Source organism: Suncus etruscus, chromosome 8 (genome assembly GCF_024139225.1).
Source record: "Suncus etruscus isolate mSunEtr1 chromosome 8, mSunEtr1.pri.cur, whole genome shotgun sequence".
Taxonomy (NCBI): domain Eukaryota; kingdom Metazoa; phylum Chordata; class Mammalia; order Eulipotyphla; family Soricidae; genus Suncus; species Suncus etruscus.
In genome coordinates, this window is record NC_064855.1 from 36,360,319 (window position 1) to 36,504,497 (window position 144,179).

The 144,179-nt window shown below is 38.0% G+C and overlaps 1 protein-coding gene across 1 annotated transcript; it reads right to left on the minus strand.

The window, feature by feature from the left end:
- Window positions 1–8,961: 8,961 nt before the first annotated feature.
- Window positions 8,962–71,198, minus strand: MICU2 (mitochondrial calcium uptake 2). Its single transcript, XM_049778263.1, has 12 exons — window positions 70,986–71,198; window positions 57,886–58,030; window positions 34,936–34,967; window positions 34,757–34,832; window positions 29,096–29,143; window positions 26,637–26,719; window positions 20,378–20,437; window positions 17,703–17,800; window positions 16,186–16,357; window positions 13,804–13,912; window positions 12,673–12,830; window positions 8,962–9,214 (listed from the first exon to the last, which is right to left on the minus strand). Exons 1-12 carry the CDS (start codon window positions 71,187–71,189, stop codon window positions 9,113–9,115), a joined length of 1,287 nt encoding a protein of 428 aa, XP_049634220.1. The 5' UTR covers window positions 71,190–71,198; the 3' UTR covers window positions 8,962–9,112.
- Window positions 71,199–144,179: the final 72,981 nt, after the last annotated feature.

Genomic DNA, 144,179 nt, shown 5'->3' on the forward strand with positions numbered 1-144,179 from the left:
CATCCTCTTCTTTCAACCGTGGAAGATTATAAGAGTCCAAGAATTTATCCATTTCTTCCAGGTTCTCATTTTTAGTGGCATAGAGTTTTTCAAAGTAGTTTCCGATTACCCTTTGAATCTCTGTCATATCAGTAGTGATCTCTCATTTTTCATTCCTAATACGAGTTATCAAGTTTCTCTCTCTCTCTTTCTTTGTTAGGTTTGCCAGTGGTCTATTAATCTTGTTTATTTTTTCGAAGAACCAACTTCTGCTTTCGTTGATCTTTCGGATTGTTTTTTGGGTTTCCAATTCGTTGATTTCTGCTCTCAGCTTTGTTATTTCCTTCTGTCTTCCTATTTTTGGGTCCTTTTGTTGAGTACTTTCTAGTTCTATTAGCTGTGTCATTAAGCTACTCAGGTAAGCTCCTTCTTCCTTCCTGATGTGTGCTTGCAAAGCTATAAATTTTCCTCTCAGTACTGCTTTTGCTGTGTCCCATAAGTTCTGATAGTTTGTGTCTTTATTGTCATTTGTTTCCAGGAACCTTTTGATTTCCTTCTTGATTTCATCTCGGACCCACTGGTTATTGAGTATGAGGCTGTTTAACTTCCAGGTGTTAAAGTTTTTCTTCTGAGTCCCTTTGGAATTCACAAATAATTTCAGAGCCTTGTGGTCAGCGAAGGTAGTCTGCAAAATTTCTATCCTCTTGATATTATGGAGGTATGTTTTATGTGCCAGCATGTAGTCTATCCTGGAGAATGTCCCATGTACATTGGAGAAGAATGTGTATCCAGGTTTCTGGGGATGGAGTGTCCTATATATATCCACTAGGCCTCTTTCTTCCATTTCTCTCCTCAGGTCTAGTATATTCTTGTTGGGTTTCAGTCTGGTTGACCTGTCCAGTGTTGACAAAGCAGTGTTGAGGTCCCCCACAATTATTGTGTTGTTATTGATATTGTTTTTCAGATTTGTCAACAGTTGTTTTAAATATTTTGCTGGCCCCTCATTTGGTGCATATATGTTTAGGAGAGTTATTTCTTCCTGCTCTACATACCCCTTGATTAATATAAAATATCCATCTTTGTCCCTTACAACCTTCCTGAGTATAAAGTTTGCATTATCTGATATTAGTATGGCCACTCCAGCTTTTTTATGGGTGTTGTTTGCTTGGATAACTTTTCTCCAGCCTTTTATTTTGAGTCTATGTTTGTTCTGACTATTCAGGTGCGTTTCTTGTAGGCAGCAGAAGGTTGGATTGAGTTTTTTGATCCATTTAGCCACTCTGTGTCTCTTAACTGGTGCATTTAGTCCATTGACGTTGAGAGAAAGAATTATCCTGGGATTTAATGCCATCTTTATATCGAAATTTGGTGTGTCTTTTGGTCAGTCTTGTCTTAGATTAGGTCTTTCAGTTTTTCTCTTAAGACTGGTTTTGAGTCTGTAAAGTTTCTGAGCTGTTTTTTGTCTGTGAAACCATGTATTCTTCCGTCAAACCGGAAAGTGAGTTTTGCTGGGTACAGTATTCTAGGTGAAGCATTCATTTCATTCAGTCTTGTCACAATATCCCACCACTGCTTTCTGGCATTTAGTGTTTCTGGTGACAGGTCTGCTGTAAATCTCAAGGATGCTTGCTTGAATGTAATTTCCCCTTTTGATCTTGCTGTTTTCAGAATTCTGTCTCTATCTGTGGGATTTGTCATTGTGACTAGGATGTGTCTTGGGGTGGTTTTTCTTGGGTCTCTTTTGGTTGGTACTCTTCGAGCATGCAGGATTTGATCACATATATTCTTTAGCTCTGGGAGTTTCTCTTTAATGATGTTCTTGACCGTTGATTCTTCCTGGAAATTTTCTTCCTGGGTCTCTGGGACTCCAATGATTCTTAAGTTGTTTCTGTTGATCTTATCATAGACCTCTATTTTCATCTGTTCCCATTCTTTGACTAATTTTTCCATTGTCTGTTCATTTATTTTAAGTTTTTTTTCCAATCTCTCCTGTTGTATGGAATTGTTATGTATCTCATCTTCCACAGCACCAAGTCTATTCTCAGCTTCTGATACCCTGTCCCAGAGCTTATCCATTTTGTCATTCACTTCGTTTACTGATTTTTTCAGGCCTGTTATTTGACATGTCATTTCAGTTTGGAGTTTTGTGATTTCTGTCTTCATATTTTCTTGATTTTTATTAGTGTTCTGTTCTATTCTGTTCATGGTTTTTTTGAGTTCTTTGAGTATATTCCATATTGCTACTCTAAAGTCCTTATCTGAGAGATTGATTAGTTGGTTGGTCGTTAACTGGTCATCAGAATTGTCATCTTCACTCTCTATGTCTGATGCTGGCCTGCGTTGTTTCCCCATTGTCACACTTGTATTGTGGGTTTTTCTACGTGTTGTGGTGGTATTCATTGGTTATATGATGCAGGCAACACACTTCTCTGGCTCCGCCCTTTCTGGATGGGCCGACTTGCCTCCAAGGTAGGGGAGTCCTCCGTGGATGAAGTCTCACACAGGATCAAATCTTAGGCCCAAGCACGCAGCAGAGAAGACAGTCTGGAGAGAAATTCTTGCTTCTGTGATCCAGTACAGTTCTTAGTGTGGTTTTTTTCTTCTTGTGATGGTGTTCTTTTTTTAGAAAGAGCGGATGGCTGCGTAGCGAAGTGGAGCTAAGTGCCTTCTGGAGCTTCTTTTCAGCCCACTCTCAGGAGGTTTACGCAACAGGATAGCAGAGAGACACACACAGGCAGCACTCACAGTTTTTCACAGTCGGGCCCCACTGGTCAGGCGTAGTTTTCACTCGCTCGCTGGGCAGCTTCAGAATGCTGTATTTTTGGGGTTCACTTCCCAGGACTCTGAGGAGAGTCACTGGCTCGCTGGGTAGCTTCCGAATGTAGTTTCTTTGGGGTTCGCTTCCCAGGGCTCTGAGGAGAGCTTCCAGAGTTCAGGAAAGACAGAGAAGGGTAGGACAGGGCTCCCTTCCGGTGCTCAGTTTCCTCAGAAGAAGCACAGCCGGGTGGAGACTCTGCAGGTAGAGCAATCAGCACTCTGCCTGGAGACCCCCACATCCAGCCATTTCTTACTCACTCACTGGCTCGCCGGGTAGCTCCCGAATGTAGTTTCTTTGGGGTTCGCTTCCCAGGGCTCTGAGGAGAGCTTCCAGAGTTCAGGAAAGACAGAGAAGAGTAGGACAGGGCTCCCTTCAGGTGCTCAGTTTCTGGTTCGCTGGGTAGCTTCCAAATGTAGTTTCTTTGGGGTTCGCTTCCCAGGGCTCTGAGGAGAGCTTCCAGAGTTCAGGAAAGACAGAGAAGGGTAGGACAGGGCTCCCTTCTGGTGCTCAGTTCCTCAGAAGAAGCACAGCCCGGTGGAGACTCTGCAGGTAGAGCAATCAGCACTCTGCCTGGAAACCCCCACATGCAGTCATTTCTCACTCACTCACTGGCTCGCTGGGTAGCTCCCGAATGTAGTTTCTTTGGAGTTAGCTTCACAGGGCTCTGAGGAGAGCTTCCAGAGTTCAGGAAAGACAGAGAAGAGTAGGACAGGGCTCCCTTCCGGTGCTCAGTTTCCTCAGAAGAAGCACAGCCCGGTGTAGTCTGCAGGTAGAGCAATCAGCACTCTGCCTGGAAACCCCCACATGCAGCCATTTCTCACTCACTCACTGGCTCGCTGGGTAGCTTCCGAATGTAGTTTCTTTGGGGTTCGCTTCCCAGGGCTCTGAGGAGAGCTTCCAGAGTTCAGGAAAGACAGAGAAGGGTAGGACAGGGCTCCCTTCCGGTGCTCAGTTCCTCAGAAGGAGCACAGCCCGGTGGAGATTCTGCAGGTAGAGCAATCAGCACTCTGCCTGGAAACCCCCACCTGCAGCCATTTCTCACTCACTCACTGGCTCGCTGGGTAGCTCCCAAATGTAGTTTCTTTGGGGTTCGCTTCCCAGGGCTCTGAGGAGAGCTTCCAGAGTTCAGGAAAGACAGAGAAGGGTAGGACAGGGCTCCCTTCCGGTGCTCAGTTCCTCAGAAGAAGCACAGCCCGGTGGAGATTCTGCAGGTAGAGCAGTCAGCACTCTGCCTGGAAACCCCCACCTGCAGCCATTTCTCACTCCCTGTTTATTTTTCTTACTATGCAATGTTATTTAAGTATGACCAGGGGGCTGTTAACTAATTACTCCACCTGGCTGAGATGTATGCAGCAATATTAACACAGATGTGTGATTTTGAGTGTGAAGGATACAGGGTCATAAGGCAGTTGTGGTACAGCACAAAGCACAGAGGGATGGAGCTTTAGTGATTTGCAGGCATGTGTTTGAATGAGTCTTCAAGGCCAGGAAAAGCTGTTTTACCCTTTAAAAAAAACATTCAATGTTTATGGGAGAGTGGTTTCAAGGTTATAAATTTCCTACATTGTTACCTGTTCTTTTTTTTTTTTTTGGGCCACACCCAGCGGTGCTCAGGGGTTACTCCTGGCTGTCTGCTCAGAAATAGCTCCTGGCAGGCACGGGGGACCATATGGGACACCGGGATTGGCTGCTTGTAAGGCAAACACCGCTGTGCTATCTCTCCGGGCCGTTACCTGTTCTTTTTCTCTTCTTCTTTTTTTTTTTTTTGGCCACACCCAGTGACTGTCAGCTCAGGGGTTACTCCTGTGTGCTCAGAAATTGCTCCTGGCTAGGGGACCATATGGGATGCGGATGTCAAACCAGATATGTGCCGCATGCAAGGCAAATGCCCTACCGCTGTGCTATTGCCCCAGCCCTGTTCTTAAAGCTATTGCATTCCTCTAAATCTGAATGATAATCTAGCTGGATAGAATATTCTTGACATGTGTTCATTTAATTAAGCTTTTGTACAATATTCCGTCACTCTCTTCTCACTTGTAGAACTTTATTTGATAGATCTGCAGAGTCCTTTGGGTTTTACTTTGTATGTAGTTCTTTTATTGATCTTACTGCTTTCAATATTCTGTCTCTATCTTTGTATTTGTCATTTTGAGTACAATGTGTATTGGAGATTTCTTACTTGAGTCTGTGTTTGTTGGGACACTTTGGGTCTCTTGTATCTGGGTGTTTGTATTTCTCAACTCTTGGAAATTCTTACCAATTCTTTCTTTCTTTCTTTTTTTTTTTTTCTTTTGGTTTTTGGGCCACACCCGGCGGTGCTCAGGGGTTACTCCTGGCTGTCTGCTCAGAAATAACTCCTGGCAGGCACGGGGGACCTTATGGGACACCGGGATTTGAACCAATCACCTTTGGTCCTGGATTGGCTGCTTACAAGGCAAACGCCGCTGTGCTATCTCTCTGGGCCCACCAATTATTTCTTTATCATTTCCTCATCGAATTTGTTCTCCTGTTTCTGAGGGACTCTGCTGATTCTTTTTTGTTGTTGTTTTTTTTGGGGGGGAGCCACACCTGTCAGTGCTCAGGGGTCACTCCTGGAGGTGCTCAGATATGGGGTGTTGGGGATTGAACCCAGGTCCTGCTTGGCCCTATCCACTGTGCTACTGCTCTGGTCTTGATGATTCTTATATTGCTCCTCTTGAGCTCATCCCATAGTTCTCCGGTATGCTATTCATTTCTTTTTAGACTATATCCACTTTCTTTTTATTTTTTCCCTCCTCACCTTGGAGCTCCTTGATCTTTTCCTTAACTGCTCTTGAGGTTTATTTTTCTTTCAAATATCACCTACCTTACGCTTCATTTCTGTTTAAGATTTTTTTTCATTTTGGCTTTGCTTATTATATGTGCCGTTGTTTCTTTGAGTTCATTGAATTTCCTTACGATGGTGTCATTGACTAGATTTACTAAACTGGCTGGTGTGGGTTATGCTTTTGTGTTGGTTTGCTCACTGAGTTTGCTGGACTTCTATGCATTTTTCCTATTGAATTTCTCCTACTGAGCTGAGGGTAAATATTTATAGTTAACTCCCCTGGGTATCTCTGAGAAATTAGGCTGGGAAGTGCCCTTTTCTTTCCTGCCCATCAAACAGAGACATTAAGAAATGGAGAGAGTGTGGGTTTCAGCACCAAAAAAAAAAAAAAAAAAAGAAAAAGAAAAAGAAACAGAGAGCTATCTATAGTACAGCTGTCGGGCATTTGCCTTGAACACAGCCGATTCTGGACCAATGGTAGTTCGAATCTCAGCATCCCATGTGGTCCCCCATGTCTACCAGGAGTGAATTCTGAGCACAGAGCCAGGAGTAACCAACCCCTGAGCACTGCCAGGTGTGACCCAAAACCAAAAAAAAAAAAAAAATCGAGCTTAGAAATTCAAAGGAGAAAACAAGTCAGAAGTGTGAAGGACAAGGGAGAAAAGACTGAAGAATATCCCTTCAACAGTGATTTCCCCAGATAAGCAAAAAAAAAAATGCAAACTAACATTAAAACATTAGAACTTGATTTATTTAATAAAATTAGTAAAGGTACAAATAATTAAACATTGAGTTTTCATTAGGAGGAAGTCTGTCTGCTTTTCTTAGTCTTTTTTTTTTTTTTTTTGGATTTTGGGCCACACCCGGCATTGCTCAGGGGTTACTCCTGGCTGTCTGCTCAGAAATAGCTCCTGAGCACGGGGGACCATATGGGACACCGGGATTCGAACCAATCACTTTAGGTCCAGGATCAGCTGCTTGCAAGGCAAACGCCGCGCTGTGCTATCTCTCCGGCCCCTGCTTTTCTTAGTCTTTACATGAAGGAAACATTGGTAAATCTAGTTGTCATACTTGATAGAAATGCTCATCCAAAGTGGGATTAGGCTGCTTTGCAGAAATCATATGATACTGGCAAACACAAATTATTTATCCTGTATTTGAGTTGAAGAACATATCCTTTGGGCTTAGACAATTTGAAAATTATATCATCAATCCCGTTTTTTTCCCCCCTCTTGTTTTAAGGTCTACTCTCTAGTCTTCTAATCTCTAACATTTCTCTGCTTTTAAAAATCACTGTATGTATTAGAAATTTAACATTATTTATTATTAGTATTTTTCCCTTAGGCTAAGTACTCTATGGGCAAAGGAACTATTCGTTTTGTTTTTATTGCTGTTGGGTCACACCTGGCTGTACTAAGGGTTCATTCCTGGCTCTGCATGCAGGGATCACTCTTTGCAGGCTCAGTGGCCATATGGGGTTACCAGGGATTGAACTCAGGCCAACCTGCATGAAAGGTAGGTGTTCCACCCACTATACCATTGCTCCAGCCCCAAACCACTTGTTTAACTCATCATGAGCACTCAACAATCTAGTAAGTACTTGTTATATTTATATTTTTTGTTTTCTTGAGTTACATCTGACAGTGCTCAGGAGTTACTTGGCTCGGCACTCAGGAATTATTCCTGGGGTCTTGGGGGACCATAAAATGTGTTGAGGATTGAACTTGGGTCAGATATGTGTAAGACAAAACACTCTACCCACTTTGGCCCTGGTACTTGGTATATTGATCAACTTCTTCACTTTCTCTCTATTATCCTTCACCTATCCTTGCTTTTCTTTTCTTCTGTGTTCCCTTTCTCCTTCCTCCCTCTCTTCCTTCCATCCAACAAGTTTTTGTTAGATGCTTTCTGTAAGTCTGGTAACTTATCTGTCACCTAGACAGATGGCTACAGCACTGCTCTGTTTATGATTTAAGTAGTTTAGGAGGCAAATATGTTATGCATATGTCATCTGACATTTAAAACTTTTGATGGCAGGAGGCATATATTTTGGGTGAGGAGAAACTAGTGCATAGACTTGGGCTATAGGGAAAGTGTAGGAAAATATATTAAAAACACAAGACACATATGGGAAAATGGAAAAGATCAAATGAGAAAGCAGACCAGGGTTTGTCAGTGCCAGATGAGGCTGGAAATTTTCTCAGGTAAGCCTGAGAAAATAAAATAAATTATTCTAATTTTTGTATTTTATATGTCCAATATTTATCCAGAAGGGCATCTGAGCAGATATGAGGGGAGAAGGTAGACAGACTACTTCCTTTATTGGAGGATGAGTGGGTGGGTTTGGGCCACACCTGGCAGCACTTGGGTTACTCATGGCTCTGTTCTCAGAAATCAGTTCTAGCAAGCTCGGGGAACCATATGGGATACTAGGGATCGAATCTGGGTCTGTCCTGGGTCAGCCACATGCAAGGCAAATGCCCTATCACTGTGCTATTTGCTCTGGCCCCCTAGACAGTACTTCATTAGATAACAGAAGAAATGGTGGAGAATGTTTTTTGCATTTTATCTTGGTTTAGTTTTGCAATAAATTTAGAAAAAGTGACTTCTGAAACAATAAATTAACCTGAATTTATGTTTTCTACTCAGCACAACATACTTTTAAAACTGGGATAAAGCATCTACCACTTGTTAATCTTAGGTATTCAATTATTAGTGAAAAGATATATATATTATGTTAAAGACATTTAATTTATAGTTCATTGAAGTAAAGCATTTAAGAAGTTTGTGAGGTAAAATATACAGATGAAAAACCCTGAAATTGAAAAAGCTTATAATTTGCTCTATTTGGGGCATTGGGACTTCTGGAATTTGGGGGAATTGGTTTGGGGGGGTCACACCTGGTGATGTTCAGTGGTTACTTCTTACTCTGTACTCAGAAATTACTCCTGGTGATATTTGGGGAACCATATGGGATGCAAGGGATCGAACCTAGGTCAGCCATCAAAACCCAGGTACTGTCCTACCCACTGGCAGTACTCAACACATTTATTTTTTCCATCAGTACAGATTATCCTAACAGAGAGCATATTGTGCTATTGTGTTTCAAGAAATTTTACAGATTCAAAAATCTAGAGGTGGGGAACCTAGGTCTGATCCTAGGTACTGCGAAGACTCAGAACTCAGTAGGGGTGTCATCAGCTCCTAGCACTGCTGAATATTACCTGCCACCCCCAACTCCAAACAGGTTTTGATTGGAACTTATCAAAGTACAAATGTTACTTCAATTCTATGCTTTCTGACAGAATCTATTATCTTTTCATTAAAGGGCTTTCCCCCTTTTACTAAGTTCTTTCATGAAATATTACTAAAATTATTGAATCTGAAGCAAAAATAAGACATCTTTATATTACAAAAGAAATCAATGGAGATTTAGAGAAATTAACTTGGTACTCAAAAACCCCAAATCTTGGCACTTGCAGCAGTAGCATGTCAATATTAACAGCTTTCTAAAGACCTTTTCCAGCTTGTTTCCAAACTTCTTTTACTCCTTTAATGCTTTCTCTTCTCACACATTTCCAATATTCTTGTATACTTACTTGTTGTGGTACCTGTAACACAAAAGTAAAAATTAAAAGTCCTTCTTTTTTAGGTTTAAACATTTCATATGTACTACTTTGTTGCTGTTTATTTCTTTCCTATTCTTCTCTAAAAAGTGTTTGAGGTGAATTGCAAAAGATGATTAAAATAGAACTATAAAGGACAAAATATAAAAGACAAAAAGATAAAATACCTTTATTTTTTTTTAATATGTTGTGACCAATATGAATTACAAGTCTTCCACAGTTATATTTAAGGTACAAAGTGACTGTGAATTAGGGCCATTTCTACCCAATTAAAAAAAATATATTTAAGCACCATGATTACATACATTATTGTAGTTGGGTTTCCCCATCGCATTTTTGGCTGCAGTTTTGGAGCCAGACCTGGCCTGCTGTATTTAGAGATTAATCTTGGCTGCTCTGTATTTAGATATTAATCCTGCTAGTGATTAGGGGAACAGATATGATGCCAGGGACTGAACTGCGGTTGACTGTGTACAGGGAAGTGCCTTAACTACTATATTCCCTCTGATCCCAAGAATATCCTAAGATATCCAAGTCATCCTAAGTTATCCTAAGATGACTAAAGAATAGAGGGCAAAGTAAAATGATGGATGGTACTGGAGGTTCCTTCCAAAGATAACAAAGATTTGGATAATCATCTTTAATATATTGTTTTTAAGATGTTGAGGCCCCGAGTACATCATTTTCTTTTCTAATAAAGATTTTTGTCATTGACACTGGGATTCGAACCAACCACTTTTGGTCCTGGATCGGCTGCTTGCAAGGCAAACGCCGCTGTGCTATCTCTCCGGGCCCAATTTTTTTATTTTTAAAAACTATCTTTAAACACCTTGATCACAAACATGATTGTGGTTGGGTTTCAGTCATAAAAAGAACATCCCCTCTTCACCAGTGCAACATTCCCATCACCAATGTCCCCAATCTCCCTCCTCCCCCATCTCCTGCCTGTATTCGAGATAGGCATTCTACTTCTCTCACTCATATTGTTACCATAGTTGTCAGTGTAGTTATTTCTCTAATTGTACTCGCTGCTTCATATTGTGAGTCAGTCCTTCCAGCCCTCATCTCTATTGTCTCTGGGCATTGTTACAATAATGTCTTTCATTTTTCTTAAAAACCCATAGGTGAGGGGCTGGAGAGATAGCACAGTGGCGTTTGCCTTGCAAGCAGCCGATCCAGGACCTAAGGTGGTTGGTTCAAATCCCGGTATCCCATATATGTTTTGGGTCACACCCAGCGGCACTCAGGGGTTGTTCCTGGCTCTGTGCTCAGAAATAGCTCCTGGAAAGCATAGGGGACCAGAAGGGATTCTGGGATTTGAACTACTGTCTGTCCTGGGTCTGGCTGCATGCAGGGCAAATGCCCTACTGCTGTGCTATCTCTAGCCCCTGAAGATCATCTCTTAATTTTCTGTAGGTAATGTTTATAGCTGTAGATAATTTACTTTTATAAATAGTTTTGTTTTTTATGAATCTACTGTATTTTCCATTTCATTTTTCCACTGTACAATTCTTCTTGAGTTCTTGTTTTTATTGTTTAATTAATTAATTAAAATTATTATTTTTTGGGCCCGGAGAGATAGCACAGTGGCGTTTGCCTTGCAAGCAGCCGATCCAAGACCAAAGGTGGTTGGTTCAAATCCCGGTGTCCCATATGGTCCCCCGTGCGTGCCAGGAGCTATTTCTGTGCAGACAGCCAGGAGTAACCCCTGAGCAACGCCAGGTGTGGCCCAAAAACCACACACACAAAATTATTTTTGTTTTTGGGCCACAGCTGGTGGCGCTCAGGGGTTACTCCTGGCTCTGTACTCAGAAATTGCTCCTGGAAGGCCATGGGACCATATGGAATGCTTAGGATCAAACCTGGGCCAGTGCTGGGTTGGCTGTGAGCAAGGCAAACGCCCTACCCGCTGTGCTGTTGCTCTGGTTCCAAGTTATTGTTTTTAATCTGTAGACTGCAATTTCCAATCTAAATAAAATTTTGAGTTTGATTTCTACAGGTACAATGTGAATTTGAATGACAATAGCTAACTTTTATTTTAAATATTTCAGCCATTATTCTAAGTTTTTTACCCTTAATTCTCAAATTCTTTTTAATAAATTCAACTGGTTTCTATTTCATGTCACAGAGACTGGTACACATCACAGAAAACAAGAACAATCAGTGCTGGTGGGGATGTGGGAGATAGGACTCTCATTCACTGCCGGTGGGAATGCCATGCAGTCCAGTCTTTATGGAAAACAATATGGAGATTCCTCAAAAAACTGGAAATTGAGCTCCCATATGATCCAGCTATACCGTTCCTAGGGATATATCCTAGGAAAACATAAATACAATATAAAAATGCCTTCTGCATGCCAATGTTCATTGCAGCTCAATTTACAATAGCCAGAATCTGGAATCAACTCAGATGCCTGACAACAGACGAGTGGCCAAAGAAATTGTGGTACATATACACAAAGTAATACTATTTAGTCATCAGGAAAAATGAAGTCATAAAATTTTCCTATACATGGATGAACATGGAATAATCATGCTGAGTGAAATGAGTCAGAGGGAGAGAGATAGATACAGATTAGTCTTACTCATCTGTGGGCTTTAAGAAAAAGAAAACAGTATGGTAATAATACCCAGAGACAATAGAGATGAACCCATGATGCTTACCACAAAGAGTAGTGAGTGCAGTTAGAGAAATAACTACACTAACTAGCATGACAATGGTAGTGAGTAAGAGAAGAATGCCTGTTTCGAAGACAGGGTGGGGTGGGAGGAAGACTTAGATGGAGGGCACTGCAGATGGGAAGGTTGTACTAGTGAAAAGGGTGTTCTTTTTATGACTGAAACCCAACTACAAACATGTTTGTAATCATGATGCTTAAATAAAGATATTAAAGAAAGATTTCAATTGGTTTCTTAAAAATGAGGCTCAGAAAATTTTAGCTGGTTTTGTAATAGTCAACCATTAATTGGTGACAGAAATTGGATTTGAATAAAGGTGTATGTAACTAGAGCCCGAGAGCCCAAAGTAAATTCTAGGTAATGCTTTCTGATCAAATTAAATTATGACTAAATCCCAGAGGGACAGGAATAGATATAGAATAGTCTCATCTATGGGATATAACAAAAATAAAAGAAAGTATGGTGTGCTTGCTTCGACATTGGTGGTGGGAAAATTACACTGGTGAAGATTGATGTACATTCAATGACTGAAACCCAATTACAAATATTTTTGTAACCATGGTGCTTAAACAAAGAAATTATTTAAAAAAAAATTCTGACTAAATTCTAGTCAGTGGTCTCTGAGTAGTCACAGTAAAGGGGAAAATAATATCATACTGGATTCTATAAATTAATAGATTTGAAATTATATGTTTGATCAAATTCTAGGTTTAATACCATTCACATAATTATACATAAAAATTTAAAGAGTCAAAATATATTACCCATAAGCCACGGTGCATCCTATTTTTTAATACCCCAAGAAACTCTCCATGACTAAGGCATTCATCGTCATCTAAGTCAAAGATCTTGAAGACAGTGTCCAAAATATTATTTGAGAGCTCTTGTCCTGTGGTTGCTTTGACAGCTCTTTTAAACTCAGCTAAAAAACCCAGAAAAACATAAAACAATTAGTTTACCATGTATATCATCAGTCCAAGAAAAGAACCATTTAATTTTTTTATTTGAGAAGACAAAATCTAAATAAAAATTTGATTAACAAATTAGGTCATGAAAGTAACCAGAACATTAAGTAGGCCATTTAAGTCTAATCAATATTTAAATGCAAATATTTAAAAATTAGAGATGATGATGGGGCCAGTGAGGTGGCGCTAGAGGTAAGGTCTGCCTTGCAAGCGCTAGCCAAGGAAGGACCGCGGTTCGATCCCCCGACGTCCCATATGGTCCCCCCAAGCCAGGGGCAATTTCTGAGCGCTTAGCCAGGAGTAACCCCTGAGCATCAAACGGGTGTGGCCCGAAAAAACCAAAAAGAAAAAACACAAAACAAAACAAATTAGAGATGATGGCTATAATTGTTAAATCCTATTGTTTACTAGTTTACTTATATATATTTCTTTTGGGGAGTGTTTAGGTCATACCTCGCTGTACTTGGACTGGCTGTGTCTGGGGAACCATATGTGATGCTGGGGATCAAGTTGGCTGCATGCAAAGCAAGTGCCTTATCCCTGTACTTCGTCTTGGTTCTTCTCATATACTTGTATACTAAAAATGCCAGACTACCCTAATTCAAGGGTCAATTACTTATAATTGGCCTCTTGATTGATATCACCTAGTTAAACTGGTAGATAAGGGGATTGAAAATCACTGATCTAGTTAAGAATTCAGGGGCCGGAGAGATAGTACAGTGTGTAAGGTGCTTGCTTCCTTCACACGTGGCCAAATCAGGTTTGAGACCTGGCATTCCATATAGTACCCCAGGGCAAAACGGGACCAGAAATCATTCTTGAGTACAGAGACAGGAATAAACCCTGAGCATTGTCATGTGTGGCTTCCTAGCAAAAGAATACAGTGATATTATTTATAGGTGACAAAAATGAAATGAGTCAACAACTTACCCAGTCTGACAGGGCGATGAGCTAAACTAAACATCTGCATGGCAATAGCAAAGTCCTCCAAGTGGGTTGTAAAATTGCAAAATGACTTGAACTCATCCAAACTAATGCTCTAACAAAATAACAAAAGTGAATTTCATTATTAATTTTGTAACTACATTATTCTTATAAATATACTCTGAATCCCTAGGACCCTAGTCTGTTGCACAGCTCAAGACTTGGAGAGGGTCACCTGGGTTATATAGACCAGTGGCTAACAGACCACTGCTTTCAACCACCAACTGCAGGTGGGTGGCAAGTACTGAAGGCTGAAAACTACTATTTCAGAATGAATTGTGTCTTCACAAAATCTGCACGTTGAAGTCAGAATCTCCAGTCTATCTAGAGACAACATTTAGTCAAGCAATTAAGGTTAAAAGAGGCCACAGGATGGTGTCCTAACTCAATAGGGAAGATGTCCTAGTTGTGGCACACTGCCAAACACAGTAACAACAACAACAACAACAACAAAAAGTGAAGAAACACCAGAGTTCTCTTTTGTCATGGAAAAGACCAAGTTGCAAGTCAGTAACAAAGATCTCACTCACAACCAATCCTGTTGACACCCGGATCTTGGATTTCCAGGAGAAGAGTCATAAATAACCATTTGGTGTTTAAGACAATCATTCTGTGGGGCTTTTTCTGGCAGCCCCAGGAAACATACATTTTGCTAAGTAATCCACACCCTTGCCTTTAGGCTTAGTTTTGTAAGTAGACATAGCAATGAGTTTTGGAGTTAGATGACCTACTGTATTTTCCGGCGTATAAGATGACTTTTGAAACAAAAAAAAGTCAAACGAAAATCGGGGGTCATCTTATACACTGAGTATATCCCGAAAATGTTTTAATATGCCACTAAATGAAAATTGACTGAATACTGCCACAAAACGAATTTTCCAACTCGATCCTGCACCAATCACTGCAAGGCTGCTCGGACCACCTCTCTAACTCAGCCAATCCAAGCAGGCTTTTGATGCATGCAAATTAGACAATGTTCTGGGCCTGAATCTACACTGTCAAAAGCCTGCTCAGATTGGCCAGAGTCAGAGAGGAAGTCTATTACAGTATGACCTTTGAACCTTTGCTTGTTGTGATTGGCTCACTGTGGTACATACAGTTGCAGCACAGGAACGTTCTGTCTGATACAGCGAATATAGGCCTAAACCTATGTTTTAACTGCAAAATTAGGGGGTTGTCTTATACGCCCGGTAGTCTTGTACGCCGGCAAATATGGTAGGTTGAAATTTAATTCTGTCCTTTACTATGTTTATGTCTTCATTTTTCTATGTCTTGGAAAAGTAGTCTTTAAGAAATTAAGAAATTACTACTGGCGGGGCTGGAGAGATAGCATGGAGGTAAGGCGTTTGCCTTTCATGCAAGAGGTCATCGGTTCGAATCCCAGCGTCCCATATGGTCCCCCGTGCCTGCTAGGAGCAATTTCTGAGCATGGAGCCAGGAGTAACCCCTGAGCACTGCCGGGTGTGACCCAAAAACCACAAAAAAAAAAAAAAAAAAAAAAAAGAAATTACTACTGTTTACTAAATGGAACAAAAGGATTTTAAACTTTATCCTATCTGATTAAAAAAATCTCTGTATTTAAAAATAGTTAAAATTACTTTTAAACAATGCAAACTAAATATGAAAATTCTTAATTTGAAAATAAAATCTTAGCAGCTGAGCATTAAAAAGATTTTCTTTGTACTGATCTCTAGACCTATAATTACAACCTGTCATTTTCTTTTAAATTTTACATTCTTGTTAACTTTTACTAAGTGATTATTACAAAAACAGAACAGAAATCAATACTGGGAAGTTGCTATAATAATTATATCTTGGGGCCGGAGAGACAGCATTGAGGTAAGGCGTTTGCCTTGCATGCAGAAGGACAGTGGTTCAAATCCCGGCATCCTATATGGTTCCCTGAGCTTGCCAGGAGCAATTTCTGAGCGTACAGCCAGGAGTAACACCTGAGCACTACCGGGTGTAACCCAAAAATACCAAAAAAAAAAAAAAATTATATCTAGATAATAGTTTTTTCACCAGAAAATGGCATTTGGAAAACATTTATAAATTTGATAGAATAACTTTTAACAGGACAACTTTGTTTTGGCTTATTAGCTTTGATTTGGAAGTTATTTTAATAATGTAAATATACCTAATTTATAGTTGACAGTGGATAATTTAATAGCTACTTAGAGGAAAAATAAGTGCAAATTTCTGCCTTATTTATTACTCAAAATTAATTGAAAGCAGATAAAAGAATTTAAGAGGAAAAAAAACTAAGTATAGAATAAAATTTGGAAACAGGAAATATATATTGCAAGCATAGCAAAAAGGCATATATACCTCTGATGCTGAAAACTTTTCCCTGACATTTTTCCAATAGATATCTTTATTGTCAGTATTGGTGAAAAAAAGCAGCCACTCTGCAAAATCTTCTTTTCTCATATAACTCAAACCTTTAGAAAACTGCAGGAATTCCATTTCTTGAACTTCTGTTTGTAAACTTTCCATAAACCTAAAAGTTAAAATATGAAATTAATAAAACTAATTAGTAACATTCAATTTTTTTTTGTTTTGTTTTGTTTTGGTTTTTGGGCCACACCCGGCAGTGCTCAGGGGTTACTCCTGGCTGTCTGCTCAGAAATAGCTCCTGGCAGGCACGGGGGACCATATGGGACACCGGGATTCGAACCAACCACCTTTAGTCCTGGATCGGCTGCTTGCAAGGCAATCGCCGCTGTGCTATCTCTCCGGGCCCGTAACATTCAATCTTAATATTGTATCTTTGCAAAGTATGTTTATCACTGCTGAAGGGTTTGCCTTTTGATATGGCGAGTCAAAAAAAAAAAATACTTGGCAATGATGCAGAAATGCTTATTTAGTCCAGTACATGTTTCAACCTATGACTTTCTATACTCAATTTGTATAAGCATACATTCATAACTTATATTTTGATAAACTTAAAATAAAAAAAGTGGGGATGAGCCCTGTGTAGAAGCTATGAATTTAAGTTTAAAAGAAAAAGAGAGGGCCGGGCGGTGGCGCTAAAGGTAAGGTGCCTGCCTTACCTGCGCTAGCCTAGGACGGACCGCAGTTCGATCCCCCGGCGTCCCATATGGTCCCCCAAGCCAGGAGCGACTTCTGAGCGCATAGCCAGGAGTAACCCCTGAGCGTCATTGGGTGTGGCCCAAAAACCAAAAAAAAAAAAAAAAAAAAAGAAAAAAGAAAAAGAGAGGGGCCAGAGTGGTGGTGCAAGTGGTCGGGAATTTGCCTTGCATGCCCTAACCTAGAACAGACCACGGTTTGATCCTCTGACATCTCATATGGTCCCCCAAGCCAGGAGCAATTTCTGAGCCCATAGCCAGGAGTAACCCCTGAGCATCACCAGGTGTGGCCCAAAAACCAAAAACCAAAAAAAAAAAAAAAAACAAAAACAAAAAAAAAAACCCACAAAAAAACCCAAAACACCACATCAAATTAAAAAAAAAAAAAAAGGAAACATAGGAGAGGGGCGCTGGTGTGGCAAAGTTTCTTTCTCTTTTTTTTATAGGCACAATAATTGGGGAAATTAGAAAGGAAATTCCCTTGGCCTAAGAGATACAGGATTTCTCCATCCTTGCAACTAAATTTACCTAAACCTTTAATATGTATGTCTTCACTAGCTGCAAACATTAAAGTAATAAAAAGCACTGTATTCTGTAAAACATTTTCTTAAAATATTGTACATTATAGGGTTTATTATCAGAAAAACATTATATAGATTCTACATAGTATTTTATGGTCTGCAGTTCCCCAAATATGAATAATTTTTCTTCTTATCTATAAAGCTTTCCTAAATAAAAATAAATATTTGTATTTACCTCCGAAATTCTTGATAATGAAGTTTTCTTTTTCCTTTTTTCCCAAAAAAGCGCAACTGAAGAGTTGTATTAATTTCAGGTTCTTTAACTGTTAATTCCTTAAAATGAATTACACAATAATTATCAAGTAGTTATAATCAAGAAAAATAAGTGTCTCCTGGAGCCTTTAACTCTTTAAGATATCTTAAGATAATATTGACAGAAGAGTCTTTGAACAACAATAAATGTGGTCAATGTCTGCTCAAGTGGGAGAAAAATATGAGGGCTAAAATGAAATATTTAAAGAACTTGCTCGTCTGTATTTGTAATGCTCTTTGTATTATGTCCATGAATGAGAATAAATGAAGTAGATTCAAAGATGCTTTCTTTTTAAAATTTTTTTTTTTGTGTGGTTTTTGGGTCACACCCAGCAGTGCTCAGGGATTATTCCTGGCTCCAGGCTCAGAAATTGCTCCTGGCAGGCACGGGGGACCATATGGGATGCCAGGATTCGAACCGATGACCTCCTGCATGAAAGGCAAACGCCTAACCTTCATGCGATCTCTCCGGCTCCTTCTTTTTAAAATTTTAATAATGGCTAGGACCGAAAGCTCAAAGTGCTGAAATGCCAGGTTTGATCTCCACTACCATGTGGTCCTCTGTGCACCACCAAGAATGTCCTCTAAGTGGCTCTCAAAGTAACTCTGCTAGGTGTGGCCCCAAATCCAAAATTACAAAATAAACCTCTAATAAAGATCTTTAAAATTAAATATAAAACTGCTCAAAAGATTATTCACAAAACTGAATAAAAGGAAGCAGACATTTAAGACACTATTTTTGAAAAGGACAGTTGGAGAAAGAAATACTACTCAGGTCCTGGGTGTTCTATATGTCTCCTGCCATGAACCTAACTTCTTAAAAAGAGGGCTGAGGATGTGGCATAGAGAATGGCAAGAACCCTACCTGCTGTAAATATTGCTCCTGCCCCCAAATTGGTTTATTTTCACAGAAGTTAACAATATTTATAAAAATTTATCAACAACTTCAGAAATGATCATAATCTTAACACAGCATTCAAATTTTTGGGAAGTGACCCTTCAGACATATTAATATACATATAAAATGATCTATACATAGGATTATGATTTGTAGGGGCCGGGAAGGTGGCGCTAGAGGTAAGGTGTCTGCTTGCAAGCGCTAGCGTAGGACGGACTAGACCACGGTTCGATCCCCCGGTGTCCCATATGGTCCCCCCAAGCCAGGGGCGATTTCTGAACGCATAGCCAGGAGTAACCCCTGAGCGTCAAACGGGTGTGGCCCAAAAACCAAAAAAAAAAAAAAAAGGATTATGTTATATCTACATAATTATGAACTTATTAAATATATGAGGACATTAGAACTAGTAAGTAAAAAGTGGAGTGACTGATAGCGAATGGGGTGCTTGCATCAGCGGACTTAGATTTGATCCCTTAGATCAAATTAGATTAGAAGACCATATATGGTCTTCAAGCCTGACCCGGAGTGATCCCTGAGCACCAATGAAATGGCTGAAAACAAAACCAGAAAAGTAAAAAGGGGAGTATGGTCCACTGTGCAGCCTGTATACACTACCATTCCTATGAAAGGGTAAAAACATAAAGCACAGTGAATTATTTATTCTCATGCATGAACTGTCTCTGGAAGAATACTGTCTCTGGTAGCACACAATTCTTTTCATTTTTAATTGCTTTATTTAAACACCATGGTTACAAGGTTGTTCATAATACAATTGTTTTATTTTCCAGTTATTCATGATTGAATTCCAGTTATACAATTTACAACAACATGCACTAGTGTACATTTCCTGCCATGGATGTCCCCAGTTTCCCTCCAAACCCCCTTTCCTCTCCCCTGCCTGCCTCTGGGGACATAGGATATTTTTCCTATCTTTCTTTTCCCTTTATGTTTTCCTTTTACATTGTGGTTTGCAATACTTTACTGAAGGGGTATCATGCATATCAAATTATCTCCTTTCAGTACCCAGTCATTGTCTTTAGTGATCATTTCCAACTGTCATTGTCACAGTGGTCCCTTCTCTACTCTAACTGCACCCCCCTTCCTCCACTATTTGTGGCAAGCTTCCTACCATGGGCTGATCCTCCTGGCCCTCATCTCTATTGTTTCTGGGTATTATTACTATATTATGTTTTCTGTTATACCCCACAAATAAGTGCTATAGTTCTCTGTCCTCTTTACTTCTGACTCATTTCACTTGGCATTAATATTCTCCATATCCATCCACATAGAAGCTGATGTCATGACTTCATTTTTCCCAATAGCTGATAGTATTCCATGGTGCAGATATACCACTGTTTCTTTAGCCACTCGTCTGTTCTTGCATCTTTAGTATTTTCTAAATATAGTATTCTATCTTCTGCAAACAGCAGAGCTTGACTTCTTATTTCTCAGGAAGAACTGGGTGAATGGCAGAAAAATTTTTTTGCATGCAGTTGACCAGTATTTATGTAATTCACCCCATATCATCTTAGGGTGTATTTGAAGTTTGGGCTATACTAATATAGCATATATATAACTTAAATATTTAGAAAATTTATGTTAGTGATAATTTCCCAACTATTTGGCAAGATTTATTTGCATATACATAATAGCAGTCACTATAAATATTATGTTAGGAAAATTAGGTTATTTCCACATACCTCACATTCTAGTTCAGTTCTTGTCCTTAAGTCATCTTGCTTACTTAAGATCTTCTGCAGCTAAAAATAGATCACAAATGTGTGTTTACAAGTATGTCTACTGATTTACAAATAAAAACATGCTAAATGGGGGCCAGAGAGAACACAGTGGTAGGGTGTTTGCCTTAAAAGCAACTGATCCAGGATGGACAGTGGTTCAAATCCCAGCATCCCAGATGGTCCCCCTTATTTGCCAGGAGCAATTTCTGAGCCCAGAGCCAGGAGTAACCCCTGAGTGAGTATAGTGTGACCCCAAAACAAATAATGCTATATATATAATGCTAAATGCTGGGCCAGGTTGATAGCATGATGGGTAGGGCATTTGCCTTGCACACGGCCGACCCATGTTCTATCCCTGGCATCCCATATCATTCCCAAGCCTTTCAGAAGTAATTTCTTTTTTTTGGGGGGGGGGTCATATCCGGCAGCGCTCAGGGGTTACTCCTGGCTCTACGCTCAGAAATAGCTTCTGGCAAGCTCGGGGGACCATACTGGATGCTGGGATTCGAACCACCGTCCTTCTGCATGCAAGGCAAACACCCTACATCCATGCTATCTCTCCTGCCCCCTCAGCAGTAATTTCTGAGTGCAGAGTTGGGAGTAACACCAGAATGTTACTGTGTGGCCCATAAACCAAACAACAAACAAAACAAACATGCTAAATATGTATTCAAATATAATGACAGTACCACTCCTAGCGATATACCTTAGGAACACAAAAATGCAATACAGGGTGGGGCTTAAATCCCTGTCCTTCGGGCTTGGGAGGGTCTCTCTCCCTTCCTGGAGCAGGATTTTTGGCCAGCACGGGCGGGCAGCTGGCAGGCCTCCGCATGTGCCAGCGGCCTCTTGGCCCGGCTTAGGGTAGGGGGCCTCGGACATGGGTCACCCGACCCCCCTCTCCCCCTTTCCTCCGGATCTCCAGGTGGGTTTCTGGAAGGAGCTGATGGGGCACCCTGGGTTTTCCCCACTCCTAGGCTGGCTACAGAGGTTGGCTAAGGGGGTGGAGATTGATCTGGGGGGTGGCAGATAGCTGCTCAGCTATACTCAGGCTGTCACTGGCAATTTCATACCAGTCTACATTTTGCAAACCGCGTGGGGGCTAGCGCCCCCGCGCGAACATATGCTCCTCCCAACCATTAGTACCCCAGATTTACTCTTCTTAACTTCAGTAACACACAGTTCTATTCTCTGACCAAAGACGTACAGTAGATCTAACAAATCCCAGAACTACTTAGAAGGACAGAAATTGAACACATATTGAACACATATATCTTTTGAATATTTTATGGGTATTTTCTTTAACTGATGTAACTCTCTATATATTCTTCTACTATGATGTTTCTATCCACTTTTCATCTTGTCTTTTCTTTGTAATTTGTTCAGTAAGGATTGTTGGTGGAACTGTCCCTCAGTTTGATGCCTATGATTGAACTATGTCATGGAAATTGCTGGTCTTGTTCCCATTGCCTCCAGATGCACCAATAACGCTTCATGGCATTGATCCTTGTTTGCATAGACACATTAAAATGGGAAAACACCATACATACAGATAAGTTCTTATCTAATAAATCTCAGTACAATGTACCTTACACCCTGAACATTGATATAATGACCTGGCACAGGCCTCAGAAGAATGGGCATCCTCCATTCACGCCGGAACCAGGCAAGCTATCTACGAAACGTCCAAGGTCTTTTATAGCAACAGCTGGAAGCAGTCCTCTACCAGGAAAGACTCTACCAAGGGTCTGACATCGACCTCCTAAAAAGAGACTTCCGTTTACACTGAGAAGACTTGACAACAACAATGACCTGCTCTACAGGACATGGTTCTCTCTATTGCCCCGTAAGTGTGAGGTGAAATGAGAGGATGCTCCGCACCATCCTGACTACAATATGGGATATGCAGACTCCAGGATCTTTAATACAGAAGCATGATACCAACAACAACAGAGACTAAGTGAGGAATGGAGGTGTATTGCCACTACAGAGGATGACTTGAATTGGACAAACTAGTGTGCCTGGAGCCTAGAGTCAGTCCTGTGCCAGGAAACTTCAGGGGTAGGGTCTCCTTGTATTTAGACCATAATTTGCCTTTCCATATCCCTTATGTTTTGGTGGGCCTATGCAAACAAATGCCACTTTAATACCGTTTTTTTTCTATGTTCCCTTGACTCCAATCCTTAAGAAAAACAACCCACTAAAACTTTTGAGGCTAACTTAAACTAGTAAGCATGTGCATGGAACTAGAGAAATGTACTTTGCCCTCAATGTTTAAGGAGTTACATAAGTCTAATGTCTTTAGATTATATTGTGTGCTGCTAAGAAATAGTATGTACTACAACTGGGGATTTGAGGGACAAAGTAATTGTATTGTACATGGGTTCAGTTTTGTTTTTCTTAATGTTCTTTGGCTGAAAGTTCAAGGCTGGGATATCATCGATGGGACTACCGAGAATTCTGTTTATGGGTGATTGGGCTTCCACTGTAACTTTACCCTGTCCTCTTTCTTTGCATCTTTGTTGTCATAATTAAAATAATAAAAAAAAAGAAAAAATATTTTAAAAAAATGCAATACAAAAATCACTTCCTCGAGGGGGTGGGGAGAAAAAAAAAACAAAAACAAAAAACAAACAAACAAAAAAAAATCACTTCCTCACACCTATATTCATTGTAGCACTATTTATAATAGCCAGACTCTGAAACAACCAAGATGCCCTTCAACAGATGAATGGCTAAAGAAATGGTGGTACATATACACAATGGAATAGTATGCAGATGTCAGGAGAGATGAAGTCATGAAATTTTCCTATACGTGGATGACACGCAAACTATTATGCTGAGTGAAATAAGTCAGAGGGAGAGAGAGACACACACAGAATAGTCTCACTCATTTATGGGTTTTAAGAAAAATAAAAGACATTATTGTAATAATGTCCAGAGATGAGGGCCGAAAGGACTGGCTCAGGATATGGTGCTCACCACAAAGAGGGGTGAGTGCAGTTAGAGAAACAATACACTAACAACTACCATGACAATGTTAATGAGTTAGAGAAGTAAAGTGCCTGTCTCGAATACAGGCAAGGGATGGGGGAGGAGGGAGATGGGGGCATTGGTGGTGGGAATGTTGCACTGGTGAAGGGGAGTGTTCTTTTTATGACTGAAACCCAACTACAATCATGCTTGTAATCACGGTGTTTAAATAAAGGTATTATTTAAAAAATATAATGTAGGGGCTGGAGAGATAGTATAGCAGTAGGGTATTTGCCTTGCATGCAGCTGATTCAGACGAACAGTGGTTCGAATCCTGGTATCCTATATGGTCCCCCGTGCCTGCCAGGAGCGATTTCTGAGTGCAGAGCTAGGAGTAAACCCTGAGTGCTCCTGGGTGTGACCCAGAAACAACAAAAAAAAAAGTATATAATGTCTCCTCTAATTTCTAATATTATTATATTTTTATGGGTTTATGAAAATAAAATAATTTATATTTATTAGGGTCATATTTCCTAAGAAATGCTTTGCTCAATCACCTAAAGGAACCACTCTATAAAACTTCAGAATTACCTTCATTCTTCTCTCAAGAGAATTTTAATTCATAACACTTTGTATCAGAGAATTTACATTCATATTTTAAGTATGTAGCACTTAAAAAGTTATTTGTATCTATAAATGTTCTTTCCCCTTTAAGAACTTGTTATGCAATAGAAGATTATAAAGACACACTTTTCTATTTTTTGATAAATGGAGCTTTTTATATTTTAAACATTTTTTTATTCCAATAAAATATTCTTCAAATTACCTAGTTTCTATATCAGCAATAATGTAGCCACAATTTAACTAAGTATTAAAACCAAAACCTTCATAGAAATTCCCTTTCTCCCTAGGTTATTTATTATTATTATTATTATTATTATAATTTATTTTTTTTTGGGTCACACCTCTTTAATGCTAAGGGGTTACTCCTGGCTAAGCGCTCAGAAATTACCCCTGGCTTGGGGGGACCATATGGGATGCTGGGGGATCGAACTGTGGTCCTTTCTTGGCTAGCACTTGCAAGGCAGACACCTTACCTCTAGCGCCACCTCACCTGCCCCTATTTTTTTTGTTTGTTTGTTTGTTTTGTTTTGGTTTTTGGGCCACACCCGCCGGTGCTCAGGGGTTCCTCCTGGCTGTCTGCTCAGAAATAGCTCCTGGCAGGCACGGGGGACCATATGGGACACCGGGATTCGAACCAACCACCTTTGGTCCTGGATGGGCTGCTTGCAAGGCAAACGCGGCTGTGCTATCTCTCCGGGCCACCTGCCCCTATTTTTAAATCTTTATTTAAGCACCATAATTATAAGCATGATTGTAGTTGGATTTCAGTCATAAAAAGAACACCCCCTTCACCAGTGCGACATTCCCACTGATCTCCCACCTCCCCATCTTCTGCCTGTATTTGAGACAGGCATTCTACTTCTCTCATTCATTAACTTTGTCATGCTAGTTGTTGGTGTAGTTATTTCCCTAACAGTGTTCACCACTCTTTGTGGTGAACTTCAAATTGTGAGCCAGTCTTTCCGGCCCTTAACTCTATCGTCTCTGGGATTATTACAACAATGTCTTTACTTCTTTTTTTTTTAAACCCATAGATGAGTGAGACTATTCTGAAAGACATATTTCAACAAGTGTTTGTACCTTGACACCAAGCACAGTGAAAAATCTACCTACCTCATTTGTATCAATCCTCAAATGGAAAGCAAATAAAAAAAAGGGTTTAATAAGAATCAAATCTTTAAATATTTTTTGTTAAAAAGATGATCCTCAACTATAGATTCACATCAATTAGTAGCTAAACCTTTAACATGTTTTTCTAGGCTATTCTTTTGGTAATAATTTAAAAATATTCCTAACTAAATTCCAAATTATCATTTAGGGGTTCTATTATGTTTATTTTAAGGCAAGCTTTCAAACAAATGGGTTTCAGAAAAAAGCAGTGCTTGAAGGCAAAATGAGTGCATATATTACAAAGAAAAAGTTATAAATAAATGACATAAATTTCTATCTTAGGAAATAAAAAAGGGAAAAGAACTGTAAATTCAAAATAACTAGAAAAATTAGTAACAAATGAGTAAAACTGACAATATGGTATCAGTTCAGGAAAGTTGATAAAAACAAAAGCCAGCAATAAAACCTAAATCTAATCACCAATTTGGATCACAGTTGAAGCTTGGAGCAAGGTCACTCACTGCACAACCACCAGTGGTCACTCAGAAAATGCAAAAGCAAAGTGGTTTTATTCCAAAGCTCTGGGGCTCCGGGGACAGTTATGTGGACTGAAACCGGAAGCCTCACATTATTTCTTAATAAGGAACTCTATTAGATTAAAAGATCGCTTACTAGATTCATAGTCAACATTTTATGCACACAGAAGTGTGATTAGTTTTTTTTTCTCAAGTATTACCACCACATTTCACTTGGAATCGGAATGACAGTTACTTATTTCACAGTCTAGAGTTTTGTATTTTCAGCTTTTTTGAGTATCAGTTTTAGCAAATTCCTAGACAATTTGGATCAACTGTGGCTTTAAATATGTTCCTTCTTTTTCTTAGCTTTTTCTTTCTTTTTGGGCTGAAAAGAGAAGAATAATTATCTTTGAAGTTTTTTGTATTATACCATAATTTGCTGAAATGAAAAATAAAACCCTAAGAAAAACAGAAGTTGGGAGTTGGAGAGACAGCATAGGGTTTCTGTTGCTTTGTATGCAAACAATTCTTGCTTGATATTTGGTATTACATACTCTCGAGAATCACAAGGTACAGTGCTGGAGGTTCCCAACACTGCCAGAGTAGACCAGGTCACCTTCAGCATTGCAGGGGCTGAAAAGCACCAAATCTTCAGGGTTTACATAGAATTGTAAGTCTGGCTGAAGGAGAATTACTGGAATAAGTCCCTAGCCTATAGGTTGTATTATAGAAAGTAAAAAATTTAATATTTTCTTTACGTTTTATATAAGGAAAAGTAGAGGGTATGATTTTTACTTTTATTTATTTATTTATTTATTTACTTTTTGGTTTTTGGGTCACACCCATCAGCGCTCAGGGGTTACTCCTGGCTCTACACTCAGAAATCGCCCTATCTCTATGCTATCTCTCCGACCCCTGTAATTTTTATTTTTTAATGGAACTGCAAATCATACAAGTTTTTAGATGCTTTTGATAAATAAAACAATTAAACTTACCTTGAAAAATTCCTTTTTCTCAACCATCTCATCACCATCTGCATCTAGCATTTTGAAAGCTACATGAAAACCAGACTGGGGTTCTATAATCAAGTAGAAATAAACAACTATTAGTTAAATGCAGAATTTTTTCAGATCTAAATATTTCTAAATGTGAAATAGTCAACAGAAATGATCTGAGTAAATGTTTAAACTGAAAAAAAATAACTGTAGGAAAAGAGAGAGAAGGGCCCAGAGAGATAACACAGCGGCGTTTGCCTTGCAAGCAGCTGATACAGGACCAAAGGTGGTTGGTTCGAATCCCGGTGTCCCATATGTCCCCTGTGCCTGCCAGGAGCTATTTGTGAGCAGACAGCCAAGTAACCCCTGAGCACCGCCGGGTGTGACCCAAAAACCAAAAAAGAAAAAAAAAGAAAAGAGAGAAAAAGAGATAGATAGGAGAAAAATATCTACCCCAGAGACAGGAAGGGGAGAGGACACTGGGGAGGGTGAGAGGGAAATGGGATCTTAGTAGTGGGAAATGTGCACTAGTAAAGTTGTTGTACACTGGATGACTGTAACTCAATTATGAACTACTTATCTGTGAAGAAAAATAACACCACAACTGTAATAAGAACAACCTTGTAGCCACAGTGTAAATAAAATAAAAAATATAAATAAATATAAATAAAATAAAATAAATAAAATAAAAAAATAAAAGCTCTCTGTATGATACAATTTTTCAAGGAAGGCTTCTTTAAAAATCAAGTAAATTGGGTAGAGTTATTTTAAACTTTTGCTCTGTTAGATACTTCCTATTATTCTTTTATTCCCATTGGATTTTGGGCACACCCAGTAGTGCTCAGGGTTTATTCCTGGCTCTTTACTGGGGGATCACTCCTGATGGTACTTGGGGGATGATATGGGGTTTCAGGGAGTGTACCTATGTTGGTTCCATGCAAGGCACAAGTACCTTACCTGATTTGTTATCTCTCTGATTTAACTTTCCTCTATTCCTAATATACCTTGGCTATTTTTCATATTGGTTACTGTTTTTTTATTTCCCCCCTCTCAGAGTAGCTCTTAGAAAAACTTAAAATTTTTTTATTTATATCATTTTCCTCTTTCCTTTCCTTTGTTGTTGTTACACTGACCACAAGCTGTACAAATACTTGTCTGTGGTGTTTGTCAGGGGTGGTAGAGTTGGTTGTGTGCTCACAATCTTCAGTTAAATGTTTCTTATGGTCATACTTAATTGTGGAGTCAAAGGTGCCTACCACAGAGCAGCCAGACAGGGCCTGTTTGGGACATGTGGGTGGCACCAGGAATCAAACTGAAGACTTCAGACCTGCAAGGCAAGTGCTTTAAGCCATTTCTATGAGACTAACTAATTTTAAACTTACTGAAATGCTATAAAGACAGTATACTAAGTTCTTATATTAACATATATAACCACAGAACTTTTATAAAAATACTAAGAGAATAATACTGCTGTAATACATTATTTAAATGTTAAGATCCCATGTTTTTCTATGATCAAGTAAAACAAACTATATTGCAATTAATGATTGTTTCTTTAGTTTTCTCCAGAAAGTTCTCTAATCTTTCCTCAACATTTATAACAGTTTGATGAATACTAATAAGATGAAGGGATGAAGGTTTCTTTTTTTAAAAAAAATTAAAACTGGGGCTGGAGAGATAGCATGGAGGTAAGGCATTTGCCTTTCATGCAGAAGGTCATTGGTTTGAATCCCGGCATCCCATATGGTTCCCAGAGCCTGCCAGGAGTGATTTCTGATCACGGAGCCAGGAATAACCCCTGAGCACTGCCTGGTGTGACCCAAAAAACCAAAACAACAACAACAACAAAAAATTAAAACTTTTTGTTTTTGTTCACAACTGGAGGTGCTCAGAACACATCTGTATCTCAGGGCTCACTCCTGGTAGTGCACAGGGGCTCATTTTTGGTGCTAGGGATTGAGTCAGAGTTAGCTGTTCACAAAACAAGCACTTTACCTCTTGTGCTATCTCTCTGGTCCCAGATGACAATGTTTGCATAGTGAAGGCTAATCTGGATTATTGAACAAGTCTTTTATTAAGAAGACAAAGTTACATAGAATCACAATGCAAAAAAAAAAAAACCAAAAAATAAAACAGACAAAAAACAAATATAAGAACTAAGGTCTCCATACTATTTTAATATTTTTTGGCTTTTTTTGGGGGCCACACCTGGCAGCCCTCAGGTGTTACCTTAGCTATGCGCTCAGAACCATATGGGATGCCAGGGATTGATTGAACCTGGGTCAGATGCGTGCAAGGCAAACGTCCTACCCGCTGTGCTATTGCTCTGGCCCTCCACACTATTTTTAATAATAAAGACATATATATGTCTTTATAAAATATAAAATATAAAAATTTCCCAAATCCTGCTATGGCATAAAGATTTTAGAACATCACTGAGAAATATTATGGATACTTACTAGTGAGGATTGTAAGTAGGAAAAGATATTCAGTATATGAAATTATTCCTAAAAGAAATAAGTAAAAATGTCAGAAAGTAAGTTTTAAATGATTTATAAGTAATTTTATGCATATACTTTATGTGATTTAAACACAGAATTCTGTTTTGAAATACTTCTTCTTGGTATATAGAAAAGTTTTATTACAGTTGAAATACAGTAACAATAATTTAAAAACACTAACTTTCATTGGTTTATTATTACTTATGATGAGTGATAGCTTAAAATAACTTACACACTATAGGTTTTATTTGCATGAAATTTTATGTAAATTGTACTCAAATTTTTCTATTCATGATCTCAAGTGAAGTAAAACATCAATTCAGAAGAATAACTGATTTGAAAATACCAAAGGTCAAATTTAAATATTAAAATGATATAATCAGATTTCCTTTTTCTTTTGGTAAATTACTTCTTTATTGTTCTTGAATACAAAATTTGCGTAAGACATCATGATTGAAGGTAGATGTTGATAGGCCTAAATAAATATTCTGGTAAAACTGGTAGTGCATGGATATGTAAGCTGTAGTTCAAGCTAATAATTAATTTAGTCATGCCATTCACTGGCTACCCAGACTGAAATTTCCAAGTATTATTGAAGAATTCCTTCCTTCCTTCCTTCCTTCCTTCCTTCCTTCCTTCCTTCCTTCCTTCCTTCCTTCCTTCCTTCCTTCCTTCCTTCCTTCCTTCCTTCCTTCCTTCCTTCCTCCCTCCCTCCCTCCCTCCCTCCCTCCCTCCCTCCCTCCCTCCTTCCCTCCTTCCTTCCTTCCTTCCTTCCTTCCTTCCTTCCTTCCTCCCTCCCTCCCTCCCTCCCTCCCTCCCTCCCTCCCTCCATCCCTCCTTCCCTCCTTCCTTCCTTTTCTTTCTTTCTTTTTTTTGAGTAGGGGGGCCCACACCAAGCGACACTCAGGAGTTACTTTTGGCTCTGCACTCAGAAATCACTCTTGGCAAGCTCGTGGACCAGATGGGATGCTTGAGATAGAACCCGGGCTGGCCGCATGCAACAAAATGCCCTACCCACTGTGCATTGCTCTGGCCCTCATTGTAGAATTTCTAAGGTTAGGCATTCAGTTATTTTCTTAATTTTCTGATGGTATTAGTGCTTCAGTGAGGAATGTGAAGTTATGGAGAGAATCTCTGGAGTTGTAAGAAAGTCTGTTAAAGGCTTGAGAATTAGCCAATCTTTAGACAGGTGTGAAAGACAGAACTGGCAAATTTGTAGTCCTGGTTTATTTAAGAGGTACCTGAAACTAGTTCTATGCCCATTTACTAAATAACTTTTTACTTCAAGTGGATATTACCAGGGTTTTCTGTTGTTTTGTTTTTGTTTTTAGCCACACCTGATAGTGCCCAGAACTTCACCCCTTGATTCTAAGCTCAGGGATCACTCCTGGCAGTGTTCAGGGGCCATATAAGGCACTGGGAACTGTCCTGCATGAATATCTCAGTGGCCCCTGCAACTATCCCTCTGAATTCAAACTTTGTATATAGCTCCCCCAACACACACAAACACTAATGTATATACTATATATTAGAGCATGCATGTATACACACACACACCAACTTCTTTAATTAAATGGCAGATGTCATATCATCTATACCTCTTTTATTCATTTCCCACTGGATTATTCTGAAACTACAGAATATCATTTTATAGCATAAAATTTTCCCTCTAAAAGGATGATTCCAAGCCCTTTAAAGTGTTTGACAATGAAACATTTATCAATGATTCCTTAATGACATCAAATCTTGTGTCCGTCCAAGTCAGTGTTACAAACTTCCATGTTTCAGAAAAAATTTTTAATGTCAAGTCAATATATATTTACTTTTTTAAACCATGCTTGGCAGTGCTCAAGGGCCTCTCCCAACTCCATTTTGTTCCAGTAACTTTTTTTTTTGTTTTTTGTTTTTGGGCCACACCCGGTGACGCTCAGGGGTTACTCCTGGCTATACGCTCAGAAGTTGCTCCTGGGTTGGGGGACCATATAGGACGCCGGGGAATCGAACCGCAGTCCGTCCAAGGCTAGCGCAGGCAAGGCAGGCACTTTACCTCTAGCGCCACCGCCTGGCCCCTGTTCCAGTAACTTAACCTGGTATGCAGGCATCTTTTTGCTCCTCAAATTAATATTTAAGGTTTCTGCATTGCTGACACATTTCAGGTTACTTTTAAAAAAACTGATAAAATATCTATTAAACATTAATCAATCTATTAAATTTAAATGCTACAAAATGTACAGTTCAGTGGCACTAAGGACCTTGTTTTATAGCCAATATCAGAATTTTATTATAATCATAAATGTAAGAACCAATTACATATTGACTTCCATTCTGTTCTGTCCCACAGTCTCTGTAACCTCTAGTCTACTTCTATTAATTTACCTGTTTTAGATTTCTCTACATGTGAAATTATTTTTGTCCCTAAGTCTTTGAGATTTAATACAGTATAGTATGTACATGTGTTTCCTATTGATTTTTTCAGCTAAATTCCATTTTATGAATATACATTTTATTTACCTCTTAATATGTCTTGAATATGGAGTTGTTTTTACCTTCTTGCTACTAAGATGAATGCTGCTTAAATGTTGGTGCACAAATATCTGCTTTTAGTTCTTTTTGGGTATAGATATAAGTACATATATACACATTCATTCAGTCATTCTATACCTAGTTTATGTGAGGAAACATCAGATTCTGTTTGTGGCATCAGTTTATATTCCCACTTGCAATGCACAAGGGTTAAATCATAGTCTCTAATAGAAAAATGAGAAAGAGAAAAAGAGAGAAGAAAAATGTCAGCTACAGTGGTTGGAAGGGTGGGAGAGAAACAGGGGACACTGGTGAAGGGAAATGTACACTAGTGAAGGAAATGGGTGTGTTGGAAATTGAATGACTAAAATTCAATCATGAACAACTTTGTAATTGTGTATCTCATGGTGATTCTATTAAAAAGAAAAAATTCTCCACATTTTTGCCAAGATTAGTTCTGATTTCATTTGTGATGCCAAATTTACAACTGTATTGCAACAATATAAAGGGTCTTAACAGAATACTATAAATTCCTGTATGGAAACAAAGTGAAAAGCTTCAAGAATATGGAAAAGTTTTTGGAAACTTCCTCTAACACTTGGCCAAGAATAAATTAATAGTTTGAACAGACCAATCAGAAGCATAGATTTCAAAAGTCCAAAGTTTCCATAAGAACAAAAGCTAAGGATCAGATGACTTTCAACACAACCCTATTAAGTTTGCAAAGAACCCATCCACTCTACTCATCCTCAAAACTGAATAGTGGGAAACACTGTCAAACACATTCTATCTCTAAGCTTCAAAATAATAACATAGGAAAAATAAAACTATAGTTGGGTATCTCTGATGAATAAAAAAAATTCTTAACAAAATCTTGACAAATAGGGCTGTAGAGATAGTACAGTGAGAACATCACTTGCCTAGCAAGCAATTGATCCAGGTTCAATCCCTGATACTGGATATAATTCCCTCTGCATTGCCAGGAGTGGCCTCTGAAAGCAAAGAAAGGAGTAAGCCCTGAGCACAGCAGGTGCCTCCCCCACAAATTAAAAAATATTGGCAAATTGAATTTGCCAAAAATTCATTGAGTTTCATTCCAACGATGTATAGGATGCACACCGTTGACACTCAGGGGTTACTCCTGGCTATACGCTCAGAAATCGCCCCTGGCTTGGGGGACCATATGGGAGGCAGGGGGATCAAACCGCGGTCTGTGCGCAAGTACTGCAAGGTTGCATGTTCAATACCCAAGCTCTAAGCGCTATGAGGAAACCTTGAGAGCCTCATGGACTGGGAATTTTGTGAGGCAAGAAAGAACAAAAGACATCTCATGTTGGGGGGATTGAATGGACTAGTATTATTAAAAATGGCCATCTTGGGGTCGGAGAGATAGCATGGAGGTAAGGCATTTGCTATGCATGCAGAAGGACGGTGGTTTGAATCCCGGCATAACATGTGGTTCCCCGAGCCTGCCAGGAGCGACTTCTGAGCGTAGAGCCAGGAGTGCGTAGAGCCCCCTGAGTGCTGGCTGGGTGTGAACCAAAAAACAAAAAACAAAAACAAACAAAACAAAAAGGCCATCTTACTTAAAGCAATCTACAGATTCAATGTAATTCTCATTAAAATTTCAATGGCAAGCTTCAAAATAATAGAACAAATGATTTTAAAATTTGTATGGAACTATAAAAGACCATAGATCACTAAAACAACTCTGGAAATAAAATGAGTTCATACCCTCTAACTTCAAACTATATTATAAAGCAATTGTAGTCAAGCAGTAGTATTTCAGAACACAAGCACACAGATCAATGGAATAGTAAGCCTCGAAATGAATTCACGCATACATGGACATCTAATCTGTAGTAAATAAGAATACAGTAGTAAAAATAAACCAAAGTTAATCTCCCAGATTTGTCTTAACTTCGTGCTACTTAATTTACAAATATCTGTTCAAAATACCCATTTATTCTTTCTCTTATTGTTACAATGGAAAAGCTATCCACCCAGCAGAGTGATGATCCTTTCATCTGTGTTCTGATTATCTGTGTTCACCTGTCCTTCACTCACATTTTCTTATTTTCAATTTCTTTTCTTTTACATTTTCCACTGTTCCATCAACAAGAAACATTCTTTTTTTTTTTTTTTTTTTTTTTTGGTTTTTTGGGTCACACCCTGCGGTGCTCAGAAATAGCTCCTGGCAGGCACGGGGGACCATATGGGACACCAGGATTCGAACCAACCACCTTTGGTCCTGGATCGGCTGCTTGCAAGGCAAACTCCGCTGTGCTATCTCTCCGGGCCCAACAAGAAACATTCTTAAGCTTCTTCGTCAAATGTAAACCAACATTCTCAAGACCTTTTGTCTTTTGTGTATATTCTTTGAGGCCTTTTTTGTACACCCCTAATTTTCTTTGCTCACACTTACTTTTTGGTCTGTGTGACTTTTCTCATATCTGAGTTCATGTCTAAATTTCCTGCAAAGTGATTTCAAATCCTCATCCCACTTTTGAAAAGGCATTTGCTGAACTGTCAGATTTCATGCTGTGAAATCTAATGGATATTTCTCTGCCTTCCCTTCACCCTATTGAATTATTTAATTTACTTGATTTTAAGTTATAATCCTTCAATTAACTTTATTTGGAAAGAAGTAGCTCTTCCAAAACATACTCTCCTATTGATTTGTATGATGACACCCTCCTGATTTTCTTCAACATCTCTGACCACTCAGCTTAGTCTCTTTCAAGGGCACTTCTTTAGCTTCCATTCTATTAAATGCTGGTGCTCCTCTAGAAGTGTAGCTTCACTTCTTACTTTGTACTTATCATTCCTTGCTTTATTTGTAGGTTTTCATTAAAATATATATATATATATATATATATATATATATATGTATATATTAGTTTGGAAAAAAGTTTTCTTCTCATAATGGTTTATCACTTGAAATCATCTATTAAAATGTATCATTCTCTGAAATTCTGTTTTATTCTATTCTATAGAATACATATAAACATTATATTCTATCATCTATAGATGCAACCTTCATAAGTTAATAATACTTTAGCCAAAACTAATAAAAAGTCAACAAATCAATGGTACCTTTATCACCAATGTCTCTGAAAAAGGTGGACCCATAATTAGCTCCCTGGACTCCTGCCAGTATATCATCAAGATCCTTTAAACAAACATAATAAAATCTATCAGTTTAACTGACAAATGTTCATTTTGTTGGTTAAAAGATAAAAATAAATCCCCCAAATTTCACACATTTTACTTACCTTTTTTGTCATCTTCTTAATTAAAGTCTTACCTATAGCAAGAGGGGAAAAAAAAGCAATATTTAGTCCACATATTCCTGAGTGAAATTCTACTTCCACTAAGGAAAATAATTTAAAAGATTCATAATAAACAACTAAATAATTATACTGACTCCATAATAAATTCCTAAAAATAAATTCCTAAATTTAGATGACAATTAAAATTGTGTGCTCACATTTTAACTGATAAAAAATGTCCACAATTGCCATCTCCACAATTAATCTCGAAAAGAATTTGATGTCACTGACTCATTCCAGGAAGACTGATTTGAGAACTCTGGAGCTTCTAAGAATGGGAGCAGGCAGATTCCGCCTACCCACAACTGACACTATCATAGAAATTGTTTAGCTCCACTACTGAAACTCATCAAACTGCCAAAATATTGAATTGTTCCAGCTCCATAGCTCTTGGAGCATATGTGAGCTCCAAATTTCATAGTATTGGTCTAGTAGAAGCAGAGCAAATTTGATGGAAAAGTTGTATAGAAGACCAGCAGCCTATATAAGTGAAATCAATAACATAAAAGGCTTAACTTGCACCAACCAGCTCAATAAGTCCTCACAATTACTTAGTAACATCACTGTGAGATATAATAATTATTACAAATTGATTTTTATTTATCTGCCTTAAAATAAAAATATTCCTTTATGTTTAGGACACACCTTGGCTATGCTCAGGGCTTATTCCTGACTCTGTGTTCAGGGATCACTACTAGTGGGGTTCCAGGGATCATCTAGGGTCCTGGGGATTAAACCTGGTGAAGCAGCATGCAAAGCAAGCACCCTTGCACTATCATTCTGCCCCCTTGCCTTTTTGTTCTAACAATATAAAGTAAATTTTTTTTGTGTTTGATAAGGAGACAGGCTTGTGTGGAAGATGGGAAACTAAAGCCTGTGGTGAAGGGAAGGTCACACTCATGGTGGGATTGATGTTGGAACACTGCCTGAAACAACAATTATGGACAACTTTATTAATTATGGTCCACAATTTTTTGTTTAGAAAGCTGCTTTTTTTTGTTTGTTTTGGGTCACAACTGGCTGCACTCAGGGGTTACTCCTGGCTCCATGCTCAGAAATCGCTCCTGGCAAGTTTGGGGGACCATATGGGATTCAAACCACCATCCTTCTGCATGCAAGGCGAATGCCCCACAGCTATGCTATCTCTCCAGCCCTAGTCCAGTTTTTATGGAAAACAATATATATATTCCTAAAAAATTTGGAAATTGAGCTCCCATACGATACAGCAATACTACTCCTAAGGGGGGATATATACTAGGAACACAAAACAATACAAAAATGCCCTCTACTTGCCTATGTTCATTGCAGCTATATTTTTAATAGCCAGAATCTAAAAATAACCCAGATGCCTGACAACAGATGTGTGGCTAAAGAAACTGTGGGACACATATACAACAAAATACTAAGCAGCCATCAGGAAAAAATGAAGTCATGACATTTTCCTGACATTTGCTGAGTTAAATGATTCATATTTAGAGAGACAGACACAGAATAGTCTTACTCATCTGTGGGATGTAAGATAAATAAAAGACAGTATTGTAATAATACTCAAAGAAAATAGAGATGAGGATTGGAAGGACCAGTCCATGATATGAAGCTTACCATAAAGAGTGGTGATTACAGTTAGAGAAATAACTACACCAATAACTATCATGACAATGGTATCGAGTGAGAGAAATAGAATGCCTGTCTCAAATAGAGGCAGGGGGTGGGCTAGAAAAGGGGGGGGGCGGGCGGTGGCGCTGGAGGTAAAGGTGCCTGCCTTGCCTGCGCTAGCCTAGGACGGACCGCGGTTCGATCCCCCGGTGTCCCATATGGTCCCCCAAGTAGCCAGGAGCAACTTCTGAGTGCATAACCAGGAGTAACCCCTGAGCGTCACAGGGTGTGGCCCAAAAACCAAAAAAAAAAAAAAAAAGAAAAGGTGGGGGGAGGAACTGCTGGCGGGAAGGTTGCACTGGTAAAGAGAGGTGCAGGTCTAGGATTGAAACCCAAATATACTTATAACCATGGTACTTAAATAAAGGTATTATAAAAAATAAAATAATAATGTCAAGTGGAGTTTATCCAAAGATTAAAGCACCGTTCAATATAGATAAATTAACATAATATACCATGACAGTAAAATGAAAGATAAAATTATATGATCAGATTAATTGATGTAGAGAAAGTTTTTGACAAGATAAATAAACATTTATAATAAAATTCCTAAACAAGATGGCACTGGAAGGAAACTTCCTCAAGATAGTAAAGGCTCTCTATATAAAGCCAAATTATTCTTTAATTTAAAATTTTTTTTCTAATTTTTAACCCGTGATTTACCATTTGTTTATAGTACAGTCATTTCAGATCAAACTCAATACCTGTGTGGCTCACAAAAACACAATACCAGTGGGACCTCCCTTTAGAGCAGGAGTCTCAAACTCAATTTTCCTGAGGGCTGCAGGAGGCAAAGTCGGGGTGAGGCAGGGTCGCATAAGGGATTTCACTTACCGAAAACTCGCAATAAAAAATTGCATTAGTAAGAAAAAAAATCGCATTAAACATTTGCATATCCCGAACGGAACTGCTCGGGGTATGCAAATGTTTAATGTGATTTTTTTCTTACTAATGCGATTTTTTTCTTACTAATGCGATTTTTATTGTGATTATTCGATAAGCGAATAATCGCGAATAGTGCGATATTTGAAGGCCGGCCGCGGGCCACAAAATGTTGTACGGAAGGCCGCAAATGGCCTGGGGGCCACGAGCTTGAGACCCCTGCTTTAGAGTGTCCCCAGTTTCTATTTCCATAGAACTTCTTAAATGTTTTGAATTTTTTGTGGTATAGATCTCTCACCTCTTTTGTTAAGTTAATGCCTAGGTTCTTAATGGTTTTTTACACTGTTTTAAATGGGATAGATTCTTTGATCTTTTTTGTATATTAAATTTGTAACTGGCCACTGTGCTGTATTAGTTTATATTGTTTCTAGGAGTCTTTTTGTGGCCTTCAACATCTATCATCATGTTGTCTTCAGTGTGTATCATCAAGTCATCTTCAACTCTCTGAGGCCAATAGCAAGGGCTATAGAATCAAGTTTGAATTAATTGACTACATCAAACTAAAAAGTTTCTGTATGGCAAAAGAAACACGGGTTAACCAAAGGGCAGCTAATAGAGTGGGAGAAAATATTTGCAAATATTGATAAAATGTTGATATCTAGGATATACAAAAGTAATCACAAAGATTACCCCCCCCAATCTAAACACCATAAAAAATTGGGAGGAGGAAATGAACAGTGATGATGAGCAATAGGCACATTATAAAATGCTCATCATCACTTATCACTTAGGGAAATCCAAATTAAAACGACAATGAGATATCATTTTATACCACATATCAGAAATATTGGGAACGATCTGTGTTGGTGGGGATGTGGTGAAAAAGGAACTCTCATCCACTGGCTGGTATAAATGTCTAACTCAACCCCTATGGAAAACAGTATGAAACGTTCTCAGTAAACTCAGAATTGAACTTCTATATGACCCAGAAATTCCACTTTTGTGTATCTATCCCCAGGAAAGAAAAACATTCATCTAATAGGACACACTGCTATTCATCATAGCACTCAGTACAATAGCTCAGAGTTGGCTCATGAAGATGTGGTACATACACACATACACACACACACACACACACACACACACACAATGGAATACTACATAGCTCTGAGAAATGGTGCATTCATGCAATTCACTGCATGTGACATGGTTAGAAATGGAGGATTTTATGTTAAATAAACTAAACCAGAGAAGGATAAATATAAGATATCACTTATAAGTTGTATTTAGAATAACTGCATAAAAATGCAATGTTTTCACTGTGTGTATTATTTCTCATGTCAACATTTGCTTCCAGACCTGTGTCTTACCAGATCCTCATTTTGGAGCCCTGGGTTCCATTAGCAGAGGAAGGAAATGAGCCAACTAGATATATGAACAATATAACCTACTGAAGCATCCAAAGTACAGGCAGTAAAAGCATGAAGGAAAAATTAAAAACAAACAAACAAATAAAAAAGAAATTAGGCTGGAGCAGTGGTGCATGCTGTAGTATCTGCCTTACACGTGCTAGCCTAGGATGGACGGTGGTTCGATACGCCAGCATCCCATATGGTCCCCCAAGCCAAGAGCGATTTCTGAGCACTTAGCCAGGAGTTAATTCCTGAGCATCACCAGGTGTGGCCCAAAAACCAGAGAGAGAGAGAGAGAGAGAGAGAGAGAGAGAGAAAGAGAGAGAGAGAGAGAGAGAGAGAGAGAGAGAGAGAGAGAGAGAGAGAGAGAGAGAGAGAGAGAGAGAGAGAGAGAGAGAGAGAGAGAAGGAGAAAGAAAGAAATTAAGGTGCAGGGGCCAGCGAGGTGGCGCTAAAGGTAAGGTGTCTGCCTTGCAAGCGCTAGCCAAGGAAGGACCGCGGTTTGATCCCCGGCATCCCATATGTTCCCCCCCCCCCAAGCCAGGGGCAATTTCTGAGCGCTTAGCCAGGAGTAACCCCTGAGCATCAAATGGGTGTGGTCCGAAAAACAAAAAAAAAAAAAAAAAAGAAAAAAAAGAAAAAAAAAGAAATTAAGGTGCTAAATAGGTTTTAATGATCATCAAAAGATGAAATATCTGTGAAGACTCCCCAGTAAACTGAGTGACATGGGAAGTAATAGGGGCTCTAACATCATAAAGAGAATACAGTAAAAGAAAAGTTGTGATGGATTATGCTCAAGGTATGAAGAGCTGAAGGAAAAACTGATTTAAGAAAAGAATCTTGGGGCCGGGAAGGTGGCACTAGAGGTAAGGTGTCTGCCTTACAAGCGCTAGCCAAGGAATGGACCGCGGTTCGATCCCCCGGTGTCCCATATGGTCCCCCCAAGCCAGGGGCGATTTCTGAGCACATTGCCAGGAGTAACCCCTGAGCGTCAAACAGGTGTGGCCCAAAAACCAAAAAAAAAAAAAAAAGAATCTTAAAAACCAAGTAGAAATGAATGTATTAGAATAGGAAATGTGTGTCATAGAAACTAGAAAAAAGTTTCAAGGGGAAGATGTAGATGCAGGTAAATACTGCTGATAGTTCAATGAAAAAGCAGAGAAAATTCACAGTAGACAAATGAGAGAGAAAATTAGATTGTGGGACACTGAAGAATGGTCTATGAAGAACAAAATTTGGATAGGTGAAATACAGCTAAGAGCAAATTAGAAAGAACTGATCTTACTAAGATTTGTTAAGATTGTAAAGTTATGAGACTAAGCTTTAGAGAATGATAGAAAGAAAAAAAAACAATGATTTAGAGGAGATAGTGGAGGAACTAATGTTAGCGGGACAAAGAGGGCCACTGTGAGAGACTTAATTTAGAAGCATAAAATGCTTTGTCAATTCTAGATAAAGTTAAAGAATATGAATTTAGTGGTTCGAATTTGCATCAGCATTTGATTTTTCCCACAGTTCTAAATGGACTTGATTCAATTAAGAAGAGGGAAATATTTGAATATAAATATTATGAAATAAAAAATGGCAATTCCTGGGCCAGAGAGATAGCACAGTGGTAAGGCGTTTGTCTTGCAAGCAGCCGTTCCAGGATGAATGGCAGTTGGAACCCTGGCATTCCATATGGTCCCCTGTGCCTGCAAGGAGCAATTTCTGAGCACAGAGCCAGAAGAAATAATCCCCGAGCACCGCTAGGTGTGACCCAAAAACCAAAAACCGAAAAAAAAAAGATTAATTCCTGTAGCTATAAAAAAAGAAGATGTAGATGGAACTTAGATCTTGGGAATAACTAAGGAGTTTTTATGAGGTCATTAATAGGGATACTGGGCATTAGAAGGTGGGCAATGGAAATTTTTAACATACTGTTCATAGACAATGAGATTCTATTTGAGTTTCAAAACTGGAACGATTTCTGCTAGTACACACTGGATATAAACAAAAGTGAGTATCCTTGGAACTGAAGAGTATTGAAGAATTTTTTTGTAATTTTTGGGCCACACCAGGTGACGCTCAGGGGTTACTTCTGGTTATTCACTCAGAAATCACTCCTGGCTCAGGGGACCATATGGGATGCCAGGGATAGAACCAAGGTCTGTCTTGGATCGGCAGTGTGCAAGGCTAACACCCTGCCACTGTGCTATCGCTCCGGCCCCAAGTACTGAAGAATCATAAAACTAGTTTAGTAGAGAAAATTATCTTTTAGAATTTAATAGAAAAGAACTTAAAGTGACCTGATGCTTTAGTTATACAATATACTGCTCAAAGGGAAACATTTCTAGGGTTTTGAAATACACAATGAAAATGACACTGACTTCACCTCAATCCAGCATAGCATAGCATAAAAAATAAGCAGCCAGCATTCATTTTAAAGATGCACAGAGATGGTTTAATTTACTATTAATAAAATGTGTTACTTGTAAAAATTCCAGGAAGGAAATACCTGATAAAAATGTGTCTAATAAATCTCAGATTGTTTTATTTTTTTCTGTTTATACACGAAGAGCATGGGTCACCTCGCTGTCTCTGTAATTCCTTGTTTTGCTTCTCATCTTGATACACAGGAATGCAATCAAGATTATCTTTCTTATCCACGATGAAAAATGAGGGTAAAGTACATTTTATTATTTGACCTGCAAGATGACCAAATTCTTGATTTAGCTAAATGCCATTTGACAGTTTAATTACATTCCAATGAATAATAAAAGTGGAAACATTATAAGAACTAAATTGCTTAAATCAAGGGTTGCATAAAGTATAAATAATGAAAGAAAAAAGTTGCATAAACTTTGAAATTGATTAGAATAGTATGTGCATGTGCTTAAAACAAGGTAAAGGAAAATTATAAGAGGGAGATTCTTTTAAAAGATTTTATAATATTTTTTAATTGAGTCACCATGAGATAGTTACATAAAAGTTGTTCATGGTTGAGTTTCAGTCACCTGGTATATTTTTTAAGAGATATTTTTTTCTTTCAATAGATTAAGGCTAATATAATACCTTGAATTATTTGGGGGGGGGTGTTGGGCTACACCCAGTGACGCTCAGGGGTTACTCCTGGCTATGCACTCAGAAGTTGCTCCTAGCTTGGGGGACCATATAGGACACTAGGGGATCAAACCATGATCCATCCTAGGTTAGCAAGTGCAAGGCAAATGCCCTACCGCTGTGCTATCGCTCCAGCCCTTGAATTCTTCTAATTTACAAAGGACTTCTCAATATGTTCCTTCCTTTTCCTAACATGTCCCATTTTTCTACCTCTGAAACATGGGCAAGAATACAAATGTCTGACAATAATATGATTAAGTTTTGGGAAATATAATATGCAGCTTAGTTTTTTTTTGTTTTGTTTTTTTGTTTTTGGGCCATACCCGGCAGTGCTCAGGGGTTACTCCTGGCTGTCTGCTCAGAAATAGCTCCTGGCAGGCACGGGGGACCATATGGGACACCAGGATTCGAACCAACCACCTTTGGTCCTGGATCGGCTGCCTGCAAGGCAAACGCCGCTGTGCCATCTCTCCGGGCCCACAGCTTAGTTTTTATAACAATGTTGTATTATAAAACTGAAAGTTACTAAAAGTGCTTATCATTTTTTCTGGTTAATATCTTTATTTAAGCACCATGATTACACATGGTGTAACATGGTGTAATGTGTTTGTAGTTGTGTTTCAGTTATAAAAAAGAACACCCCCTTCACCACTGCAACATTCCCAACACCAATGACTCCCCATCTCCTTCCTCTTCTACCCCCATCTCCTGCCTGTATTCAAGACAGGTATTCTATTACTCTCATTCACTATCATTGTCATGATAGTTATTTCTCTAACTGAACTCACCACTCTTTGTAGTAAGCTTCATATTGTGGGCCAGTCGTTCCATCCCTCATACCCTTATCTCCATTGTCTCTGGGAATTATTACAATGATGTCTTTTATTTTTCTTTAATCCCATAGATGAGTGAGACTATTCTAAATAGAGAGACTATTCTCTCTCCTCTAACTTATATCACAGCATAATAGTTTCCATGTCCATCATGTATAGGAAAATTTCCTGACTTCATTTTTCCTGATGATTGCACAGTATTCCATTGTGTATATGTACCACCGTTTCTTTAGCCACTCATCTGTTGTCGAGCATTTGGATCGTTTCCAGATTCTGGTTATTGTAAATAGTGTATAGCAGACATTTTTTCTCTGTCTCTGTCTCTCTCACACACATATACACACAAACACAAAATCTTCTTTTTAGACACTGTGGATTGCAATACTGTTACTAAAGGAATATCTTCTTTACCTTTACTTCCTTTCGGCACCCCGTTCATATTCAGAGAAAATGCGTTTTTCCAGCTATCATAGTCACAGTGGTCCCTTCTCTGCCTAACTGTACTCCCCACTCTTTGGGGCAAGCTCTCCAGCATAGACTGGTCTAGTGGTCCTCATCTCAAGTGTCTTTCAGCACATAACCATGTTACATTTTAAAAAAATTCAACAAATGTAGGCACATTTGTATGATCACTATGACATTCTATGAAGAAGGAGATGCTTTAATGAAAGTGAGAACAAAAAGCAAAATTGATGCAGTAAAAGAAAATAATTGATAAGAAAACAAAAATAACCACAGAATTAGGTCAAAGTAAACATTAATACACATTACTTTCAAATATACTTTATGTTAACATTTTAGCTGATCAAATTTTTTAACTTTATTTGAGGGATCTTAGAAATAGCACAGGGGTTAAGGATGCTTGCCTTGTGGGCAGCAGATCCCAGTTCAATCCCCATGGTTACCGCAGATGGTCACTCCAGCACTGGAAGGAATGATCCTTGAGTACAGAGCCAACAGTAAGAGACCTGAGCACCACTGGATGGAACCCACGAACAACTCCACAAATTTAAAATTTCCATTTGAAAGCCTAACATAAAACAATTGAGTGTAAAATATAGTATAGGATACTGAGATATTTATGATAACCATTAGATGCTTGGCTAAAAATATTTCTAAAGGATTATTATTTTGCATTTTTCTCATACCATCATCATCTATTTTATATCTTTTAGAAATCAAACTTTCAAAAAAAAATACCCCAGCAATTGATACTATAATTCTCCCTTTAATTTCCCTATAAGCAAAACATGTATTCCAACATTTATAGTCATCTCCCTGAACTTAATATAGATTTCATAGACCAGGGGCCTCAAACTCAATTTACCTGGGGGCCGCAGGAGGCAAAGTCGGGGTGAGGTAGGGCCACATAAGGGATTTCGCTTACCGAATATTTGCAATAAAAAATCGCATTAGTAAGAAAAAAAATTGCATTAAACATTTGCATATCCTGATCAGAACTGCTCAGGGTATGCGAATGTTTAATGCAATTTTTTTCTTACTAATGCAATTTTTATTGCGATTATTCGGTAAGCGAATAATCGCGAATACTGTGATATTTGAAGGCCAGCCACGGGCCACAAAATGTTGTACAGAGGGCCAAAACGGCCCGGGCCGTGAGTTTGAGACCCCTGCCATAGACTGAAACAATAGTACAGTGGATACAGTGCTTTCCTTGCATGTGGCGAGGTTTGATCCCTGCCATCCCATTTGATCCCACAAGTGATCACTGAGCCATGAGCATAGAGCCAGGAGTAAGCCCGGAATACTGTTGAGTATGCCCCCAAATAAGTAGATTTTTTTAAGACAACTTTTATATAATAATTACTTCAAATGAATTAGAAAATTATGGATTCTTGCCATGTGTTTGGGTACAACAAACACGTAAAAGCCACTGCTTTGCTCCTTGCCTGGTTTCTTGCTTTTCTGCATGAGGCAGCCAATAAAGGCCCCAGCAGACATAATCTCTTCAGGGACCAGCACAAGCCAAGAAAAGCTCCAGCAGATATAATCTCTCAGGGTTCTACACAAGGTAGGCTGACTTCACCCATGAAAGGTGGAGGCTGATTCCTACCGTGTTTGGGCACAAAAAAAGAGGTAAAAAGCCACTATTTTGCTCCCTGCCTGGTTTCCTGCTTTTCTACATGAGGCAGCCTAGAAAGGCCCCCCCCCCCCCCCCCCCCCCGCAAACATAATCTCATCATGGCCCAGCACAAGCCAAGAAAGAACTCTGTGGAAATAATCTCTTCAGGAAGAGGTAGGCTGACTCTGTCCACAAAGGGTGGAGGCTTTTTCCTACCACATGTTTGGACACAAGACATAAAAGGCTACTTACTGCCTTGCTGCCTGCCTGAGGGGTATGTGCTTTTTCCAATCCAAGCATTTTGATTGTATCTTTTTCCCAGTATGGCCATCTTATTGTTCTTTTGATTCAGGTGACAATATGCAGTTTATGCGGGTGCTGGAGATCCCCATCATATTTTCATAATCTTCGTTTTTTTTTTTTTTTTTTTTTTGTGGTTTTTAGGTCATACCCGGCAGTGCTCAGGGGTTATTTCTGGCTCCATGCTCAGAAATTGCTCCTGGCAGGCACGGGGGACCATACGGGACGCCAGGATTTGAACCGATGACCTCCTGCATGAAAGGCAAATACCTTATCTCCATGCTATCTCTCCGGCCCCTTTTCATGATCTTCTGATGAAGGTTGAAACACTTTATCAGGAATTCTTGACTTGGTAAATTTGTGTCAAATTCAACCATAACATATGAGTGATTCCATCCCTTTGCTTACAGCCTTTGGTGGGCCTGGGATCCTCTTCAGTACTGAGCACAAGATCCTGGTCATGGCTGCAGTTGGCTCTCTGAGGCAGAGACTTGGGAAACAGAGCCCGGGAAGTCAGCAACAGGCAAGGCCCCTTCTAGTGAGAGGAGCAGTGAAGCCTGGAACCACCCATTCCCCGACCTGGCCCTGAACCCACGTCTCCTCTGCCCAGCCTGACGGTCCTGCCCACTAGCTCCCAGCGCAAATATTATTTTCAGTGGAGATAAACTAAAAGTCTTTCCTCTAAAATCTTGTACAAAGCCGTCCACTTTCACCATTCCAATTAAACACTGTGCTGGAAGTTCTTGCCAAAGTAATTAGGCAAGAAAAATATATCAAGGGTATCCAGATAGGAAAAAAATAAATCAATGTTTGCTAATGACATGATACTATATTTATTAAAGATGCTACCAAAAAGCTCTAGAATATTCATACAGTAAAGTGGCATGCTACAAAATTTACATGCCAAAATCAATGTCTTTCTTGTACACCAATAGTGATAGAGAAGAAATGGACATTAAAAAAAAAGCAATCTCATTCACACAAACTCATATATCTTGAAGTTAACTAAAGAGGTGAAGGACCTATACAAAGAAAACTACAAACTCTACTTCAAGAAATAAAAGAGGACAAACGAAAATGGAGCACGCAACCTCTCATGGATAGGATTAACATAATTAAATGTCAATACTCTCCAAACAAGTGGAAGTAGAGAAAGGCTCACTCTCCAAACAAGTGGAAGTAGAGAAAAACAGATGGGACTATTTTAAGCTGAGAAACTTCTGCATCACAAAGGAAATAGTGCCTAAGATACAAAAAGCCATCCACAGAATGGGAGAAACTATTTTTCACCCAATACCCATCAGACAAGGGGCTAATATCCAAAATATACAAAGTGCTGACAGAACTTAATAAGAACAAAACATATAACCCATCAAATAATGGAGAGAAGAAATTAACAGACACTTCCTCAAAGAAGAAATATAAATGGCCAAAAGAACATGAAAAAATGCTCCACATCACTAATCATCAGGACGATGCAAATCAAAACAACAATGAGGTAACATCTTACACCACAGAGACTGGCATACATCACAAAGAACAAGAACAATAAATGCTGGCGGGGATGTGGAGAGAAAGCAACTCTTATTTAGTGCTGGTGGGAATGCCCTCTAGTACAGCCTTTATGGAAAACAATATGGAGATTTCTCGAAAAACTGGAAATTGAGCTCCCATATGATCTAGCTATTCCATTCCTAGGGATATACCCTAGGAACATAAAAATGCAATACAAAAATCCCTCCCTCATACCTATATTCATTGCAGCGCTATTTACAATAGCCAGACGCTGGAAACTACCAAGAAGCCCTTCAACAGATAAATGGCTAAAGAAATTATGGTACATATACACAATGGAATATTATACAGCCATCAGGAGAGATGAAGTCATGAAAATTTTGTATACATGGATGTACATGGAATCTATTATGTTGAGTGAAATAAGTCAGAGGGTGAGAGATAAATACAGAATAGTCTAACTCATCTATAGATTTTAAGAAAAATTATAGACATTATTGTAATAAGGTCCAGAGACACCAGAGTTAAGGGATGGAAGGGCCGGAAAGACTGGCTCACAATTTGAAGTTCACTACAAAGAGTGGTGAACACTGTTAGGAAAATAACTACACTAACAGCTAGCATGACAATGTTAAAGAATGAGAGGAGTAGAATGCCTGTCACGAATACAGGCAGGGGTAAGGGAGGAGGGGGGCATTAGTGGTGGGAATGTTGCACTGAAGGGGGGTATTCTGTTTATGACTGAAAACCCACTACAAACATGGTCATAATCATGGTGCTTAAATATTTATAATAAAAAAAAAGTTAAAAAAAAGGCTTTTAGTTTTTTTCCTCATTCAGTATGTTTGCAATGGATTTTGGCTATATTGAGGAAAAGTCCCTTCAATTCCCATTTTGTTTCTCAAATGCTAGAACTTCTCAAATGTTTTCTCTGAATCTATTGATATATATTTTTTCTTTTATTGATATGGCATATTATATTGATTGACTTGTAATTGGTCACATTTATGGCTTTTTGATGAATTGTTGAATTCTAGATACATTATTATTGGTAGAATAATTTGAATAATTGAATATTGAATCAAATAATTGAATTGTCCGATGAATTGTTGAATTGTTATTTTATTAAGGATCTTTACATTTGTTTTCTTCAAAAATACTGGCTTGTTTCTCTCTTTTTTATGTAGTGTCTGTTTTTGTATCTGGGGCTGTTATTCAAAGAAACTGTTTGGAAGTATTCTTCAATTTCTTGGAAGAGCCTGAAAAGTATTGGCAGTAGGTGCTCTTTAAAGGTTTGAAAGAATTCATTAGTGGATTCCTGTGGGCCTGGACCTGTAATTCTATCTTGAGTATTTTCTCTCTATATATTTATCATTCTTTTGAATGAATTCCATCTTATTTTATATGAGTTGCCTGTTGAAATTTTCATTTTGTGAATCTGTTTTTTTTTCTTTCCAGTAGGTGACGCTGTGGCTTTATTGTAGTTCCCTTTTGTTTATAAGGCTGAGGTGGAGAGCAGAAAGACAATGTGGAGACACACACACACACACAACCTAATGGATTGTGCTGCTAGTGGGGTTTTAGTGGGCCTGAGCCAACCCAAAGGCAGAGTTCTGTGCAGACCCTCGACCTCCCTGGCCAACCAGATTCTCTATTCATTCCCTAAGCCTATATTCCCAGGATCTATCTCCTGGCAAAAGTCAGATTCAGACCTCTTAAATTCCCTGGAGGTCTGAGAGGAGGGTACTCAGCTGTTCCAGCTGCCCCTAGTCTAAATCCCCAGGATTCACTGTTTGGTCCCACAGCTCAAGATTCTGCCTGCAGTGGTATATTTCACTTCCATCTGGAAGTTCACATACGTCCATTCATTTAAAATATTCTGTATTTAAAGCGAGTTTCTCAGGGACAACATAGAGAGAAAACATCTGTATTTCTAAAGTAGTTTTTTTTTTATATAACTGGGTAAATAGCTATTATATCCCTGTTCTTGATTTCCATTGTATTTATCATTCTTAGTTTTGCTTCCATTTTTCTTTTTTTTTTCTTTTTTAATTTTTTTTATTTATTTAAACACCTTAATTACATACATGATTGTGTTTGGGTTTCAGTCATGTAAAGAACACCACCCATCACCAGTGCAACATTCCCATCACCAATGTCCCAAGTCTCCCTTCTCCCCACCCGACCCCCGCCTGTACTCTAGACAGGCTCTCCATTTTCCTCATACATTCTCGTTATTAGGACAGTTCAAAATGTAGTTATTTCCCTAACTAAACTCATCACTCTTTGTGGTGTGCTTCCATTTTTCAAGTTTTTTTTTTTTGGTTTTAAGTATTTTCTATAATTAGACTTTTCTTTCATTTGATATAAAAATTGTATTCCTTAAAAAATTTACAAGAATTGAAATCCACTTTTAAATAACACTTTATTGCTTTAGCTATGGTAGATATCTTACAACAGGAGAATTCCTAATTTTTTCATTCCTTTTCTTGTTCTATAACTGTCATGCATTTCACTTATGTTTAACTTTTAGTCAACCAATATATTGATATGATTATTATTATGACTAACTGTTTTATATTAAATTTATAAATAAAAATAATAACTTTATTAATACTTTTTTTGTAATGTCAGGGAAGATTTTATTGATCCCGAAACTGTTTAAAATTAAAAATAATTCTGTGTACTTAAAAGGCAGGGGAGCTATAAATGTGGAAGAGCTCTTATCTTCATAATTTTTATCTATGTTACAATGAACATTATTCAAATCTAATGAACAAAACTTTCTAAGTATATCTAAATAATAAAAATATCATACAGAACAACTATCCAAAATTCTGAGAAGTCATTCACTGGTGGGGGGAATGCCCTCTAGTTCAGCCTTTCTGGAAAACAATATGAAAATTCTTCAAAAAACTGGAAATTGAGCTCCCACATGATACAACTCAGATACGCCCAGAAACACAAAAACAGGACACAAAACTGCCTTATGTATGACTATATTCACTGCAGTGCTGTTTATAATAGCCAGAATCTGGAAACAACCCAGATGCCTGACAACAGATGAGTGGCTAAAGAAACTGTATAAACACAATGAAATACTATGCAGCCATCAGGAAACATGAAGTCATTAAATTTTCCTATATATGGATGGACATCGAAACTATTGTTGAGTGAAATAAGTCAGAGGAAGAAAGATAGACACAGAATAGTCTCAATCATCTGTGGGATTTAAGAAAAATAAAAGACAGCATTGTAATACACAGAGACAATAGAGATGAGGGCTGGAAGGACCAGCCCAAGATATGAAGCTAACAACAAAGAGTGGTAAGTGCAATTAGAAAAATAACTACACTAACTAGTATCATGACAATGGCAGGAGGTGGGTGAAGAGAAAAATGGGGGGCATTGGTGGTGAGAAGGTTGCACTGGTGAAGGGGGTGTTTTTTTATGACTGAAACCAAACTACAATAATTTTTGTAACCACAGTGCTTAAATAATTATAAAAAAAAAAAAAAGAGAGAGAGAGCAGCAGTAGGGCATTTGCCTTGCATGTGGCTGACCCAGGACGAATGCAGGTTCAATCTCCAGCATCCCATATGGTCCCTTGAGCCAGAAGTAATTTCTGAGTGCAGAGCCAGGAGTAACCCCTGAGAGCTGCCAGATGTGGCCTAAAAACCAACGAACCAACCGAACAACACACACACAAAACACACACACACACACACACACACACACAAAATCCAAAGAAAATTGTGCACAGCAAGGAGGAACAAACCACAAAATACTGAGAAGTATTTTCTAAAAATGAAAATATATTTTATAAAGGATGGGGACCCTTCAAGTAAATATAGAAGAGATTTCTATATTAGGTAAAAAAAATCACAGAAAACAGTAAATTATGTGTCAGGGTTCTCTAGAGGAAACAGAACCAGAACAAGTATCATGTATTAGATTAAGAGGATATAGAATGCTCACTGGTGTGTATTTCTTTCTTTCTTTCTTTTTTTTTTTTTTGGTTTTTGGGTCACATCTGGCAGTGCTCAGGGGTTGCTCCTGGCTCTACGCTCAGCAATTGCTCCTGGCAGGCTTGGGGGATCATATGGGATGCTGGGATTCGAACCACTGTCCTGCATGCAAGGCAAATGCCCTACCTCCATGCTATCTCTCCTTTCAAATCTATAACATGCACTCTATTTTCTTCTTGTTTGCATGCTTTCTTGAAGAGATGACATAAAATTCTTATGCTAGTTTCTCTTCAAGTAAGATTTCCTACTTCTCACTCCGTTCTGATCAGCTTTAATATCTTTAACTTTTGAGTTTGAATATGCTATATCTGACTATTGACTTTGGGATATTTATTTGCTTGACGGTCTATTGCAAGCTTCCTGAATTCATGGTTACTGGTGCTTAACAACCTTACAAATTCTGTCATAAATATTTCATGTACTTCTGTTTCTAATGGTTTCTTTTCCTTTTTTATTACCATATTGTGCATGTTACACTATTTTTTTTTATTTACTGTTTTTTGGACCATATCCTACTATGCTCAGAGCTTACTCTTGGCTCTGAATCAGGATATCCTCCTGAATCACTCTTTCTGGAGCTCAGTGGACCACTTAGGGTTCCAAAAATTAAAGCTGGGTTGTCTGCATTCATAACAAGTGCATTACTCCTTTTGTCATCTCTCCAGCCATGAATGTTACACTCTTTAAATTGCTTGACAGTTTTTTTTTATTATTTCTTTTTTCATAGTCATTTTTTCTTTTTAGTTTGGGAAGTTTATGTTATCTTTTTAGTTTGAAAAGTATATACTGAAATATGTTCAGATATCACTCCTGCTTAGGCTTGGGGGACAGACCATATGAGGTGCTGGGGGTCGAACCTAGATCAGCTAGGTGCAAGGCAAGCTGTACTATCACTCTAGCATTGATCTGTTTTTTTTTTTAAGTAAGACCTTTTTGCTTTTTGTAGCCCATATAATTTTTTTCACTGATAATCAAATATGATATATTAGGTAAAAATACGTAAGTAAATAGGTCTTTAATGTGAGGTCCTAGATTCACCTGGCTAGCATTTGATTATGTTTACATTTTGTAAACAAATGTTGAAGAGTAAAATATTTCTGGTGACACTATGATCATCTCCCATGTGTTTTTATTTATTTACAATTTTTTTGGGTCACACCCAGTGGTGCTTAGGGGTTGCTCCTGGCTCTGTGCTCAGAAATTATTCCTGGCAGGCTTGGGGGACCATATGGGATGCAGGGATTCAAAGTGAGGTCAATCCTGAGTTGGCCACATGCAAGGTAAATGCCTTACCACTGTGCTACCGCTCTGACTCCTATTTACAGATTTCTTAAATAAAGTATAAAATAGGCAGTTATTTTACATTTATTTGGTATACAGGAGTATATTTTTGGTATACAGAGGAGTCCTACTGATTCGATGTACAATGAGTCAAGGAAGAAAGTATTATATAATTCTACAACCAAGTCTCAGTTTATTTATTAGCCTGTTCATTTTTCTGAGCTAAGATCTTCACCAAAGCTTTCAGGTTCCCCCCACCCCACCATTTTTCCCCCTCTTTAAGAGACAGGCTAAGCCAGTGCTTCTCAATTATTTTCTGTCAGTTCCTTTAGGAAGAAAACATTTTTTGTGCCCCCTGTACGATTGTAAATAGTATCTTTATTAAAAAAAACTTTAACCTGCGAACCAAAAATAAATAAAATAATTTGAGCTGATTTTTTTTAATCACAGGTGATGCCTGGATTAATGGCTACAATGAGCACGTTTTGCAATGCATAGGCTTTTCAAAGCGAGGTTTGAAGCAGGACACAGCAGCTCTCAGCTCCAGAGACATACAGAGACATAAACACAGGGCTTAGCTTGTATGACAGTGTTTGCCAAGGTTAAGCACGCCCCTCTTTACAGATTTTAGTGTAAAATTTAGGGATACAGTTTCACTTCTGTGCAGCCCTTTAAGGAGACTGAAATGCTCTGGGAAAATTTCAAACTGGTGAATTCTGTCCTTCACGCAGGAAATCAGAGTTCCCTCAGATCCTCACCATTTAGACCAGGGGTCTCAAACTCGTGGCCCGCGGGCCGTTTGCAGCCCTCCATACAACATTTTGTGGCCTGCGGCTGGCCTTCAAATATCGCAGTATTCACGATTATTCGCTTACTGAATAATCCCAATAAAAATCGCATTAGTAAGAAAAAAATCGCATTAAACATTTGCATACCCTGAGCAGTTCTGTTCAGGGTATGCAAATGTTTAATGCAATTTTTTTTCTTACTAATGAGATTTTTTATTGTGAATATTCGTAAGCGAATAATCATGAATACTTTGCGCCTAGCGCAGACGTCATTTCCACTGCTCCTGCCCGCTGTCCCTTGCATTATTGGAGGCCTGAGGGAGAGAAGGGAAAGAAGTTTATTACAGAATTAGATTTTTTCATACCTTCATCATGACTTCATCAAAGCCTGCAATGAAGAGAAAGATTGATGACGAGCACAGACAATTTCAGGGAAAGTGGGAGACGCAGTATTTCTTTGTTGAGCACAGGGGCATCCCCACATGTCTTATTTGCTCAGAGAAAGTTGCAGTGCATAAGGAATACAACTTGAAATGCCATTATTCAACTAAACATGCTGAGGAATGTGCAAAATATCAAGGAAATGAGAGAGCCAAGTGGGTTGCCAGTCTTAAAGCATGTCTAATGAGGCAACAAGATTTCTTCAAGAAAGCAACCAAAGAGAATGTTGCATCAGTCAAAGCTAGTTACATGGTTAGTGAGATGATTGCTAAGGCAGGGAAACCATTCACAGAAGGAGAGTTTGTTAAAAAAAATGCATGTTACAGGCTGCAAGTATTATCTGTCTGGAAAAGAAAGATAAGATTAGCAAAATCAGCCTTTCTGCCAACACTGTGGCAGAGCACATTTCTGACATGTCAAATGACATTTATCATCAACTGTGTGAGAAAGCCAAATGTTTTGATGCATACTCAGTTGCTCCTGATGAGGGCACAGATATAATAGACACTGCACAGCTCACAATTTATGTCCGTGGTGTTGATTGCAATTTTGAATTGACAGAGGAGATGCTCACAATAATTCCAATGCATTGCCAGACCACTGGTAATGAGATATTTCAGCATCTGTGTGCTGCCATTGAGAATGCAGGTTTGCCATGGAAGAGGTTTGTTGGAATAATAACCGATGGAGCGCCATTGATGACAGGGAGAAAAAATGGACTGGTGGCACTTGTTCAAAAAAAAACGTGAAGAGGAGGGTGTAGAGAAGGCCATTGCTCTTCACTGCATTATCCCTCAGCAGGCCCTTTGCAGTAAATGCCTGCCTGCCGTGTGACAATGGGATGTCTGTTGTTGTGAAATGCGTCAACCAAATCAGATCCAGGGGCTTAAAGCACAGGAGGTTCCATGCTTTTTGAGAGTCAGAATATGGAGATGTGCTCTATTTCACTGAGGTATGTTGGCTCAGCAGGAGAAACATCCTGAAAAGATTTTTTGAGTTGTTAAAAGAAGTGAAAGCCTTCATGGAGAAGGATGGGAATGCTGTTTCTGAGCTGAGTGATCACAAATGGCTCATGGAACCCAAATACAATCATGTATGTAATAAAGTTGGTTAAACACACACACACACACACACACAAAAAAAAAAAAAACCCAAAGATTAAAATGCTTCAAAACTGGAAAAAAAAAAAACAACAAATGACTCATGGACTTAGCTTTTCTTGTTGACATCACACATAAGCTGAATGTACTAAACAAGATGTTACAAGGCACAGGGCAGCTTATCAGTGCTGTCTATGACAATGTGAGCGCATTCTCCATAAAACTTGTGTTATGGAAATCCCAGCTCTCTCAGACAAACCTTTGCCATTTCCCAGCATGCAAGGAACTTGTGGATGCAGGCATACCATTCAGTGGTGAGAAATATGTTGATGCTATTTTTAAGCTAGAGAAGGAATTTGATCACAGATTTGCAGACTTCAAAAAGCACAGAGCCACTTTCCAAATTTTTGTAGACCCCTTTTCCTTTGATGTGCAAGATGCCCCTCCTGTGCTTCAAATGGAGCTCAATGACCTGCAATGCAACTCTGATCTCAAAGCCAAGTTCAGGGAGATTAGTGGAAAAGCAGACATGCATGGGCAATTTTTGAGAGAATTGCCCCCCAGCTTCCCTGAGCTTTTCCGAATGTTCAAGAGCACCATGTGCCTTTTTGGGAACACATTTTTGTGTGAAAACTTATTCTCTACATTGAACTTCAATAAGTCAAAGTACAGGTCTAGACTTAATGATGACCATCTTCAAGCCATACTGAGAGTCTCAACTGCTTCCTCTCTAAAGCCAAATGTGGTTCAGATTTGTGAGAAGAAGCACTGTCAAGTCTCTGGCAGCAAGGAATAGGCAAAAGATGTCATGTTCAGAAGAAGTGTTCATGGTCTTCACTCAATGTTCTATTCATGTTCCGAAGAAATAATTAAAACTGTTAATAATGACGTTTGAGGACTTTTTTTTGGTGAAATCCCTTATGTAGCCCTGCCTCACCCCAACTAGCCCCCAGGTAAATTGAGTTTGAGACCCCTGATTTAGACCCAAAGTGATTTCCAAAGTATAAGACACACATATATGGATCTTTTATCACTAGATCTTCACAAGTTTTATTTCTTAATTTTTAGACTCAGAATCATTTACAGCTGCTGATAGCTGATGTTTAAGGCATACTCAGACCAGCCTGGTCCTGCCAATCCTGGAACTCTGAAGCACAGCTTCATGAAAAGCTGCAAATTAAAACAATCCAATACACACTCAGACCTGCACAAAGTTAGATAAGCCTCCTCCTCCACCCCCTCATGCGGGCTGAATGCCCAGCCCAGTTCAGTCTAGCCAGAGCCCCAGAGGAGCAATTCAACTACACCTCTCAGAGAATTCTAAGCATAAGAAATGATGAGGAAAGAAATGAAGCACTTCAACCTGTCAATAGGTAAATAAAAGTTCAGGGAGATACCCAATTACATATGACTTTTCAAATCTGCTGAAGAAGACTTTGGAATAATGATCTAATTAATGTTTGATGGTCTGTAAAAGACGCTTGAATAGAGAATCAATACACTTGAAGAGAGCTTTACAGAAAAAATGAACGAACTAATTCAACTAGAAGGAGCTACAGAATACATTAGAAGTCTTATAAATACAATGAGTTGAAAATCAAATTAGTAAACTCAAAGATACAATGTACAGCTATATCAGGAAAGGAGATGCAGCAGGAAAAAAGACCGAGAAAGAGAAGAAAATAATAAAATGTAAGAGATGTGATAAGACTAGGAGGAACAGCCTCAGAATTCTAGGATATCCAGAAATAGAATGTGGGAGAGAGGATGAAAGATCAGTTGAAGAAATAATAGATCAGAATTTTCACATCTAAAAGGATATGAATACTGATCCAAGAGTCCCAAAGAGTACCATCAGTGTAAACCCAAACAGAACAATACCAAGATACATTGTGTACAAAATAGCAAGAACCAAGGACACAGATTCCTTAAAGCAACAAGAGAAAAGGTAAAATAGTATATACAAGGAACCTCCCCACACAAAATTCAGAGATTTCTCAAATGAAACTCTACAAGAAGAAAATGGAATGAGATATACAATGTATTAATGAAAAAAGTTCAACCAAGAATCTTTTATCCACAAAATTATCACTGAAGAAGGGATTAAAAACATTCTGAAGGAAGTAGAGGAATAGTAGAGAGCAGCATGCTGCCTGGCACCACGTGTCTCATCTAGAGTGATCACTGAGCTCACAGCCAGGAGTAAGCTCTAAGCACTGCTGGGTATGGACCAAATCAAAAAATCTCCTTTCCCCCTAAAAAAAAAAAATCAAACAACAAAAAAAAACAACAAACAACCAGGTAAAACAGCAGCTGAGGACATTTATTACATCTAATCCTGTTCCGGCAAGGATATGGACTCAAATAAAACAAAGATCAAACAGCATAAGTGACCAAATTTCCCATTTTAGATTTTGTGGATGGAAAAGCATCATACAGTATAAGTTATTTTATTATATTTTTACTTTTATTATTTCCTAAATTATGTTTAATTTTATTTATTTTTTAATTTTTTCTTTATTTAAGCACCATGATTACATATATGATTGTAGTTGGGTTTCAGTCACAAAAAGAACTCCCTCTTCACCAGTGCAACCTTCCATCACCAAAGCCCCCCAGCTCTATCCTTTCCCCTCCCACTCCCTGCCTGTATTTGAGATAGGCATTCTACTTCTCTCACTCATTAACATTGTCATGATAGTGCAGTCATTTCTCTTCAACTAAACTCATCACTCTATGTGGTGAGCTTCACATTGAAAGCCAGTCCTTCTAGCCCTCATCTCTGTTGTCTCTGGGCATGATTACAATAATGGGTTGTTTCCTTATCTTAGTTATAGTAGTAGTAAAGTGCTGCAATGAACTACATAATTGTAACTATCTCCTTTTGAATTGTTTCACACTACTTTTTAAATGAAATATGCTGGCTACATCTAATTGTTAGATAAGAATAATTATTTACTTAGAGTAACTTTATAGGAATCAATGCACTGAATCAAAACGAACAAATATTTTCAATGCTTTGTTAGATTCATCAAACACCTGTCTGGGCCCTCTAAAGAAATTTTCCCTTGCATTCTTTTTTAAATCAAGATATTGATCCAGATTCATTATGTGGTCTTGCTAATTGTTCTAACCTAAGTTTCATTTTTGTGTGCCCAATTTAAAACATAAGTTTTTAGTCTTTGTGTGCCCAATTTAAAACATAAATGTTTAGTCTTACTAAAAGCTAACATCCTAGATGAATTCATTACTTGATTTTATAATATACTTGGTTACATTTAAAAACACCAAATTAAAAAAAAAACAAAACACCAAATTTCCTCTCTCTCTATAGGAAAACCATACAAAGCTAAGTATTTCTTAGATAAATACATGTAAGTTTCATGCAAATAAATGGTATAATGAAAGCAAAGCCAATTATAAAAGTGTTTTAGTTCTATGCTTACACTAAAAATATTCTTAAAACAACTCACGTTCCACTTGCTCAAACATCACTGAAAACAGGAAGTCTCGTGGTGTCATGTAATATTCTCCTTCATGTTCCAGTGAAGAAAACTGCATAAAGCGCTGTTTACGAAGAGATGGTTTCTTGATAACCTCTCCACAATCAACATTTTTCTAAAAGAAAAATATTGACAATTTAAGATATTTTTCATTAAATGTTGCCACCATTGCCACTTGTAAAATAATCTTTAAAGACTAAGTTCAGCCTATAGTTCTGTCTATCTTCAAACTTTTAAATAATTCATTTAACAAATATTTACTTGGCACTGCTTCAGGCATGGCTAAAATGGTGGAGCTAATATAAAGCATAACTTATGTTTCAGAAAGGGAGAATAGCAATAAATGTATAAAACAACATATAAGGAGAGAAGGCAAGGAGAAATACTATAAAGAAATATAAAACAAGTTAAGCAGTGTATGAGATAATCTTGTGACCATGGTCTAGAAGAAAATAGTGGCCACTGATATTTCCCAGGTAGTCTGGTCCTGGCTGATACTTCTGTGATCTTCTCAGAAAGGAAGGGTACAGACTCTCCTTTCTGCATGAACAACAGTAGCCCAACTACCACCTTCAACACCCTCTGACAGAAAGGGCCCAATTATACAACTGAAATCATATAATATCAGCAGCTAAAGCCTCTCACATAAGATTGGACTATAGGGCTGAAATCGCTGGGCATTTCCTTCTGAAATAAGGTGGCATCAAGCCCTCCTGCACCCACCCCACCAACGGAATTCCTGGAAGCTTCTGCCCACTGCCACCATCATCTTGGCAGAAAAAAGACCAGTTCTACAACCTTGCTCCTAAAAAAAAATAATAACCACTGATACTTCCCAGGTAGTCTATCTGAGAATTCTCAGAAAGGAATCCTTTTCTATATGAACAATACTATCAAAAATACCCTTTGATAAAAAAGGGCCCAGCCCTCTTATCCCACCCAATTTGCTTTAAATGTATAAATCCTGGACCATGGGGCTGTGCAACACTGCAAAGACTTTTAGTGTCTGCCCAGAATTTTTATTATAACTGTGATTTACCAAGTTGTTCATGATACTATCATGTCAGGCATTAAATGTTCAAAAACCAATCTCATCACCAGTGTCATCAATTTTCCACCCACAACCATAGTCTGCCTCTTTAGAGATAAAAATTTACTTCATATTTTTTGTTACAACACAAAGGTAAATAGAATTATCAAAACTTAAATCAAAAAGGGTCAGTTTGATATAATTATTCTAACTCTTCATGGTATTACTACAGTCAGTGTCTAAGAATTTATTGGGGGGCTGAAGTGGTGGCACAAGCGCTAAGGCGTCTCCCTTGCACGTGCTAGCCTCGGACAGACTGCAGTTCGATCCCCTGGTGTCCCATATGATCCCCAAAGCCAGAAGCAATTTCTGAGCGCATAGCCAAGAAGAACTCCTGAGCATCACTAGGTGTGGCCCAAAAACAAACAAAACAACAACAACAAATAAAGAATTTATTGGGCTGTAGTTTGTTACTAGTTAAACCTTCCATGTTACTGTTTAAGAGGTGTCACTTTCCATATTTTTTGTGATATTACTGAGCTAACACTACTATAAGATATTGAGGTATCCAGGATTTACAGCATTGAAACTAATTTGGTTGCTTGAATTTTTGATAAGGTTAAGTCAAAATACTGGGTGGTTTCTATTGGAGGGTGTAGGGGTTACGTTCGCCTGGTGTAGTTCATGTAGAAAGGAAAATCTGCCCCCTCCACCTTTCTGAGAATGCCAATGAGGTATCAGTCTGGACCAGGCCATGAAATGGAGCAAAGAAAGTCTCTTCAATGGTGTTAGGATAAAGGGATAGACACAAGTGATAAAGTAAAACTGAAACAGTATTTCACATAACTCACAAAAGTTAATTTGAAATGGATTCAAGACCTCAAGATTAGACCAGAATTCATAAAGCACATCAAATAAAACAGAATTCTCAAGAAAATGATCCTAAGAGATTTTGGGGAGGAGGGTTGGGACACACCAAGTGATGCTTAGGGGTTATTCTGGCTATGCACTCAGAAATTGCTTCTGGCAACTTCTAGAACCATAAAGAAAGAATCCATCCTAAGTTCCATCCTATCATCTGTGCAAATACCAAGATCTCTAGTTACAGAGGCCTGATTTTATCATCCACGACTGAACGGAAAGTTTCTAGACACCACAAAAGGACCTGGGGAGAGTAAAAGAGCAAGTATGGAGCCCCAAAGGTACACATAACAGCCCCAAAGGTACACATAATTGCTCATCTTCCCTTTATAAAAGAAACCAAGCCTTCTCAAGGTCAATTAATTTACTTGGGCAAACCAACCAAGTTGATAATATAAGCAGTGTCAAACATTATTCTGTACTCTGTACTAGCTCCTTTAATAAATGAAGAAAACAGAGAAGCTGGGTAGTCCATGATAGTTGTGGTTATATTTTTAAATTTTTCTCCTTTAGTTTATGGGCCACACCACCCAGCAGTAGATACTACCTTACAGGTAGATACTATTATTTTCCCTAATTTACAGATTAGTTAGTTGAAGGAAAAGGATAATATAACTTGGACTAGTGTCAGAGGTGGGATTTAAATCTAGGCATTTTGAGCCCGGAGAGATAGCACAGTGGCGTTTGCCTTGCAAGCAGCCAATCCAGGACCAAAGGCGGTTGGTTCGAATCCTGGTGTCCCATATGGTTCCCCGTGCCTGCCAGGAGCTATTTCTGAGCAGACAGCCAGGAGTAACCCCTGAGCATCTCCGGGTGTGATCCAAAAACAAAAAAACAAAGCAAAACAAATAAATCTAGGCATTTTAATTCTAGTTTCCTCAGCCATAATGGCTGAGGTACAGAAAGATAATTGTTCCAAAGACACATACCTAGGAAATGGCAATTAGAATTTGAATCTAGTTTTGTTTATTTGCTTTTCAGTGGATCAAACATTCCTGAAATTCATCTGGAACAATAAACACCCGCAAATAGGTAGAGCAACCCTTGGGAAGAACCTTGTACTTTTCTTTGCATTTAGTCCATTGATGTTGAGAGAGATAACTGTCATGGGATTTAGTATCATCTTTGTGTAGAAGTTTGGTGTACCTGTTGGTCTTTCTTTTCTTAAAGTAGACCTTTCAGTTTTTCTTTTAAGGGTTGTTTTTAGTCTGGAAAGTTTCTGAGCTGTTGTTGAAGCCATGCTTCCTTTCTTCAAACCTAAAAGTGAGTATAGCTAGGTGCAGTATTCTAGGTGAAAAGTTCATTTCGTTGAGTTTTGTGACTACATTCCACCACTGCCTTCTGGCCTTGAGGGTTTCTTGTGGCAGGTCTGCTTGAGTGTAATTTCCCCTTTTGATCTTACTGCTTTCAGTATTTTATCCCTATCTGTGGGATTCGTCATTGTGACTAGGATGTGTCTTCGGGTGTTTTCTTTGGGTTTCTTTAGCTGGTACTCTTCAGGCATGCAGAATTTGGTTGCATATAGTCTACTAGGATGTGTCTCGGGCGTTTTCTTTGGGTTTCTTTAGCTGGTACTCTTCAGACATGCAGGATTTGGTTGCATATAGTCTTTAGCACTGGGAGTTTTTCTGTAATGATGCCCTTGACTACAGATTCTTCCTGGGGATTTTCTTCCTGGGTCCCTTTGTGGGCAGAGTCATCCTACCTTTGTGTAAGGCCCTGGAAACTTTATGTTGGCTGGTATCTCTGTGGCTGCCACACACAGCAAACCAGAAATCAGGCAGAAAGCACAGGTGCAGTTCTGTATCGTGTCCCCTTTGTGCAACACAACTTTTTTTTTTTTTTTTTTTTTTTTTGTGGTTTTTGGGTCACACCCGGCAGTGCATTCCTGGCTCCAGGCTCAGAAATTGCTCCTGGCAGGCACGGGGGACCATATGGGGAGCCGGGATTTGAACCGATGACCTCCTGCATGAAAGGCAAATGCCTTACCTCCATGCTATCTCTCCAGCCCCGCAACACAACTTTTGATTTGAAAAAGGAATTTTCTTTATTCACTTTTGAAAGAAGCCACTTTCTGGAGTAGGCATTTTACAGTTGAAGATAAATGACTGTTTCCTGGTTTTAAGGAACTTAGTATACTATTTACTCACTCCCATGTGTTCCATCACAAAAGACTACTGGAATTCAAGAAGTTGTGCAGTGTGAAGGGCAAATCAGACAATGAAAAACACATAAAAATTTTTTTGGCCACATCTGGTGACACTCGGCTCTGCACTCAAATATCACTCCTGGCATGCTTGGGGAACCATACTAGATGCCAGGGATCATATCTGGGACAGGCTGCATGCAAGGCAAATGTCCTACCTGCTGTACTACTGCTCTATCCCAGGGGTCTGAAGCTCAATTTACCTGGGGGCCGCAGGAGGCAAAGTCTGGGTGAGGCAGGGCCGCATAAGGGATTTCGCTTACTAAATATTCACAATAAAAATCACATTAGTAAGGAAAAAAATCGCATTAAACATTTGCATACCCCAAATGGAACTGCTTGGTGTATGCGAATGTTTAATGCGATTTTTTTCTTACTAATGCGATTTTTATTGTGATTATTCAGCAAGCGAATAATCGTGAATACTGTGATATTTGAAGGCTGGCCGCGGGCCACAAAATGTTGTACAGAGGGCTGCAAATGGCCCGTGGGCCATGAGCTTGAGACCCCTGCTCTATCCCCAAGTGAAAATCTTTTAAAATAAAGATCCTTCTAAGGAAACCTGTTGAGTTGCAGATAAAGCTCAATAAGCAGATTCCATACTTTGCATACAGGAGGCCCACTTGTATTCTGGCATTGCACATGATCTGTGAATTGGGAGCTACTGGATGATCCTGAGCTTGGAGTTATCCCTAAACAAAGTGAGAAACTTCCTGCATAGTCATGCAGAATTTCATTGTTATCTAACAGAACTGTGATGGCTGGTCCCGACGTGAGCATGCCATTTGAAAACTTGTTTCCAGAAGCCAATGGGTAGCACAAACTCCAGCTGGGTCTGCTCCAGCTACTTTGGCATTCTCCCAGGCTTGCTCTTTCCCCAGCATGGCCCCACTCCCACCCCACCCCTTTGCCTTGGTTCACAGGAACCCATGCCTAAGCCGCTCCCATGTTTCTCCTTAAGAATTTTCAAATTAAATATATCTGCAGAAAGATTCTAAACATTTATGTTCAGAGAGTCTATGAAAAAAATTTGTGATATGTATAAGGCAACAATATGGAAAAAGCTGATTGTTTTGAGAATTCTTTTGATAGCTCACCACCTTAATGCTAAAGGATTTTTATCTTTTATTTTCCCAATTTTTACTGTGCCTGTGCAAATTAACAGCCACTCTGGGGATTTCTTTTACATCTGGTGGAAACAAAACAAAACGATATAAACCCTTCTCAAAAAAATTTTTGTTTAAACAGGAAGGGTGAAATTGTTAGGTCTCATTCTGCCTTTACCCAAAACAAAGGTGTTTCCCCATTTTCCTCTTTCCTTTTCACCTATACCTTTGATATGTACAAGTCAACCTGGATCTAACTCAATCTTCCCCTGCTAGTGAATTTTGTACTAGCTTAATAAAGAAAGGCCAGTTTGGCTTGGCAGGCAGAGAAACCATAAGTCAAGAAGCAAACTGACTCCATGATTCTCTCCTGGCTGGCTTGGTTTATTAATTCTTCATGGCTATCCTTCTTTAGACAAGTTCACCTGGGGTTGGAAATACAATGTAGTTGAATTTACAGTCAGCAAAGGACAAAAACAATGTAAAAGTGCGAAAACTACAAGCAGAAATGAAGAGTAGAGCAGATGATAATAAAAAAATAAAAAATAAAAGCTTTGAGTAGCAGCAGCAGAGGAAAAGATTGAGGGAAAAAAAAAACCTTCCAATATAAGATGGAGAAAACCACTAGAAAACAAGTGAAGATAAAAAATAATCTAAAAAGTAATGAATAGCATACCCGAGAGATGAGATCAAGTGGAACAATACAAGAATCTGAGTCCATGAAAAGCAGGATGGAAGTTTAATGAAGCAACAATAGTTAAAAAGATTATTGATAAGAATTTCTCAGGGCCGGTGAGGTGGTGCTAGAGGTAAGGTGTCTGCCTTGCAAGCGCTAGCCAAGGAAGGACAACAGTTCAATCCCCCGGCGTCCCATATGGTCCCCCCACGCCAGGGGTGATTTCTGAGCGCTTAGCCGGGAGTAACCCCTGAGCATCAAATGGGTGTGGCCTAAAAACAAAAACAAAAAAAAAGAATTTCTCAGAATTATGGAACACAGGGAAGAGACCCAAACAGAAAACTCCAAGACACATGAGAAAATGCAAAGCTGGATAGAATACTGAAAACAGTTAAAATCAAAGAAGGAACTTATATACAAATGAAAACCCATAATATTCACAGAAAACATATCAAAATGAGACTCTATGAGCCAGAAGAGAATGAAGGGCTATCATACAAAAACTCAATAATAATATGAACATGTCACCAAGAATAAGCTATCCAGTATCACTCAGATTTGAAGAAATAATACAGAACTTACCTTGCTCAGATAGGTGACAGTTTAGGGAATTCTAGCCTTGAAACAAGTTTTCCAAAAAGCATTAAAAAAGCCTTTTTCACAAAATGTCAAGATAAACTCTTCAGTACTGAGATAAACATACTCAGTATTGAGTAGGACACTATTTCAGTAGAAACAGAATAAGCAATACTAATCTTAACCTCTAACAAAAAGTATTTCATAATATACAACAGACTCTTGAAGGCTATCCTGTTGGCCAGTGTATACAGATTAGCAGTGTATACACATTAGCAACAGACTGGCAAGAGGGAAAAAGCTGACTGAATAACTAACTAGCTTCTCAAGAAGAAGAGAATGGAATGCAGGTAGAGCTGAGATCAAATTGCTACTCATGACCTTGATTATCTTAAAGCTATCACACTGGATTTAAAGTCCTCATAGGTGAAAAGTGGTGGGAGTGGGAATGCATTGCTCCTATTACCACAGCTATTTCCTTTTCAAATCTGCCTCTAGAGCAAATGATATAAAAAAAAAAGGATGAGCAAAAAAAAAGTTATGATTTGGGACTCTTAAACACATGAGAATCATTCACAAAGTTGTTATATATAAAATGTTTCATGGGTTATAAGGATTACTTTTAATTGCAATAAAAATGTGACAAAGGAATTAAGAGCAATGAATGATATGAACAGGGGAAATAAAAGGAATCCTTGAAGTCTTTGAAAGCTGATGACTCCTGTTAAAACATTTCACTATTTATTGCCTAAAGCAACAGCTGTTTCACCATTCATCTCTACTTTTTATTCATAAAGTGACAAACTAAAAAGCTTTGTATGGAACATTTTATCTCTGTATTTCTCAAGAAAAAGTGAGAAAAGATCACAGAAAATGTTTTTAAAATATCCTATATATGTATCATATTGCATGAGACAAAATTTAGTAAAACCATACTCATCTACAGCATTTATTTTGAAGTTTATAGTCGTTTGACTGAAATATAACGATTTTTGCTGTCCTTGAGCTTTTCTATGGTGTAACTGAAAAATATAATTGCTTTTTATAGAAAAATTTTATAAGTGGAAAATTTTAATTATTAGGTAAAACTTTTTCAGTTTGCTCTGAATCAGGAAGATATTATTGTATATTCAACAAAATACTGATAAACTCAGAAATATTCAGTAAAAAGCTGTTTCATCCTAAAAATTGTAAAATAAGAGGATTAGCAAAAGAGAAAAATATCTTTCTTGGAACCAGGAAGCTCTAGGAACTATGTACTATTTCTCTTGTTTTTGAACATTATCTGATCTAATAATCTACTTGAAACTTCCTTTTAGAAAGTAAGCAACTTCTAGACCTTCTGGCCTTCTAGATCTAGATGGATCTCCTGGGAGCCAGGAGGTTCTGCCAGCATATGGTTTGGCAGCCCTTCGCCATGCCAAAGGCCTCTTTAACCAGGCGTAGGAAGGGGTGCGGGACATGGGTCATCCCAGCACCGCTCTACCTCCTTCCTCCAGAACTCCAGGGCTTTTCCTGGCCACATTCCTGGGCAAACATAGATTCAAAATAAAAGGCTGGAGGAAAATCATCCAAGCAAACAACACCGATAAAAAAGCTGGAGTGGCCATACTAATATCAGATGATGCAAACTTTATACTCAGGAAAGTTATAAGGGATAAAGATGGACATTTTGTATTAATCAAGGGATTTGTACAGCAGGAAGAAATTACTCTCCTAAACATATATGCACCGAATAATGGGCCAGCAAAATATTTAATATAATTGTTGACAAATTTGAAAAATAGTATCAATAACAACACAATAATTGTGGGAGACCTCAACACGGCATTGCCAACACTTGATATGTCAACCAGACTGAAACCCAACAAGAATGTACTAGACCTGAAAAGAGAAATGGAAGAAAGAGGCCTAGTATATATATATTCTTCTCTAATGTACATGGGACATTCTCCAGGATAGACTACATGCTAGCACATAAAACATACCTTCATAATATCAAGAGGATAGAAATTTTGCAGGCTACCTTCGCTGACCACAAGGCCTTGAATTTATATGTGAACTACAAAGGGACACAGAAGAAAAACTTTAACACCTGGAAGTTAAACAGCCTAAAACTGAATAACCAGTGGGTTCGAGATGAAATCAAAGAGAAAATCAAAACCTTTTGGAAACAAATGACAATAGAGACACAAACTATCAGAACCTATGGGACACAGCAAAAGCGGTACTGAGAGGAAAATTTATAGCTTTGCAAGCACACATCAAGAAAGAAGAAGGGGCATACCTGAATAGCTTAATGATGCAACTCATAGAATTAGAAAGTGCTCAACAAAAGGAACCAAAAATAGGAAGACAGAAGGAAATAACAAAGCTGAGAGCAGAAATCAACGAAGTGGAAACCCAAAAAACAATCCGAAAGATCAACAAAAGCAGAAGTTGGTTCTCTGAAAAAATAAACAAGATTGATAGACCACTGGCAAAACTAACCAAGAAAGAGAGAGAGAGAAACTTGATAACTTGTATTAGGAATAAAAAAGGAGAGGTCACTACTGATATGACAGAGATTCAACGGGTAATCAGAAACTACTTTGAGAAACTGAAAGAAATGGATAAATATTTGGACTCTTAAAATCTTCCATGGTTGAATGCAGAGGATGTAGCATATCTAAACACCCCCATCACCATTGATGAAATTAAAATGGTAATCAAATGTCTGTCCAAAAACAAAAGCCCAGGCCCAGATGGATTCACTAATAAATTCTTTTAAACCTTTCAAGAGGAACTACTACCAATCCTGGCAAGACTCTTTCATGAAATCGAAACGGGAACACTTCCAAATAGCTTTTATGAAGCCAACATCTAAACCAGACAGAGATGCTACAAAAAAAGAAAATTAGAGACCAATATCGCTGATGCACACAGATGCTAAGATACTCAAAATCCTGGCAAATAATATTCAATACCTCATTAAGAAGATCATCCACTATGACCAAATAGGTTTCATCCCAGGAATGCAAGGATGGTTTAACATCCGTAAATCTATCAACATAATACACACATCAACAACAAGAAAAATAAAAATCACATGATCATATCAATAGATGCAGAGAAAGCATTTGATGAGGTCCAACAACCATTCTTGATCAAAACTCTCAGCAAGATGGGAATGAAAGGAACCTTTCTCAATATAGGTAAGGCCATCTACCACAAGCCAGTGGCAAATATTATCCTCAATGGAGAAAAACTAAAAGCTTTCCCTCTAAATTCTGGCACAAGACAAGGCTGTCCTCTCTCACTATTCCTATTCAACATAGCACTGGAAGTATTGCTATAGCGATTAGGCAAGAAAAAGATATCGAGGGAATCCAGATAGGAAAGGAAGAAGTCAAGCTCTCGCTGTTTGCAGATGACATGATACTCTACTTAGAAAACCCTAAAGACTCTACCAAAAAGCTTCTAGAAACAATAGACTCATATAGCATGGTGGCAGCCTACAAAATTAACACACAAAAATCAAAGGCCTTTCTATGCACCAATAGTAATAAGGAAGATATGGACATTAAGAAAACAACCCCTTCAAACCTGAACGTGAGTCGGGCTAGGTGCAGCATTCTCTTCATTTCATTCAGTTTTGTCACAATATCCCACCACTGTCTTCTGGCCTTGAGAGTTTCTTGTGACATGTCTGCTGTAAGTCTTAGGGATGCTCCTTTGTAATTTCCCTTTTTGATCTGGCTGCTTTCAGTATTCTATCTCTATCTGTGGGATTTGTCATTGTAACGAGGATGTGTCTTGGATGTTTTTCTTTGGGTTTCTTTTAGCTGGTACTCTTTGGGCATGCAGGATTTGATTGCATGTAGTCTTTAACTCTGGGAGTATCTCTTTGATGATGTCTTTGACAGTTGATTCTTCCTGGAGATCTCTACCTGGGTCTCTGGGACTCCAATGATTCTTATGTTGTTTCTGTTGAGTTTATCAAAGACTTCTATTTTCATCTGTTCGCATTCCTTGAGTACATTTTTCATTGCCTGTTCGTTTGTCTTAAGGTTTTTTCCCAATTTCTTCTGTTGTGTTGAGTTTTTCTGCATCACATCTTCCAGTACTCCGATTCTCTCCTCAGCTGCTGATACCCTGCTGGCAAGGCCATCCATTGAGGTTTTCAGTTGAGCTACCGTGTTTTTCAGAAGAATACATAGCTTCATGGATAAACAACAGCTCAGAAACTTCACAGATGATAAACCAGCCTTAAAGGAAAAACTGACAGGTCTACTCTAAGACAAGAGAGACCAACAAACACAGCAAACTTATCTACCAAGATGACATTAAATCCTATGAAAATCATCTCCCTCAATGTCAATGGACTAAATTCACCAATTAAAAGACACAGAGTGGCAAAGTGGGTCAAAAAGATGAATCCAACCTTCTTCTGCCTACAAGAAACACATCTGAATAGTCAGAACAAACATAGACTCAAAATCAAAGGCTGGAGGAAAATCATCCAAGCAAACAACACCCTCAAAAAAGCTAGGGTGGCCATATTAATATCTGATGACACCAACGTTATACTCAGAAAATTGGCAAGGGACAAAGATGGACACTGTGTACTAATCAAGGGATATATGCAACAGGAAGAAATCAGACTATTAAACATATATGCACCCAATGAGAGACCAGCAATTTATCTAATACAATTACTGACAAATCTGAAAGAAGACATCAATAATAATACAATAATTGTGGGAGACCTCAAATGGCCCTAACACTTGATAGGTCAACCAGACTGAAACCCAACAAAAACATACTAGCCCTGAAAAGAGTAATGGAATAAAGAGGACTAGTAGATATATATAGGACAGATAAATTAAAAGCACCTGTTCTGGCATCAGAAACACACTCACTCACACACAAGAACTCAATCTATTACACAAGTGTAAACTTTTTAATGTCATGTTAGGAATCTAAAATAAAAAACAGGAAAAAAGTGGTCGAAGGAAAAACAGAGATGAGTCCGAAATTACAATTTATATTGCTACAGAGGTAAACTGCTGTCACACTTTGGGGAATCAGGGTTTATACTTTGGGGGTCGAGTTTGGGCCACATCCTATGGTGCTCAGGGAGCATATGTGGTTCTGAAATCCAAGAGGAGTTAGCTCTGTACAGGACAGGGGCCCTTGTCTCTCCCCAGATCTGGAATTACTTCAATTGGCAGGCCGATCTGAACAGTGATAGAAAGGCTAAGAGCATAACTATACAAAAAATTTGAATACTGAAATATGGATTTTACCCTAGGCAGAAAGAACTAATAAAGGTTTCCTTATAGGCAGTATTTTGGTTGAAGTGAAACACTGGAAGATTAACCTAAAGGTCCAAAGGTCCAGAAACCAATGATGAAAAATAAATTGGACTGAATAATGTTAAATTAAACAACAAGGGGCCAGGCGGTGGCGCTAGAGGTAAGGTGCCTGCCTTGCCTGCGCTAGCCTAGGACGGACCGTGGTTCGATCCCCTGGCGTCCCATATGGTCCCCCAAGCCAGGAGCGACTTCTGAGCGCATAGCCAGGAGTAACCCCTGAGCGTCACCGGGTGTGGCCAAAAAAAAAAAAACCAAAAAAAAAAAAATTAAACAACAAAAATCCTATGAAACAGAAGACGTGCTAATTCAACTGATCAGAAACTGTAAAATTAGGAAATACGTATATACTATTAAATATACATATATAAAAGTAAAACAGTATAATTTGTTAAGCTTTTGGTTTGCTTTCTGCTACTGTTATGACATTGAGTTTCTACTAAGCATAATGTAAATCTAACACACAGGAAATATAAAATACCTTTTTAAATTGAAAAATAATGACAAAACCTTGGGTTGGGTTGTGACTCAGTGATAATGTGCATCCACGAGACGTGGGTGTCTATGCACCTTCACATAAATTCTCATTAAAATTAAAATGCCCATCAAGTATTTTAAAAGAAGCACTCTTATGTATTGCCAAAATGTCTTCTGACATTCATGACATGTAAATTGAGTACTTGACACATGTAAGTTTTCAGAAGAAATTCCTTTCCTTAATACCTAAAACGGGTGTATAAAGCTAGAATCATCTAACAATGTTCCTTCCAGTTTATCAAGAAATCTGGAAATGACCAACCAGTTAGTTTCTCTGGTTGGCAATCTGGGATGCTGTGGGAGGGTCACTGACGACCCCTGTATGGGTTAGCAATATTATGAAGCGTCGCTCCGGACAACGAAGAGCAACAGAAGAGTTACAGTAGAGGAGGTAGAGCCTAGCATTGGCTGACTGCATTTGGTCCCAGGCAACCGATATCTATGGTCTCCGCCGTTTCTCAAAGGGGACCCGGAACCCGCCGCTCTCCGCCTTCCAACGCCCTCGCCTCGGTGCCGCGCCAGGGTAAAGCCAGGAAACTGCGCCCAAGTTGCGCGGATCAGGCGAGGAGCATCCGTCCGACTGACAGCGAGCGGGCCGACCCCTCCCCAACGCGGAGTTGGGCGGAGTCTGGGCGGCGCAGAGGAAGGAAGGGTCCGACCCTACCTTGGCGTAGACGGTGAGACTCCAGGCGGGAACCTCTCCGCTCACGCGGCCCTGATACCAGATCACTCCTGCTCCTGCCAGCGCTACTCCGGCCACTGCCGCCGCCATGGGGCCGGGCCGCGCTAGTGCCAGCCGGCTGTTGGCTAGCCCGCGTCGCAGTCTTCCGCCCCAGACCACCAGCCGACTCCCGTTCGCAGCCGCCATCTTTGCGGAAGCGCCCCATCACCGATCGGGGCTCCGCCGCCGCCTTCCCGGACCTTGGAACTCTCGCGAGACTGCGAGTGTCTCGCGAGCCTCGTCCAGCAGCCCGGAGCCCAGATCTGGGGAGCCACGCTCTGGCACTTGTGGGAACTGCTGGAACTCCTCTGGGCTCCTGTGTTTTGCATTTTCTACTGTGGGAAAGGGAGGTGTGGGAAAGGGAGGTGTGGAAAAGTGTTCACCAGACTCAACAGCGCTCTCACCTCTAGACGGACCGAGACTGCGCTGTAGATGCAGCTTCCACCTTTCCTGACTTAGTTACTAACATCTGCATTGCAGTGTTTTGATGGTTGCTGCAGGATCAAGAGGGGTGACCCAGGCAAAACCAATGCATGCATCTCTGTCCGTTCTGGCTCCAACTTCCCCTTTTCAGGTTTGCTAGAGATTGGTGTGTCTGGGTTTGTTTCCACCAACAGAGCTCCATTACTGTTGCCTTGTGTGCAACTGGCTTTTACGGGTTTATGTCCCCATTCACTGTGCACTACAGCCTTCCTTCCACATCCGTGACATCATTTTGTCCAGTCTTCTATTTGCTCACTGTGTCTAGCATTATTTCGTGTCTTTGCAGTATTCATTTATGTCTTCTTTGGTTTGGAGCACTGTCAGTTCAGATTTTTTTGCCCTTTTAAAAATGATTTTTAGGGCCCTATGCATTACTACAGTGTATAAGACACTTTCTTTGCCACTGGCCAGGATTCAATCCCTGGAATTCCTTATGATTCTCCAGGCAAGCCCAGGAGTGATCCCCGAGTGAGAGCCAGGAATAATGCCTGAGCTCCACCAGATGTGGCTCAAAAAGCAACAACAAAAGTTAAAGTTTGGGGCCGGAGAGATAGCGCAACAGTAGGGCTTTGACTTGCAGGAAGATTCGAACGAAAAGTGGTTAGAATCCCGACATCCCTTATGGCTCCCCATGCCTGCCAGGAGCGATTTCTGAGCTCAGATCTAGGAGTAACCCCTGAGCCCCGCCGGGTGTGACCCCAAAACAAAAAGAAATAAACAAAATTAAAGTTTGTTTCTCAAATAGTGGTTACTTGCTTTTTCAGTTGCGAGGGTCTGTGAGTCCTGATGGTTTGACTATCAACCCCTATTCAGATGTGTAGTGATTAAATATCTTCTCCAAGCCCATTGTTGCCTTTTGATATTGTCTTTTAATGTGCAACAGCTTTTCAGTTGAATGTAGTTTCATTTGCTTATTTTTTCTTTGTTTTCCTGTATCAAAAGAAGTTATTATTGACACACTTCTGCTTCTGTTGCTAGCTTAAAGTGCTGCAAAGCAAATAAATGATGCATAAAAACCATAGTTCCTTAGATCATTTGGTCATGATCTGCCCTTGTGTCCTCTATTTTCTTAGCTAGCTCCTCTAAATTAAACTTCAATTAGAGCTTCCTCATGTTTTCCTTAGCTTTGGAAGCTACTTTTCAAAGTTGCTTACTGAGTTAGAAGTAAATAAATTGAGATCATGAGATCCAAACTTTAACAATCAAAACTTAAAAGGGTCTGTTATGTTGGCAGCCTGAGGGCAGTGGTGATGGCATGGGATGGACTCTGGAAACATTAATGGAGGGAGTTTGTTGACCTTAGTGGTGGGATGGCCCTGAAATATTGTGTGCTTGAAACCCAATTTTGAACAACTTTGTAAATAACAATGGTTTCAATAAAATATTTTTTAAAATTCCAAAAAAAAAAAAGACTCATTTAATTATGCTTAAGGATGTGATCAGACCACATATTAAAATCCTTCATCTATGATGATCATAATAATTTGGACAACCGGGCGGGTCTTCAGGGCCACGCCTGGTTAATCGGGCCTTGGGGGGAGGGGGTGAGAAATTCCTCCCTAGGCATCCAAAAACTACAGAGGCTCGGCTGGGCTCAGAACACTCCATATGCCAGGATTTCGTGTGCCTTTGACTGGTATGATGGGGGCTCTGGGCAGGACAGCTAGCCATAGGACCCCTGGGCTGACCACTTAGTCCAGGCGAACATGATTCCCCCCATACCGGGCGGGTCTTCAGGGCCACGCCTGGTTAATCGGGCCTTGGGGGGAGGGGGTGAGAAATTCCTCCCTAGGCATCCAAAAACTACAGAACCGCGCGGGGGCTCATGCCCCCGCGCTTACTTCATGTATTCAGAGTATTCCTTATTCTTATGTTATGTTTTGCGTATACAGAATGTTCATTTTGTATTCTGCCCTTTCCCTCACCCCTACAACGCTCTTTTTTACTCCTTAACTCTCTACCCCCTCTCAAACATCACTAACCTACATTACTCTTTTTAACTTCAGTAGTGTACAATCTTAATCACAATTCAAAGCTGTGCATTGTGTGTGACAACCCCAGACTGCTTCAAGATACATAAAATGGACACGTATTTCTTTAGAATATTTTGTGTTTTTTCTCTGACAGCTATAATTCTTACTAAATGTTGTCTTATACAGTGATGATTCTAACCACTTATCTTCTCTTTTTGAGCTGTTTAACAAGGAATTTTGGTGGAAGAGTTCCCCAGTTTAATGCTTATGATTGAACCATGTCATGGGAATCATTGGAATTGTTCTTATGGCCCCCATATGCGCCAATAACACCACGTGGCATTGCTTCTTATTTGCATAGGCACATTAAAATGGGAAAATACTATACATACAAATAAGATCCTATTTAATAGAGATTGGAACACACAAATCTTGTAGTGCAAAGGGACCTTACACCCTGAACATTGACATAACGACCTGGCACAGACCTCAGAAGAAAGGGCATAATCCATTCTCCCCTGAACCAGGGAAGCCATCCACGAAACATCCACGCTGGTCTATAACATCACCTGGAAGCAATCCTCTACCAGGGAAGACCTGCACTGCTCAGACTTTGACCTGCTCAAAAGAGACCTCCCTTAACACTGAGAAGACTTAACAACAACAACGACCTGCTTACAGGACAGGGCTCCCTACATTGCCCTTTGATTGTGAGGTGAAAGGAGAGGATGCTCCACATCCTGACTTCAATGTAAGATATACAGATTCCAGGATCTTTAATACAGAAACATGATACCAACAACAGAGACTGTTTGAAAAATAAAAGTGTGTTGGCACTACAGACAATGTATTGGATTGGATGATCTAGCTTGCCTGGAGCCTAGACTTGGTCTTGTGCCAGGAAACTTCAGGGGTCTGGTCTCTTTGTACTTAGGCCAAGGTTATTTCTTTCCATGTCCCTCATATTTTGGTGGGCCTATGCAAACAACAATTGCCACTCTAACACCATTTTTACTGTGCTCCTTTGACTCTAATCCTTAAAAAGAACTCACTTAAAATTTGAGGTTAACTTAAGCTAATATGCATGTATATGGAAATGTAAGAAAATACTATGCCTGTAATGTTTAAGGAGTTATGCAAGTTTTATGGCTTTAGATTGCCTTGTGTACTGTTAAGAAATATTATAATGTGTTACAATCTGGGGACTTGAGGGACAAAGTAATTGTACATGGATTCTGTCTTATTTATCTTAATGTTCTTTGGCTGAAATTTCAAAGTTAAGATATCATCAAGGGGACTTCTGAGAATTATGTTATGGGTGATTGTCCTTCCACTGTAACTTTACCTTGTCCTCTTTCTTTGCACCCTTGTTCTCATAATTAAAAATAAAAATTAAAAAAAATAATTTGAGGGGCCGGAGAGATAGCATGGAGGTAAGGCATTTGCCTTTCATGCAGGAGGTCATTGGTTCGAATCCCGGCGCCCCATATGGTCCCCTGTGCCTGCCAGGAGCAATTTCTGAGCCTGGAGCCAGAAATAACCCCTGAGCACTGCTGGGTGTGACCCAAAAACCACAAAAAAAAAATAATTTGGACAAAATATTTAATATCTCTGTGATTCCATTTTCTCAATTGTATATACTCATGGTTTGGACTGGGGGGGTTAAAGGAAGAATTCTATAATGTAAGGCAAATGAAAGATAGATTCGCCACAGATGTCAGGTTAGCTTATTCAATATTTTACTTACTTAGGCCCTCTAATCAAAGATGAACTTAACTAAATAAACATCCTTGATTCCAGACTAATGGCAAAGGCAACCTGAAATTTCTTTTTCTTTTGTGTCTAAACTGATAGAGTAGCCTCTTGGTAAAGGTCTTATTTTTCTCAAATATTGACATCTAATTTTTATCTTACTAATTATAGGAATTTTATGATGTGTTTGGACAGCCTATAACTTTTTCTTGATTTTCAAAAACAGAATTTAAAGTGCTTGTGTTAGTGAGCTGGGAGCTCAAAGACTGGACTGCATGTGTGAGGCCTGTGACCCATTATCACTATATCTCTGGTGCCCCTTGAGAAACACTGTGTGTAGCCCTTAAGAACCACCATGAAGTCAGCCCAGGTAATTTCAGAAGAACACTGCTCAAGCTCTGCCTCATAATTGAAGCACTAAACTGGCCCAAGCATTCCAGCATTTGCCTTCCCAAGTACCAATGGGAAGCAACATTTGCCTCAACCTCTCTTGATCCCACTACCCCACTCCAGTGTTATGAGTTATGAGTTAGCATAAGCCCCAAAAGGTACATATTCCTTTTAAAGCATGGTGTGTGTGTGTTGAAGCAATACCCAGTGTGTGTGTGTGTGTGTGTGTGTGTGTGTGTGTGTGTGTGTTGAAGCAATACCCAGCAAAGTAACTCAAAGGTTACTTACTCCTGGCAGTGTTCAGGGGGACATATAGGATACTGAAGATCCAACCAAGTTGGTCAAGTACAAGGAAAGTGCTCTACCTGTTGTATTATTGTCTCCAGCCTTCACTGACCTTATTCAAATGTATTGTGTAACTCCCACAGTTTAATATTTTGTAGGTGAGGATGTCTTACTTTTTAAATGTTCTCAGTGTCTAACACATACACTTAAGAAGTAAATATGTAAACATATGATTAAAAGATGAATCAGAACTTATCGGTGCCTATTTCTTTTATTATTTGGGTATTAATATAGAGAAGCATGTTTCTTTTGTGTAATTTATTTTCAAAACCAAAAATTATTTCAAACTATTTCTGTTGTTAAAGTTGAAATTGTTGAAACTGCTTTGGAAACTGTGCTTTGTAGTGTGTGTGTATGTGTGCATGTTTGTGTTGTATGCCCAGCCTTTAAAAAACTTATTAAGATTTAATGTATTCAAACTTTTCTTTTGCCGAGGAAACAAATTCTTTTAATAGAGCTAATCGCTAGCTGACTAATCATTCTAAGTATGAAATTTCCCCTTGCAGCTGCTGACATTTGTCTCAGCACATTGACTATATTGGTCTTTTTAGACTCCAACTTTGTTCATTTCTTTAACACCAGCTGTAGAGGCAGTCCTTGACTGGGATGTATTTTCAAAACTATGCAGTTTATAAGCCAATCTCTAAATAAGGAGCAGCCTCTAAAGATATAAGATCCAAGCTTTGTTAAATGGTATTTTGAGAACAACACAGTAGACATAACAATTGTTTCAAAATATCATTCTAATTCACTTACTCTGTTTTTTTTTTTTTTCTGTAGAAGGGACAAAAGTTAGATGACAGAAATACTCTTCACAAAGGACTTTATTTTTAAAGAACCTGCTAAGCCTGGATATTAAAGACAAGTCAAAATGGTGTTGAACTGAGGCCGGAGAGATAGCATGGAGGTAGTGTGTTTGCCTTGCATGCAGAAGGATGGTGATTTGAATCCCGGCATCCCATATGGTCCCCCAAGCCTGCCAGGAGCGATTTCTGGGTGTAAAGCCCGGAGTAACCCCTGAGTGCTGCCTGGTGTGACCCCCAAAACAAAACAAAAGAAGATGGTGTTGAACTATTTCCTAAAAATGGAACATTCAGAAAGGTAGTAAGGAAAGACATAGAAGCCTTAGAATAATTTTCATCACTGTAATGAACAGTGCTGAGCCTTTTATGTAGTCTTTAGGCCATTTCTATCTGTTCTATGACATCTTCACCGGCTCTGAGTCTGATCTCTGCATGATCCTCTCTTTAGATTTTATGTGGTCCTGTTTTTGTTTGTTTGTGTTTTGGGGCCCCACCTAGTGGTGCTCAGGGGTCACTCCTGGCTCTGTGCTCCGAATTCACTCCTTGTAGGCTCGGGGACCAAATGGGATGCCGGGAACTAAATCTGGGTCGGTCCAGGCTGGCTGTGTGCAAGGCAAACGCCTTGCCACTGAGCTATTGCTCTGGCCCTGTCCTTTTTTTTTTTTTTTTTTTTTTTTTTTAAAAAACTTGAGCTTCCTTAATTGTAGTAGAATGCCTGTCTCAAATACAGGCAGGGGATGGGAAGTGGGGAGGGGGCATTGGGAGAAGGAATGTTATACTGGTGAAGGGGATGTTCTGTTTGTGACTGTAACCCAACTATAATCATGTTTGTATCATGATGCTTCAATTAAAAAAAAATTACAACCTAAAAAAATAAAACACAAAAAAACACAAAAAATAACTTGGGCTTTTTTTCTTTACTTTTCTCTCTACTGACAACCAAAGCTTTATTTTCTCTGGGTTAATGATCTTGAACAAAAGAGATTAGAGAACTTTTTCTATGGAACATATTTAATCTCCATTTCCTTTTTCTTTTTTATTGTGATTCCAGGAATTAAATTCAGGACCTTACATGTGTAAGTCAAGTGCTTTACAACTGAGCCAAATTTTTCCTTCTTTGCCCCATATTTTTATTTAAATGATGAGGCCATAGAACTGGAGATTCTAAGATTCTACTGTACTTAGGACCTATAGTACAATATATAAGGCAGATACCTTTTTTATATTAAAATCTTTATTTAAACACCTTGATTACAAATACAATTGTAGTTAGGTTTCAGTCATGTAAAGAACACCCCTTTCACCAGTGCGACATTCCCATCACCAATGCCCCAAAAGGCAGATACCTTTTATACATTAGCTCAGGTAACTGTAACCACATATGGTTCCTGAGCATCACCAGGGATCACTCCTGAGCACTACAGGGTATGTTCCCTAAACAAACAACATGAACAAAAAGGTGAGGTCATAAATTTTATTGCATCCTTGAGTTTGGCACGATGAGGAATTTTGATCCTTAGAGATCGTTTATTGTTGTATAATGTGAATTGAGAATGATTATCTTAGGTAGAAGAGGGAAAAAATGAAGGATATCAATAATTAAAGTGATTGAAGTGGGATATTACTGAAGTAACTAGCATAGAAATGGACATTATAAGGAATGATTGCTTGTACTAGACTAGGGCTAACCTATATATATGATGTATAATTGTATAGCATGGGGTATGAATCATTCTCAGAGGCCCTTGATGAGATAAGATAATTACTAATTATGCCTTTTGTGCAATTTGGGGCAATGGCAAAAAATATCTGGGAATTATGATTGATACTAGCTTGTGTAGAAATAGGTCAAGATTAAATTTTACTGACAGTGAAAAAGCAATGCTGAGTTTCATTTACAGTGTCATTCAGATCTTCCCTTGTCATCATTTTGTTCCCTTTTCATCATCCAGTTTATACTCTTGTTATTGTATAAAGCAATGGCTCATTTCTTAACATATGTATGGTTTGTTTAAATCTTTTCTGAAGCAGCCAATCCATCTAAGTTATATCTGTTTCTCTAAAACAAAAAATATTTTTACCATATTTCAATTAACAATGTGTTTTACTTTTTCTTTTTTTTAGGTCACACCTGGCAGCACTTGGAGTTACTCTTGGCTCTATGCTCAGAAATCATTCCTGGCAGGCTTGGGGAACCATATGGAATGCCTGGATTTGAACCATTGTTTATCCTGGATTGGCTGCGTGCAAAGCAAACGCTCTACCACTGTGCTATCTCTTCTGCCCGTGTTTTACTTTATCTAACTTCAGTCTCCTTTTGGAAGATGAGAAGATGGGCTTTAGTTTATTTCTTTAGTTCTAATGTTCTCATTCTATACCACTTCAAAGTATTTTTTTTCTTCCCATTGAATAAATGGTATGTAAAATTCGGGCCATACCTTGAAATACAAAGACAACAAAAGATCCTCCTGGTGCTCTGTCACAGCCAGTGATCTCCACACAGGCATTTCATCCTATTTTTTTTCAACTTTTTGGGCTGGAGATAATACAGTTTGTAAGGCACTTGCCTTGCATGCAGGTTTGATCCTTGAAAATCCATGCAGTCCTCTGACTGCTTCCAGGAATGATCTCTGAGCACAGAGCCAGAGTAAGCCCAAAGTACCACCAGGTGTAGCCTGTGGGACCATATGGAATGCTGGGAATTGAACCTGGGTTGACTGAGTGCAAGGCAAATGTCCTATCCATTGTGGTATCTGGCCTTTTTTTGTATTTCTTAATATTTGTAGTCCACTGGGCACACGCAATTTCACTAAGGGAAAAATCTTTCATACGCTGCATTAAATTCTTAAAATTTTAGTTAAAGGGACACCAAGGTTTTTGGGAGAAAAGTAAAAGCTTACAAGTATCACGTACCATTTTCAACAACAGCAACAAACCAATTAAAAACCAAAAAAAATGTTAAGGCATGCTGCCTCATTTATGTTTCCTGTCTGTCTGTCTGTCTGTCTGTCTGTCTGTCTCTGTCTCTATCTCTGTCTCTGTCTGTCTCTCTCTAGTTTTTTTTTCTCCCCACTCTTGACTCTTTGCTCAGGGATATTTCCTGGTAATGCTCAGGGGACCATATGGTATTCTTTTTTTTTTTTTTTTTGGGCCACACCCGGTGGTGCTCAGGGGTTACTCCTGGCTGTCTGCTCAGAAATAGCTCCTGGCAGGCACGGGGGGCCATATGGGACACCGGGATTCGAACCAACCACCTTTGGTCCTGGATCGGCTGCCTGCAAGGCAAACGCCACTGTGCTATCTCTCTGGGCCCCACCATATGGTATTCTTAGGATCGAACCTGGGCCAGTTAAAGCCCTGCCCACTGTACTATCTCTCCAGCTCCATTACTTAAATATGGTAAAGATGCATAATAAATATTTAGGTGATAAGATAAAAGTAAAATAGTATTTACAGAATAAACTAATTTATTAAACAACTGTTCTGCTCTTATTAAATGACTTAATATTTAGTTATAATAATATAACAAACTTGGATAACATTTTTGTTTGTTTGTTTTTAGGCCATGCCTGGTGAAACTCAGGGGTGATATGTTCAGAAATCACTCTTGGTATAGGATTTCAGGGGATCGAACTGCTCTACGTCCTAGGTTGGTGTGTGCTAGGCAAACGCCCTACTGCTTGCACCACTGCTCTGGCCCCTAACTTGGATAATTTTGATTTAAGTTTTATGAGATAAAGATACAAAGGGTCAACATGTGTGAGTTAATATAGTCATTAATTTAATGACTCAAAAGGACAAATATTCAAATAATAAGAATGAACTTTTCTCTATTTAAAATATTTTGTAATTTAGCTATCATGATTAACAATATTGATGGCAGGGTTTTACATATAAAATATTTCAACACCATACCTTTCACCAAACTGTAATTTTCTGAAATTTTCTCACTATATTGAAGGCTATATGCTACAAGCCTATGGCAAATATTATACTCAATGGAGAAAAACTGAAAGACTTTCCCCTAAAATCTGGCACAAGTCAAGGCTGCCCCATCTCACCACTCCTATTCAATATAGTACTGGAAGTACTTGCCATAGCAATTAGGCAAGAAAAAGATATCAAGGTCATCCAGATAGGAAAGGAAGAAGTCAAGTTATCACTATTTGCAAATAACATGATACTATATTTAGAAAATTCTAAAGACTCTACCAAAAAGCTCCTAGAAACAATAGATTCATGTAGCAAAGCGGCAGGCTACATAATCAACAAACAAAACTGGTCTTCTTATATACAAATCATATAGGGAAGAAATAGTCACTAAAAAAGTCACATTCACAATAGCACCACAGAAATTGAAATAACTTGTAGTCAACTAAAGAAGTGAAAAACTTATAAAAAGAAAAGTATAAAACATTGCTTCAGGAAATAAAAGAGAACACATAGAAATGTAGGCATGTTGTCTGTTCAAGGATTGGGAGGACTAGCATCATTAAAATGACAATATTCTCCAAAGCATTATACAGATTTAATGCAATTCCTCTAAGGATACCCATGACATTCTTCAAAGAAGTGATCAAACATACCTGAAATTTGTAACAATACCCAAGAATAGATAAAGCAACACTTAGGGAAAAAAAGATGGGAGACATCACTTTCTCCAACTTTAAATTGTACTACAAAGCAATAGTCATTAAAATAGCATGGTATTGGAATAAAGACAGACTCTCAGATCAATGGAATAGACTTGAGTATTCAGAGAAAGATCCCCAGAAATGCAATCAATTAGTCTTTGGCAATGGGGAAAGAAATGCAAAATAGAGCAAGGAAAGCCTCTTCAACAAGTGGTGCTGGGACAACTGGTCAGTCACATGCTAAAAAGCAAACTCAGACCTTCATCTAACTCTAACTTCTAACATCTAACATCTAACTTCATCTAACTCATCTAAGTCAGAGAGAAAGAGTGATAAGCTCAAAATTGTCTAACTCATCTGTGGGATTTAAGAAAAGTAAAAGACAATCTAGTAATTATACCCAAAGACATAGAAATGAGGGCTGGAAAGACCAGTCCATTATATGAAGCTTACCACAAAAAGTGGTAAGAACAGTTAGAGAAATAGCTACACTAACAAATACCATGACAATGATAGAGAAATACAATGCCTGTCTCCTAGACAGTCAGGGCTGGGGGAGGAGAAAATAGGGTACATAGGTGGCAGGAAAGTTACACTAGTGAAGGGGTATATGCGTTTTATGACTGAAACCCAATTACGAATAAAGTTTGTGATCATGGTGCTTAAATAAATAATTGTCTTTTATCAACAACAACAACAACAACACAACCAAAGTGTTACCTTTCCTTTACCATGTTCCAATGATCCCCTCTGCACTTCTCGCCCCACTCCCTTACAGTGTTAATCTTCCTAGTAAAGATCAGTTCTTTGTTTCTATTGCCTTTGAATACTCATTGTTTCCTCATATGCCACATATTCTTGAGAGAGGTCATTCAGTATTTGTTTTTCTTTTTCAGGAATGAAATTTTCTTTTGTGGAAGATTGGGCCATACCTTTGGTACTCAGGGGTTACTCTAGGTTCTGCAGTCATAAATCATCCCTAGCAGGTTCAGGGGACCATATGGAATGCTGGGGATCAAACCCAAGTTGGCCACTTGCAAAGCAAATGCCCTTCCTGCTGTACTATCACCCTAGCCCCTGTTTTGTATTTCTAAATATTTATAGTCCACCGAGCACACACAATTTCACTGAGGTTAAAAAACTTGCATACACTGCATCAGATGTCAAAAAGTTAAGGTGACACCAAGGTACTTGGGAGAAAGGTAAAAAGTTATGTTATCATGTACCATTTTCAAATCATAGACTGAGTAATTCTTGTTTATCTACTACAGTTGCCTTCCTCTCAGGTTTTTACATAAGGACATTGGTTAAATATGGGGGAAAAGCTCAGACTACAGTGATAGTACAGTGGGCAAGACACTTGCCTTACACACAGTAAACCGAGTTCAATCCCCAGGAACCCATATGGACCTTTTAGCCCATAAGAAGTGATTTCTGAGAACAGTGTCAGCAGTAAGCCTGAGCACCACTGGGTGTGGCCCAAGACAATAATACACATGGGGATGCTCAGGGCTTACTCCTGTCTCTAACCTCATGGATTACTCCTGGCAATATTAAATGATAATAAGGGCTTCTAGGAATCTGAGAATCTAACCTGGATTGGGCAGGTGCCCAGACAAGTGTCTTACTCTCTGTACTATTGCTCCAGTCCCTATATGTGAAAGTTTTTTTTTTTTTTGTTTATTTTTTTTGGGTCACACCCAGCAGCGCTCAGGGGTTACTCCTGTCTCTACACTCAGAAATTGCTCCTGGCAGGCTCGGGGAACCATATGGGATGCTGGGATTCAAACCACCGTCCTTCTGCATGCAAGGCAAACGCTTTACCTCCATGCTGTCTCTCCTGCCCTATATGTGAAAGTTTAAATCTATAATTGGCACTCTTCATCTATGCACACAAAGGTGATACTCATCTTTTTCAATGCTTCACGAGAAGAATTTTTTTTTTACAAACTTTAATCAGTTTGGGAGTCAGTCTATATGCCTTCAAGTAAAGAGATCCTTAGGCACTTCTTATGAGATAAAAAATGACAGTGACAGATTCTTCAACTGAGCTGAGAAGGGCACTGGATAACAAATAAGCCATAATATCTGGTCAGCCATTTGAAGATGTTATGGCAAGAGTTCCTCATCAATTTCATCTGGTCTTAGACAAAGTCACAGTTGCCTTTTGTGTGCTGGGGAAAAGGAAAGCAGTAAGGGAAAGTACTTATATAATGATCTTTTAAAACCAGACCTATTAGCAAAGTTTGAACTGCTTTAGCTTCCTTTTCTTTTTCCCAATATTTGATTATCTTTCATCAAGGCATTTACCTACAGTTGCTCCAATCTCCAGAGCCATGTTTGCCTTTGCCTTTTTCTGTGCCATTGCTGATGGAGGTGGAACAATTGGCAGCCAAGAATACCTTCCTTGCAGGATTCCTTTTCAAAATTTGTGTTTCAATTTAAAGTGCCACTACAATGGTGAGGTTAGTTCATATTATGAGGTACTATTACAGATCAAATGTAACTAAATAAAATATAAACAAAAACTTCAACTTTCTGAAATCAGTATAGAATATGAAAATGTGAACTAGTTTGGTAGGATATCAAAAGTATTTGATATCAAGGATATTAGAAGAGAAGGTACAATAGGGCTGGGTTTCTGTTTTTTCAGGGCAGGCCACATTCAGTATAGTGGCTAAAACTCCTGTTGAAAACTTGATGTCTTCCTGGTCTTTAACAGAGTGAAGAAAGTTTGATTCTCTTTCAACTGGGCACCTAAAATTTTAAGAATGTGATTCCATAACTAGAGAGTCTGGAAACAAGATTGGTGGAAAATTATAATAAAACAAAATAATTTTTGCAGCATATGCATAAGTATCTTAGTCTTAGTCTAAATTAGAATAAGGCATCCAATGAGAAATTAAAGGATGGTGCAGAAATTTGAACTTCATCCAAAAGATGTAGTTTGCAGTGGGGAGTGAATACTGAAAACTAAAGAAATGAAAATTAATCATTCATCCAAAAATGGGAGAAGAATAGAACATAAAAGTACAGATGGTCAAAAGGCACAAGAAAAAAATGCTCCAAATAATTAATAATCAGGGATTTGCAAATCAAAACAACAATGAGATATATTTTTATATCATAAAGATTGGCACACATCACAAAGAACAGTGCTGGTGTGAATATAGGCTCATTTATTGCTGGTGGGAATATAGGCTGGTCTAGCTTTTTTTGGTAAACAAGATGGATATTCCTCAAAAAACTAGAAATTGAGCTTCCATGTGGTCCTGCAATATCACTCTGGGAAATATCCTAGGAATTCAAAAACACCATGCAGAAAAGTCCTCTGCATTCCTATGTTCCTCACAGCACTATTTACAATATCCAGAATGTGGAAACAATCCAAGTACCTGGAAACAGGCTAAAGAAACTGTGGTACATTTACACAATGGAAAACTATATCAGAAAAATGAACTTATGAAATTTGTTCATACATGAATGAAAAAATACATTAGACAAAATTATTATACTAATTTACAAAATGTAAGAAAAAGATAAAAGATATAAAAGATAGTATGGTAATAATATGCAGAGAAAATAAAGATGAGGGCCAGGAGGACCAGTCCATGGTAAGGAGTTTGCCACAAAGCGCAGTGAATGCCATTAGGGTAGAGAAGTGTTCACTATGAATATATATATGAAATATATGAATATGATAGTTGGAACTGATCATTCTGGACAACAACTGGGTGCTGATAGGTGATGCATGGTACCCCTTCATTAATAGTAGTACAAATTGCAGTGTGAAAAAAGTAAGAGACTAAGAGAAAGAGAGAGAGAGAGAGAGGGAAAGAGAGAGAGAGAGAGAGAGGGAAAGAGAGAGAAAGAGAGAGAGGGAGAGAGAGAGAGTAGTAAAATGTTCTCCAGAAGCAAGTGGGAGTGGGTGGGAAGGAAACTGGGGACACTGATGGTGGAAAATGTCCAGTGATGAAGGGTTATGTTCATTGTATGATTGAAAATTAACTATGAGCAAGATACAATTTTGTAACTACAGTGCTTAAATAAAGTAATTATTAAAAATGTCTGGAGTGGCCATAGTAATATCTGGCAACACAGATTTCAGGCTCAAAAATGTACAAGACAGAGAGTTTTATTTCTTAACAAACAAGGGGTATAGTCATACTTTTAAAGAAAGAAATTAGGAAGAAATCATACTTCTAAACATATATGGACTCATCAGAGGGCCAGCAATTATACTTAAAATAGCTGTTAATAGATTTGAAGAAAGACATAAATAGTACTACAATACTAGATTGAGACCTAAACACCAGTTTATCACCTTTTGATAGATCAACAAGGCTATCAAAGATTAGCTCTGAAATCAAGGGTTTGAAGGGAGAAATGCAAGAGAAGGGCTTATCTATATAAATATAAGAACTTTATCAATATATATGCATATCAATATATTAAAATATATATCATCCCCCAAAGCTGAAAATGCATTCTTCAATGCACATAGATCATTCTCCAAAATAGACCACATCCTGGGTCACAAAACATACCTCCATAAAATTAAGAGGATAGAAATTATATCAACTATCTTTCAGCCATATGCACTCAAAATAGATATGAGTTACAAATGTATAAATAACTTTATAAGTAATATAATGTATAAATAACTTGAACACCTGGAAATTAAACAGGCCACAACTGAACAATCAGTGGGTCAGAGAGGAAATTAAAAGATCCCTGAAAAAAAAAAAAAAAAAAAAAAGATCCCTGAAAACAATGTGATTTTAGGAACATTGAGTGGAAAAAAAATTAAAGGTCAGATTCAAATATCCAAGCCAAAGTCAATAACAACAGAATCAAGAGACCCAAACTATAACAAGCTAAACACAAAATGGATCTTTTCCACTGGTAGACCAGGGGAATAAAGAGTGAGGCATGGGATGCATGCTGGGAACTATGGCGGAGGGAGGTCAACACTGGTGGTGGGAAGGCCCTAATTCATTGTCACTATATGTCTCAAATACTTTCACTTACAAGTGAAAGACTTGTAATTCAAAAAAAATATTACTGGAAATAAATGAGAATAAGGATACAAACTATTGAAATTTGTGGAACACGGTAAAAGCAATAGAAAAGGAAAATTTATCTTTTAAGCATTCATCAGGAAGGAAGAACCTACATAAATTACCACACAGTTTAAGACTTTGAAAACAAACAATAACATGAGCTAAAAGTAGGCAGGAGGAAGGAGATATTAAAACTTAGAGCAAAAATAAATGAACTGGAAGCCCAAAAGACCGTCTTAAAAAAAAAAACAATGAAAGCAAGAGTTGGTTCTTTGAAAAAATAAACAGTGTCAATAAACAAAGAGAACCCTAACAAGCCAAATCAGAAATGGGAATGTCACAGCAGAAATTCAAAGGATCATCAGATTACTTTGAGAATCTGTATGCCACTAAACAAGGGAATCTAAAAGAAATGGATTAATTCTCGGATTCCCATAATCTCCGAAGGTTGAACTAGGATGATTTTGAATATCTGAACAGACTCATCACTATTGATGAAATTAAAATGGTAATCAAAATTATTCCCAAAACAAAAGCCCTGGCCCAGATGGATTTATCAGACTTTTAAATAGGACCTACTGCCACTTCCTAAGTTCTTCCAGGAAATTAAATTCTCAAGGGGCTGTCAGTGCCTTTAGAAAGATGAAGTATGTTTAAAAACAGCAGTTTTCTTTGTGAATTTGTCAGAAATAGTCTGACTTTATATGTGTAATTTTATTTATCTTTAAACTAATACTTATTTGGATTTGTATGAAGTATCTTTCAATATATGTTAGTCTGTGTCCAGAATGTGCAATTCAGGTTTCAAGTATGACCTTTCTACACTTATAAATTGCATATTATATATCTAAAGCATTCTTGTGGAGGGAAAAAAGATGATTACCCTCTGTTAAAATTTCACAGTTCTCTCTTTGTGGTCTTATCAGAGTTCTAAATCTTTTAGCATATGTGAGACTCTTCAAAATACTTTCTTTAAAGATCAAAATTCTAAACTTCAGATTGGGTTAAATACATTTAATAATTCTTCCTGCAGCTGTTGAAACTATAATGGGGGTAAAATGAGAATTGCTTTTTAGGGTATAGAGCTCAAAGGAGCAGTTTTGAAAATGAAACCAAATCTTCATGCTCCATTTGACATTGGAATTTAAAGTTATTTTTACAGGCTCAAATGTAGGTTCTATGTGAAACACTAAAAACAATATTAGAATACAGTAAATTCACAATTATGATAATTTTCTTCCAACATAGTGTTTAGTAAATTAAAAAAAAACTTAACATATCATAACTTGATGTCACCTTGAATTCTTTTGCATTTATGATTTAAATAACACCTTTTTAAAAATGTAACATGTCTCCTTTCATTTAAGTTATAGCTAGATTTGATGCTTTGGAAATTAACTTGAAAGTATGTTTGGTCAGTAGAAAACTACCTCTTGAAGGAAAATCACTTTTTTTTTTCCTAAAACACAGGTGGCATCTGGATACAGGCTTCACCAAATACCTAGACTGGAAAATTTCCAGGTATCTTCAGTGGGGCAGATCTACTTTTGATTTTACAAAGTAGTGACTGTGTGCAGTCAATGAAGCTAAACAGAATAAAAAGTTTTGAATTCATAGTAAAGCCCAAATGAGAAAAGAGAAAAATATAGAAGCAATAGAGACCTGGCATCTTCTTTTGTTTTTGACTTGAAAGGTCTTTGATCCTAGATACACCATAAGTATATCGCTTTTTATTTTTTTATTTTTATTTTTTAAATTTTAGGTCCTCTCCACACTGTTTTTTTCAAAGAAGCCAGTGGCAACTCCTTCGGAGGACCTTGCTTGAAGCTAACTGCCAACTAATCCCTGTAAAGTATTTATGAAAGGCTCCTTTCAGGAAAGAGGGGACTTCTGTTCTTAATCTTCCTTGACTATTAGGAATCAGATTCAAACTACAGCTTAAGGATTTAGGTTCTTTAACAGAGAAGACTGTTAAATAATTATTCTATAGTAATTCCAGAATTGCTTTTAAAATGAGAGAATTTCTCCTGTGCTTGACACAGCTTAACTCTTGATATTTATCTGGGAGGCAATAGAATTGTGGTAGCCAAAGAGCAAATTCTGGGTAACTTCATTATGATTAACCAACTGTGCCATTTCATTGTTGGGCATTTTTATGTACAGAAATTACTTGGGGTTTTTATTACTCTTGTAAGTTGTTGGGTCCAAATTTGGGAAGAACTAGTGAAAACACTCATATGTTTGAATAAAGAGGAATGTGAAAAAATCCCAAATAACTAAAATCAAATAAAATTAGTGGCTTGCCTACAGTTTTATTACAAAATATGACATTCAGGAATATTCTGGTTTCTAATCTTAACTCTTCTTTAGTAGTGTCCTACTACTAAAATTTAAGTTACAATTAGTTCATTGATTTTTATTAGACAATTTAATTACCCTATAAAATATAATGCCAGTGAAACAAGATTTTTGAATTTATACAAATATTTACTGTGGGATAGTTGAAATTAATGTTTTTGATAATATAGCCAAACAGATTCTTAGATATTTTCTTAAAATGCAAGTGCTTTCAGAATAGGTGAAGCTTGCATTTCTGACAAGTTCCAAGAGATTTTGGTGCATTGTGAAGATTAAGTTCTGAGTGGGATTTTAATTTTTTGCTTTTGACCCTCTGATCCTTAAAACCATTTTTATAGTTTCATGAAAATCACTTTGTACAAAGTATCTAATAGTAAATATCAGCTGGGGCTGGAGAGATAGTATAGCAGTTAAGACTCATACCTGGCATGCAGTCAACCCAGGCTCAATCTATGGCATCCTATATGGTCTCTTGAGAGCTACGAGGAGTGATGCCTGAGTGTGGAGCCAGAAGTAATTCCTGAGCATCACTGTGTGTGGCCCCCAAACAAAAACAAACAAAACAAAATAAAATGGTTTATTATTATCATTGGTCACTGCCTATATTAGGTAAAAATTCCCAATAGAACCAGGCCACTTAGTCTTGTCAGATTTATTTCATTTATGTATTATCTGAATAATTGAAAATCAAGTTTAGTTGCAACTTCATTAATTCTCCAAATATTTGTGGTTTCACAGGCAATCTTCTCATTCCCAACAAAGAATCTGCAGATTTAGAGACCAGTGGATAGAGTATATATATGGGTGTCTGTTAATTGTTTACTGATTAGAACAAAATTGGAAAATGAGGAAGCAAGCAGGAATCACAATAAAAGAAGCAATAAATAAGTAAATTTAAAAACAGAAAAAAGGAGGAGGGAGATTTCTTTAGGAAATAATCAAGATCTGTCCTGTATCAGGAGCAGGCTGTAATCCCATGTAGCTCTTTAAATTAATTAAAATTACATCAAAAGGCTAAATTCAACTCTGAGGTTGTATGAGCTACATCTCAAGTGATTGGCAGTATGTTACTAATGCAACTGCATTTTACCACCAGCATAGATATAAAATGTTTTACTCATTATGGAGAATTATGTTAGGGTAAAACAAGATCAGAAACTTGATTTGAGTGATTTGGATATACTGAAAAAAATTATAACTAGTTTATGATTTAATAGCATCATTTGAATAAAAGGATACAGGGAATAGAATGGGGTAAATTTATTTGAAGCAAGGGGAGAAGACTGAAATTGGTTGCTCACATTATAACTAATTTTTGATCTAATTTTATTTTATTTTTTTATTTTATGAAGACAAAGATGCAAAGAAAGAGGACAAGGTGAGAGTACAGTGGAAAGACGATCACCCATAATCAGAATTCTGACCTACTTTTAAAAATGATCACAGATCTATTCATCTACTTAGGAAAATATTTTATTTTCTGGAGTATATAACACTTTCTGCAGTGTTGTAGTCTATTGATTGGTGTACATTTTTAAAATTAAAGCATCGTAATATTTGAGTCGCATATGTACAATGTTCCAGCAATAATCCCACCTCTAGTATCAAGTTCTCTCCCCCAGTGCTCCCAGCATAATAGATTCCATGTACATCCATGTATAGGAAAATTTTATGACTTCATCACTCCTGATGGATACATAATATTTTATTGTGTATATGTACCACAGTTTCTTTAGCCATTCATCTGTTGAAGAACATCTTGGTCTTTTCCAGAGTCTGACTATTGTAAATAGTGCTGCAACGAATATAATGAATATAAAAATAACATATTTTTTGTATTGTGTTTTTGTGTTCCTGGGTTATATCCCTAGGAGTGATATAGCTGGATTATATGGAAGCTCAATTTCCAGTGTTTTGAGGAATCTCCATATTGTTTTCCATAAAGACTGGACTAGATGGTATTCCTACCAGCAGTGAATAAGAGTTCCTTTTTCTCCGCATCCCCGCCAGCACTGATTTTTCTCATTCTTTGTGATGTGCGCCAATCTCTGTGGCGTGAGATGGTACCCCACAGTTGTTTTGATTTGCATTTCACTGTTGATTAGTGATGTGGAGCATTTTTTCACGTGCCTTTTAGCCATTTGTTTTTCTTCTTTGACAAAGTGTCTGTTAATTTCTTCTCCCCATTTTTTGATATGATTAGATTTTTTTTCTTGTAAAGTTTCGTCAGTGCCTTGTATATTTTGGATATTAACCTCTTATCTGATGAATATTGGGTGAATAGTTTCTCAAATTGTGTGGGTGGCTTTTGTATCCTAGTCACTATTTTCTTTGAGGTGCAGAAGCTTCTCAGCTTAATATATTCCCATCAATTTATGTCTGCTTCCACTTGTTTGGAGAGTGCTGTTCCTCCTTGAAGATGCCTTTAGTCTTAATGTCATGGAGTGTTTTACCTATATGTTATTTTATATACCTTATGGTTTCGGTCCTGATATCAAGGTCTTTAATTCATCTGGATTTGACCTATCTTCATGGTGTTAGATGAAGGTCTGAGTTCTCTTTTTTGCAGGTGGCTGACCAGTTGTGCCAGCACCACTTGCTGAAGAGGCTTTCTTTGCTCCATTTTGCATTTCTTGTTTATCTGTGAAGCTACGTAAACTTCTTTCAAACCTAAAAGTGAGTCTGCCTGGATGCAGTATTCTAGGCGAAGCATTCATTTCACTGAGTTTTGTCACTATATCCCATCACTGCCTTCCTGCCTTGAGGATTTCTTGTGAAAGGTCTGCTGTAAATCTTAAGGATCCTCCTTTGAATGTAATTTCTATGTTTGATTTCTGCTTTCAGTTGTCTGTCCATATCTGTGGGATTCATCATTGTGACTAGATGTGTCTTGGGTGCTTTTCTTTGGGTCTCTTCTATCTGGTACTCTTCAGACATGGAGAATTTGGTTGCACCTAGTATTTAGCTCTGGAAATTTCTCTGCAATGATATACCTGCAAATCCCCAGGAAATTAATAGTCAGGGATATCATTACAGAGAAATTCTTGCTCCTTTATGAAAATTTATAGTTGTATATCTGGGGCACATTCTCTGAATACTCAAGTCTATTCCACAGATTTGGGACTCCAATGATTTTTATGTTGTTTCTGTTGAGTTAATTAAAGTCTTCTTTTTCATTTGTTTGCATTCTTTCAGTATATTTTCTATTGTCTGATCATTTCCTTTAAGGCTCTTTTCTACTCTCTTCTGTTGTAATGAGTTGTTATGTATTTCATCTTCCAGCTTGCTAATTCTGTCTCAGCTGCTGTTACTCTGTTGAAGAGGCTTTCCATTTCACCTACTGCTGTTTTCAGACATAATATTTCAGTTTGGAGTTTCTTGATTTCTATCTTTATATCCTCTTGACTGTTGTGTTCTGTTCAATTCAATCTGTTTTATGAACATCCTCCATATTTCTTCTCTAAACTCTTTATTTGGGAGGCTAACTAGGTGGTTGGCAGTTTTCAGGTCATCATAGTTGCCATCTTCATTCTCTATGCATGGAGTTGGCCTTCAGTGTTTCCTCATTGTCACACTTTTAGTGTGCTTTTTTTTTTTCTATGTGTAATGATAGAGTTCATGGCTAGCAGATGAGTGCGTTTTGAAGCAAAGTAGAGCTTGTGGGCGGGACACCTACTTTGATGGGATTAAGTTCACTGGGGTATTCCTCTGTAGCCTCAAGCAGAAATCAGGAAGCCTTGTATGGAGGAATAAAGAGGACCTTTATAAGTCCACAGCAGAAGACTGGCACTACCCCTGTGGGTGGGGATAGTCTATCTTGATGGGATTAAGTTTCTGGGTCTTCCTCTGCAGCCTCAAGCAGAATATCAGAAAGCCAACATGCACTTTTTAAAAAAAATATACATATTTATTTAAGCACCAAGATTACAAGCATGCTTGTAGTTGAGTTTTAGTTATAAAAAGAACACCCCCACACCAGGGCAACATTTCCACCACTAATGCCTCTCATCTCCCTTCTCCACTGTATATCTCTTCTCCCTGCCTATATTCAAGACAGACATTCAAATTTCTCACTCACTCATGATAGTTGTTAGTGTAATTAATTCTCTAACTTCACTTACCACTCTTTGTGGTAGACTTCATATCCTGGGCCGGTTCTTCCAGCCCTCATCTCTATTGTCTCGGGGTATATTTACAATAATTTCTTTTATTTTTCTTAAATCCTACAGATGAGTGAGACTATTCTATGTCTATCCCTCCTCCTCTGACTTATTTCACTCAGCATAATAGTTTCTATATCCATACATATATAAAAAATTTTTATCAGGCAATTTTTAAAGTTTGGGTCTCATTGGTTTTAGTATTGTTGGTTCCATGGTTTGTATATTTAGCTGTCCTTTTCCTTAACACCCTTATGTATCTGAATCCCCTTGACCCCTGCCCCTCACATTATTTTTCATCTGTCTTTCTCTCTCTTTACTTCTTTTTACCTTCTACCAACTATATACCCTGATAGTCTGGGAATCCCCCTATAAACCATCACATTCCCTCATGTAGTATTCTAAATACCTCAAATAAATGATATAATCCTGCATTTATCTTTTTTAATGGCTTTACTTCATTTAACATGACATTTTACAGTTCCATTCAGATTGAAGCAAACTCTATGATTGCATAGTTTCTAATAGCTGTGTAGTATTCAATGGTGTATATTTTATACAATGCAAGGTACTCTTGTGGTTTTCTGGTTCACATGTTACTCTGCTCAGCCTGTGCTCCCTCTAGTTTAAAATATCAGAATGAGAAACTCTGTTTTTATATATTTTGATGCTTTCTGATTTTTCTACTTTTTTCCATTAATTCAACCAACAAATATTTATGAAATACCTACAAGGAGCAGATATTTGTTGACTCTTCACATTTCTGTTTTCTTCAATGATAGTTTTTTTCTTCTGATATTTTAAATACCATTAAGATGAAATTGTATTGCCAAAATCTAATATTAAACATAATTTTCTAAGCAGATAAAATCACATTGTTTTGTAATCTGGGACAAATGAATTAACTTCTATTTAAGAAGGAGGGGACTTTTTACAATTTTTTCATGTATTTAAAATTTTCACTGATTATTGTCATTATTATTTTTGTTTTATTGGCCCCACAGGTTGTACTCAGGACTTACTCTTGACTCTGTGCTGAGGTAGCATCACATGGCCATTCTCAGGGAACCATGTAGGGTACCATTGATTGAATACAGGTTGTTAGTGTGCAAGGCAAATGCCCTATCTAATGTACTGTATTTCTGACCTACCTTTCTTATTATTTAATAGCTTTTTAGATTAGAACTTTACGTTAAAGAGAAGTCTTAATACTTTCTTGGGGGAGGGTCACAGGCACTCAGGTTACTCCTGACTCTGCTCAGAAATTGGTCTTGGCAGGCATGGGGGACCAAATGGAATGCTGGGAATCAAACTAGGGTCTATCCTGGGTTGAATGCATGCAAGACAAATGCCCAATCTCTGTGCCAATTGTTTAAAATAAAGGTGTTAGCAGGAAAATAATCTTTAGGGACTAATTCAGGGGTCTCAAACTCAATTTACCTGGGGGCTGCAGGAGACAAAGTCGTGATGAGGCAGGGCCACATAAGGGATTTCACAAAAGAAGTCTTCAAACGTCATTATTAACAGTTTCAATTATTTCTTCTGAACATGAATAGAACATTGAGTGAAGACCATGAACACTTCTTCTGAACATGACATCTTTTGCCTATTCCTTGCTGCCAGAGACTTGACAGTGCTTCTCACAAATCTGAACCACATTTGGCTTTAGAGAGGAAGCAGTTGAGACCCTCAGTATGGCTTGAAGATGATCATCATTAAGTCTAGACCTGTACTTTGACTTATCGAAGTTCAATGTAGAGAATGAGTTTTCACACAAATATGTGCTCCCAAAAAGGCACATGGTGCTCTTGAACATTCAGAAAAGCTCAGGGAAGCTGGGGGGCAATTCTCTAAAAAATTATCCATGCATGTCTGCTTTTCCACTAATCTCCCTGAACTTGGCTTTGAGATCAGAGTTGCATTGCAGGTCAATGAGCTCCATTTGAAGCACCGGAGGGGCATCTTGCACATCAAAGGAAAAAGGGTCCACAAAAATTTGGAAAGTGGCTCTGTGCTTTTTGAAGTCTGCAAATCTGTGATTAAATTCCTTCTCTAGCTTAAAAATAGCATCAACATATTTCTCACCACTGAATGGTATGCCTGCATCCACAAGTTCTTTGCATGCTGGGAAATGGCAAAGGTTTGTCTGAGAGACTGGGATTTCCATAACACAAGTTTTATGGAGAATGCTCTCACGTTGTCATAGGCAGCACTGATAAGCTGCCCTGTGCCTTGTAACATCTTGTTTAGTACATTCAGCTTATGTGTGATGCCAACAAGAAAAGCTAAGTCCAGGAGCCATTTGTGATCACTCAACTCAGAAACAGCATTCCCATCCTTCTTCATGAAGGCTTTCACTTCTTTCAACTCAAGAAATCTTCTCAGGACATTTCCCCTGCTGAGCCAACGTATCTCGGTAAAATAGAGCACATCTCCATATTATGAATTCATTTCCTCTAAAAAAGCACTGAACCTCCTGTGCTTTAAGCCCCTGGATCTGATTTGGTTGATGCATTTCACAACAACAGACATCCCATTGTCACATGGCAGGCAGGCGTTTACTGCAAAGGGCCTGCTGAGGGATAATGCAGTGAAGAGCAATGGCCTTCTCTACACCCTCCTCTTCAAGTTTTTTTGAACAAGTGCCACCAGTCCATTTTTTCTTCCTGTCATCGATGGCGCTCCATCGGTTATTATTCCAACAAACCTCTTCCATGGAAAACCTGCATTCTCAATGGCATCACACAGATGCTGAAATATCTCATTAGCGGTGGTCTGGCCATGCATTGGAATTATTGTGAGCAACTCCTCTGTCAATTCAAAATTGCAATCAACACCACGGACATAAATTGTGAGCTGCACAGTGTCTATTATATCTGTGCCCTCGTCAAGAGCAATTGAATATGCATCAAAACATTTGGCTTTCTCACAGGGTTGATGATAAATGTCATTTGACATGTCAGAAACGTGCTCTGCCACAGTGTTGGCAGAAAGGCTGATTTTGCTAAACTGACCTTTGTTTTTTGAACAGATAATACTTGCAGACTGTAACGTGCATTTTTTTTAAAACAAACTCTCCTTCTGTGAATGGTTTCCCTGCCTTAGCAATCATCTCACTAACCATGTAACTAGCTTTGACTGATGCAACATTCTCTTTGGTTGCTTTCTTGAAGAAATCTTGTTGCCTCATTAGTCATGCTTTAAGATTGGCAACCCACTTGGCTCTCTCATTTCCTTGATATTTTGCACATTCCTCAGCATGTTTAGTTGAATAATGGCGTTTCAAGTTGTATTCCTTGATCACTGCAACTTTTTCTGAGCAAATAAGACATGTGGGGATGCCCCTGTGCTCAACAAAGAAACACTGCGTCTCCCACTTTTCCTGAAATTGTCTGTGCTCGTCATCAATCTTTCTCTTCATTGCAGGCTTTGATGAAGTCATGATGAAGGTATGACAAAATCTAATTCTGTAATAAACTTCTCTCCCTTCTCTCTCTTAGGCCTCCGATAATGCAAGGTTACAGTAGGCAGGAGCAGCGGAAATGACATCTGAGCTAGGTGCAAAGTATTTGCAATTAGTTGCTTACCGAATATTCGCAATTAAAAAAATCTCATTAGTAAGAAAAAAATCGCAAAAAATCGCATTAAACATTTGCATACCCCGAAAAGAACTACTTGGGGTATGTAAATGTTTAATGCGATTTTTCTTTTACTGATGTGATTTTTATTGCGATTATTCAGTAAGCGAATACCGCGAATACTGCGATATTAGAAGGCGGGCCGCATGCCACAAAATGTTGTATGGAGGGCCGCAAAGGGCCCGCGGGCCGCGAGTTTCAGACCCCTGGACTAATTATTTGCCTCTTCCCACCTTCTGGTGATTGGTGATCATGAGTTACCTGTCCTGAAATGTTCTAACTCCAATCTCTGCTCCATTATTATATGAAGCAGAGTGTCTTCCCCTTTTATGTATTGACATGTCTTCAAATTTTCTTCTTCTTTCACAAAGACATAGAGTCCACTATTCAGTCTGACATTATTTTCATTTGATCATTTCTGCAACTACTTTTCCCAAATCAGGTCACATTCACCGTTACAAGGAATGATGGACAATTCAATCCACACAAGTGCCTTTAAAAAGAAATACACATATACAACAAAGATCATTGATTTCTTTTAAACCCCTATAAAAGTATGAAGGAAACCAAACTGCAGAGAGAATATGTGGTTCAACGAAGAAATAATATTACTCTGACCCTTGGTCTCTCCTGCTCCTATGGGTAGCAGATGGAATGTGTTGTGAGATAGATCAAAGACTACTGGGTCTTGGAGGGCAGACTGATGGACTAGCTGGACAACAAATGGATTATAAATTGTGCCTGGTCTTTTAAAGTTTCTTTTAGACATCTTATTCTCCTTCTACTCTTTCCTCCATTTGCCCCTTTTATTTCTTCCTGCACCCTTCCATTTTCCACTAAGTCTCTCTATTATCCTTTTGAACTCCAAAGGCAAGAAAATAAATATATTATATAATCAAAGAACTTCCAAAAACATTTACATATATTAATTAGGTTATAAGTGCTTTGTGATGTTTTATCTTTTGCAAGCTACACACTCCAATTCCTCCATTCTGAAAACAAATCACAGGACAAGGTTTGTACAATTCTTTATGTTTGATGTCAACCAAGCTTTGGTTGAACTAGGTTTCCTTAAATTCCTTAAATTTCCCATTTTTAAAAATTCTCATAGCACTTTGTAGTAATATACAGCTTGCTAATCAGTATATTGGCATGAAAGCATATTTTAAAAATAGAAAGGGCAGCTCTTTTTAACATTTCCCAAAGAGCTAATTCATATTAGGTTAACCCACTCTGACATTAATGAGATCTTTGTTCATTTCTATTACACACATTTATAAAATACCCACTATAATTAAGGATTTGATTAAATTTGTCAATGCAAAAATAATCAGGGCACAGTTTCTGCTTAAAATAATTTCAAGAGTTTTTTTGAGAAATGTTTATAAGTATTTAATAGATGAACTGGAATGCATATTGTAATACAATTCAAAGTATTTAGGGGAAAAGAGGAATGTGCTTGGATGAACTAATGAAATCACAATGGGAATTGAATAATAGAACATACATCAACTAGTAAAATTTTCTTTCAGAAAATTAGCATTAATATATTTGAGCAAAGGTCAATTTGAGGTAGGACTGAATAATTTATTTTCTGTAAGAATACTAATATTGTTGTAGGGTATGTTTTAGGGACTAAACAGTAGAAAATAAAGTTAAAAATTTATAGAACCAAAAGTGAAGACACTTGAACATTGGAGGACTAAAAGTTTAGTTAGAAAACTATTGAAATGACCCAAGATTATTTCAAATGAAATGATTCCAAGATCATTGTAAACTAAATATGCAATGTAGAAAAGGAGTAGATGTTGTGAATAGATATATCTGAGCACCCCGTAGAAGAAATAAAATCAAAAGACCTTGATAGGAGGTTGAAAATCAGGAACATCATGGAGAAATTGGAATGTTGACAGTGCCATAAAAAGGCAGCCATGGTAGAGCAGGTTATTGCAGGGAAAAGGAATAATGTGAAGAGGGGGGTAAAATTCTATTTTAATATTGTGGTATTTGAAATATTTTTGAAATGCAAATGTTGGAAATTTCTATATATATCATGTGAAATACTAAAATGTAATATATACTATATTTATACTTTTAAAGTAAATGTCATATTGGAATAAAAGAATCAGCATATAAATGAGGAAGAATGTAAAATAAGAAAAAACTAATGTGATAAGAGAAGACGTAAGGATTGCGGAAAAACCCTGCCTACTCAGAGTTTAATTTAAAAAATTACTTGCTGACTAAAAGACACCTTTTTTTAAATTGAGAAATTATATATTTTATGAGTCATTGAAAAGTAGGATACATTTATATTAAATATTTAAAAATTTTAAGTATTTAGAAAAAAGAATCATGAGGACAGTCAAGAGTTGGAACATAGTTTTCTGGTTTTGTCAGAAAAAGTCCTTCTCATCAATTAGAAGACATCTCCAATTCTATATAGTTTGAAGATGAGCTTCCAATAGTTATAAATGCTTAACAATAAAATGAAGTCTAGAGAAGGTCTTTAATTTCTCCCTCTGGTAGCATACAAGAAAAATAGGATTGTTGATCTGCTGAAGATATTCCTAAAGGTATTTTAATTTGGGAGGGTAGTTGGCCTAAATTACATTTTTTGGATGCTTCTTAATAATCTGTTTTTTAATTAATTTTTTATTTTTAATTATGAGAACAAAGATGCAAAGAAAGAGGACAAGGTAAAGTTATAGTGGAAGGATAATCACCCATAAACAGAATTCTCAGTAGTCCCATTGCTGGTATCTTAACTTTGAACTTTCAGGTAAAGAACATTAAGAAAAATAAAACAGAACCCATGTACAATTACTTTGCCCCTCAAGTCCCCAGATTGTAGTACATAATATTTCTTAGCAGCACACAAAGCAATCTAAAGCCATAAAACTTATGTAACTCCTTAAACATTGAAGGCAAAGTACTTTTTTACATTTCCATGCACATGCATATTAGTTTAAGTTAACCTCAAAAGTTTAAGTGGGTTGCTTTTCTTAAGGATTAGAGTCAAAGGAGCACAGTAAAAACGGTGTTAGAGTGGCAATTATTGTTTGCATAGGCCTACCAAAATATGAGGGACATGGAAAGGAAAAGCATTGGCCTAAATACAAGGAGACCCTACTCCTGAAGTTTCCTGGCATAAGACCAACTCTAGGTTCCAGGCAAACTAGTTTCTCCAATCCAGATCATTGTTTGTAGTGCCAACACACTTTTATTTTTTACACAGTCTCTGTTGTTGGTATCATGTTTCTGTATTAAAGATCCTGGAATCTGCATATCCTACATTGCAGTCAGGATGGTGCATAGTGTCCTCCCATTTCACCACACAATTAAAGGGTAATGCAGAGAACCCTGTCCTGTAAGCAGGTCGTTGTTGTTGTCAAGTCTTCTTAGTGTTAAGGGAAGTCTCTTTTGAGCAGGTCGATGTCAGAGCAGTGGTAGGGTCTTCCCTGGTAGAGGATTGCTTCCAGGTGTTGTTATAAAGAACCTTGGATGTTTCACAGATAGCTTCCCTGGTTCAGGGGTAAATGGAGAATACACATTCTTCTGAGGCCTGTGCCAGGTCATTATATCAATGTACTGGGTGTAAGGTCCCATTGCACTACAAAATTTGTGTGTTCCAATATCTATTAGATAAGAACTTATTTGTATGTATAGTATTTTACCATTTTAATGTGCCTGTGCAAACAAGGAACAATGCCACGTGGCATTATCGGTGCATATGGGGGCCATAAGATCAAGTCCAACAATCCCCATGACATGGTTCAATCATAAGCATTAAACTGAGGGACTCTTCCAACAAAATTCCTTATTGAACAGCTCACAAAGAGAAGACAAGATAAAAAGTGTGTAGAATCTTCATGGTAAAAGATTATTTAGAAAGAGTTATAGTTGTTAAAGAAAATACACATAAAATATTCAAAAGACATATGTGTCCATTTTATGTTTTTTGAAATAGTTGGGGGTTGTTAAATCCAATGCAGGACTTTGGTCTGTGATTAGGACTGTGTAGTACTGAAGTTAAAAAGGGTAAATGTGGGGTACTAATGGTTGGGGGTGAGAGAGTTAAGGAGTAATAATGAGCTTTGTAGGGGTGTGCGAAAGGGCAGAATCTGTTGGGGCAGGAGGTCGGTCTTGGTGCCTAACAAATTAAAGAACTGGGGGGTAAAGAGGGATAATTGAAAGGAAGATAACAAATCTGGATTGGGAGATGAGGGAGTAGAAGGGGCTCTGGTGTGGGGGAGGTGAAATATATCAGAGGGTCTATATACATTGTATAGATGAATTGTTTATGGATTAGGTTTGGCAGTCAAAAAGGACCACTGTATAGGAAGTCATGTCTACATATAAACTGATTTTAGAGTCGTATTTGAATATTATCCTCCAAATCTAGGGAATTCTGTTTTTTTTTTCCCTAGAAACAGTCGAGAATTAAGAATACTTTTGGGTGTTGTTAAAAAGTATATGAATACTATTAAGAAAAAAACTCCTGAACGAGGTCCAGTATGCATAGGGGAGGAATTTCTTTCCCCCACCCTCCCGCCAGGGCCCGATTTACCAGGCATGGCCATGAAGACCAGTCTGGCATGAGGGGATCTCAGTCCCTGGACTAAGTGGTCAGCCCAGGGGGCCTATGGCTAGTTGTCCTGCCCAGAGCCCCCAACATACCAGTCAAAGACACCCAGAAGTCCTGGCATGTTGAGTCTAATAATCTGTTTTTATTTAGAATTATTTTTTGCCTTTTCAGGAATATTTTTTTTCTTTAAAAAAATTTTTTTTTGATTTTTGGGTCACACTCTGCAGTGCTCAGGGGTCACTCCTGGCTCTATGCTCAGAAATCGCTCCTGGCAGGCTCTGGGAACCATATGGGATGTCAGGATTTGAACCACCATTTTTCTGCATGCAAGGCAAATGCCTTACCTCCATGCTATCTCTTTGGCCCCTCTTTTTTAAAGTTTAATCCCTGTGTTTACAAAATATTTTATACTAGGGTTTCAGTCATGAATGCACATTACCCTTCACTAGTGCAATCTTCCCACTACCAATGTCTCCACATTTTTATACCCCTCACTAAATCCCTGCCTGTCTCTCAAACAGGCATCCTGCCTCTCTCCCTCACTATCTATGTCATAGTATTTGTTATGTGGTTAGTGCTCTAACTGCACTCACTGTTCTTTGTGGCAAGCTACATGTCATTAACTGGTCCTCCTAGAGTTAAGCTTTATTGTCTGGATATTATTGACATACTATCTTTTATTTTTCTTACATTCTGCAGATGAATGAGACTGTTCTATCCCTTTCCTTCTGGTTCATTTCAATCAGCATAATAGTCTCCATGTTCATTCATGTATAGGCAAATTTATGACTTCATTTTTTCCTAATAACTGCATAGTATTCCATTGTGTAAATATACCACAATTTCCTTAGCTACCCATCTGTTGTTGGCCACCAGCGTTGTTTCCAGATTCTGGGGTGCAGAGGTCATTTTTGTGTTGTGTTTTTGTGTTTATAGGGCATATCCCTAGGAGTGGTATTGTTAGATCAGTTTCCAGGTTTTTGTTTTGTTTTGTTTTTGTTTTTGGGTAACACCTGGTGGGGCTGAGGAGTTACTCCTGGCTCTGTGCTCAGAAGTCGCTCCTGGCAGGCTCTGGAAACCATATGGCATGAATGCCAGGATTTGAACTGAGATCTGTCCTGTGTTGGCTGCGTGCAAAGCAAATGCCTTACTGCTGTGCTATCGCTCCAGACCCAATTTCCAGTTTCATGAGGAATATTCATATTGTTTTCCAGAAATGTTGGACTAGATGGCATTCCCATCAGCAGTGAATGAGAATTCCTATCTTCCTGCATCCTCACCAGTACTGGTTATTCTTGCTTTTTGTGATGTGTGCCAGTCCCTGTGGTGTGAGATGGTACCTCATTGTTGTTTTGATTTGTATTTCTCTGGTGATTAGTGATGTGGAACATTTTTTCATGTGCCTTTTGGCCATCTGCATTTCTTCTGAAGAAATATCTGTCCATTCTCCTCCGCACTTTTTGATAGGGTTAGATTTTTTTCTTGTTATGTTCTGTTAGTATGTTTATATCTTGGATTAATATAAATAATATAATAAAATAATATATTTATATCTTGGATTAATATAAATAATATAATAAAATAATATATTTATATCTTGGATTAATATAAACCATTATCAGATGGGTTTTGGGTGAATAGTTTCTCCCATTCTATGGGTGACTTTTTTTTATCCTAGTCACTGTTTTTTTTGAGGTGCAGAAACGTCTCAGTTTAATGTAGTCCCATGCTTCACTTGTTTGAGTGGTGATTTCTCCTTGAAGATGCTTTAGTCTCAAAGTCATGGAGTGTTTTGCCTATATTTATAGTTTCAGGTCTGATATCAAGGTCTTTAATCCATTTTGATTTGATCTTTGTAACAATAAGACAAGAAAAAGATATCAAGGGCATCCAGATAGGTAAGGACGAAGTCAAGCTCTTACTGGTTGCAGATGACATGATATTATATTTAGAAGATCCTGAAGATTCTACAAAAAAGCTTCTAGAAGCAATAGATTTGTAAAGCAAAGTGGCAGGCTAATAAATTAATACATAAAATCAATAGCTTTCTTATATATAAATAAGATAGAGAAGAAATAGACATTATAAAAACAATCCCATTCACAATAGTGCCACAGAGACTCAAATACCTTTGTGTCAATTTAACTAAAGAGGTAAAGGACTTATACAAAGAAAACTACAAAACGTTCCTTCAAGAACTAAAATAAGTCACAAGGAAATGAAAGCATATATTCTGGCCATGGATTGGAGGGAGGATCAACGTTATTAAAATAGCAATATTGGCCTAAATTTTTCTAAGACTATGGGTACTCTTGATGCTTATTGCCAGATTTGAGGTTAGAGTCTATGTTAGATGCATCTACACATATTAGAACATGATATTTTATCTGTGTCCAAGATCAACCCTCTTGTTGATTCTATTAGATCCAAGTTGCAGAGTAGGAGATTGTAAATACTCTTATGGCCTTTCCTCTTTCCTCACAATTCTTATTTTTAAACTTTAACCTGTTTTCAGTTTCTGGGTGTATAGTGTAGAATAATAACACAAATATGTTTTAATATGTTTTATTTTGTTTGAAATCCACAAGGAGAAATTTATTTTAATGTCACGTTTTAGATCAAGTAAACTCTGGAAATCTAAAAGGAAAAAAACCAAGGTATATTTATATTATTACAGTTGAACACTTTGGTGTTAAAATAAAATGCATTCAGTACTAAACTGGCAATGCTATCTATATATTAGTGGTGGTGCACATGATTTAACTTACTTTTCATTTGAGTCTTAACCTCATTTAATATTTTTCAATTGAGGCAATATGTAGAGGGTTTGGGCATATGTGTGGGGCTAGGGTCATAACCAAAGATGCTTGACTTAAGCATGCAAGACTGACAGGTGCTGTGGGATCCCCAGTTTTACAGATACTGGTGCTACAGAGGTGAAGGCATGTGGTATTGGAGACTGAACTCAGAACCTCCTATGTGGAAGTCATGGACTCAACTACTTGAACAGGTTCCTCAGATCTGAAACTTCTTTTATGTCTATAATATATACTTCTTATTGCAAAAAAAATTAATATGGAAGAAATAAAATATTCATAATCTTAATACAAATGAAAAGTAATACGACAATTTAGAATCTATTACAGAACCAATTTTTGCTAACAGATAGATTAATGTTGTGGACTGACCATTTGGTTGAATTAAAGTCTTTATTATCTTAATTTCAAATCTCATGGGTTATAGTCATATTCATATACAGTTTCTTAACAATAGATGGCACCAGCATACAAGAACTCATTGAACTTAACTGGACTGCTAATAAATGGGGGAGAAATAGAGGATATTCAAAATATCTGAAGATGGAGAACTTATTTGTGATAAATACAGATATTTTGGTGAATCATACTGATAAACTTTTTGAGTAGGAGGGTATGTTATAAATATATGTTACATGTTATAAGTATATATCTTCATAATATTTATATGAACATAAGTTTCTAAACATAGGTATGCCCTAAACTTTTGTTGAGAATATGATAAAGATAGCTATCTGGGAATGTGCAACCAGAAAAATCTATAGGTTTTCAAAAGACATTCTAAAGAATGGAGAAAACCATCCCTCATCCCCTTCCCCAATTCCCCTCCTGCCACACATTGGCAAAGAAAGAAGATATAGTAAAACCTAAGAGTAAGTAAACACAAACAAAAAATCCTAAAGAGAACAGAAATGATTCTATTAAGAATAGGATATTTTAATGTCCTGGCCACTCAAAACTTATAAAACAGTGCTATTTACTTTCTGTCAGTTTCTCCCTAAAAGTACAAAAAGTTCATTAGCTGTACAAAAAAATATAAGAAAATGTCCTATGAGAATGAGAAAAAAAATCATCATGAAGATGAGGAAGTGGCTGTAATTAGCCTATGATGACTGTAGTCACTTGTTACTTTTTTCTACTTTTCTTTTTGTTTGTTTTTGGGCTATACAAGATGACGTTCAGGGGTTACTCCTGGCTATGCATTCAGAAATCGCTCCTGGCTTGGAGGACCATATGGGACGCTGAGGGATCAAACCACGGTCTGTCCTAGGTTAGTGTGTGCAAGGCATGCCCTGCTGCTTGTTCCTGCTGCTCTGGCTCCTCACTTTTTATTTTCTTTCTTTTTTTTTTTTTTTGTTTTGGTTTTTGGGCCACACCTGGCGATGCTCAGGGGTTACTCCTGGCTGTCTGCTCAGAAAGAGCTCCTGGCAGGCACGGGGGACCATATGGGACACTGGGATTTTAACCAACCACCTTTGGTCCTGGATCGGCTGCTTGCAAGGCAAACGCCGCTGTGCTATCTCTCTGGGCCCACTTTTTATTTTCTAATTGCAAAGCTGCTGCACACAGAACTTTGCTTTTATTAAACCCCAGTTAAAAATTTTGGCAATTTTGGTATTTGTCACTAGATTAGTGCTAACCACAATTAAATAAAGTTCCTCCCTAAATAAGCTTAATTTTATATCTTCATAATAAACCTAATTGCTTATGTTTTTATTAATAAATAATTTAAAATTAGAAAAGAAGACATAAATATATTTGATACTTTTTGGTGTCTTTTTGTTTTCTGATAAACTATAAGAACTACATATTATAATTTTGGTTTGGGGGCTCCCAATTTCTACTCAGAGACCCTCTTCTGACTTCATTATTATTATTTTTTGCTTATTAACATTTTTATTTAAGAACTATGGTTACAAACATGTTTGTATATGGTTTCAGTCATAAAATAATTTTTTATAAAATCATGAAACCATAAGCATGGTTTCAGTCATAAAAAAGTACATGTCCCTTCACCAGTGCAACTTTCCCATCACTAATGCCACTGTCTCCCTCCTCCCCACCCTCTACCTGTATTCTAAACAGGCATTCTACTTCTCTCACTTATTAACATTGTCATGCTAGTTGTTAGTGTAGTTATTTCTCTAAGTGCTCTCACCACTCTTTGTGGTAAGCTTCATATTGTGAGTTGGTCCGTCCAGTCCTCATCTCTATTGTCTCTGGGCATTATTACCATACTATTTTTATTTTTCTTTAATCCCACAGATGAGTGAGACTATTTTTTGTCTATCTTTCTCCCCCTGACTCATTTTACTCAGCATAATAATTTGCATGTTAATCCATGCATAGGAAAATTTATGACTTCATTTTTTCTGAGAGCTGCATAGTATTCCACTGTGTATATGTACCACAGTTTCCTTAGCCACTCGTCTGTTGTCAGACATCTGGGTTGTTTCCAGATTCCGGCTATTGCAAATAGCACTGCAATGAATATAGATGTGCAGAGGCATTTTTATAGTGTTTTTGTGTTCCTAGGGCATATCTATAGGAGAGGTAGAGCTAGATCACATGGGAGGTCATTTCCAGCTCTTTGAGGACTATCTAGATTGTTTTTATAAAGGCTGGACTATAGGGCATTCTCACCAGCAGTGAATGAGAATTCCTTTCTCCCCACATTTCCTCCAGCACTGTTTGTTCTTTTTTTTTTTTTTGTGATGTGTGCCAGACTCTGTGGTGTAAATTGGTCCCTCATTTTTGTTTTGATTTGCAGTTCCCTGATGAATAGTGATGTGGAGCAGTTTTTCATGTGCCTTTTGGTCATTTGCATTTCTTCTTTGAGGAAGTATCTGTTCATTTGTTCTCTCCATTTTTGATGGGATTAGATGTTTTTTTCTTATTAAGATTTGTTAATGCCTAATATAGCTTAGATGTTAGTCCCTTATCTGATGGGTTTTGGATGAATAGTTTCTCTCATTCTGTGGGAGGCCTTTGTATTCTAGTCACTGTTCCTTTTGAGGTGCAGAAGCTTCTCATCATAATGTGGTTCCATTTGCTTATCTCTGCTTCCACTTGTTTGGATAGTGCTGTTTCTTCCTTGAAGATGCCTTTAGTCTCAGTTTTTTTTTTTTTTTTGGTCACACCCGGCAAATCTCATGGGATACTCCTGGCTCTACACTCAGAAATTGCTCCTGGCAGGCTCTGGGGACCATATGGAATGCCAGGATTCGAACCACCATCCTTCTGCATGCAAGGCAAACGCCCTACCTCCATGCTATCTCTGCGGTCCCTCGAGTGTTTTACCTATGTTTTCTTCTATGTACCTTATGATTCTGAAACTGATATCAAGGTCGTTAATCCATTTGGATTTGAATTTTGTTAGATGAGGTCCAAGTTTGCTTTTTTGCATGTGGCTGGCCAGTTGTCCCAATACCACTTGTTGAAGAGGATTTCCTTACTCTATTTTGTAAAATTAAATAAAATTAAAAAAAATATTGAAGGTGAATGTTGGTTTGGCATACTCTTAGTCCATGAGATTGGAAGTCCCCTGACCTCTATGCCTTTTCTCTCCCATACAATTGTCTCATTTCATTAATTTTTTGGTGACCTTGCTTTAGTCCCATTCTCCCAGAGTTTGATTATGGCAAGTGGAGCATTTACAGGAAGCGACTACACTGTTCCTCCAACCCCAGGGCTACTGCCTGGATCAGCAACCTGCCATTTTTGTTTTCTACCCAGGAGTCTTCACGATTTTCTCTCAACTCACCTCTGTCCAAAACATTGTGAATCTCCTCTATCTTCTTATCTCACTAGGGGATACACTTGTTTTTCTACAAGAGGTGAATCCTGAATGTATTATCTCTTATCCCATAGATTTCTGAGCAACTCCTTAAGGTAAGTGGAGCTCTCAATTAGGTCTATTACTATGAAGGGTGGGTTCCGAGATGGTGTTTACCCGTGATGTGAGCGGCAAAGTTGTGAGAGGTTGCCAATTCAGTATCTGTCAGTAACTCTGATCTTGGATTATTCCCTAAAATTCTTGTCGTACTCTGAAAATGATCTTTGGAGTTTCTTCATTTTTTATATATTGTATTTAAACACCTTGATTACATACATGATAGTGTTTGGGTTTCATGTAAAGAACACCACCATCATCAGTGCAACATTCCCATCACCAATGTCCCAAATCTCCCTACTCCCCACCCAACCCCCGCCTGTACTCTAGACAGGCTTTCTATTTTCCTCATACATTCTCATTATTAGGATAGTTCAAAACGTAGTTATTTCTCTAAGTAAACTATACTTGTTTGTGGTGAGCTTCATGAGGTAAGCTGTAGCTTCCAGCCCTTCTCTCTTTTGTGTCTGAAAATTATTATTGCAAGAATGTCTTTTATTTCTCTTAAAACCCATAGATGAGTGAGACCATTTTGCGTTTTTCTCTCTCTCTGACTTATTTCACTCAGCATAATAGATTCCATGTACATCCATGTATTTCATGACTTCATCTCTCCTGACAGCTGCATAATATTCCATTGTGTATATGTACCACAGTTTCTTTAGCCATTCATCTGTTGAAGGGCATCTTGGTTGTTTCCAAAGTCTTGCTATGGTAAATAGTGCTGCAATGAATATAGGTGTAAGGAAGGGATTTTTGTATTGGATTTTTGTGTTCCTAGGTTATATTCCTAGAAGTGGTATAGCTGGATCATACGGGAGCTCGATTTCCAGTTTTTGGCGGAATCTCCATATCGCTTTCCATAAAGGTTGAACTAGACGGCATTCCCACCAGCAGTAGATAAGAGTTCCTTTCTCTCCACATCCCTGCCAACACTGCTTGTTCTCATTCTTTGTGATGTGTGACAATCTCTGTGGTGTGAGGTGGTACCTCATAGTTGTTTTAATTTGCATCTCCCTGATGATTAGTGATGTGGAGCATTTTTTCATGTGTCTTTTGGCCATTTGTATTTCTTTTTTTGTCAAAGTGTCTGTCCATTTCTTCTCCCCATTTTTGATGGGATTAGATGTTTTTTTTCTTGTAAAGTTCTATCAGTGCCTTGTATATTTTGGAGATTAGCCTCTTATCTGATGGGTATTGGGTGAATAGTTTCTCCCACTCAGTGGGTAGCTCTTGTATCCTGGGCGCTATTTCCTTTGAGGTGCAGAAGCTTCTCAGCTTTATATATTCTCGCCTGTTAATCTCTGCTTTCACTTGCATGGTGAGTGCAATTTCCTCCTTGAAGATGGCTGTAGTTTCAATGTCCTGGAGTATTTTGCCTACTTGTTGTTCTATATATTTTATGGTTTCAGGTCTGATATCGAGGTCTTTAATCCATTTGGATTTTACCTTCGTACGTGATGTTAACTGGGGGTCTAAGTTCAATTTTTTGCAAGTGGTTAGTCAGTTTTGCCAACACCACTTGTTAAAGAGGCCTTCTTTGCTGCATTTAGGATTTCTTGCTCCTTTATTAAAAATTAGGTGATTGTATGTCTGTGGAATGTTCTCAGAGTTTCAAGCCTATTCCACTGATCTGAGGGCCTGTCTTTAATCCAATACCATGCTGTTTTGATAACCATTGCTTTGTAGTAAAGTTTAAAGTCAGGGAAAGTAATTCCTTCCATATTATTTTTCCCAATGATTGCTTTAGCTATTCTAGGGTGTTTATTATTTCAAATGAATTTCAAAAGTGCCTGATCCACTTCTTTGAAGAATGTCATGGGTATCTTTAGAGGGATCACATTAAATCTGTATAATGCTTTGGGGAGTATTGCCATTTTAATGATGTTAATCCTGCCAATCCATGAGCAGGGTATGTGCTTCCATTTCCATGTGTCCTGTCTTATTTCTTAGAGCAGAGTTTTATAGTTTTTCTCGTATAGGTCCTTCACATTTTTAGTCAAGTTGATTTTAAGATATTTGAGTTTGTGTGGCACTATTGTTAATGGGTTTGTTTTCTTTCTTTATTTTAAATTTATATTTTTATTTAAGTAACATGATCATAGTTGGGTTACAGTCATAAACAGAACACCCCCCTTCACCAGTGTAACATTACCCCCTCTCCCTTTCCCATCCCCTGCCTGTATTTGATACAGGCATTCTACTACAGTTATTTGTTCTTAAGTTCAGTAAATTGTATTTTTCCTTAAAGGATAAAAGTAAAAAAAATATAGGAAAGGTGTGATAGTGGCAATCGCCGTTGTTTGCATAGGTCCAGAAAAATGGGGAAAATGGAAAAAAATCCTTGACCTTATTATAAAAAGGCCTCACCCCAGAAGTTTATTGGCATAAGACTGACTCTGGGTTCCAGGCATACCAGTCTGTCTAACCCAAGTCATTCTCCATGGTCCCGGTGAAACTTTTTCACACTTTAGCTATTGTTGGTATCAGATTCTTATATTTAAAGACTCTGGATTATGTGCATTTCTTTCATCGATGTGATTGATGTGGAGCATCCTCTAGTTTCAGCATACCATTAAATGCGGAGTGATCTGCCCTGCATGCAGACTGTTGCTGAGTCGTCTGGATGTTGGGAGCACTCTTTGGAGTAAGTCAATGCCAAAGCAGTGGTAGGTCTTCCCTGGTAGAGGCTTGGATCCTGGTAATGTTATAGACAATTGTGGTTGTTTCCATAGATGTTATCCATTGTTCAGGTGTGTGTGGGCTATGCCCATTCTTCTGAGGCATAAGCCAAATCATTATGCCAATGTTCAGGGTATAAGGCCTAACTGCATCATCAAATTTGTGTTCCCATCTCTATTAGATAAGAACTTGTTTGCATATGTATTATTTGCCCATTTTAATGTGCCTATGCAATAGAGAAGCAATGCCACAAGATATTGTTGGTGCATCTGGGGGCTGACGAATAAAGTCCTACATTCCCCATAACTTGGTTCAAACATGAAATCTATACAGAGATACTCTTCTACCAGTATTGCTTATAAAACAGATCTCAAAGGGGGAAAATCAAACAATCAAATAACAAAGCCAGTGGGCAAAATTGTCACTATATGAGGATGTTCAAAAAAAGTTATAGATGTTAAGGGAATACATCTGAGATATACAAAGGAGATACATGTGTCCCTTTATGTTTTAGAAATAGTCAAGAGGGAGGGTGTTGTTTTCGAGACACCACTTTGGTCAGTGATTTGGACAAGCGAAGAGCACATGGAGCCATGTCCTCCCCTTGTTGCCTGTTGAAGCTTCCGACTCCCCGAGAGGCATTTGCTTCCTAATTTCTGGAAGTTGAAAGTTCACCAGTCCCCTCCCAGCCCCTTGCAGGAACAAGGAAGCCTGGGGTCTCTTTTAAATTGCACCTCGCTGGAACTCATTTGCTGGGACTCTGAGCAGGTGTCCAGGAATAACACTGGGGATGGGGAGGAAGGAGAAAGAAGGTTGTGGGGGAGCAGCCGAGGCTACATCTTCACCTTATCTTGGCCAAAAAAACCTACAGTGTGGAACCTTGCCGTGACATGTTGCCTGCTGAAGCTTCAGACTCCACCCAAAAAATTACTGTGAAAGATATGTAATCCACCGTGGCCAAAACAAAAATCATTAGTACAGAAAAATGGTTAAATGTGGGGTAACAAGAGATGGGAGTGAGGGAGTAAAGGAATAAAACGAGATCCTGGAAAACTTTCAGATTATGAAAAGCAGATGAAACACAATGATATCCAAATATTTGTCATTATGGTCCATGTTTCAGAATGGACATGTTTAATAAGGAAACTTCCCTGGTAAGTCCTAAAGACAGAACCTTTTGTGCTGCTATTCCCACCTCGCTGGCTTTCCCTGGAGTGTGGCCAGGAAAAGCCCTGGAGTTCCAGAGGAAGGAGGTAGAGGGTGCTGGGGTGAACCATGTCCCGCATGGAGTTGTTTTCTTAATGTCCATTTCTTCCTTATTACTATTGGTGTATAGAAAGGCCATTGATTTTTGTGTGTTAATTTTGTAGCCTGCCACCTTGCTATATGAGTCTATTGTTTCTAGAAGCATTTTCGTAGAATCTTTAGGATTTTCTAAGTAGAGTATTATGTCATCTGCAAACAGCGAGAGCTTGACTTCTTACTTTCCTATCTGGATTCCATTGATATCTTTTTCTTGCCTAATTGCTATAGCAAGTACTTCCAGTGCTGTGTTGAATAAGAGTGGTGAGAGAGGACAGCCTTGTCTTGTGCAAGAATTTAGAGGAAAGGCTTTCAGTTTTTCTCCATTGAGGATAATATTTGACACTGGCTTGTGGTAGATGGCCTTAACTATATTGATAAAGGTTCCTTTCATTCCCATCTTGTTGAGAGTTTTGATCAAGAATGGGTGTTGAACCTTATCAAATGCTTTCTCTGCGTCTATTGATATGATCATGTGATTTTTATTTTTCTTGTTGTTGATGTTGTGTATTATGTTGATAGATTTATGGATGTTAAACCATCCTTGCATCTTGGGATGAAACCTACTTGATCATAGTGGATGATCTTCTTAATGAGGTATTGAATCCTATTTGCCAGGATTTTGTTGAGGATCTTTGCATTTGTGTTCATCAGCGATATTGTTCTGTAATTTTGTTTTTGGTAGCATCTCTGTCTGGTTTAGGTATCAAGGTGATGTTGGCTTCATAAAAGCTATTTGGAAGTGTTCCTGTTTTTTCGATTTCATGAAAGAGTCTTGCCAGGATTGGTAGTAGTTCCTCTTGAAAGGTTTGAAAGAATTCATTAGTGAATCCATCTGGGCTTGGGCTTTTGTTTTTGGGCAGAAATTTGATTACTGTCTTAATTTCCTCAATAGTGATGGGGGTGTTTAGATGTGCTACATCCTCTTCTTTCAACCATGGAAGAGATTATAAGAGTCTAAGAATTTATCCATTTCTTCCAGGTTCTCATTTTTAGTGGCATAGAGTTTCTCAAAGTAATTTCTGATTACCCTTTGAATCTCTGCCATATCATTAGTGATCTCTTCTTTTTCATTTCTAATATGAGCCATCAAGTTTCTCTCTCTTTCTCTCTCTTTCTTTGTTAGTTTTGCCAGTGGTCTATCAATCTTGTTTATTTTTTCAAAGAACCATCTTCTGCTTTCATTGATCTTTCGGATTGTTTTTTTTGTGTTTCCACTTCATTGCTTTCTGCTCTCAGCTTTGTTATTTTCTTCTGTCTCCCTATTTTGGGGTCCTTTTGTTGAGTACTTTCTAATTCTATGAGCTGTGTCATTAAGCTATTCAGGTATGCTCCTTCTTCTTTCCTGATGTGTCCTTGCAAAGCTATAAATTTTCCTCTCAGTACCGCTTTTGCTGTGTCCCATAGGTTCTGATAGTTTGTGTCTCTATTGTCATTTGTTTCCAGGAAGGTTTTGATTTCCTTTTTGATTTCATCTCGGACCCACTGGTTATTCAGTATTAGGCTGTTTGACTTCCAGGTTTTAAAGTTTTTCTTCTGTGTCCCTTTGTAGTTCACATATAATTTCAGGGCCTTGTGGTCTGCGAGGGTAGCTTGCAAAATTTCTATCCTCTTGATATTATGGAGGTATGTTTTATGTGCTAGCATATAATCTATCCTGGAGAATGTCCCATGTACATTAGAGAAGAATGTGTATCCAGGTTTGTGGGGGTGGAGTGTCCTATATATATCTACTAGGCCTCTTTTTTCCATTACTCTTTTCAGGTCTAGTATATTCTTGTTTGCTTTCAGTCTGGTTGACCTATCAAGTGTTGACAATGCTGTGTTGATGTCCCCCACAATTATTGTGTTGTTATTGATATTATTTTTCAGATTTGTTAACAATTGTATTAAATATTTTGCTGGCCCCTCATTTGGTGCATATATCTTTAGGAGAGTGATTTCTTCCTGCTGTACATATCCCTTGATTAATGCAAACTGTCCATTTTTGTCCCTTATAACTTTTGAGTATACAGTTTGCATCATCTAATATTAGTATGGCCAATCCATCTTTTTTATGGGATATTGTTTGCTTGAATGATTTTCCTCCAGCCTTTTATTTTGAGTCCGTGTTCTGACTATTTAGATGCTTTTCTTGTAGGCAGCAGAAGGTTGGATTGAGTTTTTTTTTTATCCATTTAGCCACTCTGTGTCTCTTAACTGGTGCATTTAGTCTATTGACATTGAGAGAAAGAATTGTCCTGGGATTTAGTGCCATCTTTCTTTCGAAGTTAGGTGTGTCTGTTATTCAGTCTTGTCTTAAAGTAGGTCTTTCAGTTTTTCTTTTAAGATTGGTTTTGAGTCTGTATAGTTTCTGAGCTGTTGTTTTTCTGTGAAGCCATATATTCTTCCTTCAAACCTGAAAGTGAAGTTTGCTGGGTGCAGTATTCTAGGCAAAGCATTTATTTTATTGAGTTTTCTCACTATGTCCCACCACTGCCTTCTGGCGTTGAATGTTTCTGGTGGCAGTTCTGTGATAAATCTCAAGGATGTTGCCTTGAATGTAATTTCTCTTTTTGATCTTGCTGCTTTCAGAATTCTGTCTCTATCTGTGGGATTCGTCATTGTGACTAGGATGTGTCTTGGGTTGTTTTTTCTGGGGTCTCTTTTAGTTGATACTCTTCAGGCATGCAGGATTTGATCGCATGTATTCTTTAGCTCTGGTAGTTTCTCTTTAATGATGTTCTTGATCATTGATTCTTCCTGGAGATTTTCTTCCTGGGTCTCTGGGACTCCAATGATTAAGTTTTTTCTGTTGAGCTTATCTTAGACTTCTATTTTCATCTGTTCACATTCTTTGAGTAATTTTTCCATTGTTTGATCATTTGCTTGAAGGCTTTCTCCCAATCTTTTCTGCTGTATGGAGTTGTTATTCATCTCATATTCCAGTATACCAATTCTTTTTTTTTTTTTTTTTTGTGGTTTTTGGGTCACACCCGGCAGTGCTCAGGGGTTTTTCCTGGCTCTGTGCTCAGAAACTGCTCCTGGCAGGCACGGGGGACCATATGGGACGCTGGGATTCGAACCGATGACCTTCTGCATGAAAGGTAAACGCCTTACTTCCATGCCATCTCTTCGGCCCCTCCAGTATACCAATTCTATCCTCAGATGCTGTTAAACTGTGGGAAAGGTCATTCATTTTTTTCTTCAATTCATCTACTGAGTTTTTCAGACCTGTTTTTTGACTTGAAATTTCAGTTTGGTGTTTTCTGATTTCTATCTTCATATTCTCTTGATTCTTATTAGTGTTCTCTTCTGTACTTTCTTTGAGTTCTGTTAACATCTTCCGTATTGCGACTCTAAAATCCTTATCTGAGAGACTGACTAGTTGGTTGGCCATGTTCCGGTCATCAGAGTTGCCATCTTCATTCTTTATGTCTGGCGCTGTCCTGCTCTGTTTTCCCATTGTCACACGTATTGTGGGGTTTTCTATGTGTTGTGGTTGTATTCGTTGGCTAAATGATGTGTATGGCCGCATAGCAAAGCAGAGCAGCTGTGCTCCTCTGGCTCCTCCCTTTCTGGGCGGAAAAATTCACCTCCAGGGAAGGCTAGCCATCCGCAGACACACAGTCCAGATCATGTGCCAGGTTTCAGCGTTCCATCAGAGTTCAACCAGCTCCTCCCTCTCTGGGCGGAAAAACTCACCTCCAGGGAAGGCTAGCCGTCTGCAGATGAAGCCACACACACAGAAAATCAGGCCCGCAGATGCCACACAGAAGACAGACAGTCCAGAGAGATGTGCCAGGCTTCAGCGTTCCATCAGAGTTCCTGGAGTTTCTTCATTTATGAGTCAAGTTCTGTTCATATCCGTGTTCCTGAATTGTGTTCCAGCACAAGTTAGTTTACACATGAATCAATCTTAATTATGTCTCAATTATCTCAAAGTAGATTTTCTTCCTTGGTGAGAGAGCATTTGCCTAGGAGGGAGGGTGAGAGCACAACTGCCTGTGTTTTCTCCTTGCTCAGAAATTACTCCTGGTAGGGTTTTGAGACTGTACGTGGTGGAAGGGATTAAAAATGGAAGGAAATAATCTTATTTGATGTACTATGTTTCAGTCTCCTGGGCACTGATTTTTAAATTTTTTGTGCAAATACTCTACTCATCCTGATTTCAGATGCTTCTGTATAGATTTTTTATATTTTGTTGTATATTTGTTATGATCATTGGAGGAGTAAGGCTCAATTTCTCTTTATTCTACTGTTTAAACCAATATTGGTAGTTTTCTTTCTCTCTTTGCTTTATAATAACTGGAGAATATGAACATCATGATACTTCTTTAAAATGCATATATTAATGTCTTGTAAATATTCTGTTGGTGCTTAAGAAGATTATTTGAGCAATTTCCTAATTTTTGAATACACTAAAGATAGTCCAATATGTTTGATCTTTTTGGTTACTAATATTGTTCAATTTCTGTAATTGATATTTTAGAACATTGCTTATGTTTTTTTTTTTTTGAGAAATATATGTGCAGGGCCAGCATGGTGGAGCTAGAGGTAAGGTGTCTGCCCTAGTATGGACCGCGGTTTGATCCCGTGGTGTCCCATATGGTCCCCCAAGCCAGGAGCAACTTCTGAGTGCATAGCCAGGAGTAATCCCTGAGTGTCACCGGCTGTGGCCCCCCCCCCAAAAGAAATATATGTGCATATCTTCTGATGACAATGTGTCACTTTCTCCTCATGGTCTAACACTATTTTATTTTCTATTTTGAGGCATATAAATCTATCTATATAATATGGAGTCTTAATTTATTGGTGCACTAAACCTTAAAACATTTTTTGACCACATCTAGTGGTGCTCAGGGTTTATTCCTGGCTTTAATAATTCTGGTAGGGCTTGGGAGACTGGGGACTAAACTTAAACCAGCCATGTGCAAGGCAAACATCTTATCCTTTGTATCATCTCACCATTTCCCATTATGTCTTCTTCATCAAGTCAGCATTGATGGCTACTTTATTAATTACATGACTTGACTAATGTAATTTTGAACATAAAAGTGTAAGTATCTGAATCTGTGATTTCACATCTTTTTGTTATGCCTTGAAGTGGTGTCCCTAGATAATTTTGTCCTTCACTTATTTTATTTATGTTTTTATTTCATTTAGTTTTGTTGTTTTGGGGCCACACTTGGTGGGTATTCAGGGACTACTTCTGTATCTTCTCTCAGGAACCACTCCTCTTGTACTTGAGGAACCATATGCGATGCCAGGTATCAAACCTGAGTTAGTTACATAAAAGGCTTATTGGTTTTAATGAAGTAGTTATTTTTTCCATTTATTACATTTATTTTTAAGCAATAAAAAAAGAAAAATAACTTTTTCTACAGAGACTGTACCAACTTACTTTCTCATCAATGACGTACAAGAATTTCTTTTTCTTTGTACTTTCAATAATACTTGTTTCTTTTTTTTTTTTTTAAATATTGTCCTTCTTGTATAAGGCATCATCTAATTGTAGTTTTGATTTGAATGATCCTAGAAATAACTTCTGTTCATTGCTTTTTTCACATTCCTATGAGCCATTTACATATCTTCTTGGGTGATGTGTCTATTGAGGCCCCTTTTTACCCATTTGGGAAAGTTGAATTATTTCCTTTTACATTTTAATTTTTGTGATTTAGTTTTTTTTAAGGCTAGTCAAGTGAAGCAGTGGGAGTGGAGAAGGAACAAAGAAATCTGTAACTGGCTGTGATCAATTAATTGTAAACACCACTGCACTCGGACCAGCCAATTTTTGTGATTTAATTACATAGATTTGGGTATAAAACTATTGTCTCCAAAAGAACCCGATGAAGCCGAATCTTCCAGGTAGATTGGTCTGGTATGAAAACTCTGGGGCCTTTTCAGAATGGGGACATTCTGAAATGTCCTTTCTGCTTGAAGGCATAGCAGCCTGTAGACACTCCTGGCACCCTTAGACAGAAATGGCCCAGCGAGACAACTGGACCTGATCAAACTGCCCAGCCACTAACCTATTCTAGCTTCCTAGCTCCTGGAATGTACAACAGCCCCGAATTTCATAGTAATTTAGCACAGTGGGGCCATTGCATTTCTGGTGGAAAAATGGTGCAGAACACCAAATAATGATTGATAATAATAACACAGAAAGTTCAACTAGTACCAACCAAAGCAGTAAATCCTCAATAACTTTAGTAAAATCATTGTACTTATAATAGCAATGATCACAAATTGACTTCCAGTGATCTATTTTTTATAGTTGTATTTGTCTTTATGTTGTAATAAGCAATATCAAGTATATTTGTTTATGCCAGTTAGGGTACAGAATTGGAGGTTAGAAGAGAAATTGGTCACATTGGTGATAAAAATATAACACTGATGGTGAGGCTTATGTTAAAATAGTAAATGCCTGAAACAAGTGTATTATAAAAAACTTGGTAAATTATGATGTTATAAAAATTTTAAATGCAAAATAAAGAAAACTATAAATCACTTATAAAATTAGTAAAATAAGACACAAGAAATAAAAACATACTGTTACTGTTCATGGATTGGAAGAATTAGCTTGTCAAATGACAATTTCTAAGGCACAGTAATAGATTCAATGCAGTCAAAAAATGTTTGTATGCCTGAAACCAAATTATGATTAACTTTTTAATTTCATAGTGACTAGATAAAAATACCTATGACATATTTTAAAGATGTTATCCAAATATTATTGAATACTATTATATAAAGTGACTGAACTTCCTTCATAGTCAAAGAAATTCTGGGGAAGAAGATGGGAAGATTTTTTTCCCTCAACTTAAAATTATACAACAAAGTATAACATTGGAAAAAAGACAGACTGCTAGACTAACAGAATATCATTGAGAGCCCAGAGATTGATTTGAGGTATATGGAAGCTAGCAAAGGAGCTAAGAGCATGAATAGAGTGAGGGAAAACTTATCAACAAGCAGTATTGGAAAAACTAGTTGGTCACAGATTAAAAAATAAACTCAGACCTCTGGCTCATAACATGCACAAAAGTGAATTTGAAATACATCGAGAGGTTGAGATTAGACCTGAATTTATTTAATTCTATAAACTACATTGAGGAAACATGTAATTTAAAACTATATTGTTAAAACTCTATTGAGGAAAATATAAACAAGATTGATTCTCTGTGACATAGAATTGAGAGGTATCTTTTTTTTTTTTTTTTTTTTTTTTGGTTTTTGGTTTTTGGGTCACACCCAGTGGCACTCAGGGGTTACTCCTGGCTCTACGCTCAGAAATCTCTCCTGGCAGGTTCCGGGGACCATATGGGATGCTGGGATTCAAACCATCATCCTTCTGCATGCAAGGCAAACACCTTATCTCCATGCTATCTTTCTGGCTCCTGAGAGGCATCTTTAATGATTCAATCCCATTGGTCAAACAGAAGCAGTTAACAAATGCAGTTACATCAATTAAACAAATAAATAAACAAGTGCAGTTACATCAAATTAAAAACATTTGCAATACAAAAGAAATGATGACAAAAGAGCCCGAGTTCTTTCATATTTGCTCATCACCTACTGGACAAAGAATTAATATTCAAGATAGGTAAATATTGGTAAAATTACAATAGCCAAAATCTATCAAATATCAGAAAATAGAGAGAAGAAATGAACAGAAATTTCCTCAAGACATTATATAAACAAATGTTTAGTAAGTATATGAGAAATGCTCTACATCTCTGATTACTAGGGAAATAAACTATCATATCTCACCAGTAAGACTGGTATACATCAGAAAGAATGAAAACAACCAGTATTTTTTTTTGTTTGTTTGTTTTGATTTTTGGGCCACACCCGGTGATGCTCAGGGGTCATTCCTGGCTATGCGCTCAGAAGTTGCTCCTGGCTTGGGGGACCATATGGGATGCCACAGTCCATCCTAGGTTAGAACTGGCAAGGCAGACACCTTACCTCTAGTGCCACCACGTCGGCCCCACAACCAGTATTTGTGTAGATTTTGGGGAAAATGAGTCCTCATCCACTGCTGGTGGGAATGCCAGCTGACTTATCTTTTTGGGAAACAACATGGAAGCGTTGGAAAACTAAGAATTGAACTTTCATAAGACCTGATAATCCTGCTTCTTGGAATATAACAGAACAATACAAAAGTGACAGTTGTGCACCTATTCCAGCATTATTTACAATAGTAAAAAACTGGAAGCAACCCAAGTGTCCAGGAATAAATGATTAGGTTAAGAAACTGTGATACACTATCGTATATAGTGCAACAAAATATTTCTCAACTGTAAGAAAAGAGAGTTAACACAGGGTTTAAGGCCCTTGCCTAGTATGTGGCAAGCCTGGGACAGAAATGATTCCTGAGCATAGCCAGGTGTCATTCAAAAGCCAAACAAACAAATAAAAAAAGTTAAACAAAATTTGTTTTTAATTTTACTGCCTAAATGTGTACTAAGCTGGAGCTATAGAGCAGCATGTAGTGTGTTGCCTTGCACACGCCAACCCAAGTTCCATCCCAGGTACCCCATATAATCTCCAAACACTACTAGGAGTAATCCCTGAGCACAGAGCCAGAAGCCCCGAGTATCACCAGGTGTGTCCCTCCAAAAAAGCATAATTATATATATGGTTTTATTTTATTCTTATTTCCTATAATGATGAACTATGATTTATGCACAAAGTGGAAGAAGCATGTTCAGCCTTCCTGTGGGTAAGCTGGAGGCTGGGTCTTTCAGGACAGGCCAAGCAAAAGGGAACACAAAGCAAAAATTTAAGGCATGAAACCACTTTTCCTGTAAAAAATTTAAGTTTAGAAAATTTGCACAGGACTTGCTCCCTTAAGCCTATGCTCTCTCTTGAACATGTATCTCACTGACTTGTATTTCAATTTCACATTCCTCTTTCTCTCCCCTCATATCTTTTTAAGTAAATATTATACAGTAAAAACTATCTTACCTTGCCAAAAAATGAGAAAATATGTTGCAAGTCTTTAATCTAAATCATGAGGGATGTGGGAGAGAGATAGTACCTTACTGCTCAGATGAGTTAGAAGTGAAAATCTTGTTTGAAACAAGTGAGAGTACTTGGATAAAGGCCAAGGAGATGGCTCAAATGGCAGGTAAATAGCATTGTATTGGGGATCCCTGGTTCCATCCCTGGTACCTAGGTAGGATACTAAAGTAAAAACTTATATGGATCTAAGTAATGACTAACTCTACAAGCCATAGAACTTACTTTATAATATGAATATTCCAGAAATAAGGATTAATATCTTTTTTTTTTAAGTGGGACACACTTGATAATTACTCCTGATTCTGAGCTCAATGTACTATATAGAGTACTGGGGATCAAACCAGATGATATGCAGATTAGGCAAGATCTGTCCTGCTCACTGTATTATTACTCTCTAGCCTACAGGATCCATATTTATATCTTCTCTTCAGACTCTAGGTAGAAACTTCCAGCTTATCATTGAATAGCTGTCATTTATATGGCATTATATTGAGGTATGTTTCTTTTCCTTCTAGTTTAGAGGACCTTTGAAAAATCATCATTGGTGATGACTCTTGTCAAATGTGCTTTTAGTGCTTATTAATAGGACTATGTAGCTGTTATTTTTTGGTATGATTACATTACATTATTTTTTTCTGTTATATCATGTTGCTTTTCACTTAGTCATGATGCATTCTGTGACGTATTATTGGACCTGAGGTATCGTTGGACCTGATTTGCCAAGATTTGGTTGGGGATTTTGGCATATATGCTCATTAGATATATTGATTTGGGACTTTTTTTTTGTTGTTTTCCGTGCTGTCTTGTTTGATGATTAAAGTGATACTGACTTAATAGAATGTTGTGCATATTTATTTATATTTAAGTTTTAGGTAAAGTTTGAGCAGAAAGGGCTTAGTTCTTTGAAAGTTTTGTAGAGCTGGAACATGGCAGATATCTTGGGCCTCCTCTCTGCTGTCCTGCAGCCTGGGATTTTAATCCTCTCTGCCACTGTTCCTGAGGGATCATCTTCTTCAGAGGTGAGCAGTCTTGCCCACAAAGGGTGGAGCCAGGGGAGTGCAGCCACTCTGTTTTGCTTCACAGCCTGGCAATCTTCTAGCCAATAAACACCACCACAACAGTAGAAAAATCCACAATACAGGTGTGACAATGGGGAAATAAGAGGCCAAAACAGGGCAAAGAGAATTAAGATGGCAATTCTGATGACCCAAAAACTGCCAACCACCTAGTTAGTCTTCCAAATATGGAGTTTAGAGAAGAAATATGGAGGATGTTCATATAACTCAAAGAAAGCATAGATCGAGTTGAATGGAACACAATTAAGAATCAAGAGATAGAATCAGAAAACTCCAAACTGAGATAACAGGTTTGAAAATCTTAGTAGATGAATTAAAATATCAATGGAAATCCGCTCCAACAAGGTAACAGCAGCTGAGGATAGAATCAGTGAGCAGAAAGATGAGATGTATAACAACTCCATACAGTCGAAAAGATTGGGGAAAAAAAGCCTTAAAACTAATGATAGAATAATGAAATAATTACTCAAAGAATGTGAACAGATGAAAATAGAAGTCTTTGATAAGCTTAACAACAACAACAACAACAAAACAACAACATAAGAATCATTGGAGTCTCAGAGACCCAGGAAGAAAATCCGCAGGAAGAAAGCAGTGAAGGATGTCATTGCAGAAAAACTCCCAGAGATAAAGACTACGTGCAACCAAATTCTGCATGCCAGAAGAGTACCAGCTAAAAGAGATCCAAAAAAAAGCACTTCAATACACATGGTAGTCACAATAATGAATCCCAAAGAGGGATAGAATACTAAAAGCAGCAAGATAGAAAAGGGAAATTCCATACAAAGGAGCATCATTAAGATTTATAGCAGATGTCACACGAAACCCTAAGGCCAGAAGGCAGTGGTGGGACATAATGACAAAACTCCATGAAATAAATGCTTTGCCCAGAATACTGCACCCAGTCAGACTCACTTTCAGGTTTGAAGGAAGTATACATAGCTTCATGGATAAACAACAGCTCAGAAACTTTGCAGACTCAAATCCAGTCTTAAAAGAAAAACTGAAAGGTCTACTTTAAGACAAGATTGACCAACAGACACAGCAAACTTCTACACAAAGATGGCACTAAATCCTATGCCAACTATCTCTCTCAATGTTAATGGAGTAAAAGCACCAGTTAAGAGACACAAAGTGTCTGAATGGATCAAAAAACTGAATCCAACCTTCTGCTGCCTACCTGAAACATACCTGAATAATCAGAACAAACATAGACTCAAAATCCAAGGCTGGAGGAAAATCATCCAAGAAAAGAATACCCTTAAAAAAGCTGGAGTCGGGCCCGGAGAGATAGCACAGCGGCGTTAGCCTTGCAAGCAGCCGATCCAGGACCAAAGGTGGTTGGTTCGAATCCCGGTGTCCCATATGGTCCCCTGTGCCTGCCAGGAGCTATTTCTGAGCAGACAGCCAGGAGTAACCCCTGAGCAACGCCGGGTATGACCCAAAAACCAAAAAAAAAAAAAAAAAGCTGGAGTGGACATATTAATATCAGATGACACAAACTTTAGACTCAGAAAAGTTGTAAAAGAAAAGATGGACATTTCATATTAATCAAGGGATATGTACAACAGGAAGAAATAACACTCCTAAACACATACGACCCAATGAGCAATCAGCAAAATATTTAATACAATTGTTGACAAATATAAAAGAAGATATCAATAGCAACACGATAATTGTGGGAGACCTCAACACTGCCCTGTCACCCCTTGATAGGTCAACCAGACTGAAACCAAACAAGAATATACTAGCTCTGAAAAAAGAAATGGAAGAAAGTGGACTAATGGATATATATGGCACTCCATCCCCAGAAACCTAGATACACATTGTATTCCAATGCACATGGATCATTCTCCAGGATAGACCACACGCTAGCCCATAAATTATATCTCCAAAAATATCAGGATAGAAATTGTGCAGATTACCTTTGCTGATCACAAGGCTCTGAAATTAGACGTGAACTACAAAGAGACACAGAAGAAAAAGTTTAACACCTGGAAATTAAACAGCTTACTACTGAACAACCAGTGGGTAAAACATGAAATCAAAGAGGAAATAAAAAACATTCCTGGATACAAATGACAATTAAGACAAATTTTCAGAATTTATGGGACTCAGCAAAAGCAGTATAGAGAGGAAAATTTATTGCTTTACAAGCAACGTCAGGATGGAAGAAGGGGCCTACACAAATAGATTAATGACACAGCTTATAATATTAGAAAATGATCAACAAAAGGAACCATAACTTGGTAAGCAGAAGGAAATAACAAAGCTTAAAGCAGAAATCAATGAAGTGGAAATCCAGAAAACAATGCAAAAGAACAATGAAAGTAAAAGTTGGTTCTTTGAAAAAAATAAACAAGATTAATAAACCACTGACAAAACTTATAAAGAAAGGAAGAGAGAAACTTAATAAACTGGATTAAAAATAAAAAGGAGAGAGAACTATAGATATCACAGAGATTCAAAGGGTAATCAGAGACTACTTTGAGAAATTCTATGCCATTAAACATAAGAACCTGGAAGAAATGGATAAATTCTTGGATATAACCTTCCATGGTTAAACAAGGATGAGGTATCATTATCTAAACAACCCATCACTATTGGTAAAATTAAAATGATAATGAAAAGTCTTCCCAAAAACAAAAGCCCAGGCCCAGATGGGTCCATTAATGAATTCTTTCAGACCTTTTAAGAGAAACTTCTACAATACTTTTAGGCTCTTTCATAAAATTGAAGAAGCAGAAACACTTCCAAATAGTGTATATCAGCTGATATCATCTTGATATCAAAAACTAGACATAAATGCTGTGAAAAAAGAAAATTACAGACCAATATCCCTGATGAACACAGATGCAAAGACCCTCAACAAAATTCTGGCAAGTAGAATTAAATGCCTCATCAAGAAGACCAAGAAGATTTCATCCCAGGAGCAAAAGGATAGTTTAAAATCTAAATCAATCAACAGAATAACCATGTTAAGAAAAATAAAAATAAAAACAATATGATCATATTAATAGATGCAGAGAAAGCATTCTATAAGTTCCAACACCCATTCTTGATAAAAACTCTCATAAAAATGGGAATGAAAGAAACTTTTCTCAATATAGTCAAGGCCATCTACCATAAGCCAATAGCAAATATTATTCTCAATGGAGATAAACTAAAAGTCTCTCACCACTCTTATACAACATAGTACTGGAAGTACTTGTAATAGCAATTAGGCAATAAAAAGAAATCAAGGGCTGTCATATAGGAAAGAAAGAAGTCAAGCTCTCACTGTTTGTAAATGACATGACACTATATTTAGTGCCAAAAAGCTTCTAGAAACAATAGATTCATATAGGAAAATGGCAGGCTACAAAATTAACGTTGAAAAATTAATGGCCTTTTTATACACCAATAATGGTAGAGAAGAAATGGACATTAAAAAAACAATCCCATTCACATTAGTGGCATACAAACTCAAATATCTTGTCGTCAACTTGACTAAAGAGGTGAAGGACCTATACAAAGAAAACTACAAAAGCCTGCTTCAAGAACTAAGAGAGGACACAAGGAAATGGAGACACACACCCTGCTCATGGATTGGCAGGATTAATATTAAAATGGCAATAATGCCCAAAGCATTGTACAGATGTAATGCAATTTCTCTAAAGATATTCATGACATTTTTCAAAGAAGTGGATCAAACACTTTTGAAATTCATTTGGAACAATAAACACCCATGAATAGCTAAAACAATTCTTGGGAAAAGAAATATGGGAGGCATTACTTTTCTCATTTTTAAATTGTATTACAAAGCAATAGTTATTAAAACAGCATGGTATTGGAATCAAGATAGATTCTCAGATCAGTGGAATAGACTTGAGTGTTCAGAGAATGTTCCCCAGAGATACAATTAACTGATATTTAATAAATGGGCAAGAAATCCAAAATGGAGAAGGAAAGCTTCTTCATCAAGTGGTGTTGGCAGCCACTTGCAAAAAAATGAACTCAGGTCTCCTCTAATACCTTTTTAATATTTTTCCTTTTCTGGAATTCCTATAATTTAGGATATTATTTCTCCTGTCATTGTTCATTAAGAACCTTACATTTTCTTCCAGGGTTTTTTTAAATTTTTAATTAATGTTTTAATTAAATAATTTTTATTTTGACCAAAGTGGATTACAAATCTTTCACAGTAATATTTTTGGTATATAGTGACATTGAATCAGGGGCATTCCTACCATCAATGTTGTCCTCCTCCACCCCTGTTCCCAGCATGCATCAAATATTCCCACCTGTGACCCCTAGGGTGCTAGTCTAAGTGGTTCCCTCTGTGTCTAGCTTGTTGTAGATTGGGTTTCGGTTCTGTTGTCATTGATTTTGGATTTGCTGTTTAAGTCTGATCATTTTTTATTTCTACTTAATGTTCATACAACTGTTTGGTCTTGATACTCTCCATTATTTCCTCCTCAGTTTGTGAGGCAGTAACAAGATGGTTTAAGTTATGTAGTTCTGTTTGGAGAAAAGAAAAAAAAGGGGGACAAAAATTAAACAAGCAAAAAATGGAAGGAATTCTTCTAGAGGCTATAAATGTCAATTTAAGAGCAGAAAGGGTTAAAGGAAGAAAAACATAAAAACAATACAAAAAATCAAACAAAGAACCTGAAAAGCATTACAGCAATAAAGACAACAACCAAACAATAACCATGGTCCCAAAATAAAAACAAAACAAAGCACAAAAAAAGAAAAAGTAACAACAAAATATTAATTTGTACTTCTTTTTTTTTGCACAGGACACTAAATATTGGGGAAATTAGAAAGGGAATTACCTTGGCCTAAGAGTTACAGGATTTCTTCGTCCTTGAAACATACTGCCATGGGAATAACTATAGGCTCTGTACACACTTTTTTACTTTACCCTAGATCCTTTTGTGATGTCTGGAAACTTTCTGCTCTGTCGTGGATGATAAAATCAGGTCCCTGTAACTAGAGATCTTGGTATTTGCACAGATTATAGGATGGAGTTAGGATAAAGTCTTTCTTTATGATTCTAGAAATTCTGTTTTATCACTGTAGTTTTAATCAGTCTTCTGTAGTTGGTGGTCTTTGTTTTTGAACTGATTCTAGTACAAAGCCTAGGATAGAGTCTTTCATTATGTTTCCAGAAATTCTGCTCAGTTGCAATTATTTTTTGACTTCTTTATCCCAGCTGGCTTGTAATTTGTCTTCACGTTCATCTATGTGATTCTCCACCTGTGTAATTCTACTTTTATGGCTTGCTAACATGCTTTCTACTTCAGTTCCATTTGTATGGATTCTTTCATCTTATGAAAGAGTTCTTCTTTGTGTTGGTTGAATTGTTCATTTATAGATTTCTTAGTTTTGCATGCTACCGACTCCTTGATTTTCATTGCTAAAGTATTAAATGTTGATTTAGAACCTCATCTATAAGGTTCAGGCATTTGGCATTTATAATTTGTTCAGGACTTGGAGAGTTACTAGAATTCCTTTTCATATACCTCACAGTAGATGTCTTCTTTAGCTTTCCTATTGAACTTTGCATTTAGTGGTTTGGAGGCTGGATTTCTAGGGTGTTGAAAGAAGTGCCAGATCCAATTTACCAGGAAGTCTATGATATATGTTGAAATCACTGGGTGACCCCAAGGGCACATGAACAATGACGGCACTGAAACCCAGAAGGAGCTCTTTTAATTTTCTTAAAACCCATAGATGAGTGAAACTCTTAGACACCATAGTTTCTTTAGATATTCATCTCTTGGTGGGCATCTGGTTTGTTTCCAGATTCTGGCTATTGTAAATAACGCTGCAATGAATATAGGTGTGCAGAAGGCATTTTTATATAATGTTTTTGTGTTCCTAGGATATATTCCTAGGAGTGGTATAGCTTGATCATAGGGGAGCTTAATTTCCAGTTTTTTGAGGAATCTACATATTGTTTTCCATAAAGGCTGGATTAAATGGCATTACCACCAGTAGTGAATGAAGGTTCCTTTCTACCCACATCCCTGCCAGCACTAAATTTCTTATTCCTTGTGATGTGTGCTAGTCTCTGTGGCTCGATATGGTATCTTATTGCTGTTTTGATTTGCACCTCCCTGATGACTAGTGATGTGGAACATTTTTTTTCATGTGCCTTTTGGCTATTTGTATTTCTTTTTTTTTTGAGGAAGTGTCTGTTTATTTGCTCTCCCCATTTTTAAGGGGTTAGATTTTTCTTGTTAAGGTCTGTCAGTATCTTGTATATCTTAGATATTGTCCCCTTATCTGAGAAGTATTAGGTAAAGAGTTTTCCCATTTGATGGGTGATCTTTGTATCCTCGTAACTATTTTTTTAGGTCCAAAAGCTTAGGTACAAAGATAATAGAGGCAAGGCCTTTAATAGAGGCAAGGGCATGGGCTAGAAGAAACAGTTTGTGATATTAAGCTTACTACAAAGAGTGTTGAGTACAGTTTTGAAATAAATATACTACTAAATAGTTTGACAATGGTAGTGAATGAGAGAAATAGAATGTTTATCTAGAATACAGGCAGGAACTGTGGAGGTGGGAAACAGGGTGCACTGGTCGTGGGAAGGTTGCACTGATTAAGAGGATGTTATTTTTTATGACTGAAGCCCGATTACAAGCATGTTTGTAATTTTGATCCTTAAAAGTTATTTTAACAAAATGAAAATAAGACTAAAAATATATGCTGTATATGTACCTCTAAATGGTCATCAAAATATTTTAGCTGTGGATACCATGCTCAAAGGCAGAATTTATGATAGACTTTTTACAGCTTTTCAAGCACTGATTAGACTCTACCTTGTTGTCATGTCAATCTCTTCAGTGATGGCACTGCATCTCTGAGAAAATGTGTGCATGTAATTAAACTTCACACTTTCCTGATTTTAGCACACAGTTGCTCTTTAGCTTCACTGATGAGCTTGTAACTAACTTTCTCAAGTTTCATCTCACTCACCTGTACTGAAACAAGTTTTGTGACTTCCAGGTGTCTATAGTAATGGTGGTAGCAATAACAATGTACCATGGGGAAAATTCCATCAATTTCACTGATATTACTTATTGAAAGACTTTGACAGTTCCAATATTTTCAAAGTTTTATGTTTGGGAAAAAAACTAAGAGCTTTTGTGGCCAGAGTGGTGGCACAAGTGGTAGGGAGTTTGCCTTGAGTGAGCTAATATACAAGGCACTGACAGAAATTTACAAGAAAAAAACATCTAATCCCATCAGAAAAACATCTAATCCCATCAAAAATGGGGAGAAGAAATGGACAGACACTTTGACAAAGAAGAAATACAAATGGCCAAAAGACACATGAAAAAATGCTCCACATCAGTAGTCATCAGGGAGATGCAAATCAAAACAACTATGAGGTACCATTTTACAGAGATTGGCATACATAGCAAAGAATGAGAACAAGCAGTGTTGACGGGGATGTGGAAAGAAAGGAACTCTTATCCACTGCTAGTTGGAATGCCGTCTAGTTCAACCTTTATGGAAAGCAATATGGAGATTCCTCCAAAAAATGGAAATCAATCTCCCATATGACCCAGCTATACCACTCCTAGGAATATATCCTAGGAACACAAAAATACAATACAAAAATCCCTTCCTTACACCTATATTCATTGCAGCACCATTTACCATAGCAAGACTCTAGAAACAGCCAAGATACCCTTCAACAGATGAATGGCTAAAGAAACTGTGGTACATATACACAATGGAATATTATGCAGCCGTCAGGAGAGATGAAGTCATGAAATTTCCCTATACATGGATGTACATGGAATCTATTATGCTGAGTGAAATAAGTCAGAGAGAGAGAGAGAAAGACGTAGAATGGTCTCACTCATGTATGTTTTTTTTTTTTTTTTTGGTTTTTGGGTCACACCCGGCAGTGCTCAGGGGTTATTCCTGGCTCCAGGCTCAGAAATTGCTCCTGGCAGGCATGGGGGACCATTTCGGACGCCGGGATTTGCACCGATGACCTCCTGCATGAAAGGCAAATGCTTTACCTCCATGCTATCTCTCCGGTCCCCCATCTGTGGGTTTTAAGAAAAATAAAAGACATTCTTGCAATAATAATTTTCAGACACAAAAGAGAAAAAAGCTGGAAGTTACAGCTCACCTTATGAAGCTCTCCGCAGAGATGAGTTTAGTTAGAGAAATAACTACGTTTTGAACTATCCTAATAATGAGAATGTACGAGTGAAATAGAAAGCCTGTCTAGAGTACAGGCGGGGGTTGGGTGGGGAGGAGGGAGATTTGGGACATTGGTGATGGGAATGTTGCACTGGTGATGGGTGCTGTTCTTTATATGACTGAAACCCAAACACAATCATGTATATAATAAAGTTGGTTAAATAAAAAAATAAAAATAAAAATTAAAAAAAAACATGAATAACAAAAGAAACACATTTGAATAGTTAGAGCAAACATAGTCTCAAAACAAATGTTGGAGAACATCATTCCTTAAAAAGGCTGAAGTGGCCATATCAATAATAACAGATGACATAAACTTTAGACTTAAAAAAGTTTTAAGGACAAAGTTAGACATTTCTTAATAATCAAGGGTATATGTAAAACAGTAGGAAATCACACCCCTAAACATATGCACACTTAATAAGGGAAAAGCAAAATATTTAGAACAAATATTACAACAATTTTCTACAATTGTTTTACAATATTGAAAATTTAGAACAAAATTGTAGACAATTTGAAAGAAGACATCAATAGCAACACATAGTAATGACACTGCCCTGTCACCCCTTTATAATTGATCAACCAGGCTAAAACCTAACATACTAGCTCTGAAAGAAGAAATGGGAGAAAGTGACTTAGTATATGTACTTCTTCTCAAATATATACATATTCTTTTCAAATGCACATGATCTTTCTTACATGCTGGCCCATAAAACATACTTTCATAATCAAGAGGATAGAAATATGAACTACCTTCTATGATCATAATGCACTGAAATTATAAAGGTGAACTAAGAACAGACACAGAGGAAAAAGTTTAATAGCTGAAAATTGAACAGTTAATACTGAACAAGTGGGTCAGAGATGAAATCAAAGAGGAAATTAAAATATTCTTAGAAACAAGTTAGAACAAAGACACAAATTATCAGAATTTGTGGGGCACAGCACAGTACTAATAGAAAATTTGTAGATTTGCAAGCAAATCTACAGGAAGTAAAAAAGGGCCTACATAAATAACTTATGATACATACACCTTATAAAATTAGAAAGTGATCAACAAAATGAACCAAAATTAGGCAGGCAGATGGAATTAATAAAGATTAGATCAGTAAGTAATGAATTGGAAATTCAGAAAACAATTTGAATGATTAATGAAAGCGGGAGTTGGTTCTTTGAAAAATAAACATGATCAATAAACCACTAGCAAAACTCACAAAGAAAGGGAGAGAGAAATTTAATAAACTAAATTAGAAATAAAAGTGGGAAGATCACTACTAACATTACAAAAATTAAGAGTAAATAGAGACTACTTTGAGAAACCCTATGCCATAAAACATGAGTCCCTGAAAGAAATGGATTAATTCTTGGACTCTTATAACATCCCAAGGTTGAACCAAGATTATCTATTGTATCTAAACAGATCCATCTCTACTGAGGAAATTACAATGGTGATAAAAATCTTCCCCAAAATAAAAGCCCAGGCCCAGATGGAGTCATTAATTCTTTCAAACCTTCCAAGAGGATCTACTACCAATACCTTCAGGCTCTTCCAGGAAATTGAAGAAATATAAACACTCTGAAATAGTATTTACATAGCTAAGATCAACCTGGTGCCAAAAACCAATGAGACACCATGATAAAAAGAAAACTACAGACTAATATCTCTGATGAACACAGATACAGAGATCCTCAACAAAATTCTAGCAAATAGGATCCAATGCCTCATCAAGAAAGTCATACACCATAACCAAGTAGGATTCATTCTGAAGATGCAAGGATGGTTCTAATATGCAAGTCAATCAATGTAATACACCACATAAACAAAAGGAAAATGAAAAACCACATGATCATATAAATAGATGCAGAAAAAGCATTGATAAGTTCCAACATCCATGTTAAAAATTCTGAACAAGAGAGCATAAAAACCGGCTAACCTTTGCAAAAGCTGGCTCCCTGTGTGTGACACCAGGCGGGGAAAATCCGCGAAAGTACACCGGCCCAGTGGGGCTCAGCTGTGAAAGACTGTGAGTGTGACCTGTCTATGTCTGTCTACTGTCCTCTTGCGTGAAACTCTTGCGAGTGGGGCAAAAAGAGCCTCCAGAAACCTCGCTCGCCCAGACGCCATTTTCAGGGAGGGACTTCAGAGCATAAAAACCGGCTAACCTTTGCAAAAGCTGGCTCCCTGTGTGTGACACCAGGCGGGGAAAATCCGCAAAAGTACACCGGCCCAGTGGGGCTCAGCTGTGAAAGACTGTGAGTGTGACCTGTCTATGTCTGTCTACTGTCCTCTTGCGTGAAACTCTTGCGAGTGGGGCAAAAAGAGGCTCAGAGGAGCACGGCCGCTCCGCTTCGCTACGCAGCCGTGCACTCTTTCTAAAGAAAGAACTCCATTGCAACAAGAAGGAAAAATCACACTAAGAATGGCGCTATATCACAGAAGCAAACATTTCTCTCTGGACTGTCTTCTCTGTTGCATGCTCGGGCCTAAGATTTGACCCAGTGTGAGGCTTCATCCACGGAGGACTCCCCTCCCTTAGAGGCAAGTCAGCCCATCCAGAAAGGGAGGAGCCAGAGGAGTGTGCTGCCTACATCATATAGACAATGAATACCACTACAACACGTAGAAAAACCCACAATACAAGTGTGACAATGGGGAAACAACGCAGGCCAGCATCAGACATAGAGAATGAAGATGACAATTCTGAGGACCAGATAATGACTGAACAACTAATCAACCTCTCAGATAAGGACTTTAGACTAGCAATATGGAAGGTGCTCAACAGACTCCAAGAAACCATGGATCGAGTTGAACAGAACACTAATAAGAACCAAGAAAATATGAAGGCAGAAATGACAAAACTCCAAACTGAAATAACATGTCAACTAACAGGACTGAAAAAGTCAGTAAACGAAGTGAATGACAAAATGGATAAGCTCTGGGACAGGGTATCGGAAGCTGAGAATAGACTTGGTGCTGTGGAAGATGAGATACATAACAATTCCATACAGCAGGAGAGATTGGACAAAAAACTTAAAGCAAATGAGCAGACAATGGAAAAATTAGTCAAAGAATGGGAACAGACGAAAATAGAAGTCTATGATAAGATCAACAGAAACAACTTAAGAATCATTGGAGTCCCAGAGACCCAGGAAGAAAATTTCCAGGAAGAATCAATGGTCAAGAACATCATTAAAGAGAAACTCCCAGAGCTAAAGAATATATGTGATCAAATCCTGCATGCCCGAAGAGTACCAACCAAAAGAGACCCCAGAAAAACCACCCCAAGACACATCCTAGTCACAATGACAAATCCCACAGATAGAGACAGAATTCTGAAAACAGCAAGATCAAAAGGGGAAATCATGTTCAAGCAAGCTTCCCTGAGATTTACAGCAGACCTGTCACCAGAAACGCTCAATGCCAGAAAGCAGTGGTGGGATATTGTGACAAGACTGAATGAAATGAATGCTTCACCCAGAATACTATACCCAGCAAAACTCACTTTCCGGTTTGATGGAAGAATACATGGTTTCACAGACAAAAAACAGCTCAGAAACTTCACAGACACAAAACCAGTCTTAAGAGAAAAACTGAAAGACCTAATCTAAGACAAGACTACCCAAAAGACACACCAAATTTTGAAATAAAGATGGCGTTAAATCCCAGGACAATTCTTTCTCTCAACGTCAATGGACTAAATGCACCAGTTAAGAGACACAGAGTGGCTAAATGGATCAAAAAACTCAATCCAACCTTCTGCTGCCTACAAGAAACACACCTGAATAGTCAGAACAAACATAGACTCAAAATAAAAGGCTGGAGAAAAGTTATCCAAGCAAACAACACCCATAAAAAAGCTGGAGTGGCCATACTAATATCAGATAATGCAAACTTTATACTCAGGAAGGTTGTAAGGGACAAAGACGGACATTTTATATTAATCAAGGGGTACGTAGAGCAGGAAGAATTCACTCTCCTAAACATATATGCACCGAATGAGGGGCCAGCAAAATATTTAATACAACTGTTGACAAATCTGAAAAATAATATCAACAACAACACAATAATTGTGGGGGACCTTAACACGGCTTTGTCAACACTGGACAGGTCAACCAGACTGAAACCCAACAAGAATATACTAGACCTGAGGAGAGAAATGGAAGAAAGAGGCCTAGTGGATATATATAGGACACTCCATCCCCAGAAACCTGGATACACATTCTTCTCCAATGTACATGGGACATTCTCCAGGATAGACTACATGCTGGCACATAAAACATACCTCCATAAGATCAAGAGGATAGAAATTTTGCAGACTACCTTCGCTGACCACAAGGCTCTGAAATTATTTGTGAACTCCAAAGGGACTCAGAAGAAACACTTTAACACCTGGAAGTTAAACAGCCTCATGCTCAATAACCAGTGGGTCCGAGATGAAATCAAGGAGGAAATCAAAAGGTTCCTGGAAACAAATGACAATAAAGACACAAACTCTCAGAACTTATGGGACACAGCAAAAGCAGTACTGAGAGGAAAATTTATAGCTTTGCAAGCACACATCAGGAAGGAAGAAGGAGCTTACCTGAGTAGCTTAATGACACAGCTAATAGAACTAGAAAATGCTCAACAAAAGGACCCAAGAATAGGAAGACAGAAGGAAATAACAAAGCTGAGAGCAGAAATCAACGAAGTGGAAACTCAAAAAACAATCCGAAAGATCAACGAAAGCAGAAGTTGGTTCTTTGAAAAAATAAACAAGATTGATAGACCACTGGCAAACCTAACAAAGAAAGAGAGAGAGAGAAACTTGATAACTCGTATCAGGAATGAAAAAGGAGAGATCACTACTGATATGACAGAGATTCAAAGGGTAATCAGAAACTACTTTGAAAAACTCTATGCCACTAAAAATGAGAACCTGGAAGAAATGGATAAATTCTTGGACTCTTATAATCTTCCACGGTTGAAGGAAGAGGATGTAGCATATCTAAACACCCCCATCACCATTGATGAAATTAAAACAGTAATCAAATGTCTGCCGAAAAACAAAAGCCCAGGTCCAGATGGATTCACTAATGAATTCTATCAAACTTTCCAAGAGGAACTACTGCCAATCTTGGCAAGACTCTTTCATGAAATTGAACAAACAGAAACACTTCCAAATAGCTTTTATGAAGCCAACATCACCTTGATACCTAAACCAGACAGAGACGCTACCAAAAAAGAAAATTACAGACCAATATCACTGATGAATGCAGATGCAAAGATCCTCAACAAAATCCTGGCAAATAGGATTCAATGCCTCGTTAAGAAGATCATCCACTACGATCAAGTAGGTTTCATCCCAGGAATGCAAGGCTGGTTTAACATCCGTAAATCTATCAACATAATACACAACATCAATAACAAGAAAAATAAAAACCACATGATCATATCAATAGATGCAGAGAAAGCATTTGATAAGGTCCAACACCCATTCTTGATCAAAACTCTCAGCAAGATGGGAATGGAGGGAACCTTTCTCAATATAGTGAAGGCCATCTACCACAAGCCAGTGGCAAATATTATCCTCAATGGAGAAAAACTGAAAGCCTTCCCTCTAAATTCTGGCACAAGACAAGGCTGTCCTCTCTCACCACTCCTATTCAACATAGCACTGGAAGTACTTGCTATAGCGATTAGGCAAGAAAAGGATATCAAGGGAATCCAGATAGGAAAGGAAGAAGTCAAGCTCTCACTGTTTGCAGATGACATGATACTCTACCTAGAAAACCCTAAAGACTCTATCAAAAAGCTTCTAGAAACAATAGACTCATATAGCAAGGTGGCAGGCTACAAAATTAACACACAAAAATCAATGGCCTTTCTATATACCAATAGTAATAAGGATGAAATGGACATTAAGAAAACAACCCCATTCACAATAGTACCACACAAACTCAAATATCTTGGAATCAACTTGACTAAATATGTGAAGGACCTATACAAAGAAAACTATAAAACTCTGCTCCAAGAAATAAGAGAGGACACACGGAAATGGAAACACATACCCTGCTCATGGATTGGCAGGATTAACATCATCAAAATGTCAATACTCCCCAAGGCATTATACAGATTTAATGCCATCCCTCTAAAGATACCCATGACATTCTTCAAAGAAGTGGATCAGACACTTTTGAAATTCATTTGGAACAATAAACACCCTCGAATAGCTAAAGCAATCATTGGGAAAAAGAATATGGGAGGAATTACTTTTCCCAACTTTAAACTGTACTACAAAGCAACAGTTATCAAAACAGCATGGTATTGGAATAAGGATAGGTCCTCAGATCAGTGGAATAGGCTTGAATACTCAGAAAATGTTCCCCAGAGATACAACCATCTAATTTTTGATAAAGGAGCAGGAAATCCTAAATGGAGCAGGGAAAGCCTCTTCAACAAGTGGTGTTGGCACAATTGGATAGCCACTTGCAAAAAATTAAACTTAGACCCCCAGCTAACATCATGTACAAAGGTAAAATCCAAATGGATTAAAGACCTCGATATCAGCCCCAAAACCATAAGATATATAGAACAGCACATAGGCAAAACACTCCAGGACATTACAGGCATCTTCAAGGAGGAAACTGCACTCTCCAAGCAAGTGAAGGCAGAGATTAACAGATGGGAATATATTAAGCTGAGAAGCTTCTGCACCTCAAAGGAAATAGTGCCCAGGATACAAGAGCCACCCACTGAGTGGGAGAAACTATTCACCCAATACCCATCAGATAAGGGGCTAATCTCCAAAATATACAAGGCACTGACAGAACTTTACAAGAAAAAAACATCTAACCCCATCAAAAAATGGGGAGAAGAAATGAACAGACACTTTGACAAAGAAGAAATACGCATGGCCAAAAGACACATGAAAAAATGTTCCACATCACTAATCATCAGGGAGATGCAAATCAAAACAACGATGAGATACCACCTCACACCCCAGAGAATGGCACACATCACAAAGAATGAGAATAAACAGTGTTGGCGGGGATGTGGAGAGAAAGGAACTCTTATCCACTGCTGGTGGGAATGCTGTCTAGTTCAACCTTTATGGAAAGTGATATGGAGATTCCTCCAAAAACTGGAAATCGAGCTCCCATACGATCCAGCTATACCACTCCTAGGAATATACCCTAGGAACACAAAAATACAATACAAAAACCCCTTCCTTACACCTATATTCATTGCAGCTCTATTTACCATAGCAAGACTCTGGAAACAACCAAGATGCCCTTCAACAGACGAATGGCTAAAGAAACTGTGGTACATATACACAATGGAATATTATGCAGCTGTCAGGAGAGATGAAGTCATGAAATTTTCCTATACATGGATGTACATGGAATCTATTATGCTGAGTGAAATAAGTCAGAGAGAGAGAGAAAAACGCAGAATGGTCTCACTCATCTATGGGTTTTAAGAAAAATGAAAGACACCCTTGTAATAATAATTTTCAGACACAAAAGAGAAAAGAGCTGGAAGTTCCAGCTCACCTCAGGAAGCTCACCACAAAGAGTGATGAGTTTAGTTAGAGAAATAACTACATTTTGAACTGTCCTAATATTGAGAATGTATGAGGGAAATGTAGAGCCTGTTTAGGGTACAGGCGGGGGTTGGGTGGGGAGGAGGGAGATTTGGGACTTGGGTGATGGGAATGTTGCACTGGTGATGGGTGGTGTTCCTTTTATGACTGAAACCCAAACACAATCATGTATGTAATCAAGGTGTTTAAATAAAAAAAAATCAAAAAAAAAAAAAAAAATTCTGAACAAGATGGGAATGGAGGAACTTTTCTCAATATAGTCAAGGAGATTTACCATACACCCATGACAAATATTATACTTAATGGAGATAAAGTGAAAGCCTTTCCTCTAAAATATGGCACAAGACAAGGTTGCCCCCTCTCACCACTTCTTTTCAACATAGTACTTGAAGTACTTGCCATAGCAATTAGGCAAGAAAAATATATTAAGTTCATCCAGATAGAAAAGTAAGAAGTCAAGGTCTCATTATTTGCAGATGACATGATACTATATTTAGAAAACAGTGAAAACTCTCCCAAAAGGCTTCTAGAAACAATAGTAATGTGGCAGGCTAACTGCAACAGCTGTGATTGAGTAGAACTTTTCCTGGAACCATGAAGAAATACATTGGTGTTGGTAGGCCCAGAGCCTGTATTTGGTCTTATGACAGTATGCTTCATGGGTAGAGAAACCATTTTTTAGGTCCAGAGTATATCCTTTCTAATTTCCCCAACATTTGCTGCACCTATACAAAAAACTCCCTAAATTGCCAACCCCCTTTTAAAAATTTTATTTGTGTTTTTTAGATAAGGGCTCCCACCTTTATCATTGAACCTTGGGACATGAATTACTTTCTTTTACCTTATATTTCTGTGTCTTTTTACAAATTGAGAAAAGAAGAAAAGAGTGAATATGGCCCAGGGGCCAAGTGGTCTTAGGTACATTAGTGGGAAAAAAGGTCAGAACTAAATACCCAAGTCAAAGTCAACTACAGTAGAATAAAAATACACAAACTATAACAATCTAAACTTAAAACATACCAGTTACACTGGTAGGCCAGGTGCTAAGGTGAGAGGTATGGGATGCATGCTGGGAACTTTGCTGGAGGGAGGATAATACTGGTGGTGGGAATGGCCCAAATTCATTGTTACTATATGTCTGAAATACCAACTATGAAGGACTTATAATTCTCTATGATCTCAACAAAAATTTAAAGCCATAAGAGGTTTGTCTTCACACACACAAAAAAATGAAATGAAAGAGGACACAAGAAAATGGAAACACATACTCTGTTCATGGATTGTGAAGCTTAACGTAATTAAAATGGTAACACTCTCCAAAGCATTGTACAGATTTAATGGAATCCCTCTAAGAATACCCATGAGATTCTTCAAAGAAGTGGATAAAACATTCCTGAAATTTGTTTGGAAAAATAAATGCCCAAGAATAGCTAAAGAAGTACTTGTAAAAAGCAAGATGGGAGGTATCACTTTCCCCAACTTTTAATTGTATTACAAAGCAATAGTTATCAAAACAACATGTTTGGAAATACAGACCCTCAGGTTAATGGAATAGACTTGAATATTCAGAGAATATTTTCCAGACATATAATATTTGATCAAGGGGCAAAAAAAGCAAAACGGAGCAAGGAAAGTCTCTTCAACAAGTGGTATTGGGACATCAAGTCAGCCACATGCAAAAAAAGTAAACTCATACCTCCATCTAACACCATGCACAAAGATCAAATCTAAATGAAATTAAGACCTTGATATCAGACCTGAAACTATAAGGTATATAGAAGAAAACATAGGCAAAATAATTCATGACATTGATACTAAAGGCATCTTCAAGGAGGAAATACCACTGTCCAAACAAGTGGTAGAAGAGATAAATGGAACTACATAAAATTGAGAAGCTTCTGCCCCTCAAAGGAAACAGTGACTAGGGTAAAAAGGTCACAAACAAAGTGGGAGAAACTATTTACCCAATCTCTATCAACTAAGGGGCTAATATCTAAGATATACAAGGTAGACAGATTTAAATAATCTAATTCTATCAAAAATGGGATAAAGAAATAAACAGACACTTCTGAAAGAAGAAATGCAGATGGCCAAAAGGCATGAAAAAATGCTCCACATCACACTAATCATCAGGGAGATATAAATCAAAATAGTAATGAGGTATCACCTCATGCCACAGAGTCTGGCACACATCACAAAGAACAAGAACAATCAGAATAGGCAGGGATGTGAGAGAAAAAACTCTTTCACTGCTGGTTGGAAAGCTATATAGTCCAGCCTTTCTGTAAAGCAATATGGACAGTGTTCATAAAAGTAGAAATTGTGCTCCATATGGTCCAGCAATACATAAGAACACAATAACACAATACAAAAATGCCCTCTGTACTCCTATGTTCATCGCAGTACTATTTACAACAGTCAGAATCTGGAAACAACATAAGTCCTGACAACAGATGTGTGGCTTAAGACACTGTGGTACATCTACAAAATGAAATACTATGCAGCTGTTAAGAAAATTGAAATGATAAAATTTGCCTATTCATGGATAGGCATGGAAACTATTATGCTGAGTGAGTCAGAGGGAGAGAGATAAACAATCAGTAGTCTAACTTATCTGTGGGATTTAAGAAAAATAAATGACAATATGTTAATAATACTTAGATATAACAGAGATGAGGGTTGGAAGAACCAGCCAATTATATGAAGCTTACCACAAAGATTGGTGAGTGCAGTTAGAGAAATAATTACATCAACATTTATCATGACAATGTAGAGAGTCAGAGAAATAAAATGCCTCTCTCCAAGTAAGGCATGGGTGGATGAGGGGAAAAATGGGGGACATTGGTGGTGGGAAATTTGCACCGGTGATTGGGGTTGTACACTTATGAGTGAATCCCAACTATGACCATGTTTGTAATCATGGTGTTTAGATAAATAAATTATTTAAAATACTATCAATTGCAACCATAGTACTGAAGCTATAATAAAAATGCTTGGAAAACTCACCCAAAGGAAAGTGCAATGCTTGTTAAAAGAAAGAACCATACTGCCTTCAGGTTAAGATGTTGACCTTCAAGAGCAGGACATGGAATAATAACAGTGTCCTCTTCAAGCTAGATCACCTATGTTTTGTTTAAACTTTGAGTAGAGCAGATCATCTCAGTAAGTTCAAAGGAGGATGCCAGCTCACATGTTCGTGTCTACTCAGAAGAATCTGGGAAGCAAGGGTTCTGATTGTGCATCATATAAAAATTGCTATGCCTTGCCTTTTGGGCAAGTGTTTCTTTGAACAAAAGTTAAGAAAATGAACCTCTTAAACATGTAAGATAATTTAGAAATTAGTTTAAAGAAACCAAATTATTTTGAAGTGGTAATTTTAGCTCTTCCCACAAGAGGGCACCTATATTCTTTGCTTGGATTTATTTATATAGCCACAAGTATTTGTTTTTTTTTATAGGAGCATAAAATAAAGAGTGACAAATGGTTTTTTTTCCAGAAAAATAATTAATTTATATATTTAATTTATATTTTATAATTTTTTACCTTGGGACATTGGGATATTAAGTTAGGATATAAGTAATAACATGTCCAATGCCTCTGTTGATAGTATACTTAAAATATATAGATTCATTGCTAGTTGGATTATTTGTAAAGCCTTTTGTTTATCTATGTTTATGAACAAGATCTGTCAGTACAAAGACAGTTACCAAGATAGGATTCTGCATATTTAAAAGGATATTTACATAACATAGAAAACAAATGGTTATTTCATTGAACATACCTGACATTACTATTCAGACAGTTGTTTCATCATGGAAACATTGCCATTATTATATTCAGGCACGAGTAATATACTTGATCTTTACAGTTGGTTCCCAGGAAGAAGAAAGGTCAGTGTGGGCTAATAATGGGACTGTGGGTGAGAAGGACATGCATTTATAGTCACACAGGCCCTCATGAGAGATCAGAAGAAATCTGAACATGAAAAATATATTTGGGTGTTGGGGGTGGGGTAGAGTGGTAGTACAACTGCTAGGGCATTTGCCATGCATGTGGCTGAGTTTGATCCTGGCATTACCATATGGTTTGTCCCCTGAGCACTACCAGTAATACTTCCTGGGTGCAGAGCCAGGAATAATCCCAGAACATCTCTGGGTTTGGCCCAAAACAAAACAAAACTAAACAACAACCAACCAACAAAAAATATAAGTAAGAAAAAAAATCTGTAGCTTTGAAACTTAATGTAAAAGGGCAACATGATGCTCTTTATATAGTGAACTATGCAGATAGGAGGTTGAAGAAACAGAAATTAAGTTTAATGACAAGTGGACAAAAGAATGGGAAGACAGCCCTGTGACCGACCAGGCCTCTGTCCAGCCTGGGGTATACTACATGCAACTTTAGAACTGATTGATTGAATTTTGCTTTTCCCTTGTAAGCTTCACTCTGCCCTAACCCTTTGCTCCTAAATTAATATAACATGGGGAGGTTATGCTTTATATTTTCTATATATTTTTGCAAAAGCAAGCACCTTAAGATTTTGAGACTAATATTACTCACTTTGTTATGAGCTTTGCTTCCTTATAAGTTGAAGGAGAATAGGGAAGAATACAAAACTTCCTATCATACTAGATTATGTTCAACATTTTCTCTAAATGTCTTATGTAGGCAAGAACTCTTGGTCTTTAAATTAATATGTGTTTAAGGCCACATGGCTGATTGTGAGGAAATTTGGGAAAATTTGTTTCTATGGATGCAATCAATGGGGATCATGAATGAGAGAAATAATTTGGAAACTGAAAATTTCAAGTGTGTTCAATGTTTTGCTACTATTTTGTGGTAATGAGAGCTGAGAGGGTCCAACCTCTAATGAGCTACTTCTTTCTCTTAATAAATGTGAACCTGAAAAATTAGGAGCTCTCCTGCTGTTTTGTATGTGTTAACTGTGGATTTGGAAAAATCAGTTATTCCCTACAGATAGTTTCAGGCAACTGCCTGACGGTAGCTTTGCTAATAGCCACAATTACAGCGGAGTCTTTTCAAAAAGATTCCTATATCAGTTTAGAACTCATCTTCCTGAGTGACAGCAGGGCTGTGACAAAATCCATTCAAGGGCTAATTCTTCAGTGTTGTTGGGTAGAAGTGACTTTCATATCTTCTGAGAAAACCAAAATAGATACCATGTGACACTTAACTCCCCTCTGGGAAAAACAACATAAAAAGTGAGTGAAAAAATTGTGAAACTATCTTTGGCAAAAGCAACTTAGTATCCAAAGCCTCCATTTGATAAGCATAAAGCACTTGTCTAGGCCAGCCTTGCTGGTTCCATAGATGGGATCCAAGGTTTAGGGGTGAATTGTCATTGTCTGATCATTTGAAGTCTAAGCCAAGTCACTATAAGACCCCACTGCAATATAAAATTTATATAGCCCTATCCTTATTAGATAAGAATTTCTTTCCATACATAAGATTTCCCCCTTTTAATGTGTCTATGTAAAAAAGAAACAATGCTACATTATACTACTGGTGCATAAAGGAGTAAAAACAACAAGCTAAATAATCCCTATAATCTGGTTCTAACAAGAACTCAGAACCCAAGAAAAACTTATCTACTAGAATCTCCTACTAAATATATCCCAAACAAAAGGAATGGGGAAAACTACCTCTACATAAGGAAATAAAAAATAAGAATAATACCTATGGGGCCTGAAAGATAGCACAGTAGTACGGCATTTGCCTTGCATGAAGCAGACCTGAGAGGGACTCAGTTCAATTCCCAGCATCCCAAATGGTCTCCCAATCTGCCAGGGGTGATTTCTGAGTGCAGAGCCAGAAGTGTGACCCCTGAGCACCGCTGGGTATGGCCTAGAACCAACCAATCAATCAAATTTAAAAAAGAATTATACCTATTAAGAAAATACATCTAAAGAAATATATGAAGGAGATATACATATCCCCTTTAAGTCTTTTTAAATAGTCTGGGCGGGGGCGGTGTGTGTGTGTGTGTGTGTAAAATCCGGAACACAGCTTCAGCCTGTGACATAGTCTTGTGGAGTCTAAAAAATGGCTCCCAGCAGTCACATATCAGGAAATGTCCTCAAGCTGTGGTTTCCCAAAAGTTGAATCTGGTAGTAAGCAACAGTCCACAGCAAAGGGAGATGGGGAAAAAGGGACAGCTGAGAGTAATTCAGCAGCAGTGGTGGTGGTAGCTTCTCTGGTTCAGGCAAGGCAAGCTGGGAAATCAGTCTTTTCACTTTGGGAGCTGGCTGGCAGCTGATGGTGTTGGTGGGGAATGTTCCAGTTCCTGAGGAGTTAAAAACTGAGGGTAAAAGGGCCCGGAGAGATAGTACAGTGGCTTTTGCCTTGCAAGCAG

What these genes read in the sequence shown, in the direction of transcription:
- MICU2 (XM_049778263.1), bottom strand. Translation starts at nt 71,189, where the DNA reads ATGGCGGCTGCGAACGGGAGTCGGCTGGTGGTCTGGGGCGGAAGACTG. An exon ending in AGAAAAAGGAATTTTTCAAG is followed by an intron (nt 20,438 to 26,636) that starts GTAAGTTTAATT and finishes ATCTATTTTTAG; the next exon opens with CTGCAGAAGATCTTAAGTAA. An exon ending in GAACTGAACTAGAATGTGAG is followed by an intron (nt 17,801 to 20,377) that starts GTATGTGGAAAT and finishes ATTCATTTTAAG; the next exon opens with GAATTAACAGTTAAAGAACC.